At 41.7% G+C, this 121,896-nt stretch overlaps 4 protein-coding genes across 9 annotated transcripts in view; 1 reads left to right on the top strand and 3 right to left on the bottom strand.

Moving 5' to 3' along the window:
* Positions 1-9,805, bottom strand: part of LOC101159148 (filamin-A-interacting protein 1) — a 23,252-nt gene extending 13,447 nt beyond the window's left edge. For both annotated transcript variants that reach the window (XM_023951852.1, XM_023951853.1), the window contains exon 1: positions 9,360-9,805. The gene's annotated coding sequence lies outside the window, so the exon portion shown is untranslated. The remainder of the gene's footprint in view (positions 1-9,359) is intronic.
* A 6,295-nt stretch (positions 9,806-16,100) lies between these two features.
* Positions 16,101-53,205, top strand: tfb1m (transcription factor B1, mitochondrial). 3 transcript variants are annotated; one of them, XM_004082631.4, is made up of 8 exons: positions 16,101-16,312; positions 17,248-17,387; positions 17,825-17,976; positions 18,123-18,231; positions 18,317-18,468; positions 19,943-20,062; positions 48,112-48,239; positions 49,080-53,205. In XM_004082631.4, exons 1-8 carry the CDS (start codon positions 16,116-16,118, stop codon positions 49,315-49,317), a joined length of 1,236 nt encoding a protein of 411 aa, XP_004082679.2. In that variant the 5' UTR covers positions 16,101-16,115; the 3' UTR covers positions 49,318-53,205. The 3 variants fall into 3 exon arrangements, with proteins under 3 accessions (XP_004082679.2, XP_020569052.1, XP_020569053.1); XM_020713393.1 differs by lacking the exon at positions 49,080-53,205 and adding an exon at positions 48,347-49,073; XM_020713394.1 differs by lacking the exon at positions 49,080-53,205 and adding an exon at positions 48,373-48,530.
* On the bottom strand, positions 27,631-39,385 carry cldn20 (claudin 20). Its single transcript, XM_011490507.3, has 2 exons — positions 38,715-39,385; positions 27,631-38,153 (listed from the first exon to the last, which is right to left on the bottom strand). Exon 2 carries the CDS (start codon positions 38,034-38,036, stop codon positions 37,251-37,253), a length of 786 nt encoding a protein of 261 aa, XP_011488809.1. The 5' UTR covers positions 38,037-38,153; positions 38,715-39,385; the 3' UTR covers positions 27,631-37,250.
* A 987-nt stretch (positions 53,206-54,192) lies between the features above and the next one.
* On the bottom strand, positions 54,193-121,384 carry tiam2 (T cell lymphoma invasion and metastasis 2). Of its 3 annotated transcripts, none has more exons than XM_023952066.1 (27): positions 121,174-121,384; positions 97,697-97,775; positions 96,016-97,161; positions 92,197-92,635; positions 91,757-91,929; positions 90,751-90,975; positions 87,873-88,058; positions 87,505-87,648; positions 84,915-84,971; positions 79,845-80,021; positions 79,036-79,140; positions 78,873-78,951; positions 78,709-78,798; positions 78,403-78,621; positions 75,562-75,656; positions 63,607-63,840; positions 62,810-62,878; positions 61,995-62,120; positions 61,797-61,905; positions 60,413-60,592; positions 60,201-60,319; positions 59,663-59,771; positions 59,046-59,104; positions 58,848-58,950; positions 58,576-58,669; positions 57,015-57,169; positions 54,193-55,785 (listed from the first exon to the last, which is right to left on the bottom strand). In XM_023952066.1, exons 3-27 carry the CDS (start codon positions 97,153-97,155, stop codon positions 55,115-55,117), a joined length of 5,157 nt encoding a protein of 1,718 aa, XP_023807834.1. In that variant the 5' UTR covers positions 97,156-97,161; positions 97,697-97,775; positions 121,174-121,384; the 3' UTR covers positions 54,193-55,114. The 3 variants fall into 3 exon arrangements, with proteins under 3 accessions (XP_023807834.1, XP_023807835.1, XP_023807836.1); XM_023952067.1 differs by lacking the exon at positions 121,174-121,384 and adding an exon at positions 100,996-101,189; XM_023952068.1 differs by lacking the exon at positions 84,915-84,971.
* Positions 121,385-121,896: the final 512 nt, after the last annotated feature.

A 121,896-nucleotide genomic window follows, 5' to 3' on the forward strand; every position in this document is an offset into this window, starting at 1 on the left:
GATTTGTTTTTATTCACATTTTTATTTTATTCTTATATATGTTCTATTACTTTATTCTCTAGACTAATGAAGCTACTAGGATTACTGGAGAAACTTTTAAGGAAAAGACATTTAGCCCAGATGCCATGACTACATGATTGCGTGTTTTCGTTTGTGTTCTTGTTTAATTTTTTCATTTTTGTTCCTATTCTTGTTATTTTTCTTACCAACATTCTAATTCCTATGGTGTTCTTGGTCTATTCCTTGTTCTTGTTTTTATTGTTATTCTTGCTGCTGTTGTTCTAGTTTAGGAGAGCTGCAGGCGGCTTCTGAAACCAGATGAGAATGAAACACACACCTAGCTGTGCAAATGTTAAAAAACAACAACATTCTTGCTTCTCAACACTATGACGCCTGAGTTTATTTCTAGCTCTAAAAAAATAAACTTCGCGTATGTTTTTGCTTTTAAGTTAATGCAAAATTAAGGTAATTTAGGAGGTTTAATGCATATTTACATCAATATGTGTCATGCGGCTGCTATGAATAAAGATATATTATTTTCATTTTAACGGCTTTGAAAGAAAAAGCATTTTTTCAAACAAAAAAGTTTTGTTCTTACTACAACAAACAGAACCTCAAACTCATGTGTTACTGTGGTGATGTGAAATTTCCTGAACTCCTAGGAACTCCCTCTAAAACTTTAGTTTCTCTACAGAAGGAGCATTAAGAATCATTGCTCTTGCTCAATACTTTAAGTTAGACGAAGAGGAAGAATCTTTCAGAAACCTTTGAAGAGTTGAAAAAAATGACAACATTTTTCAAATTTCTGGTTTCCGTCAAGAAACGTTATCTTCAGTGGTAGCAGTGGTCAGGGCAGTGAAGTGAAATGATGCTTAAAACCAACCTCTTTGATCCCCTTTCTTTCCAGTAAAATATGTATGTGCAGGTCTGGAAAGACTACATCTGTCAGTTCAAACGGAAAAGAAAAACTGTTTTGCTCAACCCACACGCTTTATCTGAGGTCTTGGGGTTCAGTGGGTCCACACATGAATGAAAGGAAATGCACTTCATCGCAGGGGATAAATTGCAGCATCTTCATTCCTGCCTGTATTAGTTACGGCTGTTGGCTCATTGTCACAGCATCTAATGTTGTAGTACATCAATTTACACATATCCATGACACCATTCGATCAATGCCAAACTGAATGATGCCCTTAAGTGGAGAGCATGAAGATGAGCATTGCTGAGGGATGATGATGTTGAAACGCAAAACATCAGCCATCTCTTGCTGTGAAGGATATGGGCAGAGTCCCTACATCCGTGCAGTAGTTTTTAAGTTAAATACTTTGCAGTTTATTTTTACTTTTTGAACTGATGCCATTAAGAATTCTGAGGAGCTACTGTAACAGAGCATCTCACTTTGCAGGGTCACTTTCGTTCAACAAAGATGATGGGGAGTGAGTGAGTGCGTGGAGGTCTGATCTAATATATTTTTTTTCTACATTTTATAAAAACAGACGTGATTAGTTAACTTTGTCTAAAGCGGTAACAGCTACATTTTGCTCTATCCATTAAAGACTCACTACAATGAAAATGTGTTTCTGTTTTTTTTAATCATGTTTTTATGGCATTTTTCTCATGATGGAGAGCACATCTTCCTGCTCCGCTCCATTCTAATGCCTCCACTTGCAGACAAATAGATCAATGTGCATCTTTCTTTTCGTCATCTGAGCTGGCATCTGATTCTAAACTATTTGGGTGCATAGTTCCAATATTGTTTGCCATTTTTGTTAGCTTGGAGGTGTGAGGGGCTGTAAGCTAGTAGGAGAGAGTGTAAACAAAGGGATGATAAGAAAGGAGAGCTGGCTTAATCTGTGCCAATAGCCACAACTCTGAGGCAAATTTCTGATGAACTCCTGCCGCTCTGCAGAAACTATGTCCTAGAAAACAACACAGTTTTTTGTTGTTTTTTTCCTAAAAAAAAACTGCATAATCATGACTGAAAGACCACTGGTATTTCTTTTAAAATACTTTAAAAGATCATTGGAGTGGGACATTAATGACTACCAAAAGAGTACAATTTGCCATAATTTCATTGACTGAAAGTCAAAGTTAATCTTATTGAAGTCAATGATCAACGTAATGTGAGCCGTCTGATCTACCTTAACCTTTCACTGCAGTCTTGGTTGCTGATATTTCTTTGTCATAACTGGTATTTCAGTACGCCATGCAGCACTGCCAGCTGTCACTATGGAATACAAAGAAGTCTGATGTCGGCTCCTATTTAAGGAATCTGAAGAGCATCACAACTGGTTTTCTGGAAGCAAGTGCCGGTCTACTTTGAAATGAAGGCCTAAACACCAGCAAGATCCCACGTTAAAGAGCCGAGTCTAAATTTAAAGTGGAACCCCAAAGCCATTGCAAGGTTTCTCCCACGTCCAGTTGTCACATGTACGAGTATTTTAAACCCCTACTGTGCATGTGTCTCCATTCCTGAGTCAAAACAGTCAAAAGGTCATAATGCTATATTCACACGTATTTTATTGTTTGATCTTACATTGCATGTCTTCTAAGAATAGTAAACATTTTGTCAGTGGAGTATGATATTTGGGAACTGTCAAAGTTTTGAAAAAGTTTTTTTTCTAATGTACATAACAAAAATAACTAATTTGTGTTTCAATAAATTATATAAAATATTTTTTGTATATACATGTACAGATGTCTTTATTTTTTTTAAATATTGCAAACATACAACAGGAAAGATTTTATGACTGCTTTAAAAACAAGCTTCAATAAAATTTTACTTTTGGTTAAAAACGTTAAAATTAAAAGCCCACTGGGAACACTTTTACAATCGGTCAAATGATGATTGCTGCTTGCCTTTAAATCACTGGTTCTGATTAGTCTTGAATTAAAAGTGTGTCCATCATCAAGAAAGACATTTTAAGCGGTTTAGGGGTACTTGAACATTGTCAGTACAGTAGAAAAGATTGATAATTTCTAAGTTTGCTGGTTTAGAATTCAGCTAAATGAGAGGAGAAGCTCAAAGTAATGGGACTGAAGACAAAATATGTTTAGTTTCGAACAAATCAAAGTATTTTTTCTGTAAACACACCAGTACCAAACAAGGAGATGGAACTTCCCCCTGTATAGAGAAGTGTGTTTAATTTGTTCTCCAGGAATACTCTTGAGAATTCGAACCATCTGAAACGATATTTGAAGGATAAAATTAGCTTTCAATTAGAAAAATACTATGAGAAAAATCTTTACATTATTTTCTTTGCTTAAGTGGAATTGAACTGTCAAGGAGATTTTTGTGGACAAAACCCAAGCATTTACAGCTTGTCTTGCTGTAATGATAGCTTCTATTAATATACCGTAGTGATAATAACTCAAACTAATGCTGACACTCTTACAGGGGTAAAATGTCTGCATGGGTGGAAGGTGTCATCTTGATGTAATTTACTGACATCACACCAACTTGATCCTCTCGTGGTTATAGTTTCACAGATGACCAAAATTGCAGCTAATATTATAAACTATTGTAAACTTTCATGACACAACCTGATTACTGTGTACAAGCTGGTGCACCTTCAGCTGTCCCAATAATATTGGGGGTTTAATGAATGATGTGAAGTCATCCATCACAGAAGAGAGCTGAATGCTGTAAGTTGGACCCACTTTTCAGCCGCTCTTCCCATGGCAACAGCATTAACATGAGCATCTGTTACCTAACACCAAGTAGTGCTGGATTTTTCTACACTAGAGGAATGGATGGTATCATCTTTAACAGTATGAAGATCAAGTGCAAGATCAAGTTCTGGGTGTGCTATGAATAGAAACAGCCAAGCGACATATGGATGAAGCAAGCAAATGTGGCACGACATCACTGACTTGGGAAAAAAAGTACGCTAATGTGATCATAGAGTGCAAATATTGATGAAATAAATGGATGGAATTTTGTCTTTTGAAAGATGGTAAAAACTGAAAACAGCTGATATGTTGTTTGTTTTTTTAATATGAGATTTTTGCAGTTTGACAGTGTTTTTAATGGCTACATGACATAAAAAGTATGTTAAATCCTAAAATCTTTAAAGCAGGCTGAACCCCCCCCTCCCCTCCTGCGAGTTTTGGGCTTCTGGATTTAAAACTCTCACGTTCACGTGTAACCACGCAAGTTTTTGGGCTTATGCATTTAAAACTCTCACATTCACGTGTAACTACACAAGTTCTTGGGCTTTACATACAAAATGTGCAGCCGTTGAACGCGTGTTAAAAGTCAAACCAATTGAACTTTGACCAATCAGGGATTCGGATTTGGTAGTGATGTATGGGTTTCATCCTTTTCAAAACATGAAAGTACCAGCTGTTTGAAAATTTATCATGGAGGAAAAATTATGGTGTGTGCCCAGCCATAATTCTATGACACCAAGTCCTTCCTATCAAAATAGAGCTGTGAAAGAAAAAGCCTTGAGTACGCCTGCACAAAAAATTTATCGTTATTGCAAAAGTTGGCGGAAATTGTGATACATGGTTACCTTAAATGTGCTAAAACAATCTTATGGGAGCTTGAAGCATTTAAGCTGCCATGGGGGAGGCTGACCTCTGACCTCTGCCAATATCAAAGTGTCCTTAGGCAAGACACTGAACCCCACCTTGCTTCTGGTGAAGCCATCAGTGTATGAATGTTTGTGAATGGTAATGTAATTTTAGAGCGCTTTGGGCCTTCGGGGAAGGTTTAAAAGCGCTATACAGGTGCATGACATTTACCATTTAACAAATCAAATAAATCCATTTGTGCATTTGACCAATCGGAAGGACCTCTTCACGTTGTTGACTAATCGGATGGAGCCCTTTTATGATAGATGCTCGCCTCCTATGTAGATGAGGGTCATTTGGAGTGTAATTTAAGTTATGTTGACTCTTATTTAAGATCAACTGCTGAAGTCAAATGGAAATGATGTTTTTAGTTGTTTTGCTATTTATTCGTGTATTTTAAGTTATATTGTTATTGCAATATTGATCACTAATATTGCAAATTGCAAGTTTTTCTCATATCTCGCAGCCCTAGCCTGGAGCAAGATTCACAAGATTTGCACCACTCTAACATTTCACACCAAGCCTCTTCCAACTGTAGGTACATGCACTAGTATTGGGTAGCAATGGTCCAGTGTGAACAGCATACTGTATGCTAAAAGCGTGTACAGGATTGCCAGTTTAGTGCATTATTGAATGCACATCACATTCATTGGTGTGTATATAGCAAGAAGCTACAAGACATTCACACCTGGCATTTGTGGCAGGTTTAAGAACGCATTGTATGCGGTTTCATGAACGGGCATTAAGCTGGTGGTGTTCACACACTGGACAAGCAGGAAGTGGCAGGGAGGGTCTACTTATTATTCTGTTTTTATTACTGTTTAGTAGCCCTTGTCTGACATCTACAATTGGTATAGGCTTTGAATGAAATGTTAGCAAATACTGCAAATCTTGCGTCAGGATTTTTCTTTCACAGCTCTATTTCGAGATATATGAAATACTTGGTGTCATTATTAATTTCTCCTTCATAATCATGTTTTTCAAAAGGACGCTACGCACACATCCCGACTAAATCCTAATCCCTAAATGGTCAAAGTTTTGCGATTTCGCAACTTAGCAGTCAATAGTTCAATTGATTTAACTTCCAGCACGCGACCAATGAACGCCCCGTTTGTACATAGAGCCCACAGCCAGACTTAAAATTAGCTTAGGGACATGTGAACGCGGGAGTTGGTTTGTATAGACTTTTCCTTGGAAGTGGCCTCTTAATTGCAACTCGACGTCGACAGTACGGATGTACCTTCGGGCTTTAAAATGGAATCAGAGGTTATGACATTTCCAGTCTACCTTGCAAACGTTTTGGTAGAATATTGCGGATTTCTAGATAAATAATAGAATTTATAGTTCTGAATTGATGAATGTAGATTTATAGTGTTTACTGTCTTGAGTTGATGAACACTTCAGGAGAAGCGACAGGACTGTCAATGACAAAAAGAACTCCAAATGGTTTATTCTCTGTAACACGACTGCTATATTTACTGACTTTTCTTCATCAAGCCCTAAAGATTCTTTTTTAATTTGGGCTTTTTGTGTTTTAAAGAGTTATCCAACCTGAATTGTTGGAAATCATTGTGCCACTACAACCAGTTAAAGTTTGTTTGTTGAACATTTCTATTGTTTTCTGTTGTTCTATTGTTTATTGTTTTCACAGAGAAGGTCTGAATGAATACCTGTGAAAATACTATAGAAAGGAAAAAGAATCCATTCCCGCCAAAAGACCTGAATTTAGTCTAGAATGATAGTGGACTCAGACCCACAGAAACCAGTCATTCTTTTCTTTTTGTGAGCAATTCCATTGGCCAGATGACTGTCGTAATCACAAGCTTCACTGAGGGAGTCATGGCTGAGTCAGTTCCTCTCTACTAGTAAACACACTGGTGGAGTGAGCAGAGATGATGGAAAATGGAAGCAATTTTCTGCTTTCTCACAATTTGTTAATGTCTTCAACACCAAAGGCAACTAAATCCACAACATGTTGGGAGGGAAAGAGCTGAGGGGAAATTCCGAAATTCAAGGTCCACTAGGAACACCATCTCTGATGATCAAGCAACATGTCTGAATTTATTAACTCTACATCTAACATTAAATACCATTATAGCACATTTGCTTTGTAATTTATGACTACACATTTTACATGACTTTGTGTTTTTGTTCCACTAATGTGGCTGCAACCATTTAAAGAACGCCAACTGACCATAACTGCATAAAATAATAAATAGGCAATTATTAAAAGCCCTTCTTATCGCATTTTAAATTAAATGCCAGAAATAACATGGGTGTTTGGTTGAAAGGCCAATATCTTGCAAAATCTTTTTTTTAGCTTTTAAATGTTTTATAATGTTAAGTCCTCACGAAAAACAATCCAAAAGTGGTAATTTGATCTGTTCATGCATTTCTGAAGATTCCTCTAAAAACCTGGACTCTGAGCACCAGCCCCTCCCAACCCACTGAAACGAACGGGTTCTTATATTGTGAGGTAGATAAGTTAGGAACAGCCCCTTCCAGGAAGAGTCTGCGCTGCCAGCAGCGCCCCCGGGCTAACACCCACCTTCCCCGCAGAGCCACTGACTGGCAAAAGCGATTCCACTTTATATGGACAATCTGCACATCTATCTTTGCAAAAGTTTAGATGTTGTTTGTTTTCATAGGGTAAACGCAGACAGGTAAACTTGTAGGTTTACATCATGAAATTGGCGGCACCCACAAGTGGTGCCTCAGCGATACAGTCCTATAAATAGTCCGATAGAGAGCTACTTCCGGGTAGTCTGGACACACCTTGCCATTCATTTAAATGAGAAGGTGTGTCCAAACTTTTGGTTTGTACTGTATATGGATCTGAAAGGCTTGAGAAAAGCATGATATAGGCCCTTTAATGAAATCCCAAAAAACATCCATGTGTTGATTTCAATGAGGTAATTGATGAAAGGTATGCTTAAATCCTCTTCAGCAGCTTTATCTGATTGCTTTAATCCTTAATATTGGCTCTGATCTCTTCACGAAGACAGATACACCATAAAAACTAATTTGTGCTGCTTATATTTAATGGTGTTTATGTAAATATAGCCAAATATTTGACCAATCTTTGCCCAATTTTATGTTTTTTGTTTCTTTTTTTGGTTAGGAGAATTAGTGAAACAAATAAGTCAATGCATGTGAAAAAAATACTTTAAGGTTGATTTAAATTTAAAGGGTTATTTCCATCACTCAAACTATACATAGAAACAAAAAAAGTGCTGATGTATTAAAAATACAGCAAAACAAGTGAGGCTGAAAATTCTTCTAAAGTAAATAAAGTTTTTATTTAGTTATTTGGGTTTAGAGTCATATTTTTAGACTAGCTGTTATTTGAGTTATAGTTCTGCGAAACATCTAAATCCAACTAAACAGTATATTTGGAATTTGAGTCTTGAAGCCCTTATGTCAGTTGAGGGGTGCCTGTGTCGGTGACAGCTGCTGCTGCTGAGGCGCCCCAGAACGATGAGGAAGAACTCCACTCCTGACAGCTACAAGCTCCACCTCCTGTGCTGTGTTTCTTCTCATTTACAGTGACATGTTGTAAGGGAATTGCAACAACCAACCCCAGCACATAAGAACAAAACCAAGGACACATGAGCTACTGCAGCATGAGCTCTGCTATAAAGACATCCCTGTCTCCTCAGCCAACCTCGCAGTTAATCTGTAGCTAACAACTCGGGTGGCATCAGGCTGCTGGGATATGATGAGGTCAAACTCTGACACATTAGATCAGATCAATAGAGGCAAATGCTCAGCTCAGCCAATTTGGTTTCCCTTTGAGCAGTTGTGTGATTACTAATTTACAGTTAGATAGGCTAGCACTGACAAGCCAGTGCTTCCTGCACTCATTCAACTAGTTGAACTTCATACATGGTGTGAGGTTAAGTACGGCTGGAACAAGTACAAAAATGTTAACAAGGAATGCCTCTGCAGTGATACCACTGAGTGCTTTAGCGTATAAGCTGAAAGCTGCTGGGTGATGCACTCTTATCCCAGCTCAGCACAAGGTTTCCCAATTGTCTTTCAGTACAGTCGGACAAGGTGATGTCCGCTTTGACGAACAGCGACTCCCAGGAGCTGGGTGTCTCCTCTGAGACGCCAATGACCTCATGCGGATGAAATGGAATTCATGCTGGCGTCCCGACAGCCCCGAAAATATTCAAGATGAAAGATGTCCTCCTCCTGCAACTCATCAAGGATCAAGCTAAAGCAGTGTGTGCGTTAGACCGTTCTCAGCAGGGCAACAGGGGGCTGCAGAGGTGTTGGAGTTGGCGACTGTGGGGGAAGTTGAGGGCAAAGGTTTGCATGTTGGAATAAGTTGCTTATCATTTTCAAGCTACGGCCTCAATAAATAGGCATCTGAGTCGCATATATTTTGCGAACCACAATCCCCTATGCTGTGGTGAAGCTGGGCTTCTCCTCGCACATGTAAAGCCTGAAATTCTTCCCCTAAATGGTCTCATTCATACATTCACATGCACTCTTTGGTTCATTCCTCCCTGCATGACACAATACCAAAGAGCTTGTTTGTTAGGAGGGAATATCCTTGCAAATACTGTGCTGAAATCCATATTTTTGAATACATAACTGTATAATCCGAATAATAGTGTCTGGAAGACTTGTACCAAAGTTTTGAAGCATTTTATAGGCCAAATACTAATGTCAGCTAAGGAGCACCACCTGCACTTCAGCACCATGTGCTTCAGATTGAAGGAAAGTTTACTTAAGCACATAGCCATAGAGAAAAATAAAAGAACTTTCCTTACCTGATGTTGAAATATCCTCAGTTTTTTCAAACAATTATAACCAAAGCAAGTAATCCGTGAAGAAACACACTCGGAGGAAAAGTGTCTTTTTATGTTCTCTTGATCTGTGATCCCACTTTTAGTGTCTGCTACTGAGTGCTGCCAAGAGCCATCTCAAGCTCTGCGCTCCGTTTCTTTTTCTTGTTGCAGGTCTTCGGGTCAAGAAGGGAACGGCAGAGAGCAATAACAGAACCCTGTAACTTCCCTCCTGCCCTCCGTCCTCCTGTCACTCCCACAGCCGCCTCAGTCCCGCTTCACACACACCAGCACCCACCTCTCTTTTTCTTCCCTCCCCATTCCCTCAGCAAGTTAATGAGTGTGTGAATGTATAAAAAGGGAACGGGTGAGGAAGGCAGCTCTCAGAAACTGAAGAGTGGCCGTTATCCAGCCAGGAGGAAGGCAAAGGTGCCATGTGATGTCCTTTGTCACGGGGCCAGCTCTTTTAACTCCTTCAACATCCCTCTCTTGACTTTGTGAGCCCCAGAGTATAGATCTATATTTAACTTTCTCTTTTTGCCAGGATAGTTGCTGTTAGCAGCTGAGGTTAGCTAAATGCTGGATGTTTTGGCTGGCCAGCCTGAGAGCTTACTCCCCTCGATGACCCATGGTGACAGCTGGACCTTGAAATGACATTTTGTCGTGATGGGAAAGTCCAGCAGCAGCAGCTAGCAGAGCCCCGAACGTGGTCCAAGGAACCGCCAATTGCTAATTTGGAAGAGCAGAGTGTGGCCAAACTCTGCAGGACTTAACCAGCTGGACTGCAGACAGCTATTTAGGTTTGGGCAGCCAAGCTGAGGCGCAATTATTATGCTCTGCCAGGCCACTTTTGACTCAACAAACCAATTACTTACCTTTTTTATTATTGTCTTAACCCACTTTTTTAAACGTAACTTTATTTTATGCCTAGCACAACCAGGTAATACAAGTTATGGCGTCTCACTCCTCCAAAGAAAAGGTGAAATGATTGAAATTAGATTAGATTAGAAAAACTGTAGGCATGAGCTTCAACAACTTTTACAAAACTGTTTGATTTTAAGTTCAGGATAAATACTGGTCATTGACCTAGGAGTTGTAGTTTAAACCACAGCTTGAACTAGCTTTTTTCATAGAAATATCTTAACTTTTTAAAAGAAGTTATTATTATAAAGTTTCACAATAATTGCACTTTTTTCTATGTCAAACTGCAAATTCCAAAAAAAAATCATTTCAATTTGTCTTAGATTTGTTTAATTTATTTTAGCTAACTTTAAGTATTTCCTGTAAAGTGTTGCAGTTCCTCATATCCCCACTAGATTGTAATTAAAAAAACTGAAGCTATTTCCCATTAACTGCCAACCAAAAAGCCAGGATTAATTAAAAAGCTAACTTATCAAAATCTATTTAATCACTACGGCTTTATTCTTTTAGTCAAAACAACTGTGAGCAAGCTGGGGGTGATTTTTGCAGCATTATAGGCATGTGTTTTCTTTGTTGACAGGATTGGATTGAACAAAATGTACTATTTTCAGAACATTGTTGAGATTAAAGACCCACTCCGATCATCTTTTGATCTCTTGTGAAATAGTGAAATAGTGGTCCTTTAACTATGATTATGCCTTTTTTAGCCAGAAAACATACCGTTTTCTGCAGGAGTTCATTAGAAATTCACCTCTGATTGTGGGCGGAACTGTTGGCCAGAAGAAATCCCGGCCTTCATTTCCCGACATCCATCTGTTTACACGCTCTCCCTCAAGCTTACACCCCCCGCCATAACCCCAACCCAACATTGTCGATGCAACAACAGCCATACAGCTTTGAGCCAGATTCCAACTCAGACGAGGAACATTTAGACGTACATGGATGCGAATGGAGCTGAGCAGTGAGTTTGTGACTTGCCGTAGCAGCTTCTACGGCGCACCTACAAGCTTTCTCCCATGATATTCTCACGTCTGATCCTTATATACTACGATTTGAATAAAGACATACTCAGAAATGCAATTTTAAGCTTAATTTGATTTTCTTGTAATGAGACAAATTCCACAAGAACTTGTTCAAAACACAATTTATATCAGAGTGGTTCTTTAACGTAAACTATGATTGACGTGCCCATCCCATTTCAGGCTCCATTTTCAGGCTTCAGACTTGACACAGAATACTATAGATATGTCAGAGATCGGTCCATGGTAGAAATGTCCATGAAAAAAATCATTACCGGTACTTAAACAACCTTTTGGTTAAAAAAATCTACTGTAGGTGTCTGAAAAGAACTTTCCAAGTGAGGACAACAGGAATTTCCTTGATGGTGTGTTCACTGTCCCCCCTGCATATTTTAGATGACAGCAAAGTGTAAACTGTTTATTAGCCTACTTTTGAAAATGGATATTCAAATGTCACAAGTGTGCACATACAGATGAGAAAAACAACCTCTCACAACACGAGCTAAAATGTGTATGATGGGATGCGACGGTTACATAAACTGTAGAGACTGTCAGCGTTGCGCCACATTTTTAATGTTCTGGCAAAGACTTTTAAAAAGATAAATATTGTGCTTGAAGTTGGGAAGATTCTGCTCTGGGCTGCATCCCTCTGGGACATACTGTGGCCTCAACCATGATGAAAGTTTCAACCAGTAAAGCTTTTTTTAAATTCTACTAACTCTTATGTACGTCGGCTTTTGTGCACATGGTGGGGTAATGTCATTTTTCTGGCAACAAGATGTGATGAAATGTGCAGCGCCATGGGTTTAAACATGAAAATGTTCACCTTTTAATGACTTAATTTGAAAAAACTACAATCACAACACTGCAAGACTTTCAGAAAAAAGTGTGCAATATCTGTGGATGCATGCAAGTAATTACCGGTAGCTTTTTTCTTGATTTGTTGCAAAATTACTTAAAACTCAATTTTGTAGCCACAGCTAGCTGTCATCGAAGCTACAGTTTTGCCAGAAATGTATCCACATTTCCACACCACTTTGTTTTCGTGTTAATGGTTCGACATTTGCGGCTCACTGATGCTGGTACTTTGGAGCTCGCAGTTTTTGTTGTTGTTGAAATTGCACTATATGGAGCTGAAAAGTAAAGGGAGTGCACCACAGCCTGTTTTTTCTCTACAAAAGTAAAAAGTCAGGCATGATGACCACAGGGAAATACTTGGTTGACAGAATTACACTTTTATCTTGAAATGGAAGCCAAGGCAAACAAGAGACAGAGCGCGCTGCAGACAGACTCCCTGAATGGTTACGTCAGAAGGATGTGGACACATAAAAACACTGTTTGTCAGTATTTTGTGGCACAACTCAGACCTGAATGTACACGATCTGTTTGTGTGTTTGTGATCTTGATGTAATTTTTCTTCACCTTAAAAAAATTAAAAACCTAAAAAAAAAGAAATCTTTTTTCAACCCAAGATTTTTTTATGTATGTCAGACTAAATTAATTCCCAAAGATGCAAAAAAAACAAAGTGCGTCTAGTGTTGTAGTGAATCAGAGCTATAGCTCAAGAGAATAAAATAAAATAAAATAAAAACTTGTATTTGAAAAGCGTCTTCCTCCCCAACATGTGGTATCAACGAGGATGATCTTTCCAAGCTGAGGTCACGATAAGGATATTTTGATTGAAGGCCATGATCTCCACACCCAAATGAAGTCATGTGGTGAAATTCAATGAGAAAGACATTCGCTCTTCACATGCAATGCCCTCTGAGAGGTGGTTCTGTTTGGGTCCACTGAGTCAGCAGTTGTTATGAAACAGCCCATTTGTATGATGCAAGAAGAATAAACGGCGCTGACATCTGATTAATACAAGATGGGGAATAAAATGTTGCCGTGAGCTGTCAGCAGCTTTAGTATTGCTTTGTCTTAGGATTTATTCTGTCGGGTTTACTGGTTCTGCTCAACCATTGACCAATTTTCCACTTGTTCTTTATTTCCAAAAGAACAGCATAGAACAAAAAGCGAAATGTTTCTCTTTAAAAATCAAGCTGTATAGGGAACGGTGAGAAAGTTTTCATTTTTTAATTAACAAGGCGTTGTATAATGTTAATAGCCCATGTTATGGGGCAGTAAGCCGGAATGAAAATAATTCCGGACCACAAACAAGCTGAATGTTTTGGTGACCTTTTGTGCGTGAGCTATTTTGTCATTAACCACAGTCACTTGGCATTTCAGAAAATTTTAGAAAAGGGGGGTTTGTGCAACTACAGCAAAAAGCAAAGTAGTTTCTTTTTTCTTTTCTGATGTTGTTAAGATAGGGATATCTTTATACCTTAACATGCAACGATTAACGAGGATCAGCTGACTGTGTAATAGCACTTGGTATAAAAAAAAAGCTACCGTAGTTTTTGACCGTACATTTTCAAATAATCCACAAGAATTGGTTTGTCAAACCAAATATTTTAAATGATTTTTTAATGTTTTGTTAACATAATAATTTCAGATAGTTCTTCAGTTTTTTTTTAAGTGTCCTATCTGGTCGAGCATTATACTTAAACTTTGCAATCCCTTGCACAACACGCCATGATCTCATTTGTATTTCACAATAAATAAAATGATTTTTTTTGTTTGTTTTGTAATCTTCTTGGATGCTGAAATTGTGTCCCAAGTTTTAATTTTTTTTTTTTTTTTTTAACTTGTCCTGTCCAACAGCTAGGCAAACAGATGAGAGCTGAGGGCCTCTTGTGTTGGACATATTTTATTTTAACAAGAGGGGTTATTCATCTTCAGACAAACCAAAGGTATGTCTGAATAAACCCCTTTTGTAATTGAGGCCAAACTTTATTAATTTCAATCATGTTTGAAAATCTTTGGTGTTGGACCGGACGGAAAAGGAAAGAGGGGAAGAAGAGAGAGGGACGTTAGAGAGAGGGGGGGGTAGGAGGGTGTTAATAGGAGGGGAAGGGGGGTAAGACCATGAAGCAGCATAGAGCAGCCAGGTTTACTGGTTGTTTTAATAAGGTGCCAAAAAGTTACAAGAATGTTACTTACTGTTGGACTGCTGTTAAATACATAGAAGCACAGGCCTCCTGACACTGACGCTGGGATCAAGCACTAATCCTGCATTATTTTTTTAGTGGGAGACTTCAGGAGAGCTGCAGAAGCTAAAAGTCAAGAGGAAGATGTTTTTTTTTTTTTGTAGGTTCAAAAATGGACAAATATAAATTAAAGTTATAAGTATGCAGAAAATGTTCCACTCCTGTGGTACTTTTCTAGATTTTTACTCTTTAAGCTCATGGGAAATATGTACTATTTAAACTGATGGTAAATTTAGATACCCTTATGTATATGCCTAAAGCTTGTTTTTTTATTAGAGCTACTGATGTTTTTTTTTTCTTTGCTTGGATCAACATTTTCCTGACTAGACTTTAAAAATATTTTAGAAGAAAAACTTCCCAAAATCTGCATAACTGTCACAATAAGTAAAAAAAAAGGTTTAGAAAACTTTTGAGCTAATGTTTAGTAGTTTGTTTGATGTTCATTATTACTAATAGCTATTGTAAAAATTGGACTTTCAGTGAGATTTATGATTCCTACTTATTCAGTATCTGTAAAACATCAATGCCTTCATCAGGACACACTCAAACATTACACTTAAAGTAATTCCATCTTGTTAAGATACAAAGTGATGCTTATCTTTAAACTAGTATTCTAAAACCAATCTGAAAATAGACAAGTGGGAAATTACCTTTTCTCCTAAATACATTCAGCATACATCAACAATCTCAGCCAGACATGCCCTTCCAGAGAACGACTCAACGTCTTATGGTAAATTATCCTTAAAATGAGGGCCAACAAATTTCAGACTACCACAAAAATACCACAAAACATGTATCACCAGGTCTCAATCATTACCACAGGAATTTCCTTGCTGGAATACCAAAGCTCCTCTTATGTGGTTCTGTACCAAAGGTTTTTGTGAAAGAATGATAAACAAATGTGTCCAACTTTTCACGTCCTGACACAGACACAAATGTATAATATAAATTTAGTCAAGATAGGATTGTTTATGGGCCTTTATTAAACAGCAATCCATCAAAATTTTCTCAAAACGTGACACTATAAGGGTATTTTATGCACCATAAGTGGAGAGACTTCAATCAGTGGAAATAATGACTAAATTCTATGACATGTTCTAGATGTAATTTGAATAGAAATGTATTGTATGTGGGATTTACAGATTTGGAGAAAGTTTCATTTACTTTTTTGTGCATCCAATTAAAGGCTAACTATCCTAAAGGTATGAGCATTAAATCATTTGGCCTTTGCAGGGTTTACCACGTCTTATTAGGTATTTTTCTTCTTTCAAACACACCCCATATGAATTGCAGTAACTAACAATGTTGTTCTGTCTTCCCAGTTTATGGACGGACTTTCTTCCAAGGCCAGCCACAGTGCTACACAGAAGTGCCAGTCATCTGCTAAACACTGGAGGCTCTGGGTATTTCCAAGTCAAGCTCGTCATAACTCGCCTGTGACGCAGCGTGGGTTGTGAGAAACCAAAGGAGGTATTATATGCATCAACAATGGACGCTGGTATTCAGTTAAAACCTCAATAAGTTATTGTTTTTGAGCTTAACAAAGAAAAACATAACTAAAATTATAGTTAAGTTGTTACGGCAGTTTCTACAGTTTTATAAGATGTAAACATGAAATGATATGGTGTTAAAAACAGACATTGAGCTACAGCTAAAATTGCACACTCCTTTGTGCTATTTTATTTTCTTATGTCAAAGTTGACCCAATGTACTGTAAAAAAAAATATTGCTCTCTGCAGGCAATCACCCGGTATTACATCAACAGTAAAACAGCTGTCTACTACGCCTACCTAAAATCCTATTGGTTAAAACCATTCTCTTCGTCACCCTATTGGATAAGCGTGCGTCAACGCGATGACGAAGGAGGAAATTCATTGACTCGACTGGAATGCACTTTGGAAACGTGGGTGAATCGACTGTTTCTTTTCTCTCCTTCGTTTTTCTTCATTGTGCTCATTTTGTCAATAAGTGCCACATTAAATGATTCCTTGAAACAGCGCGAGGTTTTTCTTGCGTCAGTAGCATTGAAGCGGGGTTTTTAACATAGCATTAGCATAAAGAAGCTAGCTCTGTCAGTTGTTGCAATCAATGTCAACGTGAGCTTGAGGCTCAAGGTTGGCGTTTGTTGGTTATTACGTCTTGGCTGTTTATTTTACGTTAACATAATTTTAGGCCATTTTTAAATGTTACATTATTGCACATTTTAAACTCAAGCGCCGTTGTAATTTTTTAAATCTGTGTAAATGATGATGAAAATATGTCAACATAAACTTTTATGAACTTCACTTAGCTGAAGAAGTATACTCTCTAAGTTTATTTTACTAACTAAGCATACTTGAGTTTATAGCAAGTTTAATATCGGAAATATAATTAAAGATTTCTTCAAAATTAATTTGAACATTTCAACTTAAGTTTACAATATATAGATAGTATTTAAAAAAAGTAAATGTCAAGTATACTGCCTCACTTTCAGTACAGACTAAGTTTGTAGTACACTAAAAATACTACTTTTTGCTTGGGAATAATTTAAAACAATGCAATCAGAAGGGTTAAACATGGTTTTCTATTTAAATGCTGCTACATTACCACTGGGTGGTGCCCAACATCTTTATTTTCAATTGTACAACAGTTTAAGAAGCTTCTAATTTCATGTCACGTGGGAATATTAGAAAGGCTCATATCAAACATTAAGATCTGCAGATTGCACAAAAATCTGTGAACTTTCTTGTCAGTATTTAATTGAAAAACGGAAATTACTTTCATTTATAGTTGACACAGAAAAATTTCAGAATGCTTTTTGGTACATTCGCTAATTTGTGTTTTTTTTTTCTTCCTCAGAATTAACATGGCAGTGGCAAAGAAAGTGGCATCTTTCCGCTTGCCTCCGCTGCCCACAGTGGGTGAACTGATAAAGCTGTACAACCTTCGGGCTGAGAAGCAGCTGTCCCAGAACTTCCTGCTGGACCTGAGGCTTACCGGTTAGTCATCCGGCTGCACTTTTTGCCTTTATGTTCCCTGCGGCCACTTTTTACAGTTCTGGTTTAGACACTGCTGTAGGATCAGTACTCCTTCTTCAAAGCCTGTATCTGCTTGTTTGCAAAGATCAACACTGACAGGCTGTTTTGTATGGGTAAGCTGAAGTAGATCTGCTAATATAAATTGACCTACTCCACTGTTTGCAACCCTGGAGAGCCAAAAGTGTAATATAATTATCGGTGATGCAGTGGAGGCCTGATCTGCTCCGTTGTCCTTCAGCAAGGTGACTTTTTAATTGATGTGTCTCAGCTCATCACAAGGACCCCTACAAGTAATAAAACAATGAATGACATCAATCTCAGTTTAAACAGAAAAATCAGCACAATATAATCATAAGTATCAGATGTTCTTTTTTTATTTTTTTATTTTTTTTTCTCAGATAAGATTGTTCGGCAGGCGGGCTGTTTAAATAACGCCCACGTATGTGAGGTGGGTCCGGGTCCAGGGGGAATCACTCGCTCTATCCTCAATGCTGGAGCTGCAGATCTGCTTGTTGTGGAGAAAGATTCACGCTTCATCCCTGGGCTGAAGGTACACAGCCATACTGAGACTGCTACACGGTTGCAGCAGTCTCAGTCTTTTTGAATTCAGCCTCATTAGCTGCTTGCAGAGTGACTAATGTCTATGCTGATGTAGGCGCCTTTTTAGATTGTTTCAGTTTAATGTCATTCCCACAGCTGTTGTCTGAGGCAGCACCAGGCAAGCTGAGGATCGTCCACGGTGACATCCTCACATACAGAATGGATCGCGGATTCCCAACGGACATCTCAAAGCCATGGGATCAAGGTGAGAGGAGGGAATAAGGTTTACAAAGCAGCCTAAATGAGTGTGACTGAAATGTATGTACACACAAATGTGTGGGCCTTCACAGAGCCACCAAACCTTCACATCATCGGGAATCTGCCGTTCAGCGTCTCCACCCCCCTCATCATCAAGTGGCTGGAAAACGTTGCAAACAGGACAGGACCCTTCGCCTTCGGACGCACTCGGCTCACGCTCACTTTCCAGAAAGAGGTGGCAGAGGTCAGTAAGTGCAGGCATTGAGTGATGTCTGCCAAAATATGGAAAAACCCTGATTTCACATATAAGAAGCACAGGCTAGAAAATAAGGAAAAATGGAGTCAGATTTTAGGTTATACTGGCGTTCTTTCTCCTAGGTACATGAAGAGCTAAAATATGGTTGTCTGAAATTGAAAGTTTTAGCTTGAAATTTTAAAATTTAAGTTTATTAAAACATATCTTCAAAATTTTAAAACTTAAAGTGCAAAACATTTAAAATTTTGATGACTATTTTCATTCAGCCTTTTTATACTTGAGAAACACTATCTCAGTCTAAACTGCTAGTTATGTGATTAGCGTTTTTAGAACCAAACAAAATTGTTTTTGGAATGAAAACGTAAAAAATGAACTGACATTTAATCGAATCATACCTTAAAATGAAAATACATTCAATGTTTACGTGTCTTACATTTTGTCACGATTCAAAGAATCACAATTAAGAATGGGATTGTGTTGATCGGTCATCATAAGAGGTCACCAGTACCGCTGCTTTAAGAGAAGGCTTCAATCCCAGTCCCTGAGGTGCAGCATCCAGCTTCTTTTCCATCTCTTCCGTTGCCCTTGCTGCCTCTCTTTGTTGCATGTGTATATCTTTTTAAACGTTCATTAAACATCAGGATGTCTTTTATTATTTTATTTTGAAAAATGTATACACTGTATGCTCTTTATGCTCACGCTCTACTTTTTTAACAAAATGTAACATTCACATGCCATTTGTCAGTTTATACTGCCACCTATTGGGTGTTTTATGAACTTCTATCTGCAGTAATTGTTTGATGTGGCAGCGTTATAAGGAGTACATTCCAAAATAACACTGGCCAATTTTTTTTTTTATCAGTGTTTAATGTAATCAAACATTTATCAACATTGAACATTGGATTAATATAGGTACATAGGATTCAGTGCTTGTGTTGTGCAGATCAAAGTTTGTACTTTCACTTGACTGCCAAAAAAACCACCTTTTTTTTATACAATAAGTTTAAGGTTTTTACATTTCTGTAGATCTTCACTGGAGTAGGTTTTAAGAACAGCAGGGATAAAATGTTTGAAACTATTTCAAAAGATTCAAAATGTCAATTAATATTCCCTTTATTTTTTTTATTTTAAAAGTACACAAAATGGTACAAATCCAGATGCTCAAACCACATTCAATTAGCATATGTGGGTAACTTTGGACAATCATTAACAATTAACATAGAAATGAAAAAGGAAAGAGCAATGTTTAATATTTATTATAACTTGATTTACAATAAGAACATTTCTGCTTCGTTTTTCAGTTTTTAATCTCTTTACAATAAAACTACAGCACATAGACACAGTAAAGATAGGTTTTTGTTTTGACAATGTTTTTCATGTCATATTTCTTGCTCATTTCCTGCTTTCATATGCTTTGGTGCCCATGAGCTTGTTGGTCAGAGGAGTTGTGGTGTCCTTGCAGAGGTTGACGGCCAGCACGGGCAGCAGGCAGAGGAGCCGTCTCTCCATCATGGCTCAGTATCTCTGTACTGTGCACAACTGCTTCACCATACCTGGCCGGGCCTTTGTCCCCAAACCAGAGGTAGGACTGCGGGGCGCTTCATTTGGTCTTTAAGTAAATTCATCAAACCTTGAGCGAATTCAAATTTATTTATTTTTTGGGTTTTTTTGTGAAGTACTCGTGAAAGCTAACCGGAGAATTTAGATGAATAAAATCCTTAAGTGGGATGATTGTTGATTTCAATTTCAATGCTGGTTATGTGAGAGCACACATCTCTCCTCCTTATAACCCCACCTTCAGAGGCCTCCTGTCTGTCACTGCTCCTCTTCTCCCACTTTAAGGCTTCATTAAAACAGGATCAGATCAGTGTTCTCTCTTCCATCTCTGCAATCTTTCCTTCTCCGTAGTAATTCCTGATGAAAAGATCGTCTCTCCGACTGCTTCTTCTAATGAGACCCTTCTCTTAATTCGGCCCAGTTTCTCGTCTATCAGAGAGAAGCTCAGTCTTATGCAACACTTGGTTTGAAGGTTTCATTTTAGATCCAGGGGGACATGCTCCAAAGTTTTAAATGTCTGTGTTGGCTGATGCAGAGATCCACTAAATTCTACTTTGAATTAGATACATACAAGCTATATTGAAGGCTCACGGGCGCTCCTGCATCTTTGAACAGAATAAAATAGTTTTTTCTTTTCTGAAATAACAGATTATGTGATAAGGGGGTGTTCACTGGGCTCTTATTGTTGGTATATATTTCATTTATTGCACAGACTAAAATGCTGTTGATTGAATAGGACCGGTCCTGATTATTCATTCTCCAGTATTTTCTCTTCATCCAAGCTGCTGTTTTTCTCTGCATTTCTTTTTCTCTTTATTTTTTGTGGGGGGGATTTGGTGCCTGTTTTTGCTCAAAGTCGTCTAATTTTAGTAATTGATTTCAAAAAATGTAAAATGTTTGTAATACGTATTTGTTCATTAAGAGCAATGGGCATCGTCGTGCTCAGAGGCACTTTGACAAATGTGTATGTGGGTTCAGATCAACTACAAACTACAAAACTAAGCCCACTTCAGCTCTTTTACTTGGCTTTCCTAAATTATAGAAGCATCAGAGTCTGCAGATCTAGTTCTATAATTCAGGGATGAGGACTCTGCATCTCTTCTAACTGAAATGAAAGTCTTTCCTTTACTGTTGGTTTTTTAAGATAAGATGTTCTTTATTGATCCCGCGTTGGGGAACTTCAATTGTTACAGCAGATCAGTACAAAAAGAATGAAAGGGTATTTAAAATGTGGAAAAATAGAAAAAGTAATAACATTAAACAAAAAGAAGAATCTACACCTATATACACTATTACGACTTAACATATGTTATACGTAATAATAAAATAAAATAAGGTAAAAGCCAGTATATTCAGATGGGCTATGGATGCATGATAACCGGTTTTGTACATGCATATTTAAACTGTGGCATTGTACAATTTAACAGCTGTTGGAATGAATGACCTGCGGAACCGTTCCTTCCTACATGGAGGGTGTAACAGTCTGCAACTGAAGGAGCTGCTCAGTGCCTCCACTACCTGATGTAGTAAGTGAGAGGTGTTCACCATGATGGATGTAAGCTTGGCCAACATCCTCCTTTCACCCACTTCCTCCACAAAGTCCAGTGCACAGCCCAGGACAGAACTGGCCCTCCTGACCAGCTTGTTGAGGCTCTTTCTGTCCCGGCCTGTGCTGCCTGCTCCCCGACAGGCCACGGCGTAGTGGATAGCAGAGGCTACCACAGAGTCATAAAAAGTCCTGCACACTGCAAAGGACCTCAGTCTCCTCAGAAGGTGGAGGCGAGTTTGGCCCTTCTTATACAGGGCATCAGTATTGTGAGTCCAGTCCAGTTTCTTGTTGAGGTGAACACCCAGGTACTTAAAACTGTCCACTACCTCAATGTCCGAGCCCTGGATGCTCACCGGTGTGCATTGTTATGTTCTCCTCCAGAAGTCAATCACCATCTCCTTTGTCTTACTGGTGTTCATGCACAAGTGATTATGCTCACACCAGTCCACAAAGTCCATGATGATGACCTGTACTCCAGCTCGTCCCCCCCCAACACACAGCCAACAATGGCCGAGTCGTCAGAGAACTTCCGGAGGTGACAACTGCCGGTGTCGTATGTAAAGTCAAAAGTCTAGAGGACGAAGAGGAACGGTGAGAGCACCCTGCCCTTAGGAGTCCGGTGCTGGAAACCACCACCTACAGTTGTGTAGCCTCGCATACTGTGGCCTGTTGGTGAGGTAGCCGGTCGTCCATGCAGTCGGTCGTCCATGCAGCCAGTCGTCCGTCCACTCCAGCCCCTTCCAGCTTCTCTCTCAGCAGAGCTGGCCAAACGGTGTTGAAGGTGCTGGAGAAGTCAAAGAACATGACCCTCACAGCGTTTCCGGCGTCCTCCAGGTGAGTTGGCGCTCGGTGCAGCAGGTAGATGACAGCCTGTAGGCAAACTGCAGCGGATCCATTGCGGTGCTGACCACTGAGCGAAGGTGGCTGAGGATGAGCCTCTCCATGGTCTTCATCAAGTGGGAGGTCAGGGCTACTGGTCTGTAGTGGTTTGGCTCTTTAGCGTGCGCCATCTTAGGAACTGGAAACACACAGGAGGTCTGCCACAGGACCGGGACCGTCTCCAGTCTCAGGCCCAGATTGAAGATGTAAGTGACCACCTCACAGAGCTGGTCAGCACAGTCCCTGAGCAGTCCGGGTCCGATGCCTTCTGGCCCTGCAGCTTTCCTGGTCTTAAGTCGCCTCAGTTCTCTCCTCACCTGATCAGAAGTGAGGCAAAGGGGGGTGGAGGTGGGGGGCAGAGATGGTATGGCAGTGGATGGGGGTGGTGTGCATTGATGAGAGTGCGTGGGTGTAGCTGCTGGACAGGAGATGTGTGAAGCGGAGGGGGGGAGGGCTGGAGTCAAACCTGTTGAAGAACAGATTTAACTCGTTGGCCAAGCCCTGGTCTTCATCAGATGCCACCGTGTCTGCTCTCTGTCCGTGACCAGTGATGGTCTTTAAACTTCTCCACACACCTCGAACGTTGTTGTTCTCCAGCCGCTCCTCCAGCTTCCTGCTGTAGCTGTTCTTGGCCTGTCTGATTTTGTATTTGAGTTCATGCTGAACTCTCTTCTGCTCCTCTCTTTCCCCTGAAACATAAGCCCTCCTCCTCTCCTTCAGTAGGGCTCTCAGCTCAGGGGTCACCCAGGGCTTGCTGTTGGAGAAACACCAGACCCTCCGAGTTGGTACAGTGTTCTCTACACAGAAGCTGATGTAGTCTGTGATGCAGTGGGTCAGGCTTTTGACACTTAAAGTCACTCTCTCACCATCTTTTGATCCATTTTAAGTGTTCCCAATGACCTTTTAATTCAACGTTTGAATGTCTCAAAACAAGACTTCAGAAAAGCTGTGAGTCCTATAGATGCCTGTATGGACACATCAAATGTTTAAAAACGCAGAATAAGAGGCCTTATAGCTTATTTACAAGCTTAATCACTAAAGTCTCATTGGAGGTTTTTCAGGCAACACGTGTAATTATTTTTTACACCTCGTGTAGAATCCTTGAAGCGCTAACGGTGTGTATTTTATTTCCCCATTTCCATAAAAAATCCCACCTAGGTAATTATGTAATTGGGAACAGTCCCTGAGCTCAATGGTGCGTTCAGAACTTCCACACCAGTGAGGAAAAATGGGAACGGAATACCTACTGGGAACTGGAATGTTGTTCAAAATACCACATCGTTCAATAAAATATTGATTCATATGATATATTTCAGCTCAGAAAACAAATTTGTTGGCTTTAAAAACCCGTTTTCAAATAAATAACTGATATTAATGGAAGAGGTGGTGTTTTTATGAATACATTTATGAATTCTTGAACAAAAGACCAATGAGAAAGCAAGCAGATTTGGCCTGGGGAAAAGAAGTACATGAAATTGCTGTACAGAAAAAACCATCTTGCATGTGAGGAGCTCGTCTTTTACAAAGTAAATATTGATTTGAATATTGATTTTCAAACCTAGTTTCAGTTGGAACCGCTTGTGTTGTGTTGCAACATATCATTTTCAGACTGTTTTTTTTTTTTGTTTTTTTGTTTTAAACCTTCTAGTCTACAGCACTAGGATATTTGGGGGGGTCCAGGTCCACAAAGCCAAGATGTACAGATGTATGTAAAATGAGTGCAACTAAACAAATTATTTAACAGTGTTGTATGAGTTGAATTTTGCGCCGAACATGTAAGAAATCTAAGGCAGGAAGGGCCTTTCGCTGCAGTGAGTCTCACTCTGCACCTGCATGCACTGCAGATGAGTCAGTGCCCCTCACAGCCCAGGGCCTCTCCCCTCAGTTAATGTTTTAATGGGCACTTGGCCGGATTGATATCATTAAGACGGATGATGACTGTTTGATGAGCAGGCCTCTGTGCTGCAATATTTTTATGCCACCACCTCCCTCTCTGCAGCGGTCTGTCTGCTTTTGTGTCATGCAGCAACAAAAAAATGTTGTTTACGGATTCACACCGAAGTTTTCCTGCAGACTTGCAAAAACGTTCCAGCTGTTGTAGCATGAAAGCCTGTGAGCAAAGGGTGGATTTAGATTGTGACATTTAAGAATATAGATTTTTTTGGCAAAGATATGTTTGTCTGCAAAACTGATCTATTGAACAAATTAAAAAAAATCCAAGCTGCATGTTTTTTTAGAGCCAAAACAGGTTTGTTTTTCTTTTGGTCTGGGAAAAAGGGAAGGTTTTAAAGCAGTCAAAACAAGGCTAGCATTAGTTGTAGTCACTCTTTCTTTGTCATTTATCAAAAAAACAAATTATGATTCTGGAGCTTGCATCTTTGTTGGACATCGCCAAATGTTTGTTAACCCTGAATGTGATGCTAAATGTGTTCTCTCTGGCAGACACAGCTGCTTAATGACTGCATTTAAGTAAAACATCAACAGGAGTGCTGAGCCAGTAGAAAATAGCAAACAGGCCAGTAGAAAAAACAAATAGAAAATAGCATTGCTTCCTTCTGAATGCACTCCAGCACATTCACGTGTAGTGCAGCCTTCTGGAAATGTTAAACTCTCAGCAAGTTGATCTTCTCAAAGCGGTACAGTTTAATGTTTAAAGTCCCTCCAGTCATCTTCTGATTTATTCTAAAAGTGTTCTAAGTGGTCTATTAATTATGATTATGCTGTTTTTAGGCAACATCCAAAAAAAGTGTAGTTTTTTTTAAGACATAGTTTCTGCAGAGCAGCAGTAGTTCATTTAAAATTCACCTCTGAATTGTGGGCGGGACTGTTTGCACAGAGCAGCCCCCCCCCCCCCCCCCCCTTCCCCTCTCCATTCCTGGGTGTAGCAGGAAGATTGTGGCCCACCCAGCATAATTTATACATCACTACTACACCCTTTTTTTTTTTTTAAATGTCTTTTTTTTCCGTCTGCTCCTGATTCGGAATTATTTGAAGAAAGATCTACTCAGAAATGCAATTTTAAGGTTAATCATCAGAAAAATGGCAAAAAATCACAACTTTCATTGGAGTGGGTGTTTAATGTAATACAATTATGTTCCCTTTTCTGCTCAGAGAAGCTTTGTGTGCTGACTAGGTCAGGTTGTTTTAACGCTGCAGCAGACTGCCGTTGCTTCCTCCTCTGATGTGTCTACTGTACACTGACCCTGTTTAGGATTTTGGGGAAAAAAAGCAACAGTAGCTTCTAAAAATAGCAGTCAAATCTCAATTTGTGATTTAAAGCCTTATGTTGTTGTTTTGTTGTGCAGTCGTTCCAGTGGCTCAGCGTTTTCAGGGACCATGCATGTGTGCACACCTATAGCCAATAAATCAGCTCAGCAGTCTAATTGGGGTATTATCTTGCTACGGCTGCAGCTCAAGGATCACCGATTGTGTTAATGAAGAGAGATTTGTTCGCTGTGAAGCACAACCAGGCCTTTGTCTTTTTTTTGTTTTTGTTTTTTTGTCATTGCAGTGACTTAATCCAAACAGCATTGTGTTTTTGTGTCCGCTTAGTCCCACACACATTAGCATTGGTGTGACACGAGGGGTAATATCTGGAATGAGAGGGACTGTCTAATCCGAATCACAAGGAGCCATTAAAATAATTTTTAAAAGGCTGTAAATTTACACACACAAAAAACCGACTAAAAGAGAACAGCGTTAGCTGGAGGAGTGTGTTGGTTGATTGGGACCTGGAGCTGACCAGTGTGGGAGGAAATGTTGAATCTATTCTAAATCAGCAGCTGGTGCCCCCGTATTGGCATGAGGTGTGCAGATAGGCTCTTATCCCTGCTGTTTAATTTATCCCTGTCCGCTGCACTTCTCTTTTGTCACAGTGACTGACTGAGATTGCCCTTGAAGCTGTCTGGGAGCTGCAATTGGCTGCTTCCACAGTGCGCCCCCCCCCACGCCGCCTCAGGCTCAAAGTGCTTGGGGTCTGCCTTGCATCACATCACACCCACCTCCTGCTCCTTATTAGACACTTTCCTTCTGTTAATTCTCACGTCAGTAGACAGTGAGCGATCCCTGAACTATTCACACCTTTGCTTTTATCTGATCTCGCCAATGGCTGCCTAAACTACGCAGAGGACTGGATTCTCTCTGGTTGCTTCAGTCATGTGTGCTTAATGCAACTTTCACACTGGGCACGTGGCGCTCACATTCAGCGCGTTCTTGAATGCACTTAGAGCATACAGTGTTCACACAGGACAGTCACTACTCCATACTAGCGCATGTGCCTACAGTTGGAAGAGGATGGGTTCGAAATGTCAAAGCGGGGCAAATCTTGTGAATGTCGCTCCAGGCTTTTTCTTTCACAGCTCTGTTCTGATATATGAAAGACTTTGTGTCCTATAATTCCGTCTGGGCACAAATTGCAATTATTAATTTCTCCTCCATGATCAATTTTCAAACTGTTGGCACTTCCGTGAATTAAAAAGGAGGCTACTATATGTCGCTACCAAATCAGAGTCCCTGATTGGTCAGATTTCAACTAAGTTTAGCTTGCAACACGTGTTCAATAGTCACGTGTTTTATTTGTAGAGAAAACCAAAAACTGACAAAGAATTTTGCGTAGCAGTGCCTAAAAAGCGAGAGTTTTAAACGCGGAAGCCAGAAGCACATTAACTGGGGTTTACACAGACTTCATTGGAAGCTTGAACAGCGTGTTGTTGAGAGCGGGGTAAACGTAGCTTTAGACTATAAGTCAGCTTTCATCATCGCTTTGTTTGTAGCTTCAACATTTAGACACGGAGTTCAGATGTTTGTCTGGATTTTCATCTTCTTTGTAACAAACCCGAAAGGACTTTTGCCAATAATTTATTACATTATTATTATTTGCTTTCCCTTTATCATCAAGACCTTCATTTCCACCCTTAACGCCATCTTTCACTGCATCCATAAACCACTGTCAGGTCACGTCTGGTATCTCCATCCAAAGCGTTTTGGTCCTAAAATACTCCACGTGCTTTCTTTGCACAAGACTAAACCATCTGTCTCGACTTTCTGTCTTTGTCGTCAAACTGTCTTACCAGTGCTGTTCCTCTAATGCGCTCATTCCTGATACTGTCCATTCTTGTCATTCTCCATGAAAATCTGAGCATCTTCAACACTGCCCTCTCCAGCTCTTTTTTTTTTTTTTGTCAGAGCAACCATCTTCTATCCATCCAAGATAATGGTTCTGTGTTGGTGTAAGCCTTCAACCACAAATCACTTCCGATCCACTTCTATTTAAAAGTCTACTTTCTTGACCTGCCGAATGCCTTTAGGATTCACAGGGTTGCTGGAGCCTGTCCCAGCTATAGTTGGGCATATCAGGGGTACACCCTGGACAGGTTGCCAGTCCATCCCAGAGCCAAATAAGCACACTTACATTCACACCTAAGGGCAATTTAGTCACCAGTTAACCTATAAAGCATGTTTTTCTACTGTGGGAGGAAGACGGAGTGCCTGGAGAAAACCCACACATGCACCGGGAGAAAATTCCACACAGAGAGGATCCAGCCAGAATTTGAACCAGGGCCTCATCACTGTGACGGGATTGTAAATAAATACTTTATAGCTTTATTTGTCTTTAAAATGTATTTTTCAAGTGTGAAGTTCAGATCTGCTTCATGACTGTAATCTGAGACTACCAGCTGCTTAAAGCCACTGTTTGACATTCAGTAAACGTTTCATACTGGAAAGGGATTAGTAGATGACAAAATTATAATTTCTAAGTGCTGCAGCTCACCCACCTCATCTTCTGCTCCATCTTTGGTCTCCTTGCTGTCGCCGGGGCACTGCAGGTCTCCAGTCCAGAGCTCTTCACGGAGCTGTCAGCACCTAGAGGTCAGTGTTGATGGCCACATAAGCCTAAACAGGAGCCAATTAACAACACACTCCCGCTCCATCTGGATGGAGGTTTAATATGTGGGGTTATTAACAGTGTTGTTGCCAATTACATACTCGGATGGTGCATCACCCCCGTGTTCTAATCAGTCAAAATGATGGATGAATGTCAGACTTTTCTGTCATCAGGATAAAAGGATAGAAACCATAGTCCTAAGAAATCCACTGAATCAGAGGAGTGGAAAAGCCAAACATTTTACTCAAGAATGGGATTACTTTAAAATAATATAAAGAAAAAAGGGATAGTGAGTCACTTTGCCTACATAGTTAAGCTGTGTTCACACAGAGGCGACCAGTTTCCATGGATAGTCAATGGTACGTCCTGGCTACTGTTGGGCAAAGGCGGCATACATAATGGAAGGTCGCCAGCCTGTCACACGGAGAGAGCCGCTACGAGAGGGGAAGGCAGCCTGCTCAGGCTTGCTAAACGTTGTGATATCTTTTCTTATTTTCATAGAGACGGTAATAAAAACGGTCCCCTAATTTTATTTTTGTTTTCATTTTCCCCTCTCGGGTTACTGCGGGACAGTGAGCCTTCAAACTGGGTCACAGAGAGACAGAAACGCCTCGGAGGCGGCTGTCTTACAGACACAGGTCTCAGAGAATCTTTGAATGATCACTTGAACCCAGACGTGGAGACGTGATTACAGATGTTTTTGTAGCGCTCCTCATAACAATTAAATCTCTCATCCGTGTCTACCATGCATTGTAAACGGCATAAACACAGACACTGTAGCGATCAGGCTATAATCATTAGCTAGAAGCTCCTCCCACACGCGGCCATGGCGTCAAGGTCAGGAACACGTTTTTGGAAAGGCGGCAAAAGAGAAGCGGATTACGCAAATAAGCTGCGCAACTCGCGTTCAGTGTGAACGCAGCTTAAGACCGCAGCTGCAAAACTCTCCTAAAGTTTTGATTTTAAATCTCATTTATTCTTCAGTTCATTTTTAGTGCTCCAGTTCACAACTGTGGGTTTTTCAAGACACAACAATGCTAAAAAAAAATTAAATCAAGGTGGAGAAAAATCACTAAAGTCATCATTAGTAAAATAAAATTAAACATGAAAAAATTGGTATGGTCCAAGTTGGTCTATATTAGTATTTCTTAACCTTTTTCAGTTTTCTTTTTTTGTCGTTTTGTGCCCAAAAGCCAAGTATTCTTTAACAAGTGCTTTTTTTTTTTTTTTTTTCAAATGCACAGCCATGGCTTACAAGATGAGACTATATTTTTCAAGTATTTATTTAAAAAAAATATTTATCAGTCTGCTTGAAAAATACCTTGAGCTTTTTTGTGAAACTTGTTTATTAGCATTCTATGAAAATTACAAAAGTTGTGTGTTTTTGAACAACAGTATCACAGAGTGCACCATCAAGTAGGGATACACAAATTCCTTACCAAACGACCACTGATCTGGATCATTCCAGTAAAAAAAAACACAAAGACAAAGTGTGAGTGTTGTGAACAAACATGTTATATATTATTATATTTAAACATTATCTATACTGCATCAAACATGTTAGTGCAAACATGTTGAAACCCTCCTGTTTATTATGTTGTTGGCCACAACATTGTTTCTCTGGTATTTAGTTACTCGCCTAAAACTAATGCATTAAAATTAGTATAAGGATTAGGTAATGTAACTGTTTAAAATTAAAATATATTACTGCACTGATTTAGACTTATATATATTCATATATTATATCCATTACATTGTAAAATGTAGAAAACTGGATCAAGACAAATATTAAAACTTTACTTTACTATTAAGGAAGATGGAATGTCAAAAAGAAAAGTTGCATGATGAGCAAAAATGCTATTAAGTGGCTGAAGAGGCTGAGAGGGAAGAACACTGACAATAAAGTAACTTGGAGTTGATGGATGCACTGAAACAGCGCCTGAAGGGGAGTGGCTTCCCCGCACCGCTACGGAGTACGTGAAGACGTATCTGTGACAGAGATGAATCTGAGGAGCGAGTGAGGCGTTCCTCCAGCAGACGCTTGTCTCCGCCCGCTCTGAGTAATGGCTGCATCAGCCACCATCCGCCATCTAACGAGAGAAGAGCCCTACAGATGTTCGTCTTGTTCTCGGTCATTTGGCAGGAGCAGAGGCCAGATGAGCGGAGCTCTCAAGCTACATTTCTTAATGCTGCACCGAGCATCCACAGACTCTGGCAGCTGTTAGAAATGCACTTTAACGTTTACATTTGCTCAAGATTGAGGTTCGATTTTTGTTCTTTCTTCAGATACGCTGTCTTGTGGGTTTAAAATATGTTTCTTTTAAACTAGAGCATATGGTTTCGTGTTTCCCACCTGGGTTCACTGAAGCACTTGATGTATGTCTTCTCTGTGACCTCAAGTGACCCAAGTCTTGCATCAACAGTAGCAGGGAGCCGACCGCAAAGGCCGCACTGTAATTTCTTTTGTCCCGCCACACATTACATTCATACACACACACAACTCATCTGGAGCTATTCATATCTTTTAAACGGGGTCAAATGCCGTATCGAGGAAAGTTATTTCAATGACTCGTGCCGGCCGGGAAACCGCCAGAAGGCACGGTCTCAATACTTCACAGAGCCAAGGTAAAGCAGGGCTAAAAATACTCTTCTTTTTAAAATGCAGAGGCGGGCAGAGTTAGCGCTAGAGCTTATCTCCACTTCTGCTTACAAGGATTTGTGCCAACTTAAACCGGACAAAGTGCTTTGTTAAATTCAAACTAAATCCAGCTTTGTTCATGTAGCAGCCACACTCCAGGAGGTTCAGGTTTTATTTCTTTTTTCTATTATCTTAAAATTTAAAGACAAAAAAAGCTGTTAATCTGCTAAACAGAAATGAAACATCACATTGATGTTAAAGTAAAAACAAAAACAAAACCCTTTGATTGAAAGAAAATCCAGAAAGGTAAAAAATTAGATTTGTGAACTTAATTTAATTTGAGTGATTTAGGGAAGCTTTACACAAAATCTCTGAACAATTTGGTTGGAAAAAAAAGAAGAATTCTGCACTAAATAATTGTTTTGCTTTTGGAATAATATTTTTCAAAATCGTGGCACTAAAAATTGATCTTTTAAAGCATAAAACCTGGTGCTTTAAATATATTTTTACCCTCACAACTTCATGACACATACGTCATGAAAACTTGACTTAATGAGTCAAAGAAGATATAAATATTTTAGTTTCATCTTTCATTTTTGTATTTATTTCATTTTTTCGGATACATTTAGGTGTTTGTATTTAGTTTTTATGAAAGTCAAAACATATGTGAGGAAAAGAAAGAAAATCATCAAAGAAGATAAATCTACAATAGATTTATTGTAAATATTTACTGTAGATTTATTTTATAGTATTTTCTATCATTAATAAGCTATCATAATTTTGCTTAATGATGTTATTTTTGGTATTTTGGAGCAAATACTGCAAATTGTATATCATTATATACCATAGTGCAGTTACTTAATCTACACAGTGAGTGCTTTTCTGACTTAATGAGCTGTTTGCGCTCTGTTCTCTCATTAATCTTTTTCACTATAACTCTGCATAATTTCCAGTGTATTTTCTCCCATCAAAGGTAATGTCAGTTACAAAACAGAGACGCACCAGCACCTTTCATGCGTTTAGCCTTCTTCACCTTCATCTTGCAGAATCTGGCAGAGCGGCGGCTGCATGCACCGTGCACAAAGCTGAAATATTAAAAGGCCTCCTTTGAACTGTCGGCCTGCATTGTTTTCCTACAAGCTCTCCTTTTGTCATCTGCGTAGCTTTTACTACCTTTGTCAGCAGTTTACTGCGCAGCCAAGGTCGTTTCTGCTATTCCCTCAGCCTCACGCGAGCAGCGGAGCCTCTCCAACAAAGAGAGGTCATTCCTCCCTCCGTGCAGATGACTGCATTAAATGTCTTGTATGAACATTCATAAAGAGGCATTACGATGGGATTCTATTTCATTCTTTGTGTCAGACACAAAGCTGGGCGCCGTTGTTGCTTCTTTAATTCTTTCCATTATTTTTGTTTTGCCATGTTTGTAACTGAATCGTAATACAAACCAAATGGTAGTCCCGCACAATAAATCAAACATTTATCATTATCGCGATATCAAGCTGTGCAATACACATATCGCAAAAGACGGCGAAAATTAGAAATGGTAAATGGCGATAAATGGTTACTTTAAATGTGCTAAAACAATCTTATGGCAGCTTGAAGTATTTAGCGAATCCTATGTAGACGAGGGTCATTTTGAGAATAATTTACCGGTAAGTATGTTAACTCTTATTTAAATTGAACCGTTGCAGTGAAATGGAAATGATGTTTTTGGTTGATTTGTTCATGTATCCCAAGTTATATCGTCGTCACAATATTGATCATTAATCCAGCAAATCGCAAGTTTTCCTCATATTGTACACCCCTACCAAATAACATTTGACTTCGTAGAGGAAAATATATTATAGAAATGTTACCGTCTCCTGGAAGTGTCAAGCTCTCACTTCACTTCATCTGCAGATTCCATACTGCAGCAGCTCTAAGGTGTAAGCCTTTCATGGGAAAAAGGAAAAAAAAAAAGGCTAAACACACAGAAGAGCGATCTTATTGGCGTCTCCCTATGTGGGGAGTAGTTATTTGATGTTCACCCGTGTTGCAGAAGCAAGAAGAGTGGGTGAACTAGCACCTTTAATAATCCATGGTATTTTCAGGAAGGCGTTTCTTCTCTCACTGGATATCGAGGAGGTTCCCACACGCTGTAATGAGAGCCCGAGTTCTAACTAATTTAATAAGCACTCCATGTGAAGCGCATACACTATAGGACATGGATATTAAATAAAATACTGCGCTGGAATCTGATTTGAAAGGAGCTCTGCTTGCGGCTAAAGACTTTCATTCTTACGCTTTAAAAACTTTGATCATTTGCGGCAGAAATTGGAGATTGTGTCTGCAGTTTTTATATCTGTCTCTACACACGGTAGCTTTTTGTAGATTTATCTCAGCAAAATGAGTTTTCATGTTAAAAACAAGTCGTTTTGTTTTGGGAAAATGTCCAATCTTCAACAATATTTAACCCCTTCATGCATAAGTTTATTTCCAGCTATATATATAAATATAAATATAATACATTTCAGTTTCATTTTTGCTTTTAATTGAGATAGTTTTGGAGCCAAAGTGGTTTGTTGAATATTTGTATTCATAGACATCAAGGGATTAATGCCAGGATAAGCTTTTTATGAAGTACTTTTGTACTTTGAATTTTCAGTTCAATTACTCAAAAGGCACAGAAGAACTACATGTAAATGGTATTTTGTAGCTAAAATAAGTTATTTAAATTCTAAATTTGTCACAGGTTGTCTGATAACGCTGCTTTTGTTCACACAATTTATTACATTTGAAAAACTTTTTTTCTTGTTAGAATACATCCATTTAAAACAGTTTCTTACTTCTTAAACATTCTGAATGATGTACCATCAATAAGTCATACATTTTGTCAGATAAATCAGCCAGCTCTGATAAAAACAATGCCTTCAAACTCCCAGGGGAGTTGTTGCTGTTGATGCTTCCAAGTGCTAGCTTTTGCAATCATCTCATCAAACACGGTGTGAAGAGCTTTTTAAAAAAAAAAAGAATTTGCACACAGAGATGTTTTATGGATGTCTGTCTCGGACTGATCCTGCTCTATCCGAATGCCTGAGCAGACCTTCGGGAACAGCCTGTACCAGTGAAAAACTGGCAGCAAAAGGAATACCATCTTCATCCCCATCAACTCCAGCCAGCATGTTGCGTTCACAAAATAGTTTTATTGGTAAAAAATAGAACTACTTGCACAAGCAAATTGAGACAACTTGATCAGAACTTGTGGAACGGTCCATCATCACAAAGATGCACTGGCAAAGTAAGAAGTGCTATAGCATTCACAAAAATAAGCTGCAGTTATCAAAATGATAAACCAACATCTCAGTACAGTATATGCTGGACAGTTACAACTTTTGGCGACTTTTAGGACCTAGTCACATTACTGTCTGGCCATTTAGAAGCAAATGAAATTGCGTGCCGATGATCAAGCTGCACAGTCACAAAAAGAAGTTCATTTAGCCCTGCTAAATCCTACCAGACAGAAATGGCACCATTATTTATTCATTTATTTATTTCGTCCTACGTGCAGTCTGTGTTACACATTTGTTCTGGTCCAAAAAAGCTTAAGGTGCTCAGCTATTCAAACCAGACTGATGGCAAACAATAACACACAATAAAAGTGCACTGAATAGTCTTCTTATAAAGAAGATATGGCATGAATATGGCGTTGTGTCTAATACGGAAATACCTGAAGGACTTCTCAACCTTGAAAAAAAAAAAAACTAGACGGTTGTGTACAGTCAGTACAGCAAATCCCAATTCCTAACACAAATTATTGAAGACCCCTTGATGCCTAGTTATTTCCAAATATGAAAAAAAAAAAGATGAATGTTTTTGCTTTCAAATTGATGCCAAATTAAGGCAAGTTTGGAGCCGATTTGCATGGATGCGTGTTTGCATCAACAGGTGTCAAGAGGTTAATAATATTATGAACATGTGTTAGGTTTTTCTTTCTTCTTAATTTTGGTTCAGGGTTGGGGGTGTCTGCTGTAACCCTCGGTCAAGATGTTACCATATTTTTCTCTTTTGCGTCTTCCTGTGCTTTTGAATTGAGACACAGAGGATTTAAAAGAAGCCTCAAAGGCCTAAAAGCTGCACTGGACTGTACACAGACATCCAGCTGACTGAAGACTTTCTGGCAGAACAAACCTTAGATCCATAAAACATTTCAGATGCAGAACCCTCATACAACCCAATAAAAAAATAAAACAAACACAACTCCAGTAATTGTTCAAACGAGTCATCATGAGACATAATTTGGCACATTCACCAAACACATAACGTGTCAGTAGTCGATGACATGGCACATTCTTTACTCTGTTTATTGCATTGCTTATGGGCGCCTGGGCAGTGAGTTATTGTCAGGGGCCAGTTCTATCTGCAAAAAAAACGCAAAGATGGCTGAATCGGGTTGGGGTACAAACTGGAGCCCCACGGAGCTGCCGGTGCCGGCGGGGGTGCCCACAGAGATGCCTGTGGTGTGCTGGCATCAGCCTGCAGGTGGCGAGCTGAGCTTAGCCATCTGCTGTCCCCCAGGAAGCTGCATGTTTGTGAGCTAGAATGTGCAGATCTGTACATCACAGCCTGTCCAGAGCACAAACAAAATATTCCTCTGAGTATAAGAGTGACACATACTAGAATATAAGCAAGAAAGCATATCCCTGCCAGTGGAATATGAGTAGGTATGGGGGGGGTCGGTTACGTGTGCGTCAGGAGGACATGCTTCCAACATGCAACAGCACTCTTCCATCAGGGATCATATCCCTGTGACACAGAAATGGCAGGAGGGAATGAGTGGTTAAAAGTGAGAGACTAGGGTTTTAAGATGCTAAAACCTTCGGGCGGCGGTTGCATAGGCTGCTGACGCACTTGAAAAACAAGTCACATATGGAGAATGACTCAAACCTTTTTTAGCATCCTGCCACACGGCTACTTGATCAGCTCAAGAAGCTTCACCTTTCCTTGGCTTTGCCCCGGCTCGGATTTTAACCCCGTGCGAAGCCCCCCTCCGTTACAGAAACAAGTTTTAAAGGGAAGAATTTTCTAAAAAAAAAAAAATGTTACCTTAATGTTAAAAAGTGCAGCACAGAGGTGGAATGATGGAGGGAAAAAAAACCTGCTCCCTCCCTTCCAAACAACTTCTTAGATTAACACGCACATAACCCCAAACTAAAAGGATTTTTAAAAAAATGAATGCCGTTTCCATGGCAGTGCAGACGTGGATGACAGAAGTGAAAAGCTCATGCAAAAAGCTTTTGAATGTTTATCGCATGCGTGAAGGCACACACAAGCATGTGTGAGCATGGAGGGGGATGGATTGTGATGGGTAGCCGCTGCTGGAAAAGGGAATCAGACGGTGCATCTCATACTGTCAAGTCCTCTCCACCCCCCACCCCCCGCCCATCTTTCCACCTGCAGAGTCGCAGACATATGCCTGTCTGCATTTTCTCCAATCCGGAGTGGGAGCCCACGTCTCGTCCTCCTGACAGTCGTCTTTGAACGTTGCAGCAGGGTCATGTTTCTACAGCATTTCAGGCACAGGCTTTGTGTGGCTCAGTCTTTTTACCAGGCATTCTGCTGTATTAATACACAGACAGGCTCCACACTTCATGCTTTAGAGGCAAAATATCCTCATTCTACAAGCTAACAAAAATATGACCATTGATTTCAATCATTCCAGGTTGCATTCTAGTGGATAAGTGTACAAAAACTACAATGGCTCGCTATGAAAGGGCTTTTACTTACTGCTCTCTGGTTATTGCCTAGTCTTTCCAGTGGTGGGAACCGATACAAACGATTGTAAATAGCAGCTAAATAATTGCTTCCTTTTTTATATATATATTTTTTTTATAAAATCTAAATTCAAACCTTTGGTGGGAGTGAGGGGTGGGGCTTCCTTATTTGCTTAATCCATTCCCCCAGGGAGCTCTTTCTGTGATTTACTGGTGAAGGACGTTGACATTTGGTTATCGGGTTCCTTCGACTCTGCAGCACCTTACACATTCCCGCTGTTTGTTCCGATGTGCCGCGCAGGGGGAGGGGAGGGGGGGATTCCTTCACTGCTTTGTGCTTGCAAAACGAAAAAACAGGAAACAAACAAGGAGGAAGGGGAAAATAGATTGAAAGTTCTTGCCCTCCTCTTTTTCTCCTCAGCTTGGAGTAAAGCCCGACGTGCAGCATCGGCTGTGACGGTTTTCCCCTCAGGTTTTGCTCCCTTTAACAGAAGTGCACACGCTGCTGCTTTATTATACATAATCCTGAAGGCTGTAGCCTGTCTTATTGTCTAATGGGGAGAGTGAGCAGTACTGGTGCTGGAGCTCCTGCTGCTGCTGGAGTAGCTGTTGCTGCTGCTGCTGGAGCAGCAGTTTGTCAGGCGGAGGGAGCAGAATCAGGTCCTGAGGGCCATGCCTCTTCCCCGAGCAAGACATGCAGAAGATGGACCCCCCCACAAAAAGGAATCCCGCTGAAACAAAGGCCACGTACACGGCACCTCCGGGCTCAAACTTATTGCTCTCGGGCACGCTGGAGTCCAGGAAGCTGGTGATGACCTCCTTGGTGAACCACGAAGCGGGCACCAGGCACAGAAAGCCTGCAGCAACAAAGCAGCCTCCACTAGCGATAGCAGCGTGCCGCTTGGAGCGCCGTCCTCCTCCCCAGCGTGTGCATTTTAGACCCAGGGATGCCAGGCAGAGGCCCATGGCGGCGAGCACGCAGCACAGCACCATGGTGGTGCGAGCAGTCTGCAGATACGCAGGGAGCGACAGCACCGAGTACTTCAGTGTGCAGCTGAACATCCCGGTGCTGTACCACGTGCAGTCCATCCACAGGCCCTGCATTTGGGAGATCGCAGTGATGATGTTGGAGCCCACATCCGCACTGACCTTCCAGTTGGGCAGCAGGGTGGCCAGAGTGGCACCCATGATGCCCAGCAGCGCCAGGACAAATCCAAAAATCTGCATTCCTGTGGATGCCATGCTCCGCTTCAGGTCAGTGTTGCTGACGCCTCTGCCGTCGTCCTCTCCAGGCTGCATTCACCCAGCGCCAGCCAGGCTCTTCAACCCCGCCGCCTAGCTGCCTCTCTCCAGCGTTTTAGTGGTGCAACCAGCTGCCAGTGAAATCCCCCGTTCCTCAGCTGTGGCTCCACTGGACTGGAAGATGGAGAAGAAAATGAGAAATTGAATTGAGACGGGTCCCCTTGAACTCCCTCCTTCATTATCATCTCAGTCAGCGCACACAGACTTTTTGCTGTCTGGAAACAAAAGGCGGCTGGAGAAACAAACAGCAAGATCTGCTTCTGGCTGACAATAGGTAAGCAAAACACAAGGGGACTGTGTGCATTTTCTATTTGCTGTCGTTGCTTGAACATCGAGCTGAGAGGGAGAAATGAGTTTGTGGTCATTCTTAAAGGTATGTCGACTTAAAGCTGCAGAGCTCATACACGACACTTTGATTTAACTTGAATATTCCAATCCTGGCTTTTAAACACCCAAACAACAGAGTTTAAAGATAAAACGCTCCTAATAATGTTTGCTCCAACACAAATAAACTTTTTCAACACACAGATTTCTAACCCTGTATCTGTCTTACTTTTTAGCAGATATTTAGGTGGGGATTCTTATTCGACTGATTCATCTTGCAGCTTCAATTAAACCGAGTTCATTTGTTTGCGATCTGATAAGGAGGAAACAGATGATAAAATAGCCTCTTACCGGGGCTGGTGCAGAGCTGGAGCTGACGCGTCACGTTGTTCGCAGCGATCCCAAAAAACTGTAAAATCGCAGGCTGGTGAGGGGGCGAGGAGGAGGACGAGTCGGCCCGATCCGCCGATCCATTCAAGCCACCCATTTCCTTAGCAACAGCGCATGAGAGACCACACATGCTCGACTGGAGCCTGCCAGGAGTAACTGTAGAGCTGCTGCCGCCGCTGCTGCGGTCTCCCTCTTTCTCTCCTCCTCCCGCTCCGCTCTTTCTCCCCCTCTTCACCAGGCTGTGTGTGTGTGTGTGGGGGGGGGGGGGGTATGTGTGAGCGCACTCAGCCTCACTACTTAAATAGGGGTTACACAGCAATGTTCATATCAGGAATGCTGTTGTACTTACATTCCCTCATGACAACAAAGAGCTAGTCTGTTTCTTTCTGCCTTTAGACAAGTCTCCAACTCTTCGTTCATATTTACAAAGCGGCGTTTTACCAAAACCTTTTCAAATCTCTTTTCATCATCACAGTCTCCTTAACCCGCCTCTAAAGGAAACCAACAGAATTACATTTTAGTCTGAGAAAATAAATCGGCATTTCTTAGTAAACAGAAACCTTTTATTATTAAATATTGTTTTTATTTTTAGTCAAACTTTTAACAAAAGTCCGTTACTGATGTTTTTGCACTTAATGTTTCTTTTTTTTTTTAACCTGTTCTGTCCAACAGCTGAGCAAACAGATTAGAGCTGAAGGCCTTTTGTTTTGGACAGGTTTTACTATCACAAAAGGAGGTTATATAGCTTCGAGAAACCAGAGTGTAGATTTGTATAAACCCCTTTTTGTTGTATTATTTTTTATTTATTTGTTACATTTAGTGTGTGTGGGGAGGGAGAGGGGAAGAATGGGGGGGGGGGGGGGAGTAAAAGGAAGAGAGGTGAGAAGGTGGGGGATACAAGTACTGATTTGAATAAGTTATTATTTTAAGTTGTAACAATTATACCAGATCTGCTGGAAAGACATATATCACATCAAAGGTGAAAATCTGACACGAAGATGAGCGGAACATATCTGTCCATCAATACACTGTGGGTTAGGAGGAGGGATGAAGCAGACAGGGAGCAGTGTGGCAGTGTGCACGTGGGGGTGGAGATACATGCACGCTGCCGAAGTGAACTGTGTGTTCTGCAATGAAAACCGTGTGTTGCACTTAATGTTTCTAATAAAAATAATTTCAAAAAAGTCCCAGGTTGACTTTTATGTTAATTATACTTATTTTTCTTGTTTCTACAGTCAATCGACAAAAACAAAGTTTCTTAGGTAAATTGTTCTGTTGTAAATCTACTTTAAATATCACAGTAAAGTTAAGATAAAAAAACATCTTCCAAAGTTGGATATAACTTTAACAGTAAAGTACGATTTTTAGCCTGAAACAAACAAAAATTGAAAGAATAATTTAAAAACCCACTTCAATCATCTTTTGATATCTTTTAAAGCATTCCAGTTGTCTTTGAATTATGATGATGCCATTTTTAGCCAAAATTTTAATAAGCTGTGTCGTTTTCTAGGTCATAGTTTCTGCAGAGCGGCTTGAGTTCAATAGAAACTCCTGCTGAAACTGTGAGCAACTCCAGTTTGCTCACAGCCCCTTTACAACCCTAACCCAACGTTACCGGTGCAAGGGTTAGGGGTGAAAACAAAGACACGCATGGATCTATTAGTCTACAATAGGATGCATCAGAATGGAGTGGAGCAGGGAGCTTGTGGGCCGCCCAGCATATTTTTTTACGTCACAAATACAAGCTTTTTCAAGTGTCATTTTTCCGTCTGCTCCTGCTCCACAATGATTTGAATAAAGAATACTCAGATATACAATTTTAAGTTTAATTTTCCTAATAAGTGAGAATTCATGAGAAAATGCCACCAGAACACGTTAAAAACACCATCTTCATCCGAATGTTAGTTGTGTACATTTTGGCCACACTTTTGTTTGTGTCAAGGTAGATTTGCTTCTGTTCAAATTTACTAGCTCCAATACTAAGAAATGTGAATAAAAAGGTACATTTCAATTTTTTTTTCAGACTGCAGCATGAATCTGCTTATGCTCATTTCTGCTGGAAGATATCTATATGCCGGTATGTCACGGCTTCTCAAGAATCATGATGCAGTACTAGTTTACTCTGAAGACGAGTAGCAGTCAAGATCCAAAGTTCTGATAATATTTCAAATCGCAGCCTTAGGATTTAACTGAGTAGAGTGATCTAAATTGAAAGAAGTGGTTACTATCATTATCATCTGATTATCTTGTCAGTCTTTGTACTCCAGGAGGCTTTCTTTGTTTATGTCATGGTCCAAAGGCCACAGAAGCGTTTGTACCTCACCGTACCAAAATTGATCCTCCCCAGAGCGGCATCTTCATCAGTCAGCAGGAGGTTAAAACTCCCAGCTGCTGCTCCATCTCTGACTGCTGCTGCTTTCCTTCCCGCAGAGGACATATAGGAAGGGAGGGAGTGGCTAAGATGGCCCTGATTCATGAATGACAAAGAGGACAAAATGATGGAGAGAGGAAAATCCACGACTACCAGTCTTGAAATCTTTGTAAATGCAAATGGGTGCTGTTAAGCATCTTGCTGCTTGGGGACATTAATGGAAAAGGCCTGATGAGGCGACCACTCTATGATTATCTCCCATTTGTTGGGGGTGATGTGTAGACGGGCTGGTAGCGACTGATTAGTTTCACTATTGATCTGTTTGTTTAATTTGACTGAGCTCTGTGTCCAGCTGCCATTGTTTCTCCTGTAAATTACCCCTGAGAGTCACTTTTCTTCAAATGAGATTCTGGCCCACATGCAAGATGGTGCACACCACATTACCTCCCCTGTAATGCCGCCGCTGACCTTCAGCAGCCTCTCGGTTTTCCAAACTCCTTGCGGGATAGCACTGATGCAGGAGAAGATGTTTCCCACTTTTCCTGCACACACTACACTATTTGCACGTGTGATCTGTCTGCTTGTGAAAAATGAGATCTGAAGTGCTGATGTTAGTGTTGCTCTGCTGGGAGTAGGGTGGATTAATAAATAAACAGATCATAGGAGGGAAACGGGCGAGACGAGGAATGAAGAAGATGGAAGGAAAGCAGAGGGAAACGCGGTTCACATACAGCGGATCAGTGCAGGCGTGTGCAAGTGTGGTGGTCTTTGTTTTATCACCTCGCTGCAGAGCTCTCCAAGCCAATCTGCAGCGCCGATGGCACAGTCGGACGAGCTGCAGCCTTTGCCCACACCAGAAGCGTTTATCGATCAATTTGCATTTTCCCTCCTTTATGTCCTCCTTTCTGTAATTGGTTTTCATGCTCAGTGTCTTGAAAGGCTGGTTTGTTCACAGTTTGGAAGCAAGGTGTTGCCTGATAGCGCAGATGCTGCTGTCAACGCATTTTGTTTGACAAGCTGCCTGGGTTCAGATCCCCCAACACAAATCTGTTTTAGTCCAAATTCTGACTGGATGTTTGTTTATATATTATCTTTACTTAGTTGTAGTACTATTCTAGATTTCTGGAGTAGAATTTAGACATTTAGAAGTTTTTGAACATCTAATTTGACATCAATTGAGAAACCTGTACTTGTCCTGTTCCATGCAATGAGTTTCTGGTGGGAAGCAGTGACTGCTCAGGAAGCCAAACCTCTTCCTTCCCCACAAGCCCCTCAAGCAATGTCATCCCGGTAGATTCTTTGCCACCGATTGTTGTCCTCTCCTTTCCGAGAGGCTGCATAACTCCACTGATGTTATGGAGGTTGTCTTCTTAAGGTATTGTCATGATTAATGCAACCCTACCTCCCACCCCCAACTCAACTCACTGGTCGCACATTCTCTGTACGCTTCCCTTTCTTGCACTCCGTGCCTGTTTATAGCTTTCTTCCACCCCCCTGCTCTTCCTCGGAGCTTGCCATTATGCAAGCCCAAGTGCTGGTGGTTCAGGTGGCGCCCCAGGGCGACTGCTATCTCATCTTGGATACGCTTAGAGGGACATGACAAATTACTGCTCATACCCCATTGAGCAGCAACCTAGTAAGGAAGACACATCTGAGGTGGAAACGGGGGGAATGGGGCTGGAGGAACCACGGGGCAAAACTGGGGAAATGGTGCTCAAGCTGAGCTTTAGGACGTTTGGCCATGAAATCCAGTAACACACAAGTTGTTCTCGACAGCAGGTCTGAGCTGTGGACAAAGGCAGCCGTGTGACTTTAAAGCTACGTACACAATGGGCATTTGGCATGTGATCAAGAATTCTCTAAATGCACGTTTAGCCCATGGTATTCACACCGGACAGACAGGGAGGGGCTTTTTCTTTTTCTACTGTTTACTAGCGCATGTCCACCCCCTACAGATGCAAAAGGCTTGGTGCGAAATGTCGAGACTGTGCAAGTCTCATGAATCATGATCCAGGGTTTTTCTGTAACAGCTCTATTCCGAAATACAAAAGACTTGGGGTCATATAATTCCAATTGGGCACAAATCGCAAATATTAATTTCTCCTCCATTTTCAAAAAATTGGCACTTCCCTAAATTAAAAAGGAGGATACAATCAAGAGTTTATGGTTTAACTTTCAAGGCGTAATCAGTGGACACACATTTTGTATGTAGAACCTACAAATAGATGTAAAAATGTGTATCTATGCGTGAACGCTTTTTGAATGCAGAAGCCGGAAACACGCATTAACGTGTGTTTTCATTGACGGCTCATTGAACATGGATGCTTGAACGCGTGTTCCCAAGGGCGGTGTCATTTTTTGATACCCTGCCAGGTCAATACCTTTCTTTTCTTTTTCACTTTTCTTTGAAAGTCAGTTTTTAGGTTATTTAGATTAAACTTGTTACAGAAGAAGAGTCCAGTGGACTCCAAAGATTGCCTGGAAATTTGCTCCTTTGTGGTCATATTTTCTAAACAACTGGTAAAAACGAATCTTTTCTAGACTTCTGATTGTGTTTGGTTTTGATCCACTCCTTTGGTTGTCTTTAGCCGCTTCTCCAAAAGCTAAACTTTGTAACGCACGGTGGGACTGCTGTGCTGATTTGTCCTGACGTTGTGTTGTGCACCGTGCTTTGATAGACCGACTGAGGCATGGACACTTAGCATTCTTAAAAAATAGTTTAAACTGCACAAGAAATGTGTTTTCTTTTGGTGGTTGGTTTTGTAAAGTTAAATATTTGATTAAAGTGATTAATGTCTAGAAAACCAACATGTATTCTGTTAATTTTGTGTTTTGATGTGCTTCAATCAGGAAGTCAGTTTTGTCATTTGTCCATGTAATGTAATACAAGATAGAGGTAGATTGTGTCACAACAGTGAAATTAGAGAGACAAGCATGACTTTTCTGTGTTTAAATTAGAAAATTACAGGAATATATTTCCAGCCTCACTTCTCCCTGCTGCTGCTGCTGCAGCTGCTATAATTATCGTCATTAAATTTGCCTTTAAAGTTCAAGATCTCCCAAAAAAAGACATTTGATGTTTGGTGGCAAGGATTAATGTGGGGTAAAAACCAGCTGAAGGCACCTCCAGCAGAGGGGCCAAGTGACAGACTGCTATTTAGGATGGAGTTTCCTTGCATGTTGAGGTTATCACAGGAAGGATTAATGACAAGCAGTGGGATATATTACAGTGGTGCTACCCGGTGGAGCCATGTAGCAAGGCCATCCATAAATCATAGCAGCAAAGTGACTTGGACAAGCTGATGGCTGAAATGCTGCTGCCTGTAAAGTCCCAATATCGACTTTTCCCCTTGATTCTCTCTCAAATCATGAACTGTGGAATATAAATGGCCTAATTATTCCAGCAGAGTGAAATTAAAGGCTTTGCTATTTTATTGCTTCTGCCTAACAGATGGCTGTCTGATCTTGCATCACCGAGCCACTGATGAAAATCCAGAATTAGACGTTCTCTGCTTGGAGATGGGGCAGGTGGAGGAAATTATTGTTCTAATCCAAATGAAAAACCAAACACAAGCTTACCTATAACCATAAAATTCAACAGCAACATACATAGCCCACATTTGAAAGCATTTGATGCGCCATTAATGTTTTTTTCGGACTATAAGTCGCTGCTGAGTGTAAGTCGCAGCAGCCAGAAAAGGCATAATAAAGAAGAAAAAAATCATATACAAGTCGCTCCAGAGTATAAGTGGCACTTTTGGGAAAGAAGTGCAGCACATCTGAACAAAACCACGAAGTTTATCCAATTCACGCTTAAAATTTGCATCCGCTGCCTCTTTGTCAAATCTCATCAAATGGGATGCTCAATGCTTGTCTGAAACTGTGTCTATAAACTAGACACTCCTGACACTTGTGGGAGAAGCTACTGTTAAAAGTTTTTAGTCTCATCGCTACATCGACTGTTTATCTCAGAGAGATCAGGTTTATTTATTTTGAAGAGCTCCACAAAAGCATTGGTGAACACGTCACCACGTTTGTGTTCATGAGATCAGTCTTATTGGTAATGTATTATTTTTTTTTTACCTACCACTGCAGGAGGAAGTCTGAATGAGGGTGCTTTCAGCGGTACTTCTGTGTCTCTGTAACCCAGTAACCAGTCTGTCCCGCCTTATGAGGACAGAAAAATAATAACAATAATAATAATCATGTCTCGATGGAGATAAAAAATATTATAAAGTTCAGGAGGAGATGTTTGTTTTGGATGGCGATCTTCTTCTGCGTTGTCAGTATCAAATATTGATACACACATCTACATCTACAGTGCCCTCTAGTGGTTCTTTGTGGGAAACAACCGCTAAAGGACAACCGGGTGTTATTGGAAAAATATATTAGGCCATTTATGTTTTAAAGAAATCACATATAACTCGCTCCTGAGTTTAAGTCACACCCCTGGCCAACTACAAAACAAGAAACATATAGTCTAAAAAACACCATATATTGTCTGAGGCGGTTGAGACAAACAGTCCCCACCACCGCTGTTCCATTAAACGCCACCGCAGCAGGAGGCATCTCGACATATCCGAACAACAAGAGGATCCATAGATCTAATTGAAGGTAACACTCAGCTTGACCTGACTGATTCAAAACAAGGGGACATCTGAGGCTCTCACTAGAAATACTTTGCGCGCCCTTGGACCACTGTTGCTTTCCTTCTCTAATTCTGGACACCAGCCTCGAGCCCCAGTAAAATGCAGCTGTGAAGGAGTGAGTCACACCACCCAGAAATACGAGCTGCAAGGATGCTCATGAAGCTCCACGGGGCTTTTGCAGCTGAAAAGGATGTTGTTCTGTTTTATGTCTGAGAAGTGGGGTCCGTGTCCTTGAGACGTCTGTTATTTGCTTATTTGTTTTCCTTTAAATTATGCTGTTGGGTGGTAGATAAGCACCTTTTTTTTTTATTCCCCTTGTATGTATTTTATTATCAAACCATTCTCTACTTTTTTTCTAGACACTGAATCCTGTTCTTATGCTACATAAAATGATTTGAAGATCTTGGGTAGAAATAAAAGCACAAAAAAAAATTGATGAAAAGAGTTATTCTGACTATCACCACAGATGTGTGTCATTGTTAGTTTGTTCAGACACCCGTTGTACAGTTCAGTTCCCCCTCACTAGGATAATGTGGCTGTTACATACTGTGAAAAGACAGACGGCCAACTGCCGGCGAGTCTGTTTGTGCCAAACCCACAGATTCAGCGGAAAATCATCCAAGAAAAGAGCTTGGTGCCATCAAACCATATATACTTATTGCTGTAAAAGCATGGATTATTAAAATGGTAGCCTTTTTCAGTCTATAAATGTATTTATTTTCCAAATATCAAAAAAGTCTCACATGAAAAAGATTTCTTTCTCTTCATTGTCCTCTGTCGTTTATTAGGATGATTCAAAGATTGGAAAAAGAAGAAAAAAATCTGCTTTTTCTACCTTCTCTTTTTTATCATTGTCCGTTGTATAAATGTGTTAGCTAACAAATGTTTAAAAATAAAAGTCTCACGTGTTTGAAAGTGTAAAAGATATTGATAAAATAAAAAAATAAATACGCATTTTAATAATAGAACATTAAATAATTTAAAGAATGCTTGTTTTGTTAAAAGTGTGATAAATAGAACTGATGGATTGGATAAATAATAAACATAATTATTTCCACATTATGTTTCCACATATTTGCATCATTTAGTTTTTTTTTTTAAATAAGGAAGTTTCTATGCAAATAAAGCTATAATGGTATATTATTATACAAAAATTACATAAAACTACAAAATTCTTCTCAAAATACCAACTCAGTTTGAATTTAGTCAACAGACAAGTTTCATTTGTGATTTAAAAAGCATGTCTTAAGTGTAACAATTGAAATTAGAATTTATCCATAAACATTTGTATTATTTTTTCCAAATTTGTCCATCAGCAGCTGTTTATATTAAAAATGAAACATCTTTAATTTGATTTGGATTAAATTAGTGTTTATATCCTTTAATGATGGAGGCAGAAGTCCTAATTAGCTGCTACTGCTACTACCGTGTATCATCTGCAAACATGATGGATTGTAGTTCACAAAAAATAGTCGCTTATATTTACCAAAAAAGTTACCAGTTTTGATAACATCGAGGCATTTATAAAAATAAATGTGTTGCTTTTTTTTGTTGCTAAATTAGCAAAAGGTCATGACAGAGTTAAGTTGGCAGAGGAGAAAATTATGAAGACATTGTTTTTACCTCAAGAGTTATTAATCAAATTATTGAGACTTTTTTTCAGATTTCCTTTTAGTGCAAAAAATTCTGCAGACTTTCTAATGCTAACAAGATCATCGGATATATGTCACAAAAAGGGCTGCTTCTTTTTTTAATTTTTCGTTTTGATGGTAGTTTTTTATTATTTTAAATCAGTGGATTTAGAACAGTTATGAGGATGTTTTGTCATTTTTCTCTCCGGAGCAGACCTAAGATTTACATCCACAGTATATATTATTCAGAGATATTCTTCACTAAGCTGAGCCCCGCCAAGACAAGGTTTTTAACAGCCGTCAGAAGCACTTCTCCACCACCGTGTCTGTATGTGGTCATTCCGCTTTGATCTGGTTCTCTCATTTTGATCCAGACACTGTGAGGGAAAAGATTTGCCATGCCGTCGCGCTTTAAGGTATTAAGAAAGCCGCTGCTGATGCAGGGGACAGAGAGAGTCTGTTTCTATGGTCCATCACACAGGTGTTACTGTGGCAACAGGAATTGGCTCGCCAGCCAGTCATGCTGCGTCATCTTATTTACAGCCTCCTCCTTTGGTTTTTTGTAAACACGTCCATCTCTTTTTGTCTTTGCGTCTCTCGTAGAGTTTCTCAGTCTTCTGTCTCCTCTTTTTTTCTTTTTCTTAGTTTGGGTAGCCTTTGCTAACCAGCCCGCTGTTTGGATTTCCTCTCTTGTTCTGTGTGTGCAGGTGGATGTGGGAGTCGTGCACTTCACCCCCCTGCTTCAGCCCCGAATACAACAGCCCTTCAAGCTGGTGGAGAAAGTCGTCAGGAACGTTTTCCAGTTCCGCAGGAAGCACTGCCATAAAGGACTACAGTAAGCACAGTGATGAGGCCTTCATCCCCCCAACTTCCCTGTTTTTTTTTTCTTTGCTTTTGAGTCGTCCTCATCTGTCATTCCCTCTGCGTTCTGCTCCCTGACAGAATCCCCGTTTCATCCCCCATTACAGTGGCTTCCAGATTTGCCTTTTTTCCTCTCACAAATCCCACAGCGATTGATGCTTCCTGCACTGTGGAGCAACTTCAGAGCTCTGTTCACAACCACCAGCGACAAAGCCCACACCGCCACATGCATGTGCTCGCTGCCCGCCGCCCCCGCGCTCGTTGGGAAGGCGCATGTAGGCTCGGATAATAAAGGAACGCTGGCTGTGTGAAAGAGAGCAGCAATTATGAGTCATTGGGGTGTCACAGGAAAGACGAGGCAGAAGATTTTTATGTAACGGCCGAACTGAGGAGGCAGCATGAGAGCTCGGAGCGCCTTCAAAAGCGTCTGTGCTGAAGAGGGCGTGGAAAAACGCCCAAGACAACAGCGTTGACAGGGAAGTGTTTGTAGAAACAGGAGCGTTTGTCTCTTGTTTGACTTCTCTGAGTGAAAGTCAGCTAAACAAATGAGAGTCGGGGATTCAAATCACAGCGGTTTCTGTGCAGGAACTTTGTGTCTGCGAGCTTCCCGACATTCCCTGACGACACAACGCGGCTGCCAAGCAAATGAACTATTCATGAGCCGTTCTTTGTGTGATTTCAATTAACTTCCCAGATTTGAGATCATTGCTGAGGGATGGTTTCTTTCCGTTTGAACTTAAAAACCCGATTAAACTTACATGATCGGTGGGATATCAAAGCAGAAACGTGATCCGTCGTGTTTTTCTCGTCCCAGGAAGTTGTTTCCCGAAGCGCGGCGTGCAGAGCTGACACAGGAGATGATGCAAGAGGCGGACGTGGACCCCCTCCTGCGTCCCACAGAACTCAGCATACCGCACATCCAGGCTTTGGCCGATGCTTACGCTGGCCTGTGCAGGCGGGAGCCCGGGCTCCTCAGCTACGAGTTCAGGGAGGAGCTGAGGCTGAGGCGCCTCGGCACAGGTAACAGCCCGGCGGCGGACGCACGGCCATGAGCCGGCCGCAGCCGTGCTGACAGTAAGGCGAGAAGGAGACTAATGGCATCTGTTAGCGCGGGGACAAACAACTGGCTGCTCTTAGCTGTGACGTGCTCCCAGGGAGCTAACGTGGAGTGTGTGGGTCGTGTAAACGCACGGGTTTCCACGTGCTCACAGCAACTCCAAGCTTCCATTTTGTGTTTTCCGGAAACCGCTCTTAATGTTCCGTTTCGTTGTTCACTTTCATTTAACACCTCCGCTGTGGGAGATGAGAGAACTTTAGAGAACCAGATCATGGCAGCAGCACATTTTCTTTTCTTTTTTTTTTTTTTTTTTTTTGCTTTTTGGCGCCTGGTCACATGAGACGCAGAGCTTAGAGGAAAAAGGAATTGCTGTGAATTTGGAACTAAAAGAGAAAAAAAAAGGTCTCTGTGGCACCAGGGAACTTGGACCGACATTAAAAGATTTAAAAGGATGTCCTTGAATGTTTCAACTCACTGTCTGCGTATAAAAAACCAACTGTTTACATATTTGCCTAAATAATGAGGCAGAAGGACAGATTTTTGTTTATTAGCTCAGAAACACCCATAACAATGTAAATTAAGGTATTATTAATGAATTCTAGAAAAGCAACACAAAATCTGAATCCTCCTCTTCAAACAGCTCAGCAGATTGTTAGCGGCAGAACACGGCTGCTCCCTGCCAGCGTGGCAGATGGCGTGTTTGGACCAACTTGCTACAGGGAGGTTTCACTCCGCTCTGATAAGAGGTGGGTGATAATCTCCAGCAACAATCAAGAACCTTCATGCCAGGGAAGCAGGAGTGATGCGCCACTGTGTCTTTTTTTAACCCAATCTGTGACCCAAAAGAAATGTAGGGTGGTATTGAGCTTTTATTTTGATAGGTGGTGGCATGTGGGTGATTTTAATGGTGAGAAATTATGTCTTGTGGAGGAGCAGCAGGGTAGTTACCAGCTAATGAGGTGTGCGTGTGCAGCAGTGGCTCTGTGAAGTTACTTCAGGCTGGAATAGAAAGTTCCTGGACCTCCTGCTTTAACTTTTACTCCATCAACTATGTGGGTTTCTTTTTTTTAATGGTTCAGATGATTCACTTCTCTGTAGGATTCTCATTAATAATCAAAGTATTGGTCCAAATAGAGGGTAGATTTTGAGTAAATGATGTTAACTCAGATCCAGATCAGTTAGTGGCTGTCCGTTTTTTTAATAAAAAAAAAAATCCAGCATTCATCCAAGACCAAAACATTTAGGAAAAAAAAGCTTTTTTTTAATCATATCTTGTTTGGAATGTTTTATAATTCTTCAATAAAAGGAGAAAAACAACCAAACCTAAAAAGTTCAGAGAACAACTCAATGTATTTATCATTTTTGCTTTGATGCTTAAGGTGTCAAAGTCTCTCATCACTCATTGGATTTCCCACTAAAGTTCTGACCTATTCCCTTTTTTTGGCTAGAAAATTGAAATCCATGACCATTTTTTGTCGATTCAGTTCACTTTCATGTATGAAGCACTAATTTCACCACCACAGGTAAATCAGATGTACACAAATGCTTGAAGATCCATTCCAATCATGTTTTGATCTGTTATTGTAAGATTGTCCTGGGGTCTTTTAGTTATCAATATGAACAAATTTGGCCAAAATCCCAAAACCTTTTTTTTTTTTCTAAAACCTAGTTTCTGCAGAGCGGCAGTAGTTCATTAGAAATTGAGAGCTCATGTGGGAGCAGGAAGCTTGGGGTCTGCAAACAAATCTTTTTAGATGCTGATTCACAAAGATTTGAATAAATATTGTAATTTTAAGCTTCATTTTTCACAGTTTTCATTGAAGTGGGTTTTCATAAACAAAATCAGATACTTTTCATTTAATTTGGTCCAAATTATTTCAGGAAATCCAGCTAATGTGTTGCTGTTAGAGTTGGACTTGTAAATAAAGGTTGGTTAGTGTTTTTATGCAAAAAAAAAAAAAACGACTTTTTTTTAAATCAAACATGGCTTCTATTCTCTGTAAATAAAGTGATGCAGTGTTCAAAAACATTCAATTTCTTCTTCTTTGTGTCACCATCATACATGCCCTGGATTTTTCTACTATTATTTGGTCGAAACCGGCTTAATTAGTCTGTTTTCCAAAATCATTTTTTAAAAGAATTCAAGATATTGTGAGTGAAGCATTATTTTTTGTTGTCAGCTTTAGGTTACGGCTTTAGGCTGGGAGTTTTTTCTCAACACTCCAGCTCCCATTCTTTGGTCTTTTAGCGATCTGTTCTTCAGCCAAAGGCAGCGTTTGCTGCTCTTGGGCATAAAATTGTTAGAAAATTGTCATGGCGCCGTATAAAGAGTTCCTCTGACAGCTCATGTCTCGCAGCATTTAAAAGGCGTGTCAAAGTCGACATGCGGCCTCAGGCTGCTTTGACACAGCAGTGAGACAGTTCGCCGTAGCAAACCCACCTCCCACTCCCTCCTGCATCCGACTCCACTGCTGCCTGCAAACTCCCTCCACGCAACATCAACAAGACTTTGTCTCTGCAAATAGAATGCAATGTTTCTCAAAGCTAAGCTTCCAGAAGATTTGGCATTTTATGTGTTGGGACTTATTTATAGGTGATTTGGGACTTCCTTCAAATGGATCTAAACGTAAAATTACATTTTTACCTTCAGTTTTGTCATAGTTTTTTGTCCTGTAAGTGACAAATTATCACCAAAAATGTCCAAACTTTCCATTTTTTTTAAGCAAAAATAACCAATTGAGCAAAAATAAAATGAATGTAGTTTATTATAGACTGACCTAATGGGAAACGGGACGTTTACCTTCTGTATATTAGTTTGGCACAAGAGAAAAGAGTTCAGATTGGTTACTTAAGTATTAAATTGACATTTGTGTTTGAATGTACTTATTTTCTTGAAAACCTTTAGATTAAGTAGAGGTTGATACTTTAACAAGGAACTCACTCAATATAATGGTCTAGATTTCAAAACAAAATGATTCCTTCCTATTTTTTTGCCTGAATCTACCTCATGAATCGTGGCTTTCATCTCCCCATCCTTCATCATTACTGTCATGGAGTGTGTCGCTGCAGTCAGTGATTTGTCACAGACTGTAAAATGAAGTTGTAAAAGAGCTTGTGTACACAGATTTAAATGTTTGGCTGTCTGCCTCGGAGCTGTTTAGAATGCGAGGAGGAAAACCTGGATGAAGGAGAAAACGGTAAATATGAGCCGAGACGAGCCTCCTAAAACAGTGGAAGGCTGTGCAAATTGACCGACTCTAAAAACACTGACATGTCAGCTGGAAACGTTTTATTCTATCATAAGTCTTACAAATAACATATTAAATGAGTCTTTGAAAATGTATTAATATTAGGGGTCATAACTGCCCCTTACATGGAAGTAAGTGAACTCAGGCATTCTAAGTAAAAAAAAGAAAAGAAGAAAATCTCATTTAGTCCATGCACTTCTGGTCATTTTCTTGGGTACACCTGTCCAACTTTAATCATCCAATCAAATGGCAGCAGATCAATGCATTTGGGCATGTAGACATGGTCAAGATGATCTGCTGCAGCATCAGAATTAGGAAGAAAGGTGATTGAAGTGACTTTGAACGTTGCACTGTTGTTGGTGCCAGACGAGTATTTCAGAAACTGCTGACCTACTGGGATTTGCACCCTCAACCATCTCTAGGGTTTACAGAGAATCATCTGAAATAGAGAAAACATCCGGGCAGCGGCAGTTCTGTGGGTGAAAAAGGCCTTGTCAGTGCCAGAGTTCAGAGGAGAATGACCAAACGAGTTCTAGCTGATGGAAAAGCAACAGGAACTCAAAAAACCACTGGTTACAACCGAGGTCTGCAGAGGAGCATCTGTGAAGTCAAAAATAAACTTCTGCACAAACTCACCCTTGTAATGACTTTTATTTTACCTGGGAGTCATAGTTTTTGCTAAACCTTTGGTGTAGCTTCATTCTGAGCAAAAAAAAAAAAATCAGGTTTGACGCGTACCAAATGTTGCAGTTCCTCAAATGACCACTGGAGGTTTTGAAAAGTGACACTATCATTGTAACCCTTGTGCTATCCTAGGCACTTTAACATTGGGAGTTGGGTCATCTAGACCCACTAGACAGTGCTCTGAACCTTTTTTCTTCAATGATTTGTGATCCTCACTGGTGTCCATGGATTACATGAAATCTTTCCATCTTTATCATGGTAGGGAGAACACGTCATTGTAAGGGGGGGGGGGGGGGGGGGGGTCATCTAACCGTTAGATAGCACGAGGGTTAACCCTTGTGCTATCTTAGATGACCCCACCCTTGCATTGACGTGTTCTCCCTACCATGACAAAGGTGGATAAAGGTGGAAAGATTTCATGTAATCCATGGACACCAGTGAAGATCACAAATCATTGAAGAAAAAAGGTTCAGAGCACTGTCCAGTGGGTCTAGATGACCCAACTCCCAATGTTAAAGTGCCTAGGATAGCACAATGGTTATTAAATGAGAAACCCAATCACCTCTGCAGATGTCTAATATGGAATTACAGATTGCCAATGTTGAGTTCATTTTGATTATCACTTCATCAAACCCATTTTTTTGTCCAAATCTTGCAACAATTCTGTGTTTTATTTAGGATTTTACCGTTTGCTTCCAAAGCAGAGTCCTGCATCCTCGTCAATAACCTTCCCTGACCGTCTTACCGGTCAGTAAATACACAACGGAAGGTGCAGATAAGTCATTGTGATGTTGTCCACAAGTAACATTTTTATTTTATTTTGTAATCCATGAGAATAGAGCATTCACATTCATTGGTATACTAGCATTAAAGGCATTGCAAAGAGATATTTAGTGGTTTGCCTCTTGTTGACAGTACCTCAGAATCTATTAACCATCTTTAGAGAAAAAAATATCAGCTCCTTTTATTGTAAATTCTTATTTCTTAACTGTACAGGATCAAGTATGTATAAAAGGTACACAAAATTAAAAAAAAGGGGAAATGTATTTTTATATAAAAGATCCAAACATGAGAAACGGTTTGAATCTCCAGGATGCAAAAAAAAAAACAGCCAAATAGCAAATCCAGCTCTGTAAAAAAAATAAAAATCAAATAAACAGGCAACAAAGCATCGGATTTTTTTCTTTTTTAATATAAGAGAAATTCTTTAACTAAGAGTTAACCACTAAAAAGGTTCTCAGAAATAAATAAAAACAGTAGTATAGCATGATCTGTACATAGAAAAATAATTCAAATTTTCAGGCAAACAGTGTACTTTAGTGCACCAAAACCAGCAAAAAGGCTTCCAGGGTGTGAAGTCCGTCCCCCTCCTCATTTTCTCTGTCAGCTGCGTTTTATTTCGTGGAACCAAACACCCGTGTGGAAGCCGGCTGTCTGTCCAACAGAGCCAAATGGTTGCTGTGCCTGCCAGAGGAGCCCGCTTCATCTCCTGTGGCTATATATGCACTCTGGACTTGCATTGGGAAGTGACAGGCTTAGATATTCTCACCATTTCTTCACAGAAAAAAGGTCAAAAGTCGGGTAGGAAACGCCAATCAGGCTGAGCTGCAAAGGGGGGGGGAGCTCGACTGTCACTCAGACAGCCTGCAGAGTCCAGAGAAATCCCCTTCGTTGCTTCTCTGTGAAGACGCGTGTCTCACTGCTCACCTCTGAGCTGGCAGGCAGGCAGGCGTCACCCTGACCGACCGTGGAGCTTCAGAGCGGCTCTGCTGGACTCCACAACAATGCAGGGGGCTCTTTCAACAGACACCCCTGCCCCCAAACTGCATGGATGGGATAAAGTGTGTTTACTGAGGGGGACTATGGACATGGGTTCTTCCTGGAGTCAGATGTGCAGCTCTCTGCTGCGTCATAGAAACATTCTTCATTGACCACAGAGGTCAGGCTCTGGACGCTGAACTCCCTCTCCAGCAGCGAGTTCAGGTCCACTCCTGTTGAAAATGTTGGGTCCGTCTGGCTGTCCAGTGACCTGTGCTGATCCTTCATGTGCAACAGCACCTGCGGACTCCTCCTGACGCCGCTGCCTTTCCTCTTGACCGCGCTAAAGTGTCCGCGCACCAGTTTGGGCTCCACCTCCGGGGTGTCCCCGACTCTCTCTGGCTGTACGCACGGCGCCGGCGAGCGCTTGGAAGAGGCCTTCTCCGACAGTTTGAGCTCCAGGAACTGGGCCTCGATGGCGCTGGTTGGGGAGCTGCTTTCGCCGCTGCTCCTCCTCGCTCCCCCCTCGATGAAGCCGTCGTCGTCCTCGTCGCTCAAAATGTCGGACTCTTTGACGGAGGTGGAGCGGGCCTTCGAGGAGGACCTGCAGTGCTGAGAGTCGGAGGAGGCGCAGGCTGGAGGAGCCCCGGAGATGCTGTAGGTCCCACTGCTTAAGCTTCCATCATCCGAGTCCAGCCCCAGCTTCAGGGTCGCTCCTTGGCCGGGTGCTTCTTCAGTACGCTGCTTACACATCCAAGACGCTCTGGAGGATCCTGTCCAAACCAAACATTTGCCAAGTTACTCTCATTTGACCTAAAACATTAGACATTATACTGTGTTAGTTTCACTTCATTTGCTCCCAGTTGATTCTAGAATCAAGTTCAAACTCCTCCTGCTAACCTATAAGGCCTTACATGGTATGACCCCGTCCTATATTAAGGACCTCATAGTGCTTTACCAACCAAACAGAGCAAAATGAGGACTGCTTGTGCTTCCTAGAATTAGTAAGAGTAATGTTGGAGGTAGAGCGTTTAGCCACCAAGCCCCTGTCTTATGGAATAAACTCCCAGCTCATATAAGAGAGGCCGACTCAGTTTCTACATTCAAAGCTAGACTGAAAACATTCCTCTTTGGACAGGCTTATTGTCAGACTAATTAGTATTCAGAGATTATTTAACTTAATGTTAATGTGTTTAAATTAAAATTAACAATAACAATAAAGTTGTTCTTAGGCTGCTAGAAGTTGAAGCTGGGGTAGCTATGGTGCACTGGGGTTCTGTCCTCTTTTTTCCTCTATTCTTGATCATTATTCATCATTCAGTTCTCCATGCCTCTGTTTGGTGCAGTGCGATCCATGTACTGTCCCTCGTTCCCTCTCCCCTCCTGGGTTCACTTAACAATTACTGGTACGAAGCCCATCGAGACAACTGTTGTTGTGAATTTGAGCTATACAAATAAAATTGAATTGAATTGAATTAAAACATTAACACTAGAAAGACCAACTGCAAAGAAAACTGTGTTTTTGGTGTTTTTAACACGTTCTTGTGACATTTTTCTAATGATAGAGACACATATAAAGAAAATTTGGCTTAAAAAAAGTATTTCTCTTTTCAAATCATTGTGAATCAGGAGCAGAAGACAAAATGCTGTTTGAAAAAGAATGTATTTGTTATGTAGAAAATGCAATGGGCGGAGTCACGAGCTCCCTGAGGGGTCGGGGTTGGTACATGTCAAGCGGTCCCGCCCACCACCCAGAGGCAAATTTCTAATGAATTACTGCCTCTCTACAGCAACTATGTCCTAGAAAATGAAAAAGATTGTTGGATTTTGGCTAAAAACCGCATAGCTAAAAGATCACTGCGAAATTTAAAATTAGTTCCAAAGATGATCGGAGTGGAACTTTAAGCAGTTTAGACCACAAAAAGAATGACTTCCATGTTCTAAATCCATGTTTTTAAATTCTTGCGGTGAGAAAATCCTCCGTAGGAATTCCAGATCGTACCCAGCTTGGCAGAGGAGGGCAGGGTGGTGTGCAGAGGGGTCAGGCGCTCCTTGCATCGCCCCTCCAGCGGCCCCTCACTCTTCATGTTCCTCCTCACGTTCTCCCTGAGGATGGAGCGGATCACCTTCACGATCCCAGCCTTGCTCTCCGGCGAGCTGAGGAGAATAAAAGCATGAACACACGCTGTTTTTACAATTTACTTTCAGAGATGAGTTTAAAAAAAAGGCTGAGGATCCGTCCGAGCGCTCTGCTGAGTGTCGAAAGAAAATAATGGATTTGATTTATTAGACGAGATCCCAATTTCACAGCGTCTAATGAGAATGAGCAGTTTAGTCACGGACGGTTTGAATGACTGAAGGCTAGCGCCACGCTAGACCTCACTGCTAGCCTAATGGAACATAGTTGGGGTCCATGAGAGCAGATTTAAACACAAACTAAAAAACAAGGTCATATTAGTCTCTTATTTTTTTGGAAGGCCTTTTTTATTGTGAAAGGAATATGAGTTTTTTGAGAGATATGTCAAAGAAAGGAAAAGAACAGTAAACTTGTGGTGGAAGTGTCATGATCTGGGCTCCAATCAGTTTTTGCAGCCGAATTTTTTCTCAAAATTCAGAATAACTCCAATAGAAAATTATTAAATCTGTTATTTCTGTTATTTAGCATATTCATACAATTGTTAGTAACATGTCTTTCATGTCACAATAAAAAAGATGTGATTAGATTGTAAAATAACTGAAACAAAAAAAGAGAAATGTAATTCAAAAGAATAAAAAATACATGTTAATATAAAGAATTTAAATCATTTCCTGAAAGAGAAGAAAACTCCTGTTGGCTGGTAGAGGTACTATTTCCTGAAATGTCATTACATCTTCAATCATTTTATTGATACACAGTCCAGACAAGTTTCAAAACAGACTAACTCGTTTCCTTTGTTTTTTTTTTAAAGATTTCTGAAAGTGTACAGACCTTCAGGAAAGTATCGAAACCGTGCAAATATAAAGCTTAAAAAAGGGTCTAAAAAATTCTTTCAAATATAGACAATAAGAAGTGAGATCAGTCTGTTTAGACGCGACATGTGCCAGCCTGGCTCAGAAACTACAACACAAATCTCATAATTCTAACAACTTGAACAGAATTTCTTTTATTTTGAAAAAATACAACAGTAAATTTTTGCATTGTGTGACAAAATAAACGATGTACAAATCGTCTAAACGACTCTTTATTATATTAAAGATGTTTTTTGTTTAGACAAAAAGAAAAAAAACGGCTGAAACTTCAAGGCTCCAAAATGTATGTTGGTTTAAATTAATCTAAAATCATTTAAAATGTGTTTTATTTAAACAATTATTTATTAAATTATTTTTTTAATTAAGAAAAAAGAAATATAATACAGTCATTAGAATTAAACTAAGTGACAGGAATATCGGTCAAACGTTAAAAATGTTACTACGTTAATGAGAACAGATTCTCTTTTAACTGTTAAATGTTCCTGTCATGGAAATCAAAGTCAATTGTGCGTAACTAAATGATCATGAAGCCCGGACGTGCTTTCATCTCTGACCTGCTGCAGAGCTGGAAGAGCGTCTCCGGCCTGCCCTCCACCTCAGACCGGGAGTGGACCAGCTCCCAGATGCAGCTGCTCTCTGCTCCTGTTCCTGGGAGACCAAGAAAATGAAGTGGGCGCTTTTAATCGCACGGTCCAAACACGCTTTATGGTTCCAGAACGAGATATGAAGCCTGGGAGCTGAGCTGAAATGCCAGAAGGATGGCTTATGGGGAAGAAGGGGGGGGGGGGGGGGGTGTAGAGGGGGAGTGGGTGTGCGGTAGCCTCACCTGCAGCGTTTCCCAGTCGGACCTGCAGGGCAGAAAGCGGGATGAGCCAGCAGAACTTAAACGGGTCCGGCTCGCCGTGACAAAGTGCTGAACGGGGGTTGGTCTGGTGGGCGACAGACGTGGGAATAAAAGCGATTAAAAACCATGTTTCACACCAAACAAAGCGTCTGCAGGAGAAATATGAGGCGCGAGTCTCACCATCTTCTTCTTCAGCTTGTTGGTTTCCCTGTAGACCAATATCACCGCTTTCTTAAAAACTGGTGAGCAAGAACAAAAAAAAAAAAGAAAAACACATAAAGCGTCTTGTTTTTGACAGTGAATGCCTCTTGGGGAACACTGAGTGAAGGAGTGCGTAGCACACAAGCACTTTAGATGCCAGCGTGAAGCCTTTAAGCATATATCAACATTACAGCGATGTAAATTTAAATTCACAGGCCGGGTGCCGCTACCGTTTGGCTGCTCGAAAAAATCCCCGTGTTCGGCACAGATGAAAGACCCACTCCAAGGAAAATGGTGTTTTTGGTGTTTAAAACATGTTTTTGCTGGATCGGTAATGTTCATTTGGGGCCGTAAGCTAGCAGGAGAGCATGTAAACAGATGGGTGATGAGAAGTGGGGCCGGGCTTATTCCGCGCCAACAGTCCTGCCCCCAACTCTGAGGCAAATTTCGAAAGCAGAAATTATGTCCTAGAAAATGACAGTTTTTTATTTTTATTTTAATCCTAATCCTAATTCAAAACTGGGAATGCCTTTAAAATAGATCAGAAGGTGATCCGAGTGGGACTTCACACGGCAAACCGGCGACCCAAGACTCACCAAACACGGTGATTTCCGGCTCTTTTCTCATGCGGCCGAGTGAAGGGTGAGGGTTGAGCCAGACCACCGAGGAATGAACCAGAAACTCCCCCATAGAAATCTCTGTGATCTGAAGAGAGACAAAGCAGCAGTTTTAGAACACAAATAGGAGCTTTTTATGAGAAAAATAGGAGTAGATCCTGGCAGATATGCTCATTTAAAGAGAAAAATCTTTCCTTAGTCTTTACATATCGTTTTAAAAACAAGAAACATTTTTAACCATTACCCAGAATTCCCCTTTTTATTTTTTTCCATACATATTTCATATTTTCACTAATATATTCATTCCCTGGAGGAAAGGCAATGGGCTAAACAGCTCCACTCAGATCTATTTACAGTGGGCTGAATTCAAGCGCAATAAAAGAACTAATAAATATTTTGATTCTTTTTTTATTTATGAATCCGCCTCAAGCACGTCTAAGAGCTTTCCAGCTCATTCCAGAATCAATGTCCAATTATGGCAGATGATGGTTTAGAAACGGAATTTTTCTGATCCCACCTCTTTATCGTGGCTGGTCTGCTCTGCCACTAGCTGATCAAACACAGAGCCGTAATCCTCGTAGATCTTCTGCATCTCATTGATGTGGCTCGCCACCTTCTCCATTGCTTTCAGAGCCTCTGCAAAGAAAAAAGAAAAAAGTATTTACATGTAAACAGCAGAAATGGGGTTTTTCTCCTGCATGTGAACGTGTGATCTTGCGTGCGGCGTACCGGTGAGGTGATGGTGCTCCTCGCTGTCTGCATCAGTGAGAGATACCAGCTCTCTCAGCAGGAGGGGGTACTTGAGCACCCTCTGCACGGGTTTGATCAGATACGACTCCAGGGTGGAGGAGTGCTGCTTGGTGTGGTTCCTTGCATCCAGGAACTCTTTGAAGGCCTGGTCTGTCTTTGCTTTAAGAAAGAGGGAATGAGTGTGCATCAGATGTTAAAGTTGTTCATCAGTGGACAAATGCAAAGGAGGTCCCCCCTCCTCCAGCACCGGGTGCTGCAGGCATCTCCCCTGGCAACAAATGCCCCGTTTTCCTCAGAGGGGGATCTCAGTGCCGCACTTTGCAAGAAACTCCAGAAGAAATGTTCAGTAAATGATACAGAATTATAAATCCATCCAGAAGGAGGGGGGGTCATTAGAGTATTAATTATAACACTTCCAGCCACAGACAGGCAGCAGCTTTAGCACCTCTTAGAGTAATCGGCAGGCAATTAACAAGTTGACAAATAAACAAAGTTAATGCCGAAAAAAAGAAGAGAAATGAGGATTGGCTGAGCCGTTTTCTACCAGTCCGAGCAGATTTACCTATATCAACATGTATGTTAACTGTAAAACGTAAGGATAGAAATATGTAAAAATTAATTAAGAGCCATTTTGGCAACGGTTTCTGATTTCCCTAAAAGGGCTGACTGCAGTAGAGCCTCCTGACGGCATCATATTTCTTTAAGATCATTTCTATCATCAAAACACTTTAAGTGATTAAAGTTCTTTGTATAGCAGGTTGTTTGACGACCACGTTTCTTGTCCTTCAGGTAGCTCTGCCCCATCGGGAGACTTCTGAAGGCTAATCCTCTTAAACATCAATCTTGCTGCGAACTTCCAGAGTAAACCCGAACACTTCTGGTAATGGCGCACATTAAAGCATTTAGCCCGCCACTCTCCGAGCACATCTCTCTGCGTTGGGCAGCGTTCCCAAATGATGCCAGAGAGGCCCGGAATGAATCCATGTTGGATTCTCCTGCATCTGTCACATTCCCTCAAGAAAGAGTAGGACTTATTGGGGTTTGTGCGAGCTCTGTCCGTCCACACGCATGCGGTCATTTCAAAGCTACATGTTGTGAAGGTAGGCGAGAAACGGAAATGTGGGGCATGCTCCTCCCAGAAATTCTAATGTGGCGGAGCAGGGCTGGGGGTAAATTGGAGAGGCATCGCTCGCCCCTCTTTCATCTACATACCTCACTCTGGGACGTTTACTTTCATGCATAATTAATTTCCTTCCCGAAGGAAACGGCAAACATCTAGAAACGAGTGCATCAGTGATGCAACGTAGGCGCAAGAATGCAGCTGGGAAGCAAGATGGTGGCACCGTTTTTTTTGCCGCATTACCTTTCTTCAGAACCTGCTGGACCTTGATGTGGTTCGCACAGAAGCCGCTGTAGAGCTTGAAGTGGTCGGCGTAGTAAAGAAACGATCCGCCGAGTGAAAACAGCAGCTTCTGCAGTGTATGAACATAAAGAAGGGAGTGAGTGGAGTCGTAGCCACACAACCGAGGCCTCGGATCAATAATGAACACCATCGTCTCACTTTAAACTGCGACAGGGTCTCCAGGGTGCTGAAGTCGGGCGAGGAGGCGATCCTCTCCTCCAGCGTTTGCAGGAAGACCCTCTGGAAGTCCAGCATCTCAGGCAGGCTGCCAAACAGACTCTCCATCTGAACGAGTGGAACGGCGGATGAGGTGGAGGGTTGATTGATGGGACGGATGAGAGAAGAATGGACACAGGAGCGAGAGGAGGAGAAGAAAGAGAATAAGTGAATGGAGCCTCATATTTCATAAGAGTCAGCGAGCCCCCCTGGAGTGTGATAAAACCCCAACAGTGACAGCTCCGTCTCTGAAAGAGGCACTTAGGAGCGGGCCATGCTGGAAATGTAGCGTGTGTAAATGTAAAAACACACTCTTGGGGTCACCGAGGCTTCCATTAAAAGCCAATTGGCAGCTTGCAGGTTCTCGTCTATTTTACGTGTGGACAGGTCCTGAGATAACCTTTCGATTTAGCCCAGCCGCCCGTTTGAGGTCTCCCAGTTCATTATTGAAGGAGTTCAAAATAAGAGAAAAGAAAAAAAAAAGATCACACGTTCTTAATAAAGCGCAGCAGTCAGGAGGCGCAGGTGAGCACTTCTAGAGTGGGTTTAGTCTTAAGACAGCCTTCATTAGTGCGTCCCTGTTGGAGGCTGGAAGGTCAGTGTAGGGGGAATGCTAATTTGTCCTCCCGAGAGCTGAATGGGTAATGAAAGTCAGCCCAGTAGAGTCCATCTATGGGCAATAAACAGTCAATGAATCTGACACCTCATGTGGAATCAGCAACTCTTAGGACGGCTTCAGTGCTCTGCACATCACCCACCTCATCGTGAGTGAGGAAGGTTTCCCTCTCCAGGGGTTTCAGGTAGATCTCAAACAAACAGTCCAGGTCCTGCAACAGAAAAGCAACAGGAAAGGTCAGTCATCTCCCTGCCTGCTCCTTCTTTAACGTCCGTTTTCATCGCGTGACGTCTTCCTTTGTAACCTCCAACCATCTTCCACCTTCCCAGACTACGATCACCTCATTACCCTGAATCTATCCCCCCACCTGCTCCCCTAATGTGGCTGTAGCTTGTCTTGGTCTCAGTGGGGATATTCTCATTAGGTTGATTTATGAGCTCGCTCCTCCTCCAACCCTCCCCCCATCGCCACCCCGCCTCGGTGGCGCGCGGATACAGATGAAAAGGCCTGCATCAAGCGACTTTGGCGAGACAATTTCCTCAATTACACCTCAATGGCAGGTGAAGAAGAAGAGGAGGAGGAGGGCTAGATGAAGGAAATGAGGAATAAAGTGGGGAAAGGCCGGCTGTGACGAGTGTTGCAGGCTGGAGAATATGATGATGGCGGCATTTACAGAGCGAAGGTGGAAATGATGGGGTGGGGGTGGGGGTGGGTGTGGGGGGGGGGGGGGTAAATAGGCTTGGACAGTAAAAAAAGAGGAGGGCAGGCTCTACATGCTCCCAAGACTGTCTCATCTTTCCAGCACCTTTCATTAAAAGTGATTTTTCTTTTCAAACGTCAGCTCCCTAAATGAAAAGGTAGTCCCTTTGATCAAACATTTATGCCAGCTTCTCAGTTTAACTTCTAACATTAACAGATGTAAAGGCTTCCCAGTCTCACCTTAACGTAGGACTTCTCTGTGTCCACCAGCTCCTGGATGACTTTGCGCAGCCTTTCGGTGGCGCTCATGTGCTTGGGGTAAGGTCTGAGCAGAGCGGCCTCTCTGGTTTGACCAGAGCCTACATCCAGTCCCTGCCTCGCAGACGGATCTTTTCTTTCATCCATTGCAGCCCCGTCGCGAGAATTTGAGCCCTCTTGGAAGGACTGATAGAGAGTGCAGACAGTATCCACGCTCTGTAGGGGGCGACAGAGAGGAGGGGTTTAGGGAGATTAGCTCAATTCAGTTACAGATCATGCTGCTCTATAGGCACACATTTGACTTCCAACAGGCTGTTTATTCCTGATGCCAATAAAAAAACACCCTTAAAAATCAAGTATCACTTCCTCTAAAAGGCTTCATGCAGTAACTTTTTATTTCTGGTCCATTCTTCCATGCAGATCTTCTCAAGAGCAGTGATGTTTTGGGGCTGCTGCTAGGAGACATGGACCTTTAACAGCCTCTTTAGATTTTCTGGTGGACTGAAGTTCATGGATCGGCTTGAACACTCCAGGACCTTGACATGCTTGGAGCAGAGCCACTCCTTTGTTGCCCGGGCGATGGAAATCATTGTCCTGCTGGAAAATCCAGCCCTATTTCATCATCAATGTGCTCACTGATGGATGGTTTTTGTCCAAAATCCCCTCATACATGGCCCCGTTCATCCTGTCCTCAGTCGTCCTGTCCTCTTATCAGAAAAGCCGCCCCTAAAACATGACGTTTCCACCCCCATGCTTCACAGTGGGTATGGTGGTCTTGGGATGCAACTCGTCATTCTTCCCCCTCCAAACACAGTAAGTGGCGTGTATACCAAAGATTTCCGTTTTGGTCTTATCTGAACACACGATGTTCTCCCAATCCTCCTCTCGATCATCCAGATGGTTTTTGAGAAACGTTATACAGCCTGGACATGTGCTGGTTTAAGCAGGATGACTTTTGGAGCTCTGCAGGATATGAATCCACAATGACATAGTTTGTTACTGACTAGGTCCACAGACTAGTTCTGAGGTGTTCCCTCACTGTTCTCAAGAGCGCTTGTATACCCCCAGGTGAGGTCCTGCATGGAGCTCCAGGTGGGGGGGAATAGTCAGTGATCTTGTATTTCTTCCCATTTCTAATATTTGCTCCAACAATGCATTACTTCTCACCAAGCTGTTTATTTATTGTAGATTGGTTCATCCCATTCTGGTTCAGGGGAACAATCTTGTCCCTGGTGTCTTTAGACAGCTCTTTGGTCCTTGTCTTGGTGCAGAGGTTGCAGACCAACCGTTTAAGGATTTGGACATGTGTCTTGCAGAATATGAATAAAATAAGTTTTGCCCCACTCTGTTCTTTGTACAATAACTCATGTGGCTTTTTGAATGCCATCAGAGTTAGATATGCTCTCTAATTGGCTTTGTATCAAAGACACTGAAACCCAAATAATGGCGTCAACTCAATACCATGAGCATTCCTATCCCATACTGGTCTGAATTTTCATAAAAAAAGAAAGAAAAGGGTTTTTGATTGAGTTTTTTTTTTTAAATAAAAATCTTTTTGAACAGGTAAAAGCTCATGCAGAGTTATGAACTCATTTGGCTTGGACTTTACCTAAGTAGAAATGTTATCCTGTATGATCTTGCTTGCGACAGGTAACTTTAAAATGTTTGCATTTCATCAGAAAAAAGGGATTACAAACCTCTGAGTTTGTTTTTTGCAAAGCGAAGCCAAGAGAACAACAGCAACAACATAGCTACCAGGTTTGCTTTTAATGCTGTTTAAAGCAGCTAAAAATGCGCGTCCACTTCACCGAAACTCAACATAATTTCTGCTCTCCCAGGTGAGGCAAAAAAAACACTTCAACAGCAGCAAGCCTGGATATACTAGTGTGCAAGCCAGCCCTTTGTGATTTAAGTGCTAAAAATACCTTTCTAATAGCCAGGCCTTTTTTATGCCGAGTGAATGACATGATGGAGCATCATACGTTACGTCCAGTTCCTTATATCAGCAGAGGCCCTGCCAGTAATAGCAGGTTCCACTCTGCTGCACAGCAACACAGCGTGGTGGGACAGCCACAGCGTCAAGCAAAACAGCTGCTCAGCACTCTGCTTCCCCGTGTGTTGCTATTCAAAATACTGCATGAACAAGCACTTAAGTGCAGCTCCCCGCCGGACAGTGTACAGAGGCAGACTCGGATCGATACGCCTGCCTTTCAGACACTGCAGGCACCGACACGGATGCATGCGCAGAACCCAAGAAGAGTGGGAAAGCTTGTTGGAGTCGTTTTGGTCTGGTACTAGTGTGGCCTTCCACCCGTAACAGACTGCGTAGTGAAGGGAAAGTACATTTAAACCAACACGGCAGTAAAGCGGCTCATTTCAGCAAAGATAAAATCCCCCGTGTGTGAGGGGAGAATAATCTTCCATATTAACAGGCTAAGATTGTTGATTTTGCTACACATAAATGCATTAAAAAGGTATTTTCCAATTAGCGCTACTGCTAGCATACTTGCTACAGGAAGAGTGCTGCAAGAGGCAGAAAGCATAAAACTTTGTGACAAAATGGAAACTTTGAGAGGCCAAAAAATGAAATTCAACACTTAAAGGTACAGGGTAATTTTAGAGCAAACATAAACTAATGATTAACACATTTAAGTCCTAGGCTTCTTTGCAATAGCACGAAAAAATATTGATGTACTAAGAATAGTGACCTCTAGTGTCCAAACAAAGTTACTACAACGTCGAGTACTGAATGTTAGCAACTAAAATTCAAGGAGGGCCGTTTGGACACAATCTGCTCAAGTGTCATTTTTATGCTAATATAATCACATTATTGTTATTTATCTTTTAGAAACTTTGTACTTCTTGTTAAAAAAGAAAAATAAATACAATTGTTTGGAAAAAAAAACTCAAGCCAACTTTAAAAAACTGTTGAAGGTGAAACAAAAATATGAATGTACAGCGTCCCGTCGTTTATCACAGGAGTTACAGTCTAAAAATAACCTGCAATAGGTAAAAACTACAAAGTAAGATAACAGATGTTTGAAGGCAATAACAGTGAGGCTGTAAATGTTAAAACGGAATATAATGAGGGATCACTGTACATTCCAATGCAAAAGGGGCAACATTTTCATACAAGTTTATTTAGAAGGATGAACAAATAGTCTACACTAAAAGTATTCTGTGATGTAGCCTTACCAGTGATGCTGTGCAAATACGTGTAAGAAAAATAAAAACCCAACCTAAAGAGAAGTATACTGCCCTAATTTCACTGAAATTAGGTCGGACATCTAAGGTTGTTTATAGTTGTAATCTAAAAGTCAGCCATTGATGATGATGGTGCTGCATGGAGCGGCAGTCAGTCTTCATTCACCGATACACGCTGTGGGAAAACTCCCATCAGGCCCACAGACAGACAGACAGAGGGAGTGATTGCCTGGAGGAAAACACTGCAGCTGAAAGGCGGAGGAGTGACAAATTCATCAAATAGTCCGGTGGCAGTTTCAGACAGAAGAGAGCAAGCTTGTGGAGACTGATAACAGCCATAGCTGGCCCCCCCATTTCTGCTTGTTGGGGTCTGGTTGAAGATGCATTCCACCACTCAAATACCGACTTAACTCCTGTCGCACGCAGGAGCGATATGTTCACATAGGAGTGAGACCGCAGCTTGGAGGGAAAACGTCATTTTGCTGGTTTTGATGCTGGGAGACATCGAGTCCACGTTCAATATTTTATTTATTTTTTATCAGCTCTAAGTGGCAGATATCTGCATTGAAGCATGACAAGAGGTGTGCATGCAGAAAAGACAAGATGGTGGGTGGGAGGGGTCTGGACAGCCGTGACTCAGGAGTTGTAACTGCCTCACGACAATTCAGCCACCGCAGCCTGACAGCGAGCCCAAATAACCAATTAAGGGATGAGGACGTGAGCCAGCAGAGGCGGGGAGTAAAGCCTGGGAGCGCCGTGATAAACAAGTGGATCCGACAGCATGGCTGTGAACTCCAACCGGGGCTGTCCTGCTGACAGCCGTCAAGCTCCTCGTCACGTTCCTGTCTGCTCCAGTCATTTCGTCATTTTTCTCTCAGCCCATGCTGATCACACAAAAAAAAGGCAATAACCAATGGCTATTCTGTGTCCTGTTTATATTCTGGCGGCGTTTGGCAGCAGTTTTTCTCCCCTCATTTCCACACAGTGGTGGCACATTCACGTCACGTAAATTGACCGGATATTCTTCAGGAAAAGAGTTTCACCACAAATCTTGCACATTCAAACATGGAGTACAAACAGCTCTTGGTAAATGTGCTCGAAAATAAAAGATCTTTTTCAGCGGCACATCAAAAAGCTATTACTGCATCCACTTCATTTCTAGAGAACTGAAACTCTGCTCATTTAAACTAGAGACCCAAGAGGGGGGGGGCTACCTTTGCCAATCTCCTGGTGACGGTGAGGAGCAGTCTGTAGAGCAGCCTCCATGCGGCGGTGGCCTGCCGCTGGGTCCTCCGAGCCAGAGAGCAGCCCTTTCTACGCAGCCTGGAATCTCCAGATGTTGGCATTGCAGCTCCACACAATTACCACACAACGTTGGGGGGGAAAAACAACAATACTGATGGACCTTCAGCAGTACTTTCATTGGATGATCAGTATATCTCCTCTTCAGCCTCTGCCTCCGTCCTCTCCGGCTCTAGGTTTCTGCTTGCGTCTCCATCAGGCCTGGGTCAGGAGCATCCGTCTTGAACAGCTTTCTTTGACGGGCACTGAGCCATTGATTCTTGTATCCTTGGATTTTGTGAACGTAGGCAGAGGAAAAGCGCTTGCTATCACCTTGTTTAGCATATCAATCAAGACGGTAAAGTCTTCCTCTTCCAGCTTTTACCATCCGACCGAGTGCATCAGCACTGCCCTGCCCGTGTCTCTACCGCCGCCCCCGTCCAGGGATCTCACATCCTGCCTTCCAGCTCCGGGTGCCCAGCGTGGGGTCGGTCGGTGCGACTGACAGCTGAATGGAGAGGTCAGGAGCTACATCAGTGCGTTCTCTCTGAACAGCTGCAGTACAATGTAGAGGATTCTGGCTTGTTACCCACACACACAGAAGAATGGCTGACTCAAAAACAGGCGGCCCTGAGCTGGAGGAGGCGACAGGGCAGGAATGCCAACTATGGCCTCGCACAAAATAATCATGACACCTTTTTAATGAGGTTTAAATGAAAAGATGAAGGATGTTTCCATTTAAAAGCAGAAATGATCAGAAATTGTGTGATAATGACAGACCTCATCATGACGGACCCCATCAAGGTCATTGAATTGTCTTTTTAGCACACGCTCCAGCTTTTAAGGGTAATTTAGAGTTTCTGACTCTGTTCTGGTTATATTTTCGTGGCTGATTCGTGTACACAATAGTATGGAGTTCATTAAGTCAGTAAAACATGCCAGCCACTTGGTTCATATTTCAATACTTTTTTTTTTTGCAAAGCTGCGGGCAAAAACACTCGCAGAAAAGAAAACAGCTCAGTGGTGTCAGACGAGGAGGAGTCAAGATAAACACTAAACTCCATCTCCCTTTCAGTTGCTACGACTAATTATGTGTCAAGCTCCGTCTGCTTTGCAGATGAAACGCCGAGCAAATCAAAGCGGCGGCGGCTTTGCCGCTTTAACCGAGGAGGATTCCTAACCAAACAATAAACAAACAAGAGAAGGGACAGGGTTAGAGGGGACGAGATGAAATATGGCCGTGCTTTTACCGATACCTCACAGGGAACAGCCTTGTCGCGGCGCTGCAAGGCCGAGGGAGAATGTACGGCGGCCCCGTGGCCAATAGGCGGGCCGGTGATTCATTGGCTATGTTGGTGTGCCGTGGTGCCACAATGCCATCTTCTTTTCAAAGCCCAATAAAAGAAGACATCGACTCATAAATCAAGCAAAGCAGAGGGGAGGAGAGAGGCAGAGGAGAGGAAGGCTGGTCCCGACGCGCTTCGCTCAAGCCCATTTACGCCATTTATTATTCATCTTCAACAAATATTATTCCGCTAAGTCTCAAAGGACTTTGGGAGGAGAGTGTGTTTTAATAATGAATCCAGCTTCAGATTAAAGCGCCCTATTCTACGGAGTCCCGCAGGCTATTCAGATCCGCTCGGCTGCGTGTCTGCTGGTACAGAGGCAAAAGAATGCAGGACTTTCATGCTATTCTTACCCCAAGTCGCCAAGAAATAATGGATATTTAAATGGAAACGGGATGATAAACAAGTGTGCGACCGTCACCACTGTCTGGATGCCAAGCAGAGTTGTAGAATCACAAGGACTGGATGAAAACTCATCGCTTCTTCTCTACGAGTGCCAACATTTCTAGACACAGCTGACGAGTAACTGCTGGTTAGAATGGTACCAAAAGAAATGGACGGAATCATTTTGTTTTAGTAAAAAACTTTTTGACTTCTGAAATGAAGCTCATTAGAAAGCTGGAACCGCTTGCTGATGATTACCTGAGCCAGGTGTGTTTAGTCAATGAGTATGTGGAAAGCATGGACAGTACATGAGAAATTGGACTGAGGTACCCCTCCCCCTCTTGCATTCCAAACTGGAAGTACCCGCTGGCTCCAAGAAGCCAAAATCCCATTGACTTCTATTGAGAAATAAACAGCTGTTACTCAGTCATTATATTCGTCAGAATAACGATTCCTGTTCAGCTACCTTTTTATTTTTATTTTAAACATGTTGTTGCTAATCCTAATTTTTTGACACTCACTCTGTCCAGTTTTCATATACAGTTATGAATACACAGTATACAGTTAAATACAATATACAGTTATGACCTGACTCAGGCGAAAACACCTGAGTCAGTTAATCAGCAGCAAGCAGGGCAGGGAGAGCTGGAAACGAGCAGAGTGGTGGACCTCAAGGCCTAGATTTGGCAACCCTGAGGTTTTTTTTTTTTTAAAACCCTTGTGCTATCCTAGGCACTTTGACATTGGGAGTTGGGTCATCTAGACCCCACTAGACAGTGCTCTGAACCTTTTTTCTTCATTGATTTGTGATCTTCACTGGTGTCCATGGATTACATGAAATCTTTCCACCTTTATCCACCTTTGTCATGGTAGGGAGAACACGTCTATGGTCTTCTTGACCTCATAGGACAGCACAAGGGTTACGTCAGCTCAACAGAATTATAAAGTCTAAATTTAAAAATCTTTTGTTCCCTTTGTGGCCAATTTGAATATCCACGACACCTATATGTGGGGTCAAATTTGGAGTAGAGCATCATTTTTAGGGCGGCAGTGACTCAGGACGTTGACCATGTTGTCCAATGATGGTCTGCGGTTCGATCCCCGCTTCCCCCAGTCAACTGTCGTTGTGTCCCGGGGCAAGACACTTTACCCTCCCTGCCTCCAGTGTGGCTCCACTGGTGTGTGAAGGTGTGTGAATGTGCCGGTGATGGTCAGAGGGTCCGGACCGTAGGCGCGAACTGGCCTCACCGAGTATGAATGAGGAGTGAATGAATAATGGACACATTGTAAGGAGCGCTTTAAGCGTCTGGAAAATTGCAGATAAATCTAATCCATTATTATGATTATTAGTATGCTTTTATCCGACCTCAACAATTCATAAAAACAGTCAAGGTCTTTTGATTTTGATTATTATCTGATCCTCAGCCTCAAAACAAAATTTCTGTGCAAGTTTCAAGAACTATCAGACCTATTTGCCCGTTTTTGGTGACCAAGGATGGTGACCTTCAAGCTTAAACAAAAACTGGGGCCACTAAAAACCAGTGGGTCACATGACTACATCTGAGGTCTTCTGATTTCAAAGCAGAGAGCCAAACAGCCTTTAAACTAACTCCACTTCGACAGAATAAGACTTCTGCATCAAGCACACAGCTCCAAAAGTAACCCAAGGAAGAAAAAAAACAAAAGACCTTTGATTTCTAAGAAACTGAAACAAATCCACGTGTGTTTACTTCATTTGCACTCCCATTTCTGTGAAGGCTTCTGCTTAAATATGAACCTGAATAGTATCAACACTTCTCGCAGCTAAAGCCACCCACAGACACGTAGCATTACCAGCCGTTTGTCCTCTTTGGCGTCTTGGTGGCACGACAGACAGTCCACCATGTCCTCTGCCAGGCAGGCCAGCTTGTGCCTGAGGAGCCGCCCCAAGCTCAGCAGAGCAGATCCCAGAAACAGATCCTTCTCCTCGCCTTGGCTTCCCGGTGGCCAGTACCAACACATGGCTAAGAGGGAGAGCAAGGCGCGGGCCGGTGACTGGTCCTGAGTGAAGAGCCCAATCAGGGTTGTGACGTAGAGACACGGCTGGGGATCTTCATAACCTCTAGATGGGGCTTGAGTTGGGACTGCAATGGCAGCCCCCGGTGTGTTCATTCCAGCCAGAATGGCGTCATGGCGAGTTTGGGTCACCGTTGGACCCAATGGTTCTCCAGGAAGATTTATCTCCGTGTAAGAGCTCGCAGTAACTGGGCTGCCAGCTATAAGCCCAGATTATTAGCCTGCTCAAGGCCAGATGGAGACTGATGGGCTTAGTCATAACACACAGACACACACACGCACACATCCTCCAAATTAAACCCACACTGCTCCCACCCAACAGACGAACGCACACAAGCTCGGCTCCAGCGTTTAGGGAGGGGATGCGAGTAGCTGGAAGGAATCAAGATCATGTTTGAAGACGATTCATGCTAATATCTGTAGGCATATCTTTTTGAAGTCTAGGTTGCCTCGATAAGAGAACAGACTCAGGAAGAACCCGACTTTAAATGCACACATTTTGAAACACCTCAGATCCCTGTCATCCTGTGAGAAGTTAAAAAAAAAAAACTGAGACGGAGCAGGAAAATAGAAGATGAGAGGAGGCAAACAGCATAAATATATCAGAATGCACGCAGGCCTTCTTTGCACTTCTTTTCACACTCGGTGCTTATTAGCATCAGAGCTCAGATCGAGTAAATCGAGGCAAATCTCTCCCCACTGACAGCCAGACAGCACAGCTCCACTCATCATGAGGCCATTCAAAGGCTCTTACTCCAATGTCTGGACAAATGCAAAGAGGCTTAATAAGTCTGTCTGCGCTTTTCTTTGAAACAGCATCATGTCTAGTCTTCACCGGGTTTTTGCACAACTCTAGTAGCTACATTAGGCACATTTATATATAGCTGATTACTGAGTTTATTAAAGAAAAATCCTGTTTTATGTATTTCTCTAAGCTAAATAGTTATCAAACTAATTTTTTTAAAGTAATTATACACATTGGAAACTTTTAATGACACAAATATTGTTGGGGTTTAAAAGCATATTGCTTCTGGTGGTTAGAGGTTGGTCCCGGTGTTGAGCAGCAGTGTGTGAATGGGTGAATAGAGCCTGTTGCTCAATGATCTGGTCTGTCATCAAGTCTACCTATTTAAACCCTGACCAAGTTTCTGCCCTTCCTTCTCTTTGGTTTCTTGGATTCATAGACTGGAATTTGCCTTAGATGGATCCTTGTTATAACCTCTGCCATGGTTATTGGACCTGGATTTGGGCATTGATTCTGCCCTCCTGCTCGGGCCGAAGGTCCACCTCTGCATGACATTAGTGTCTTGCTCGAACATGAACCTCATGCTCCCTGGGTTCTCCCCTGTCCAGTATCCCTTCAATTGTTCCCACTAGTGAGACCCATTCCCAGCTGGCCCTAAGAAGTTTCCCCTAGTCCTAAATATAATCATTGTTTTTCCACTTGGCATGTCTTTTCTTGACATTCCAGCACCAGGACCAAACACTTCAGGCAGATCAGGAGCTACATTTCTTCAGGACTTTATTTAACTCCTGTAATGCAAGCACTTGAAATGGTTTCTTTTTTTTTTTAAGGTCTGTTTTTCAGCCTCCAAGCACTAATCTATAAATGATTTAGAAATACATTTTCAGCGTCCTCAAGGGAAAAACAAGAGATGTATCCACGCATGAATGAAAAAAAAACTCTGAAGATGGTGAGAGACAGCCTTGAAAATGAAAATAAAATAAGAGTCCATATGCAAAGGAACATTTTTTTAAAAAGTGGGACAGCTTTATGAAGACTACAAACGAGTCCGCCACTTTGGAACCAAATGAAACAGGAAAATGAGAAACCACAGGTAGCACTTTTTTGTATTTTCCGACAATTATAATTGGAGAAACTAAAAAATTGTTTTTATTATCAAAAAAATATTTTTATCAATGTTCATTTGGGCAATCTTAGAACTGGAAGAGGCCACTGAGAGCACACAGTTCTATTCATTTCTCCGGAGCCATCCTTCCATCCTGCATTCATATTAAATTGATTTGGCTGGAGGTGCCTCGTGGGAGCTCTCCGGGACCACTCCAGCTGACATCTGCAATCGATTTGTTAAGCTCATAATAGAGGCACAACATCGTGTTAAACCACTTTCTACGGCATTTTACAGCCAAATGTTTCATTAAGTATGAGGCGCAGGGATCGAGTGTCATGACAAAAAAACAATTTGAACAATCACAACTTAACACTCCGAGATGTGCAGAAAGGAAGTATCTACGGTAAAACGATGCAGCTGAAAACCAAGCTCCAGTTTGACCTTTACTTTTATCCATCTCCTCTGAGTTTTAGAGAACGGTGTGCACGAGCGTGTGCACCTATATGCTGATGCAGTGACGATTTTCTCCTCCGTGACTCGTTTCTCTCTGTGCGCCCCGAAGATCAAGCTGATGGCTATGTGCTGTGATTAAATCCAGCTCCGCATGGCAGCAGAATGTGATTTACCAGAACTGGTATCTCACCCATCTTATCTTTTTTTTAAATTCCCTTCACAGTGGTTGACTCTTTCTGGTGGAGGAGACGAGTTTCTGTCTTTTTTTCTGTATGTGTGTGTGTGTGTGTGTGTGACACGTGCGCACAGAAAAGACACAAGCGATGCAGACACGTATCCGCAGACCTCCTCGTCTCTAAATTCTCTTCATTCCCCTGTAAAAACACAAACGGCGGGGAGCTGAGCAGCAGCAGCACTAGCAGCAGTGCTGCAGTGCAGATCCCAGCGCAGTGGGACTGACTCATGTCACCGGGCAAACAAAAAGGAACCACCAAGGTGCTACCAAGATCCGATGAGTTGTTTCTCCTCCTCAAACTCCTGTCTGCCCTCATGTTCAGCATTTCCTGACAACAAACGCCCTAAGAAAAACTGAGATTTGTGAACATTGTTCCTAGATTGATCCCTCAAACTCTCCCCAATCAAAATGAGCAGCACCTCTTTTGCATCCTCTTCTCATCCATCAGGGTTACACAGAACGCAAATTAGCCAAACATGTCCTCACAACTCCAATAACGACAACATTACACTGCTTTGGAGGACATGAAATATGAGCAGAGCAGGTAAATATGCGTGAACACACTCTCACACGCTTTCAGGCTTGCTGCCATGTCGACATCATTTACACGTGGCGTTTTGCGGTGACCACACACGCTCATTAGTGCTCTCAATAAACACACACGTTTGCCGCGAAACATCAGCGCTCGCACTATTCCCAAAGGAACAGGCTGAGCCATAATGACTTCAATGAATTCGGCTTACTTTTCAAAAACAGCTGACAGCGCGTTTGACATCTAACGGGACAAAAATAGACTTTTATTCTGAGTAAAATCATTACAATGGCCTTTAAAGGGGATTTATTCCTGGTAAATAAAAAGATTTGTACTTTTCTGTCAATCTGATGGCAGGAAAACCCACCATTCTTTTAGCTGCTGCTTCCTGTATGTATATTAGTTTGGGACGGAGAATGCCACAAAGCCCCATTGTGGCAGTGATGGAGTATCCTAATGATGGTGATTTTCCAGCCTGATGGCAGCCTGGTTTCCGATGGGCGCACAGCTGCTGTGCGAGTGGGCACAAACTCGCCACTCACTCCACATCACGCAAACCTGGAAGAAAAGAGAGCGGCTGCACGCCCTTCCTACCTTGCTGTGCTGAACAGGCCTGAGTGCGCAGTGGGAGTGACCATTCTCCAGTCCTACGTACTGAAGCTCTCCACACTCAGCGGCAGCACAAACATCTGTGGAGGGAGCCAAAGAAAAAGGTGTCACAGCCCATTAGAGAGCTGAGGATCACTGCAGAGCTCAGGACTCCATTTACTGTCGAGTATCAGGTCATTCTTTACATTTAAAGAAAAAAACAGCTTTGTTTTGTGGACAGCTGGTACTTTCAACAAAAGAAAAGAATCCTTTTTAAAGATAAAATTGAGATTTCTGCCATCAATAAGCAACTAAAGAGCTTTAAAAAAAAAAAAAACACACAAAAACCCCCTAAGAAATTATTTTAAATAACATGTAATGTGTGGGTTTATAAACTAATTTTGTATTTTTTAGATCAGGGGTTTGCAACTTGTGGGTCCGGAGCCACTTGCAGCTCTTTTGTTTCCTCCATTGTGGCTCTTTGACTTTAAAGAAAAATGCTGAGGTTAGTTGTTTAACACAGGATGCATTTTATTTTTGAAAGGAACTTGTTTATAGGGCTGTCTAAAGTAAAAGAAATAAAAAACGGTTATATAGAACATAGAATATTATAATACAATAATACAATATGCCAAATATTAAAAAAGCCTTATTGTATAACAAAAACATTATAAAAAAATTGTATTTTTTCAAAGAATGAAGACTTTGCAGCTCTTGTTGGGTTTGGTCAGTAAGAAACTGGCCCAAATGGCGTTTTTAGCATTAAAGTCCCACTGTGGTCATCTTTTGATCTATTTTCAAAGTGTTCCCAGTGGTCTTTTGATTATTATTATGTCGTTTTTAGCCAAAATCCAAAAAACGCTGTTGTTTTTTAGGACATAGTTTCTGCAGAGCGGCACTAGGTCGTTAGAACGGCACAGAGTAACCCCGTTTCCACCAATCACCCATTTGTCTACACGCTTACAGCCCTTCAAAACCCCAACATTACAATTACCAGTGCAACAAAAATGGCGGGCAATATGTCGCTATCCAGCCGTAGAGTTTTGAAGCAGATACCAGCTCAAACGAGGAAAATAAAGATGTTCGTGGATCTATTTGTCTGAAGTGGATGCGTCAGGATGGATTGTTTTATCTGTTCCTGATTCACAACAATTTGAAAAAGATATACCCAGAGCTGAATTTTCTTTATATGTGTCCTCCAGAATAATAAAAAAAAGGCCACAAGAATATGTAAAAAAAAACACCCAAAACACAATTCTCTCCAGGGTCGGTCTTTAAAGGATGCAGGCCCATGTTTTAGGTGAAATTTGACTTTTTTTCCTTCCCTTTTCTTTCTCTTTTCTTAAAACTCATCTCATCCAACCACACAACACAAACAAGCCCGACTAGTCACAGTCTAAAACCAGCACAGATGCCTGCACAGAAACTAAATATAACTCCAGGCTGGAAACAGCAGCCAGAGTCAGTCATCCTGTGAAAAGAAGAAAAAAAAAAGGCATATTTTGGCAGTCCTAATTAAAGATGGTGATCTCTTTATTATTCTATGTGGGGAAGACAAACAACATAATCATTTCTTTTCTTTTATTTTTATGTTTCAAGGACAAACTTTATAGGGGCTGACTTAAAAAGATGCCACTCCTGATTGTAGCAGCAAGACTGCGAGAAAACAACAGACAAACCTCCCGCGCAGAAGATCCTCTTCCAACAGATCTGCAGTCTGATTTGTCATCCATAACGACGAATGAAAGAAAGCCTTTTAATATGGCTCATCTTTTTAGGAAAAATGTCTCCTGCAGTTAAACGAGTGGAAATTCCTCCCCCTGCCTGAGATCATGCGCCCTCTAGGGACCGAGAATAAAACTACAACCACTTTGATCAACTGCAATAATGAGGCCTTCAAGTCATTAATCCCTTTGTGTTCAATTACGTCTATACTGGAGCAAAGACTAATGAATTGCTATAATTGAGATGACACTTGGACGTCTCACTGAAACCAATTCTTTTGTTTCTGTGCACGAACACGGGGAAAGAATGTCACGCAGGTTTTTTGGAGGAGAGCATCAGCAACAGAAACATCAAGGATGAGAAGAGTTTGGAAAAGTTTCTATAATGAATCATATCGTGACGTAATCAAAGCAACAACTCTTAAAAATGTTTTTTATCTGTCATTATTTAAAGAAACCTGATGCTTTTGCAGGTTATAAATCTTGATCTTTCTTACCTTCATTGCTCAGCTTTAAAAAAACAAAAACAAGCAGCTCCTCAACCAGCTGGTCTCTGATCTGTGTGTGTTCCCTTTTGACACATCACATCCACACTGATATTAAACTAAGCTGACACGACACTATGCATTAATAGAGATAATGAGCCCTCCGCAGTCCTCCCAGCCTTCTCCTCAGCAACAGGATATTAAACGTCCTCAAATTTCTTTTGTGCTGCTGCTTCTTTAAGGCATTTCTGCAGACTGAACATCCTCTGAGGAAGTGATGGTGCCAAACCCAACAGATGTGTGCTGGCTGTTTTGAGGTTGAGGTGCAGTGCGGTCTGTGGAGTTCCTGTTTGTGTGAGTCACTTTTACTCTAATGGAGGTGAAGCTGTCTGACCATGCATGACTTGAGGACTCACATGAGCCTGATTGCATCACAAAAAGACATGAGAAATACCAAACGTGACCAAGCAGAATAGGAAAAGGGGGTTGTGGCTTCTGCATTGTTGCAACGCATGCTGGCTGTTGCTCCCAGGGGAAAAACAAACCAACTTGACTTCACTTCCGTTTGGTAAAAATCGTTGGCCTCTAATGACTGTTTTGTACTGGTGTGCGCCTCAAAGGATTGTGACTTCACACACCTGATGAGGACTTGGCTCTGTGGTGTTTGCTCTGAACCTCCTGGTCGTGACCGCCGGAAGCGGCGGCGTTTTTAGTGGCCGCGCCTGGCTGCGTGGATCCATCTCGCCTCACCCTGAGGTGCAGGGTTTGCTCTGCAAACAGAGTCTGGATCAAGGAGAGTTCCAGACTTGACACGCAGCGGCCGTTCAGCACCAAGATCTCATCGCCGGGAAGCAGACCTGAGAGCACATGGAGTACTTTAGGGGGAAAAAAGAACACACGTGTGGATCTTGTGCTTTTTTGGGGTTTTGCATGTCAGGGTTCACCTCCGCTGAAGGCTAGTCCATTGGGCAACACTTCACTGACCAAAATCCTGCTGTTTTTGTTGCCGTCTATGTGCCCCGTCACAGCAAAACCTGCAAAAAGCGGTCAGACAACAGCAACGTCACAAAAGGCAGCGAAAAACCAAAGACGTGTGAGATTGACTCACCGAAGTCGGCCGTGGTGTCCTGCCTTCTCAAGTTCAGAGTAAACACATTAGTTGGGACCACTTCCAGCTGATCACCGACCTGCAGACCCCCACAAATCAATGCACAATAAAGAGAAAACAACAACGACTTCTGCTCATCCAGGTGTAAGTTTGGCGTCCTCACCAAATCTCCCAGAAGCTCTGCAGGATCCAAGCATCCAGGATGTGTGTCCTGTCCTGACCGTCTGCGCAGCTGGGGGCCGTAGGAGCCTTCATCCAGCTGTCTCACCTGTTTACCAAAATAAAAGCTTCTTAATGGTCACGCTCAGAGGAATAAAATAGATTTTATGCAGCAGCTTTTATTCTGTTGTGCGGCTTAGATGTGAATTATTCACAAGCTTTGCACTGCACTCTTACATTCTTCTAAACAGTGGTCCCTCGTTTATTGTGGGGGTTATTCTAAAAATAACCCACGGTAGGTCAAATCCACATGATTACAGATGTTTAATGCAGTAAAGCCCGTCACTACACACTTTACATGCTTTCCTCAGAATGACAACATTTTTACTCTTTTCTACCTTGTTTAAATTCTCAAAGTTCGAACCTTCATTGAAAAATAAATCCAGTATTATAGAATGTAAACAGTTCCGCCTGCGATTAAAGATTTATGTAAATGTGGCTTATTGAACTCATTCTGTACAGGAGACACAGCAGGGAGGAGATAGATTGACAAAGTCAATCGGGACGCACAACACAGCAAACACAACACTGCAGAAGGTGAGTCAGTATTCAGCGATAGAACGCTGTACAGCATTTCATTGTGTTCTGCAACTGCGCTCGCTTTCCTTAAAATAAAAGTCTTCTCTGCGCTGAAATGTTGTCAGTTGTTCTCGTTACACGACTCAATCTGAGCTGCTTCACTGCGTCCGTTTTGCTTTGTGGTAATTCTGCCTCAAAGGCAGTGGAGACGTGTCTTTTCCTCCAGAGCCAAACCTTGCAGGCTGCGTGAAGAAGGTCGGTCACCGTCTGCGGCGCCTTGACAGGAACTTGGAGTGTCAGGCCAGCTGGCATATGGACGCGCGTCACCGTGTCTGCTGCGCCGCTCGCGCCGTTCCAAACACCTCCCTCGGGGGGCGACATAGAGTAGATCCTGCTCAGCACATCCAGCCTCTGCAAGTGGAGAACACAGGAGGGACGATGGAGGGAGGCAGAGACAGCAGACCAATCAATACAGTTTCATTAGTCTAAATGCTTGGCAGTGGATCAAGCAGCAGAGCAACGATGTCATACAATACGCCTTTCAGAAATTCATTTGACAACACAGACGGGGGCCACTCCACATTATAGACATCATAATGACGGTGTACACCGCAGGACTGGCAGGGGCCAATGGCAGGTCTGGACATCTAAATGACATCTACGGCAGTCATATATTTGCTTTACCCCGACCCAAAGAGAAGATAAGTGACATACAGGAACCTTCTATTTTAAAATAATGCCATCATTCCAGGGGTAATTATGTGTTGCCTTATTTGTGGCAGTACCAGCAAGGTTTTAGCAGGGTATTAAGTTGCCATTGCCAAGCTGCCATTTGGGGCTTTTGGTTGCGACTCTGTGTCTCTGGAGGGTAATCAGTGTGCTGCACTATGGAGCCCCGGGAGGCGAAAACCACAATTATCAATTACCGGGGAATTCTCCATCACCCTGAATGTACTGACCACATGGACTTCAAAGAGAATAAGTTTCTAATGCATTAAAAGATCATAAAACGGAGAGCTGTGTGAGAGAAAATGTGTGTCTGAGGTTACAGAGACTGGACTTTGTTGATGGATCGCTTGAAGACCGACAGCAACATTTTAGAAACCACATAAATCATGTGAAGGAACCCAAGTAGAGGGGTGATTCTGAGCATCTGACATCTCTAGAAACAGAAATATGCTTCTTTTTGCCTCCGGCTTCTTCAATATTCCATAAACTTGGCTTCTGGAGGAGTCTGGGCAAAAATCAAACCCGTCTTTCTCAAATGTTCCCTTCACCTGCCAGAAAGCGGGAACACAAGGTGCCGCTTCAACACCCACTCTCGCATGCACCTTGAGGGATGTGAGGTCATGCTTATGAGACCAAACAGGGCGCTGTGGCAACCAGAGAAAAAGTAGGAAGTTTCCTAGACTGAGTGACTAACACTACACTCATTCACGGGCTCAAAAGCAAACCAACGGTTCCTTGTCTCCGAGTTCTATGACCTTACAGCTCGTGAATATTTCCATTTACACCATGGTCCAGGTGAATACTTGATTCCGAGTGGCTGCGGGGCGTGGATTAAAAAGTTAAAATCCACAGCCAGAGTGCACACCTTAAAAAACGTTCCTGGTCACAAAGCCCCAATGCTTTATATTGTTGTGTTGGCTTAAACGTCAGTTGGAAATCAGAAATACAAAAAAATCAGAACATAAATGGACATACCATGTTCGACTGTTCATTACAACAGCAAGAAAATCTTTTTGTCGTTTTACTTAACCTTTATGGTGAATGTAATCATTGTAACCCTTGTGCTATCCTAGGCACTTTAACGTTGGGAGTTGGTTCATTTAGACCCACTAGACAGTGCGCTGAACCTTTTTTCTTCAATGATTTGTGATCTTCACTGGTGTCCATGGATTACATGAAATCTTTCCACCTTTATCCACCTTTCTCATGGTAGGGATAACACGTCAATGTAAGGGTGGGGTCATCTAAGATAGCACAAGGGTTAAAGAATAAAATGCAGCAGAAGGGAACATAAGGAGGCGATGAGATACAAGGAGGTGGTAGCGGAGGAATTGAACAATCTAAACTTTGGACTTTGTCTCTTTGAAAGAAACTTTTGCTTCATCATCGGGGCAAAAACGAGCATTAAGAGATGAACTTTCCCTCTGAAATGATGTTTCACTTAGGACATATGCCACTTTCCTCCGCTGCTGCAGCAGAGCGAGGTCAGCACGGGTTCTGTAGCCATTACCATGACAACGCTTCACTCCATGTATCAAATGGTCCACTTTCTGTGAAAAACGATATAATTTTAAAAATAACAAGAATAAAGTACAGATATTTGAATTAACATTTATTTCTTTCATAATATAAGCAGGATGATGCCCTTCTATGTGCGCGTCATCAGAAAAGAACGGACTTCGCCGCTTTGCGTCGAACCGTCCAGGTCTCCGCATCGACCATCATTTCTGTTATCCCTTTATTTAGAATTTTAAGACAAAGCATAAAGAGAGACGATGCCACAAAAAAATACCCATGTTATTTCTCTGAAAGGGGAATGACATTTATCCTCCCAACGCCAGTCAAGTTTGTTTCCAACCCCATCACCTTTCCATGCTGTCACACACACTCACACACACTCACACACACGACAGCGGACAAAAAAAACCCTCTAGGTTTGCTTGTGAGTTGCAGCTAAAAAAAAAAAAGTAGGTGGAAACACTGAAAAAAAAGGTGCGTCACGAATGCTGCTGGTCCAATACAAAGCAGCATTTTATAACCCAAAATTATAAATAAAAAAATTACAAAAAATGTAAGTATCAATTGCTGTCTTGCAGTTCAAACTCATGGTCATATTTATTACAGTAGGAGGAATGTGTGGACTCAGGATTTGAGTAGAAAAACTTACTTTGATGTAGTTTTAAACATATGTATGACCAGTTAATACAAACTGGTCAATTTTGACGTACCAACAGAATTCTGAACATCCGCATAAAGCCTAGAGTGGGAGGGGCACCATGACCGGAGTTAGCTCCGCCCAATCCAACAACACGCCAAAAAAAGGTTGATTTTGCGGCACAAAATATTGAATTTTGTGAATTCCACTTATAGTCACACCAGACTGTCAATTCCAAGTTTAGGCTCCAATAAATTTTTATAAACTGAAAACACAAAAAAAAAGATTCAACCCAATACGTTTTTAAATCAGGTAAACAGGAATCAGCAGAAAACTGTCATCCATGAAAGAAAAGATGACTTCCTCTCTGGAACATTGATGCGCCACAGAGCCACGTAGCATAACAGGAACAAAGTCCCGGGGACGGTGTTAAAAAAAGGAAAAGCAGTGCGTGCAGAGAAAAATCAATGCTGTTTTCTTCCACTGACAGATCTTAATCATCTCTAAATCGTGATGGATCCCCTCGATGAGCTCTCTCCCATTTTCACATTCATGGTGACACGTTGAGGATTAAGATTTCTTGGCGTAAGAAGCAAAAAGGAGGCCAGATGTGAATAAGAACAGGCCAGATGAAAAGCATTATTGCTTCTTCAAACCACTTCCTGCTCCAGATCCTAAAACAGACCGGTTTGACCACAGACTCCCATCATGAATCACAGCATCTGGATAAATTATGATCCTTAAATCACTAATCCATTCTTTTAACGGCACATTTTACTCAACTATCAGAGTTCTAATTCATTCAGAATTGACCCCGTCTCCCTTTCTGAGGTCAACTGAATCCCATCAAAAATTAACATTTTTTATTTTAAAAGCAACTGCAAGTACATCAGCATACACTGCTACCAAATCACTTTGGGTTCCAGACATTCCACGTTCATTTGGTAATATTGATCCTCTATGTGCTCCAATAAATTAAAAGCTGTTTAGTGAAAATTCATTTTACTCCACAAAAGCTTCTAAAAGCAGCTCAATTGATGCATCTTTTGAAGACAAATCACAACATTTTGAATTAAAATGCTAAAAAAACGACGACAACCATGTCAAATGTTCTTCATATAGACAATGTTAAAGACAAACCTCCACTATGACGTAGCGCCACTACATCTGAGATTCTGAGAAATGCTAGTTTAGAATTATCTACACATTAAGTAGAGGTGGTTGTGCTGCATAAAAAACAGAAACTAAACTACTAAAAGCCATGCAAACTGGCAAAAAGTACATTTTAACATCATTTCTTTGCATAATAGGACCTTTGTTTTGTTTTTTTCTTTTAGATGATTCCTGGTGTTTTTCCATATTGTTTGTGTCCACACAACATTTTACTGTCCTTAAAGATGAGATGTTTCTAATTACAGGCAAAAAAATAACAAGCTAAGAAAAACAGCTTTTCCATAGTACTAGAATCTGGAAAATACATTTATAAATCAAGGATTGCTTTAGATCAATAAACGAACAAAGGTGTCTAATTTTCTTATCAAGAGGGTCAGAGCTTTCAGCTGGGGTTTTCTCTTCCATAACTGTGTTTTAAAGATTTAAGGGGAAAATAGAAATGTTTTTTGAAAAAGAAAAATCTCAGATAATCTACATATGAAAGCACCCTTGAAATGTCTCATCGGTAGCCTTGGCTTCCTTCTTAATTATCATCACCAGCATGAATAATCTTTGCATAATGCCCATCTAATGGCTCATTTGCAGGGCCTCGTACTGAGGACAAGCAGCAACAGTGGTAATTTGGTGACCAATCAGGTAAAAGCTGGACTTTTAGGTAAAGAAACGGGGGGGGGGGGGGGGGGGGGATGCTTAAATGTCAGGGTAGGACAGGTTTGCCATCCTAAACTTTCCTAAATAAAATCCCAAACCTTAAAATTAAATAATCTGATTTACTGAATGATTTGAGGCGTAAACTTTTATTTTCCTTGTTCATCTTGCAGATGTTTAACCAATCAATGCTGTAGATGTTTGGCTGCTGAAAGGATTCTGGTAAATCATTAAGTAGGTCTGCAATAGACTTTAAATATCCTCCATAAAATGGTTTGTGGCACGTCTGGATTCCTGTTTGCCAGGATGGAGAAATGCTGCTTATCTTTTAGGCACCTGCAGATCAACATGAAGAGAAGCCTTGCTTTGATCCTGAACAAGAACTCCGGCAGACGCACAAATGCTCCTTAATCCCCCCCACAGACGCACACTGTACCATGTGTAAAAATATCCTTACGCAGCACATTGCCAAAGCCCTGAGAGTCGGCAGAGGTCAGAGGAACGGGAGCCCGTTTCCGCCGTTTCATGCTTTCACTGCGCTGCTGAACGGCTGAAGAGACATCAAAGATCCACAAACCATGACCAGTTCTCTGACTCACCTCGGAGCTTCGGGGGGGCAGGCCGTACGTCTGACCGCCGGCGTCGCTCTCAAAGATCTGAAATCGAACGGCAGACAGTGAGGAGCGGAGACGTGGTGGGGGAGCGGACAACAGTGACTGACTCACAACGTTGCTGCAGCAACACAACATTAAACAGCACAGAGAGGGCTACTAGCGGCGAGGTAGTTAATTAAAAACTACTTGTGGCGCGAGCAGCTTCCAAACGTGAGCCTTTGAAGATGGAAATGTGCCGCCTGTGTGTTGCAGAGGGGGAGCAAAAAGTGTTACAGAGATGAAAGAGGGAGACGGTCCCCACTGTAGACCACTGGAGAGGATGAATCCGTCCCTCTCCTCCACGCTTAAAACTACACTTTGGTGCTGAAGTATTTCACCGTTTGGTCATTTTACAGGACACTCAGCCTGATGGGAACGGTATTTTTACAGAGCACCATCACAGGCTATTCCTACTCCGCCATTAGCAAGCTGGTTTCCATTATTTACATTTGGTATAATGACGAAACCGCTCATAAAAACAATCCCCAAAAGCAACCAAAAAGGCTCTCTATCTCCTGTTATGGTAGTAAGACGGCTGGTGTGACCTCCTCAGCTAGAGGCCATTTATAAAGTGGCTGTAAACAGTGCTGCGTTGCTGTAAATTGTCTAATTTTAGAAAGCTTTACCGACTCCCCCGCAAATCTCCAGACTCTGGCCTACTTCCCACAGCCGACTGACAGCTCCCTACTGTAGCTCTGTTGAGATGGAAGAGAGGAGAAGTGTGTAGGGGGGGGCATGACTCTGGGGTAAGGCTCTGGAGCATGGCTCCGCAGTGGTAAACGGGATTTAGGCTTAGTCAACATAGATGAGTCAGGATGGAAACTGTGGGAGAAGGACCGCCGGGTAACGCTCTGATGTTTCATGCTCCGACACACTGGGACTGAGGGAGAAAACCCCTGAATGGAGTTGGGGGGGGGGGGGGGGGGGGGTTTAAAAGGGAATGAGAGGAGCAGTGCGAGCGGGATGAAATGCGAGGCTTAGGAGATTACGCGGGGGGGGGGGGGGGGGGGGGGGGGGGAGGGGGGGGGGAGCTAAAACGTGGAGTGTTTGAGTTGGGGCAGTTGGGGGTTAAAGCTGAAGCGAGGAAGCAGTTTGGAATAAGTTGAAAACATGGCAGTTTAAGTGCACCGGAGTTCTAGGATGTGACTCTTGTCAATACTGCACGAAGACAGAAGATCATTTAGAAAACCTCCAAGCACTTAGAAGCCCTAAACAGCCTTATTAGCCCCAAAGTAAAGTCAAAGACACAGAAAACAGCAAAAGAAAAGCTACTAAGAGAAGAGAATTCTATAAAAAAAACTAAAACTAAAGGGAGGCTGTTTATTATTTAGCATCTTTACACCAACCATCTGCTGGTGGCTGTGGAGAGAGTGGAGAATGCCATCTACCACACACGACTTTTAATAATTCATGCGTGTGCTGCAGGGCCACCTTGGCCTTCTGCGCAGCAAATTGTTATGGCGCCTCATTAGGCTGACGTTCCTGAGAAATAACAGCACACGTTCTTCTCATATCTAAATTGAGATGAGCATGATCCCAAAAAAAATAAATATATGGATGACGGCTGGAAAGGGTGGGACAGGCAGCACTTTGGAATCAGCTCTGTTTTTGGGTGGCTATTTTGGATTTGTGCAGATCAAAACTGCGAAAAGCTCTCTTTAAGGTGCCTGAGTTGATAATCAATGGTCCAAGAAATGAGTGTTTGCCTTGTTTTCTCTAAAGACCATGAAGCTGGGATTCAGAGCAGCGTGCCCAGCCATCTTCTCGCCTACAACCCGTGTCTGCACCTGCATGGAGAGAGGCTCCTGTGAATTTATGCTGATGACAGGTTGGAGCTCCGACTTACAGGAAAACAGATGGAATGCGAGCTTCCCATGCCGGTTAAAAAATAAGTGCCAAAAGCGCTGCACTGCTTTAACAATTCAATGTTATCTTTCAGGTCAACACCGTGAAAGAAACCTAAAAACAATCAAGAGAGGAACCACGGTCTAAGGTGACGTCATTTACAAATATCTTGCAGAACGGGCACTGTGGGTGTGAGCATCAGAGCAATCTGTACAATGCCCCCCCCCTCCAGGAGCCTTTGATCTTTTTCTGCTTCAAAACTGGTGGTCTGTCCAGTGATGCATTTGAAAATTGATCATGGAGGAGAAATGAATAGTTGCGTTTCTGGAGTTACTATGGCCACATTTCACAAAGTCTGACTGATGGACCTCTCTTTTTTGTCTCGATTAATGTGGCTTAAAGTTTGGTGCACCTTATATAAGATCATTTTAAAAATAGACCATTCATTAAATGTACACTTAATTTGTTGTACCTAATAGTGTGGGAAATACGGTATAAAAAAATATTCATGTTCTGAATCCATATTTCAATTTTTCCTCATCTTTAGTTATTTAAGCTCAGCGTTTGTCCTTGTAATAAAATAGAATTGAAGAAAAGGAAAAGGAATGTGCATTAGCTTCTACCAGAGAATGTGGGAGGTATCAGGAGATGGAACATGCTGCTATGTCTGTCTTTGTGTGATCAATGGTACCTGCGATACAGAAGGTCTCTTGTCACGGCCTCTCTTTGTTAGGTTGTCAAGGCCTTTCAGGGAGGAGAAGAGGCCTTTCTTTCGCTGTCTGCAAGTCAGAGACAAAGAGCGCCTCCTGACTGCAGCCTCATCTCTGGAACAGATCTGAACAGACAATTTCAGGTTTGTGAGTAAAAGAAGATTCAAGGATTCCAGAGAACCTGAACTTCTATGAAATTCTTTGAAGAGACAGTTCATGAGATTGAAAATGACAGTGTTTTTTTTTTATTCTGTTCAAGAACTAGGTGTGACCTAAAAAGTGCATCAAAAAAGGCGTTTGACCTTTATATTTCTGGCTGTTTGTCAATCATTTGGGAAGCTTCCCTTACCAGTGCATGGAAGGAAGAAACAGAGAAAATCCCCAGACGTCCCAGGGTGCTTTTGGTGGGGCGGCTGGCAATAGCCAGCAGGCTCTTGGGGTTGGGCAGCTCCCCACCCTGTAAGCTGGCGAGGTAGCAACGCATCCTGAAGAGGTCCATGTTGAACCTCTCCAGGTTCTGCTCCCACTGCTGGATCTAAAAGAGCAAAGGAAACACAAATATTAACTGTATTTTTTTTATTTTAAGGAGGACATCCAAGGGAAGGAGCTCCAGGATCACACATGTGCTATCAATCAGGCTGAAATTGCTTGCAGATGTTGGAGGACGGTGAGGCCAGATCGGTTTGATGCTGACGGATGGATGTAGTTCTGAAAAAAGGAGTGTAGAGAAAATCCGAACCGTGATTTCATTGCAGCTCTGGAGATATCCATGAGGTTCCACAGACCACCTGTCAAATTTCCAACCCCCCTCCACTTTACAGTTGAACCCCCCCCCCCATCATACTTGCAGGCTGAGGTCTGCTTTTAACGACAACACTCAGGTTAAACAACCCTCCTTAACAAGTGACTTTAACAGGTCTGCACCAAGAGTTCATTTACGATGTCGCGCCCTGTGGTGCTTCGTCGGGGTTCGTTCATGTCGGCCACATTCTTTGGGATGAGGAAAAACTAAGACGGAGCCCGGGGTGGGGTTTTATGAACATCCTAAACAAACATCCTAAAACACACATGCAGAGAAAAAAAAAAAAAAAAAAAAAAAAAGCCTGTCTGGCAGCAACACGGTCTGTGGAAAAACGGCATGTAACCATACAGGTGGCCTCAACTAACAAGGCATTCCAGATCATTAGGAGACACGCTTGCATTCTTTGTCAGGGAAATGCTTTCACCAGACGAAGGCCTTCTCTGTAAAAAAAAAAAAAAAAAATGCGAGGCCGCTCGTGTGGGTGCATTCCGGCAAAATTCTCAATCTTCCAGAGATCACGGTCCTCCCAAGAGTTCTTCCTTTGTCCGTGATTTGCATCTTTGTCCAATTTTATCTAAGACCTTTATCTAAAAATCTGAAGTGGTACCAATTCGTACAATTTTCCGATGAACAAGCCTTAAGTTTCTCCAAAATTCCTTTAAAAAAAAGAGGCATATCCTTTATGTTTATGTTTATTAGTCACCTTAAAACTAAATGAATGTTGCAAACGTTGGGATCATTCAGTTGCTGCACTTGATTTTCTTTTGGTTAAAAGTAGCCGATGAGTCTTAAGCTACGGACACACCTGGCATTTGATGTGCGCTCAAGAACAAGACAAACCCACATTTTCATCAATAATTTTGGAGTTCTCGTTGGACAGTCAGACAGTGACTTCCTCTTCCTTTTCTAGCGTTTACTAGCCCAAATCCAAGTGCTTGATTGGTCAAAGTTCTACCTCGTTTAACTTTCAACACAACTTCAATGGTCACGTTTTGTACGTAGAGCCCGGAAATGGTCCTAAAAACTTCAAAACTTGACAAAACTCGACCGCGGAAGCCTGAAACACACCTTTCCATGTGTTTACATAGCCTTTTATTCAAGGTGGTCACTTGAACACGTGTTGCAAAGAGCGCTGTGGACGTAGCTTTACAAGTTGCAGACTTGGGGGGAAAAAACAACTACCCAGCCCAAATAAAGTATTTATTTGGAATGTGCTGTTTTCTCAAATAAATGCTTTGTGCCTGAATTTGTTTTAGTGAGCCATGCTGAGGATGAAAAACTGACCATGAGATTTTTTATTTCCCCTTTCTTGTTCTGTCTTAAAGATTACACTTCCTCTTCCTCATGCTCCAAACAGGCTTAAATAATCTGAATAAAAAGCTAAACATGGTTGGACTCATTTGCCCCCAGGTGCTCAGCTTCCTAACTATTCGGGTCAACACGATCCTTCCTTCAGCCGATATCTAAACTTCTCTCATCTTCAACAGTAGATCTTCATTCATCACCATACGTCTTTTTAGACGCCATGAGTTTCTTGTGTGTGACGGAGGCCATTAAAAAAAGGTCTGCCAGTACATGGACATGGGTGGAGGGGACATCAAAGTAATGCCCTGCTGGTGCTAGCCAACCTCACCAAAACCCTAAATCTACCATCAGCCTCAAGGCGCCTTTATCAGTGCTGTCCCATACCTCTTCTGACCCTATCATTCACTCCAGGTCTGACTGTGTCTCTGCGGCGGCACGCTGGTTAATTGGAAACAGACAAAAGCAGGAAGTAAGTCCGTCTGGCTGACAGGGAGTGACGTCTGCATTGGTCAGCTTTTTTTCATACCATGTTTGTCCTTTATAAGAAATTATAATTAGATAGCTTTGACAATAATTCTCCAGATTGTGCTGCAGCTCCTTTAGGAAGATGCACACGTTTGCTTTAAAGTGCTCTTTAAAATGTCTGACCACCTTAGTGGTAGATATAAAACTAGCTAGATTTCACCACTTTCTATGAAATAGGTTTAATTTCCTCTAAAAGTTCTGCCGCTTTTAATGAGCTATAGGTCTTTGCACAACGCGGGGTGCAGTGAATCTCGGAGAGCTTTGGATTCTCCCCTCAGGCCTCAACGAGGAGGAGGAGGAGGAAGAGGAAGAGGATAATGCATGGTTAGAGAGCCCGTTACTAAGATACATCTGGAATCCCAATCTGATGCTCAGGGAACGAGCTGCTCCCCCGAGCCTCCAGCCATGCGTTTGGGGACCGATGAATTTAGGCCACTTCACCCACCCACAAACAAAAATAAAGAACCGGCGTGCCACCACGGCAACCAAATAAGGAACGTTAAGTAGGCCACATGATGTGGTTGTTCAAACCAAGAAGAGCTAGCACACGACGGAGCATCAATCCACCGGACTGAGAAAAAAAACAAGGCCTCACCTGGTTCTCTATAGCTTTGCGGTTTTTGGGGTCGCCCACTACAGTCAGCTGCAGCTCCGCCATCTTCTTCATCTTGCCGTCCATGTCGATCTTCTGCAGCAGGCTGCGGACCTGGCTGCGCAGCAGACGCACCGTGTCTTCTTTGCCCTGCCGCTTTGCTAGCAGCGAAGCGCTGGCAGAGTGGATGGCTGTCACCCAGTTTTCCAAGTCAGTCTGGTTGGTGGCCTGAGAACGCAAAGACAAAAGAACTTTAGTTTTTAAACTTGGTTTGCAGAAGAATGGCCGTTACATGATCATGAGGGGCGTACAGGATCAGATAACATGAAGAAGCCATACGCAATTTCCTTAGTACATCCACTTTATGCTCCTTAGAACAGTCACTATAGCAACATATTGGTTGGGAAATCGGCCAAAACTCCAAATGATGTTTTTGGTGTTAACTTCTGAATCAGGAGCAGACCAAATAAAAAAGCAGTTTGAAAAAGACTATAGTTATTTTGTAGAAACTACAGTCTTCAGGCCACAGGCTCCCTGCTTCGCTCCATTCAGATGCCTCCACCTGCAGACGACAAGATCCATGTACGTCTTTGTTTTCCTCGCTCGAGCAGAAATCTGGATACAAATTGTAAAGCTGGATAGCTTCAACATTTATCACCATTTTTTTTGCACCAGTACTGTTATGCTGAGATTGTGACAGGCCGAAAGCTAGCAGGACAGAGAACAAAGAGACGGATGTTGGGAAGTGGGGGAAAGCTAACTCCGCGCCAACATATTCGTCCACAATTCAACAGGTGAGTTTCTCATGACCTACTGCCGCTCTGCAGAAACTTTGTCCTAAAAAACAAGAGTTTTGGTCATTTTAGCTAAAAACGGGATCATCATAATTAAAAGACCACTGGGAAGGCTTCGAAAATAGATCAAAAGATGATGGGAATGGGACTCTAAGATTGAGAAACAGATCCCAGAATAATATAAAGGTAAGAGCGTGTCAGCCAATGGGCCTCACCTGGAACAGGTAGACGTCGCCGTAAGAGTTGCTTAGGCAGAAGACGTTCTCCCTCTTGGGGTGTTCAGGAACAGCCTGGACGATGCTGTCTTCAGCCAGGAGGGCGTAGCGAGGAGACAGCTCCTGCTCCGGAGAGCCTTTACTGTACGTCTCATAGAACAGCAACGTGCAACCTGGAAAAGGAAGGACGCACAAAAAGAGGAAAAAAGAGAAAAGGTGAGCCAATAGGAATCTTTGCAGGAATCGTTTCATGCACAAAAATGTGAGACAAAGTAGGAATGACATGACTGAAATTCAGAACAAAATTAAGCGCCATCAGCCTTTTCTGACTAATTTAATCACTTTTTTATTATTTTAAGGCAAAAGCACTCATAACAAGAACAAACCTATTCTGAAACTCCTCGTTAGGTGGCATCTGTCAGTTTCAGAAAGAAAATTACCTTTCAGGGTCACCCAGTACTGTTTCCACCTGCGGCGGGTCACCAGCTCCAGCTTTCTGTCCTTGTGCAGGGTGACCAACGGCTTGAAAGAGAGCCAGCCGGCACGCCTGACCACGCCCTGCTCCTTCTCGAACAGCAGATCCAGCTGCTCCAAGGAGCCCTCGGCAGACTCACTACTGCTCTCCCCATCCTCGGTGGACGGGTCTCTCCTTTCTCCTCCTCCGTGTCCGGCGCCTGTCTCCAGCTCCCTCATAAAGTTCTCATAGATGTTCTGGCGGACGGCGTCGCTGGTTGTTTGGTGTAAGGCTCCTGAGGACTGGGTCCTGCAGGCTCCAGGAAACCACAGCAGGCTAGAAACCTGGGAGGGGGAGCTGGTGTCGGCAGTCAGGCCATCAACCCCGCTGTCAAAGGCGTCGTTTGTGTCCTTGTACCTGGTGTCCTGAGGAGGAACAAGGTGTTTGAGACATGTTAGCAAGAGTTTGGCAACACACCTTTAAACCTTTAATCAGAAGTAAAAGAAAATATTTTCATGATTATGTTTCAGAGGGCTGGTTTACAGAATTCACCTTCAACCATAACTCCAAGATATCGACTCCTAGAAATGCATGAGAAGGAAGCTTGGACAGGGACAGAATTCAAACATGCTCCTTAGAATTAGCCCTGAGGCACAGCAGAACCCTTTTTTTTAAATCACTCAAACCTACTTCAAAGCCACCAAATCTTTCACAGAGCAAATAAAGTGGGACGAATCTCCTGCGATAGCACCTGGGAGGTTGGAACCCTCTCGACTCAGATAATTTCACGTCATTTAAAGGTCTGATGTGGCGTCCTCGCTCCCCAAATGAACGCTTGATGGAATCCCATCCTTTCAAAGCTAACGACGGCCAACCTTCACTAGATTAGATTGCAGCATTGATTCTAGGAGTGGAGGACTTTCAGACACTCGGCCTGTGCCAGAGTACCTTCTTTAGTCCGCCATTCGTTTGTTTTTTTTGACCTAATCCAAGTTCCATAATCTCTGTTTGTATGAATCCCACACCCTTTAACAAAACAACATAGAACTCCCATTGGGAATTGTGATCTGTGTCAATTACTTGTTTGGATGTGTCTAACACTCAAAATGGAACATGTTGTTGGTATGCATGTAAGGGAATGCATGCAGTGTAACAGCTCCACAGAGGTTCCTTGATGATACAGACAATGTTTATCCCACAAGTCCGGCTGCAGCTGTTTTCTATTAACAGCCGGTTGTTGGTCGTAGCATTAGAGTCCCAGTTTGACCTTTAAACCCACAAGTTCAGGTGGAGGGGAACCAAAGCTGCTGGAACAACTGCTTTGGCTTCATGTGCTGAAAGGAGACTTTCACTGAGAGATCTAGAGGGCATGGAGGTTGGATTGATCCTTTTCAAAATGCAAAATGAAGATCAAAAGACAGACTAAATATTATTCTTAAGCACTTTCAGTGACAATTCATGACTGAACTTAAACCCGTCAATATGGAGAAATTTTTTTTATCTAATGTTTCTAAATCAGAATTCTTGCTGGTAAAAGTGAAAGTCACTGCCAAAATACTAAATTTCCACCATTTCAATTTACAAGTTCCTAATTTCATTCACCGTAATCTATCTTTAAAGTTTCCTTTAAACATATTTTGTTTGGTCATTAAAAGATTTTCGCAAGGTTTTTTCCTGAACAAAGTTGGAATTTATCACTCTAAAATAAGAAATGATTACACTAACATTTATCTGAAAGCAGCTTTTCTTGCCTGAATAATTAGAATAATTACAATAATAAATCAATGAAAGGATTTTTTAAATCCAACTCTACTCGTCAGAATTTTTTTTTTAAATCAATGATTTGTAAAAAACAAACAATAAAATCTGACAAATTTTAGCTTTACACCAAAGTTCATTTACAAGTCTGAGCTCTATTAAGCAGATAAAAACCAGCACATGGATGAAAGGGTAGTGCCAGTCCAGAGGGAATATATCGGCACTGCAGGGGCAGGTGCAGTGCAGAGTACCCCATTTATTTTGCTGGGGACTTTGTGCTGATTTAGCACAAATCTCACACATTCCTAACACCAGCGTGACGGAAAAATGCCCACCGAACACTGTAACTGTTCTATTCCGTCTTTTGTTTTTCTCTAAGACTCAAGTGACTGAGCACAAATCCCTATTAGCAGATTTAATCCCGGAGGAGCGTGATGGGAGCCCTGAAAATCTCCACCCAACAAGGCGAAGTCATTCATTGACATTACAGGAGGGGTGGAGTTAAATCTCCAGCTGGGGTTTAGTTTCCGTCATCAGAGAGTCCCAGAGGCTTACAGCGATCCTTTTTGCAGTTCCCAAACTGCGCTTAGAAAACTCTAATCACTTTCAAGCCAAAATAACAGGGACAATCATTCGGGATTACCAGGAATATTTTCCCTCCGTCAAGCTAATTCACTAAGAAAGCTGATTATTCCTGTCGATTATATGCTGTAGGGCTGGTTCCTGACACGTGACAGCACACTTGAAATCAGATTTTCCTTAAAAAAAATGTTCGCGCCTTTCTCTGACATCACAGTTGTATCATTAATCTGTAAATCCTGATCCTTGCAAATCTAAGAAATATTTTTGATCAGATCAACATATTGGCTGCTGTCAACTACAGCTGACTGAAAGACAGGAGTATTGCAGCTCTTTGGGATGCAAAAGAAGCTAAAAACTAACCATCACAAAGAGGCCCCCCTAATAAGTCATTGTCACAGATGAAGATCAGATCCCAACTCTTCGTCCTCAGAGGATGCTCCATTGTGGTATAATCACTCCTGTGTCTTCCTGAAAGTCAGACTGGCTGCCTAACCACCTGTATTTTGTCTCAACCTATGGTGACTGGTCCTGGACAACTGGTGTTGTGGACCAGACATTACGGATTGTGGCTAGATGTGCCAGGACAAGCACTGTGGCTAAAAATCAAATCTAGAAGAAATCAGGCAAGTACTGCATTTTTAGTACTATACGTTGCATGGTTTGCCCAGGGCCTAACCTAAATGTGATTGTTTTAAAACTAAATAGTAGCAACAGCTAGAGGGCACTTTAGGTGTGTGCATCAGTATTTGCTACAGACTGCAATGCAGAAGAAAAAGTACCGCTGAGACTTACCCTGAGCTTGGCAAAATTGTTCCAAATAGATATACAGGATGAAGAACTAAACAGATTTAGTGATTTGAAGTGATAGGAGTTTCGTTGATATGTTCGCATATTCTTTATGGTTATTCGAATAATTTTACACGTGTTGCGCTAATGTCCTAGAATCCGACGATGTTTTAAGAGGCGAAATAAGCATCAATGTGTTAGTGTGGTGAAGCCTTCATTTATTCAGTCTATTATGGTTATCTCTTCTGTTATTATGAATTGCCTTTCAAAATGAAATGCTTGTTCTTGTTGCTGTATTTTGTGAAATACATTTCTCCCAAAAATGCAACTTATAGTCCAAAAAACATGGTAGTGTTTGCCGTGGTGTTGGGCAAAGAGCGGTCGACCTCTGATCGGAAGATTGCAGTTACGATTCCTGCCTTGTCTGACGGTCAAGGTCATTGGGCAAAACACTGAACCCCACATTGCCTCTGGGTTTGGGTACTAGTGGGTATAGATCGGTGCCAGTGTTTGGCAGCGGAGCTGTGGAATGTGTGTGTAAATGGAACTGTGACTGTACAGCACTTTACAAGTACAGTATACGCCATTTATCATTTACTTTGCATACAGATTTCCTTTTTTATACATTTTCTAATGTTATAATCTTAGAAACGTGTAAACAGTCCCAGCCCAGACTCACCTGAAGCTTCTTCTTTTTGCGGCTCAAGCTTCCCGTCCAGTCACTGAAGCGTCTAATCCGGTTTCTGAGGGAGTCTTTCTTGTTGAAACCAAACTCAATTCCAGCCTGCCCCTGGTGCTGTACGTGGCTCTCGTACTGGTTTAAGTCTTCACTAATGGTGTGAGCTTTGGGCCTGCGGCAGGGCAGAGTGTAAGACAAGTACCTGGGGGATTCTGCGCATTCCTCCTCAAAGGGAACGTCTAGAACTGAGGCAAGGGAGGCTCGGTGAGGCCTCCGGCCTGGGGGAGACTCCTGTATTTGGGAGGACAAGTCCCTGGCAGTGGGGAAAGTAGCAGCCATGGCGGAGTCCTTATAAAGGTCTGTGATGGATACAAGGGTTGGCTGTTCTGCAAAGGAGCCATGTTGGATAGGGGAGTGGGCTAATGTTCTGCTGGTTGAACAAGGTTTTTCCTGCTCACAAAGCTCTGTGCTGGGCCCCCACGGAGAGTCGTACCAAGACCCTTCAGAGCTGAGCGAGCTCCCCTTGCTGGTTCTGGCTGTGGAGGAGGTAGAAGCTGGTGGGGGACCACCGCAGTGGTCATCCTGCCTGCTACCCCTTGAACCAGGCAAACTGGGAGTGGAGGTGGTCTCCAGGTTAGGAGAGAACTTCAGCAGCTGAACAGGGCCAGAGGTCGCATCCAGGAGAAGGGGGTTTCCAGAACTGTTGGTAAACTCCACCCTTAAAGTACCGTCCTTTCTTATCACCACTCTAGGACTGCTCTGCTCCTCTAAAACCTCATCACTGTGTCCATTCAGCGCATGACCATTGAGCTCAGCTCCGTATGGATTTCCGTCGTAGTCATCTGACATGTGTCGTCTTCGAATCACACAACCAGGGGATCGGTGTGACCGCTGCTCACTTTGACTGCCCCTGGTTCCTTTAGCTGCATGGTAGCTTTTAGGAGGGGACAGACAGCCACGCCCCCCACATGAGGACCTGTACCTGGAGCCTATAGGGGTGTTTTTCCACCACATATGTGGTGACAGAACATCCTCTTTGGCCGAGCGGAGTTTCAGTGAATATGGCTTCTGTTTCCTGGGAAAGGTAAAGCTTGTGGCTTTGGGAACCTCAATGCTGTACTGGCTTTCTGAATTTCCCATCTTTACCTGGAAAAGCAAAGAAAACAAGACTAGAAAATTCAGAATAAGACAGAAGAGGAAAAGACAAGCTTAATAATCAAGCAATATTTGGTACACATAATACTGTGTGGAGTCAAACAGCACCAAGTCTAAATTATTCCACAGACTTTGTGAGCAAACCTGTTACAGTCAAACTTTATTTTTCATTTCAATGCACTATTTGGAAAAAAGTTGAGTGATCTGATCAAGGTTTACGCCGTGTGACAATCCTGTGAGGAGATTGAAACATGACATCAGACAGGGTGTTGCGTTGGAGCCGCAGAGCCGTGATGCGGTAGACGTTTCATTACAGCGCGGCAGAAGGTAAATTGCAGGGATATAGGCACTGGTAAGAGGCTGCGTCTGCCAGCTTTTGTGACACAATTGCATAACAGGTTTGGCCTTGAAGTCTCTTACTTAGCTCACAAAGCAGATTACAAACCTACAGGAAACATTTGGAATAAGTGGATCCACAGTAATAGAAGACTACAGCAAACGGGATAACCTGCATTGTTCTACTCACCTGGCGGAAAGTCCCAAATAGAGCTTCTACACATGCCTCATTTCTGAAAATAAACTCATTCCTCTGTTCTCTGGCTCACCTGAAACACACAAGAAAAGGGTGAATTAGTTTCCTTCCTGCACGCTGTAATTTGCTTTATGTAATGAGCTTCTCACTTGATCACAGGTGTTCAAGTTCAAAAATAGAACTCAAGAGCTTTTGGAAGTGAACCATTTTACCAAAGTTTTGAATGTTCCAATTCTGCGCCTTGCAATAAATGATCCTGACAGCGCGACAAAGGTAAAACCATTTCTCACAAAATGCAAAGAGCGGTTACCATGGCTGAGCTTTGTACTGCAGACAAGTAAAGTAGCAGATCTACAGAGCAGGACTTGTTTGAAAAGTCTCTCCTCCCAAAGCGAAACTTTCCCCAAATCAGCTGTCCAAACCAAACACCCCTAGCATTTTTTCCACAAGAAAATGACGTCGTCCTTCAGCTTCTTTGGGAGGCTTTTTTAAAGTTTACTCAACTGTTTATTTTTAAACCCTGAAGTCCTCACGTTCCCTGTGTGCCCCGGAGAGCACAAAGATTCCAGGATCGTGGCGAATAAGTGCTATAGGGCTGCTATTTGTCGAGGCTTCTAGTTGCATCATTTGACTGTGTGACCATCATCTGTGCAATATAATCCATTTCTGTATGAGAAGTTTGCACTGTTAGACAATTTCAAATGGACAGTCAGTCAAAACCCCAAACTGTCTACTTTTTACAATCCCTTTCCTTGATTGCACCCCGATACACAGCATTGTTTTCCTTTTGAACAAAATGTGTGGCTTTAAAAAATACATTAAGTCCTAGTTTGAGGAACAGGGCTTAAGAACAGAGAACCCAAAATATGCCACAATTTTTAAGCAAATGTGTAGAAGAATTATTTAATAGGCCAGTGGAAACTTGGCGAAAGGCATTCCAACAGACACTTGGGAGTTGATCGAGGGGTTAGCTTAACATTTGCTCCACCACTTTCGAGTCAAAGGGAAAAGAGATAACAATGTCACAGATTAAACCTATGACCCTAAAGCCATCTATAAAAGCATCGTGATTGCAGCAACAAACCAATAGCTTTTATCTTTAACTGACAAGTTATGTTAAAGTCTAGGTCCACAGGACTCCTAAAAAGACGTAAAAAACAGTATTTTAGTTCAACTGCTCGCTGATTTCCTTCTTCAGGAAACTTGGAAGGGCTTTGCCATGACGTTATGCGGAAACACGTTTCACTGCAGCTGGGTTTCAATGCCAAAATACTGAACTGGTTTAGAATATTACATGATTCAAATAACAGTTTAATGTAAATATGTTCACTGATTACATTACTTAATTTTTATTTAAACAGAAAGTTTAGTTTTAGCCTGATAATTGCCTAAAACTACCACTCCAATCATCTTTTGATCTATTGTAAAAGGTGTTCCCAATGATCTTTTATTTAAGCTTAATTTTCTTTATATATGTCTTCTATCATCAGAAAATGCCACAAAACCATGTTAAAAAAGACCAAGAACACAATACTCATTGGAGTCTTTATAGGGAATAAGATTGATTGATTAGTTAAATTCTTTTGCATTTTCTAAGTGAAGATTAATCGATGTATTCCCTATAGCTCTACTTTTTTTTTATTTTAGAGGCAAGTAATTAAGGACAACATGGCAACTGGATGGAGAAATTTACAGAAATCTTCTATGATGAAGACAAGAAAGCAGCTGTCGACTGGACCAACAGTCAACATAAAGCCGGTTGTCCAGCTTGTCACACTGACTACTTTCTTTTCACACCACTCCTGATGCGTTTATTCAGCCGGAGCAGAGCCGGGCGCATGAAAGGCCCGAAGGCGTGCCAACACACAAGTCTGAAGATGCACACGTCTGCCTTCTGCCGAAAGCTGAACTGTTGTATTGTGCGCATTTTTTTTGAGAACAAGACAGGCCTTTCCTTTTAGCTGCTAACCACTGCACCCAGTCCTGAACCCGCCCGCCCTCTTCCCCTTCAGGCCCCTGTTCTCGTCAAAAAGGCTTCCTGCAGGCCATCTGCTTCGGGGCCAAGAGACCACTGCCACCCCAGCGCTCCTCCACACACCCTATGACCTGGCATTCTTCTTCCTCTGCCCCTTGAGCAAAACTCCTGCGTTTAAGCTTCATGTTTAGACTGACACTGTGTGTGTCCTTAGTCTTGGAGACTGGCAAGAAAAGAAGGGCCACACCTCATTATGTTATAAACACAGTCTATGCATGAAGTCTGTAGGACGAAACTGAAAGAAGACCAATCCTCTGAGTCTGACCATCACATCTACATCAAAGCTGATGAAGAAATAAGGTTGAAGAAACTAAAATCTATGTTGTTTTGTATTTTTTAGCGCTGACCCTTTCAAACGCATTGATTGGGGTTTGTGTTGCTGCAATTTTAGAATGTCTGAGGTCATTTGTTGTTGTTAGGAAAAGTTAACACACAGCTATCCCCCCTTGTGTCAAATCAGAACCCATGAGACTCGTCTCTTATCACTTTCCTCTGGCGCTGCGACAGCTGAGCTCTTAAAGGAACAGAGTGCCAACAGCTCCGCTCACAAGCTTATGCAAATCAAACCACAGGTCCTTTCGGCATTCTAACAACAATACAAAGGGAAGAAAAAACAGAAAACTGCAGCTGGAGCCAAACGCCAGGGCATCTCCTGCTGGGATTTTTGTCACATGTTAAAGATTTAAAGTATCTTGGGGTTGTTTGCTTATGAGGAGAAATGTCTATGAATCACTGGCTGGGAGCTCATATTACTTGTGGGGTGGATTCAGCCAAAGCTACCAAACATCCATCAAAGTGCTTGTTAAGTGACTTTCAAACTTTTTCATTATACGTTTAAAAACTCAGCTTCTGGCGGCCAACCAAGACTGACATGGCAGTGCAGGGAAAAGATTTATACGTGTACACCGTTCCGATGGAGGCCAAGACAAACGATTGACTGCGCTTTAATGCCACTGTGTAAGCGTGCAGTCTCTCCAGTATGGAATACAACCTTTCAAACAGAAGTGTGTCAAACTCGGTTACCCTTTAAAAAGGAATGCAAGATAGTTGCTGAAAATCTTGTAGCGTATTAGGAGACGTGATTAAGACCTAAGAAGTCATTGAGGCCCTACACTGACAGCTTACACAGTAAGACATGTAAAGCAACATTTTACCAACAAAAACAGTGAACCCCTACACCCCCAGTCTCATTTTATTTCAGTAAGCAGGAGAAACAAAGGTAGGAGAGAGATAAAACAGAGTCCATAACATGTCTTACCTTGGTGGCCCAGGCTTTAATCTAAAAGTCCTTTGAAGAGCTTGCAAAGGAGTAATGTAGCTGGAGTTCTTTGAATCTCCAAGTAGATTCTCCCTGCCAATGCTCATTCAGTCTTAAAGCAACATACGCTCACCATGTCTGACTACCACACACACACCCTGACACACTGGAGGACACGTGGAAACTCCCTCCCGGCTTTAGCGGAGCAGCGAATCACAGTCTGCACTGAGGGCCAAGAGGAAGAGCCAAAGAGCAGGGTGGAAAAAGTGAAAAGTTCTTAACGGAACAGATCTCTCAGGCAGAAAGATGTTTTATAGCACTCATGTTTACTCCAATACGAGAATGTTCCCTCCCCACCAACATCCAGCTTTTCCGTTAGCTGCAAGGAGGGCTAGTCGCAGCCACTGTGGTTTTTCCAGAGCACTTTGAGGCGATTGGGCGAGACAAACTGGCGTGCAACGTCTGCAGACCAGCCGAAGAGGGTCTGCCTGGGACGACGCAATGACTGGGGGTCTTGTCTGACCCCAAAAACCACAACGACCCCAAAAAGAGGGCCGGAGAGGCAGCCACTAAGAGTGTGTATGCAAGGGTGTATGAATAAAAAGGAAAAGTCCAGTGAGGGAGGTGGAAAAAGTTGTAGATTTGGGGCCAAATAAAGATGGAAATAAATGTTCCATAAGTTTGAAATCAAGACTTCGCAAAGTGTCCTAACTAAAGGCTTTTTTTAAAGACACTGTAAGATCCTTTAGTCTGGATTTTTTGTTAGTTTCATCCATCATTCAGTTACCATATCTTCAGAGGGCACTGTCAATAAAAGGTCTGGATTCAAACTTATGTTATTTAAGAGGCACACCGAACTATAAGGCACATTAACCGAGACAAAAAAGTTCACAGCAAGTTCACCGCCTGTTTGTAACATGCTACATGTTAGCCTCATTAGCACAACTCCCACGCTGAGTCCGTATTCCTTCCCTACTCTCTACAAACTCACTTTGTAGTGCGTTCGCCATTTTGTAGCACTGCCCGAATCTATAATTCCAAAATCGAGTGCCTTAGAAAATTTCCTAGAAGTCTCTGGGGAAAAAAAACAGTCTTTATCGATGCTCCCTAGATTAGTGAATACAGACCACAATGCATTGCGTCTGAACAATTTTTGCCAAAAAAAAAAGTGTTTAAATATTTTTTGTGTAACTTCAGAAGACAGTGGATTCATAAATGATCGTCGCAAAACCCTAATATCAATTAGATTTTAACTTTGTGAAATCAATGACGTCATATTCGCCGTTAAAGAAAAAAAATGGTGTCCGAATTGCTTTTAAAAATCCGGGGCAGTCCATAGTCCTGCACTACATAGTTTTTAGTAGTTAGCGATTAGGGTGAGAATTCGGACACAGCCCCAATCTTTTCGGAAACTTGTAAAAAAAAAAAAAAAGAAAAACAGAATAAAACGCTAAAACAAACATTAGTGAGACTATGCTAGAAAGAGGTAAAAATAAACACAGTCTGACACAGCTACATGTTAGACGTGTTAGCGTTTTTACAAAAACACCCAACCTTGCTTGCTATATGTAAAAATAATACAAATGACATTTAAAAAGATCACCAGGTACTTTTAAAAATTGCTTCGACACCAGTATGCAAAAACAGAATAAATGTCTGAGGCGCCTTAGATTATAAGGCATACTGACATATTTTTGAAAAAAATGTAAAAAATTTATGTGCATCCTACAGTGCAGAAAATACGGTAGATCTTTGAAGCAAGCAGATGTGACACAATAACACAAGAACAGAGGTTTGACCAAAAAAACTAACTTTATAGCAGAAAAAATGATGGTACTTATTTACATTCAAAAAGAATGTCACTTTACTTGGTGACTGGGATATATACAAATGATGAATAACAACGATGCATAAGAGCTAGAAAGAGGGACAAAGGAACAAAGGAAACAAAGTTTTTGTACCCTCTAGTGGATAATTAACAGAATGCATCAAAGACAAATGCAAAGAAAGAGGGCAGAGATGGGAAAAACTTTTAACAGCAAATAAATGTATCCCTTTAAATGAAAGAAAGGGCCAACAGACGAGACTTCTTCTAAAGTTGAGGGTTTTTTGCAATTGTGGTCACACAGTCAACACCTTAAGGTGACAAAATAAGAGTACACTTCAGCTTAAAAAAGGAGTCAAGAAGTCTTCCTTCCAAATGAAATGTGATGTAGCGCACAAGCTTCATTGGGTTCTACTCTAGAAACATGTCTTGGTCTAAATAGCTTTTCAAGGTCGTGTTCGTGCCACGCTCCATGAGCAGCTGTGGAAAAGCCTTCCATCAGCCAGCTGATTGACACAGACTTGTCGGCTATGGGACACAATATCAGCTACGCTCAACGGGGCTGAAGAACTTGGTTAACACCACAATAGTTCTTATGGTCTAGTCTGGGATCGCCTCAAAGCTTTTCTGTCTGCCTATAGATGCAGGCAGTCAAAAGGTTGGTCGACCCACCCCTGAAGGAACATGAAAAAACTGAAGCACAGAGGCAGAGAGAAGGCAGAGGGGGGCCTACGGTGATGAATATTTATACAGAGCAGGTGCTGGCTTCCATTCCACCCAGCCAAATTGCCTGACCCCTAATTATGTTCAATTAGGGATCCATTAAGTTCCACCCTGCAGAGCAGTTTTAAATCCCCACATATATTTCAATTCTGGGCCACTGACTCATCAAAACAGTCATTTTCTTTCACATCGTCAGGCAATAAATAAAGGAGGAAGTCACCCATGGATCATGAAGGTCACACTGCTCTATGGTATTATTCAGGGAAAACACAACTGGAATTAAATACCAGACACACGTTTTCTGCAGACGTTTGAAAGTGTGTTGGCACAGACTTTATCCAAATCAGTTTGCTTTAAAACATTTCTTCTGACACAGAGGACTTGACAACTTCTAGTTGCCCATTTGTCACTTGGCCTAAAAGTAACAGTAACCTTACAAAACATCTGCCCAGATTTAAGACCACAAATAGAAAAATAACACTCAAATGGGCTGGATACACAACAGAAGCTGCACAGCATTTCTTTATGATTCACTTTTAATTTGAACTACTTTTTTTGCAATAAGTGAAACTAAATCCCAAATGCCATTTCTTGGGAGTATGAGAAATTCCTAAAAATGGTAAAGATCTAGGGTTTTTTTTTTGGACCTTTTGAATGATATATACATTTAATGGATAAAAAAGGCCTGATTGGTGGCTGAATCCAACAGAAACATGTGTAATTTCTGTTCAGGCCAAATGGATGGCAACTGTGCACGCTCCCAGCTGCACAGCACCTCATATGTTTTTAATAACTACAGTTTAGTGGGGCATCAATCCTGTTAATGCAGTGTGGTAGAGACCTTAACCTTCCATGTAAATGACTGGTTTTATGCCAAACGCATTCATCATGTTATATTTAATCTCAAGACTCTGATTTGTGATAATTCGTCTCTGATGAAAAACTCAAACTACAGGGAGGGTGGGGGTTGGAGGGGGTTCCTGTGAGAGCTTTCTGACGGATGTGGAGCTGGAACTGCGTCGGGCAGGGTTGGAAGAAGAAATATGAGTTTTTAGTGAGCCTGCTAATATTTCATATCTCTCTCATAAACAGGATGATGGAGCTATTCTTGTGGCTGGAGGCCGTTTATGGTTTGACGCCATTGATTATCACGCTCACTGGGGACTGTGGTCCGCAGCAGTTTTAGAACCGCAATTTCCAAAGGGAAGAGACAACTAGATTTTAATTGCCTGATATTAGCACCAATTAGGAGGCAGGCTCATAAAGAAGCAAAGACTTTTAAATACGAAGCATCTGGAATTGCATTTGAAATTAGTCGGGTGGAGGAGGAGGAGGACGTGGAGGAGGAGGTGGTGGGTGTGTGCGACAGATGGAATTTACTTAAGCCGGGATGCTTTAAATCAGGGTGAGAGGTCAAGCCTTTTGTTCAGCTTTGGGTTCCTCCCTCAGATCCCCTCCCTATCTCCTCAAAATGCAACCAGTGGTTATAGACTCTTAGCTATAAAGGAATCAAATCATTTTCTTAAGTCATAATTTTACATAAATTATTATACTAAACCTTTTTTTTTTTAAATAATGAGTTTTTCACCGTGCAGTTCTGTTATGACTTTGACTTTTTTTCTGCACATTCATGCTTCAAAAACCATCATGTCTAGATTTCCAGCTCTCATTTATCATGATTGGTAATCAGAAAGAGTAAGTCCAAAGGGGGCGCTCAGAGGAGGTTTTTTTTACATGATTTGATTTTTGTATTTAGGAGACAATGACTCTAGACATCCTCAAGGGGGTGTCAGTGTCTGTCTGCAAGGAGTCAGAGTGTTTATTTTCACTTTTAAATGTGTCTTTCTTCATTTGAAAAGGGAAGAATATCCAAAAAGCAGAGAAAATAAGCAATTTAATGAGAAAAATAAAGCGGTTTTGAGGCCAAAAAAAATGGGACACGAAAATGAAATATACTGGAAGACTTGCTTCTGAGTATTCCAGCACATAGACTAAAGTCATTTGAGACTTACAAGCATCTCAGTTTAACCTTGTTTAAATTTTTTTTCCTCTCTTTTTTACAGCAAATCTACAGCACGACCTTATTCCAGAGAAACACAGTAATGTAGAAAATGGAGCTTATAGGACGAGTGATGGAATGAAAGGCAGGTAGTATGAGGACAATCTGCAGTAGATAAAGGCAAACGTGTCTGATTTCATGAAAATGGAGCAAAAAAGAAAGTTTCCTTTTGCAAGAAAGTAGAAATGCAATTATGCCTCCCTGATAAGGGGAAATGGTTTTTAAGACAAAAGTGAAAAAAACAACAATGTTTTGCCTCCTCAGGTAAAGCAGTCTGGTCTCCTAAACAAAGCATGTTTCTTTGAGGAGTGAATTCTGCACACTTCACCTGCATTAATCCCATTCACATGGTGTGTTATCTCCACTGGAATTGACTGTTACTGTCCTTTGTGGTGCAGCAGGATAATCTGTCACACTATGTGGTGATTAATGCATCTGACTCGCTCATTACCATAGCAAAAGCCACCAAACTGTACTGTGGCAGTCATGTGAGACATACCAGCAACTCCCTCCGGTGATCCATCAAAGATCATTGACCAGAGCAGAGCAAAAAATAAAATAAAAAAAAATCAGAGCCGCAGCTTGTGCTGCCAGAGGTCACACGGATGCGCCGGAGTTATCGAGGAAATAAGTGACGCACAGGGATTTGGAAGCAGGTAGATGTGTGCATTTTTCAGGAATGGATGAGAAACAGAGCGGGCACATATCTTGAAACTCACACACTCGCAGCATCAATCGCTGTCCGGATTAGGAAAGAGTAGCCCATTGAAGGAGAAAAAATCGATTGGTTCACAGTTTGAAAGAGACAAAGCTGATCGCTCACTGTCCCGTAGAGGAGCTAGAGTGGTAGAAGCTGAGCTTTCAAGAAAAGAAAAAAAAATTACATGTGACCGGTGAGGGCGTTTCTATCTGGGGTAGTAGGGCAAACAACCAGGCTTTGCTCAAAACACACACCTTGTAAAGCTGGCAAATAATGCTGCACGGGAGGGGCCAAACAATGAAGATCCAGATGCTCTGTGGGTAAACGTCTGAGAGTACAGCGGACACAAAGTCCCTTCCATCACTGCCACAGGCATGCACTAATCCCTCTCTGCATTCTTGAGGAGTCCTGACGCCAGAAGCCCTTTGCTCCGGTGGCTTCTCCCACCCCGGGTGGTGTTAGCTGCATTTTCTTTTTTTTTTACATCTGCTGGCACCGTGAGAGCTTGACTGCAACCTGAGCGCGATTCAGCTTCAGATCGAAAAAGAAAACGGTCATTCAGACAGCGTTCCAATGCCAAGGGGAGTCATGTGTTGAGGGTAAACTGGCCTTCCAGCTGGCAGCACTTCAACATTTATGACCTATTAAAGGGCCGGAGCACAGATCACAGTCAAGGCAAAATGAATCACTCCACTCTGATCGACTGAGCGGACAAGACCATCGGCCTGCCAACTCATTTAAGCGACCTCACCTGTGATGAATGGGTGCAAAAACAAAAACTAGGCACCAAACAAGTCATATTATTAACTGCTGGCACTGTCTCAGCTCTATCCGTATAAAAACATGATAATACTTTCTGCTTAAGTGTCTAACTCGTTCGAACCGATGTGATGAATCCACAATGATGCTTCAACTCCATTGGTGGACTTGTCTAAGCCTGTCTGGTTGGTTTTTCAGTTGTACAGTTGTGGTCAGAGTTAACAAAGACAACAAAGGAGCGGGTATGTCTTCAGCTATCAAAACCCACTGCAATTCTGTCTGTTTAGCCCTTTTCTTTCCACACATGGAGAAAGTGCTCCCGTTAAGTACTCATAAAATTTCCTGGACAGAAAAGTGAAAGTAAAAAACTGAACCCTAATGCACAAAAATTGGTCTAAAATGTGACTGCAAACATGATATGTTTGAATACATTTCTTTCTTTTGGGGTTGAGGTTGACTTGGTAGGTCCTGAGATATAACATAGGCCCTTGAAAGCCTTAAATCTTGATTTTCCTTTAGGATGCATTGGGCTTTTACCTCATAGTGGAACTTTTCTATACATGTGAGTCAAAACTAATTACCTGTACTTAAAAACATTTGTTATTCAATCAATTCCTGCAGCCAAAACTGAAATAATAATGTACAGCCAAAGTATAAAAGTTCAATCAAGCACCCCAACAGCATTGGAAAATCTTTATCTACCTTTTTATGATATGAGGCTCCTTTCAGATAATGTATCTCCTAAGAAAATAAAGTAAATTCCTAGCTGGACTGGCTGCAGGTCAAAGGTAAACGCAGCCAGCAATAAATAGTTACATTAGACCAATTTCTCTTTGATGGGAAAGCAGACAAGGCTTTGCCCCTGTTATTGCTAACTGAATTCAATTGTTTTACTGCGGCTCCAGGCCCAGTCGACCAGAACCTACTGTATCTGTTGGTGTCCGTAAAGGAGATAAGAGGGGAGGAATCTGAGTACGTCCAACTGTTCAGAAGCTTGAAAGCAACGCTGACAGCTGAGACAGCTGGTGGAGATCCAGACACACAAGTTCCCACAGCTTAAAGCCTGGAGCCGTGCATGTGGAGGTTTATTAGCTTTCATAATTATTTTATGTCTGGCAAGATTTTTCTAAGATTATCAGTCCCTTCAGAGCTGCGTGGATGACTTTATATCCATACCATCATTGATTCATCAATGAACTATTAATGGCCTGTCTAGTTATATGTTTACAAGTATCAATTTTGTAAAAATTAACAAAATGATTTAATCCTTTAGGTAGATATTGGTACAAACCTATCAAGGTCGTTATAATTGTGAGATAAAGAAAAATATCATTTTACCCAGTCCTTAGTCTATTTAACTCTGTATTATGACGAGAAATTAGCTGGGAGCCGTTTTTGACCTTTAATCCAGTACAGGTGCTACACAAAAGCCCTCAAGAAGGCCATTGTGTTCAACCATGGAGGTTTAACACAACAACAACAACAAAGGCTGACCTGAGAAGCCAGTTTCAGAAGCACGCGAGCTCATGTCATTGAAAATCTTGAAAATCTCTTCAAAACAGACTCTTTTGTGCTGCTCTGCAAAGCGTTTTGACACAGGAATGTGGTTTATTAATGTGCAAGAAAACAGAAACAAGCCACCGCTGGCACTGAACGGCCCCCTCATCCCAGGGCACGGCGAGACTCGGCGAAGAGCTAGCAGCTGCGCTACACGTGTACCTCTTTTCCCGACATGATTAAATTAAGGTGCCTGCCAAGCTCATTACTATCCCATTCATACAGGGAGGATCAAGAATGTCAATGAGGATCAAGCTCATAATGCAGTCATCATGCACAACAAACAGGAAAAAAAACTTTCACACGACTACGGACGATATATCATCGACAACTTCAAAGTCGTGATTTTTTTTTGTCTTTTTTGACGACTTAATTATCGTAGGCTTTCATTTGGGTAAAATGAATGCAAGGATTATTGAGTTAGAGCTCACAGGCAGATGTGACAGGACAGAAATGTCCCACAGGAGTGGCAGGGGGGAAAAAAAAATCGACGGGCAGATGCTCAGACCAGCAGAGGTCTGAAGAGGTCAGGCTCTTCCATTACGAAAAGGACAAGGGTGGTATTTATTCACAGGCTTTTACCCACAAGCTGGATGGGCTTAAGAGGGAGGAGAGGAAGATTCTTAACCCCTGAGGCAACTTGCTGACCACACACCATCCACTGTTTCTCTCATTACTTGTGGAGATACAGTAACAGATCCGGCGAGTCCCACATCACAGAGAGGGGGCATGAGGAAGGGAAAGAACCACGACTTAGCGGCTGGAGAGAGCTGGCAGAGACAATCTGCCTCCTGAAGCAGAGAGAACATGGGGTTCTGATCAAACTCAACTGCCAAGACTTGGAAGAAAAAAAAAACAATAATGGCTGAGCCATATTATAGTTTAAACAATCTGACTTGATCCGACTTGTCTGCAGGGCTGTTTTGTCTCAGACTACATTGAATTGGCGCTGCTGCAAAGCCGCCCACAGCTACAACTTTTTTTCCCTGGTATTTTTCATGCCACGGTTAAGTAAGGGTTAATGGCCGACGAAGTGTGCAGTTACTACTTTTTAACGCACGCCGTGGAAGCCTGAACCGTCCGACGCCAAGAGGAGGACGGTTGCTTCCGCGAAGTGCGTTAAAAAGTAGTAACTGCACACTTCGAAGGCCATTAACCCGCTTATACAATGGTCACTTACAAAAGCAATACATATTAACCAGGTTTTAGTCCTTAATTCTTGTTTTTCTTTCGATTTGGATAACTTTTCTCATAAACAGCGTACTATATGTTACGTGATGCGGCGCGTCGCGCAACACCACCGCTGCAGTCAAGATTCGGCGATATATATATGCTGATCGTCCCGATGGGTTGAATAAAGCATCAAGTCAGAGGGAAAGTTAATCGCTTACCGCTTGTTTTTGCTCAGATGATGAAGCAAAAGGCTGTTTTACAGAAGCCGGCGCAGTGATACAAATCATTTAAGCTAGCCGACCGGAACTTCTTTTTTCACCGTGCGGTTATCAGGTTTTAACGCATACCCAGCAGCCAATCAGAATCGAGTATTCACCCGGACCATGGTATAATTTTATTTTAACCGTAGAGTTGTGCGGCTGAAAGAAAAACATAAAAACTTATTGCATGTGGTAAAAAGGAAAAAAGGGTTAATGCTATGGGATCTTGGTCAACAACATAGAAAAGAATAAACTCAGTCTTTTTCATTGTTAGGGTGAAACAATATGAAAGAAAACAGCAAATAAAAAAAACTGGGATAAAACAGCAACATGAAAATAAATAATCGTTAGTCACACACCCAAAAGAAAATATCATCTCTGCTCAAAGGACTGCACTATGTGGAAAACTTGCGATGTGCAATAGTACTGATCAATATTGCGATAGCGATATGACATGCGATCCAAGAATAAGCAAAACAAAAAACAACTAACATGTCATTTCCATTACTTGCAGAAGTTTTATCCAAATGACAAATAACATCACCTAAATTTGACTCCAAATGACCCTCGTCTACATAGGAGGTGGGCATTAAAGATAAAAAGGGTCCATCTAATTGGTCAAATGCGCGAAGGGCTCAATTTAATTTGTTAAATACTTCAAGCTATGTGTGTTAACATTTATGGTAGTCATTCTTTTCAGTTTACAGCGTTTTGGCACCAGCCCCGATTCTCTCATGCTGCTTATGTCGAAGGACATGGAGTAAAGTCTGGTTTTAGGGTCTTTCAGTAGCCGCAGTTGATGCCTCTCCTTGAAAAGCAACTTATTGTTAAAGCTACATTTCCCGGCATTTCGTAGCATTTCACGGAAGGAGGCTAAAAGCGCCAAACTGACAACTGCTTTACGGCAACATAACTTCCCATCATCGATAGCGTGAGGTTAAACTTCTGCCACGATTTAGAATACAATCTCATGTTAAACTATTTCAACTTTTTTGTTTTTACATCAAAAATGCTAAACTTTCATCACTTTTCCTAACCCTTACAGAGGATTTCCTTTATTACAAACTTTTCAAGGGCATTAAAATTGCATTTTCAACGCCCAAAACTTCTCCAGGTTTTTAATGACCATACAAATCCTGTCTACGAGTAGGACAGAAAGGTTTCCCCATTTCCTTTTACATCAAATTCTGATTTATAAACACATGAATCATAGAAAGCAAGGAAAAGAGCTCAAGAAATTATACATGAGACCGATAATATAACATGACAGGGTGAATTTAGCTTCGAGCCAGCTCCTTGAACTCAGACAAACACTTTAACAGTCAGGGGAAAACCCAATTCCAAGTCAGTCGCCACATTATTATTATTAGCTTAGACCTGCACAAGCAAGCCAGCTGGACCCATACAGAGAAAAAATATTGAGATCCGTATTCGTATAATAAAAAATGAGAAAAGAAAGAAGCCATAACCACAAAATTGCAGAGAGGATGACTTTGTCTTGCGAGCAGACCGCAGGGCCTGCCGCTGGAGACAAAAACTGCTCACGTGCATACGCTCAAAATTACTACCAAGGAGCAGGACAAATGCCTAAAGAGACAGGAACGGTTCTCAAAATGACTTGAAGATCGCACCACAGGTTATTAAAGTCATTTTTTACGCAATCTCTGTGAGGCAAAAACAGACATTTGAGCAGAGGATATTGGCAAGCGAGCAAACATGTCACGTCAAAGAACCAGCACAAAGACACTCGAGGCTAGGGAAGTGAAAACAAGCTTTCTAGTAGTTTATATTGAGGCTAAAGATGAATTGCTGTAACCTAGATACCAAAGCCTACCTGCTACATCGTAGCGAGTTGAGTGACACAACAAGCGGCACCTTTTAGTCAGCAGCCGGGGTGTGCTTCCTCGGATCACTAACCTCAAGAGGCTGAATAAATGATTTCACCCCGTGAAAGAGAAATGATTTACACGGAATGACTTCACTGCTGTACATCGGAACCTGTCAAATGCTCGGAGAATATCAAGGACTGTACAAAAAAAGGAAGCCTTTCTCGTATGAGTGCCTTTGATAAGCTGCAGGGTTCACTGCTACGAAAACAGAGAGGCAGCGATCCAAATTTAAGAAGGCAGCACACACACGGCAAATTTAAATTTTACAATGTGGCCTTTGACTCATTCAAACATAAGGTGTTCAAAATGAATCTGTATTTTGAAGAAACTTTTAAAGCCAACTACATATTTCTAAACCTCTAAGAATCTAGAAATATTTTGGAGGCCTAACCTTCACTCTTGTTTAAATTACATTGACTTGGCTCCAGTGAAGAGCTGGACAATGTTCCAAATTTGCACCATTATTGATCTGGTACTTGTAAACTGGCTCTACTGTATTTTTTGGCTCATAAGGCACATTTATTATCCTTTTAAATTTTCCTTTTGTATAAATCTTGTTGGAGCATCACAACTGCCATAGTCAGGAGTAGAGTGATACGTACTCTGCTTCAACATGAAGAACTGGAAAAGTGTATTGTTATGTGTTTTATGTGTTCCAACTGAACAATGTAGAGAGTTGTTAATGAGTTGAATAAAGTTTGACTTCTCTGTCACGTTGCACTCTCTGCAAAGGCTGCTTATTGCTAATAAAAGAGGTTTACAATAACACAGTTTGGTAGAAAAACGTTCCATCAACCCCTAGAAGGAGTCTATGTATACTCTATGTATAGTAGTCATACCACATTTTCAGACTGTTTTGTTTACGCCTAGTACAGCCCACAATCCGGTGTGCCTCATGTGTGTAACAAATCAAATCAAATCAAAGTTCATTTGTATAGCACTTTTACAACACAAGGTAGTCAAAGTGCTTTACATGATGAAATTTAAAAACCGGCACAATGCCAACCCCCCCCCCCCCCCACACACACACACACACACACACACCCACACAAACACACACACACAGATACTCACTCGCTGGGATAAAAGACAAAAGGAAGCAATGTAGAAACAAGACCATTCTTTCTTAGTTTGCTGATATAGCGACTAATGTGACACAACGTATGTTCTGAAATACATGGTAATTAAGTTAATGTTTTCTTTATGTGAATAGAGAAAATAAAAAAGGTATCTGACAAACAACATTGGAAAACAGATGGACAATCAGTCATTCCAAATTTTTGACCATGTTCTAATAGGTTGACACAGGCTATGTTGACCGTTCTATCAAAGATATACACACACGGGCCTTAAATGTAGCCGAATCCTGGCGAAGATTCCCTGCCTGTGAGTGAGGTATTCAATGGCTACTTTTTGATGTTGGACAAAAGTTTGATTTAGTACTTCACAGCAATTAATCTGTGTATACAGAGTCCGAAAATCAACACTCGCGAGCATTTTCTTCTGTTTGAAGAGTAAGGCTGAATCTGAATTCTTCCCCTACGTCTTCTCCCTATTCCTATATGTAGCCCTCCAAACAGAGAGTTATAGAAAAAATAGTTTTGTCTAATTTGAACGTCACTCCCACTCGATGGCATCATCAATAGTTACCAGTCATCCACGTTAGCGCGTAGCTGCCAGCGCTTGGAAAATGCATAACATTATTTTTATAACTTCAAAAAATCATGTAAAAACAAAAAATCTTTACTTAAATTTAAACGTAAACTTTTGTGTTTTGGTGCACACCAATGTGAAGACGAGAGTTTCTTTTCCGCGGCATAGCATGACGCAAATTACCCTAGCAACATAGGGATACGGAGCCCTCCTCCAAAATACTATTTCAAACACACCTACCCCTCCAAATGCACCAACACTGGGAGGGATAGGGAGAAGCCGGAGGTTTAGGGGAGGAATTCAAATTCTGCCTACAATTTAGAATAGATTGATGCTTGCTCTAAATTAGCCATGTTCATTAGCCCTCATTTTGGTTATTTTCTTGAATGCTTTTGCTCTACTGTGCGCATGCAAGGTACACAAGCACACACAAAACAAGAGTGCAACCTCCACCCTCCCAGAATAGAATAGAAGTTATGTACTAAATTCCCCTTCTCCACTGCTTTCAAATTGGCTGGAATAATGCCCCAAATACCCAGAAAATGCATAAAGTGCACTAATTTACAAAATATTCAGCGCTCGAGTGGTAGCCTCCTACTTCCTCCTCGGTAACCTCTTACTCTGTACACCATATTTTTAGCTGTGACTCTGTCATTTCCTTTATATCACATAGAACTAGTCCAAACTATAGACTAGAAATACACACCACAAAGGAAGAGCCATCTGGAAAATCCAACAATTTCTTCTGTTGATCACACCAAGCCACCAGAAGATTTCCATGGTTTGGTTATATGACCTATTCAAGATGTGGTTTTAGCTTTGGACATCTACTAATTATTTAATAATCCTCAACTTTAGAGACATAAACACAACCCTCAAGTAAAGTTTCAGTTTCAAAATGAATGGAAGCTGTTTTGCAACACGTGACAATTGGTTGTTTTTTATTTGACCTATCCTAAAAAGTCTGGGACTACTTTTTTTAGAACACTCAAAAATGCAAGAAAGGACATCTGCAAAAGAAATACTAATTTTCCAGTGTGTTGCTTTTTTTTTTTTTTTTTTTTAAATCTTTTTGTTATAATCAACTTTAATAACATTAGGATTGCACGAGGGCATACCTACTCCAATGACACTTAATGTCACAGATCCTTAACAGGCTCTCCTGCAGAGTCAGCTCACTTATGTCTGCACTGTGTTTACCCCTGCTCTGTGAGCTGGTTGCCCTACATCTCCCACCATCATGTTAAGGGATTCAGCTTTTATTGCACCAGGTTTCTGTGCGTGGCAAGATTTAATAATCCCCTGACATGACAGTGAACTCCCATGGGCTAGACCGCTGAGAGGCAGCACTTACCATACAAGAGAGCCCGCTGGCATCTGCTGTCCTCTTGAGGGACAGATCTGTATTAATATTGCACAACTGTTTCAAGCTGCAACAAGACGAGCAGCAAACCTGCACTCTGTGTAATCCACTCACCTTGGCATCGACCTCTGGATGAACTAGTCACAAATGATGCTGGTCAACAGACTGAGCTGAAGGTGTTTCTGATGAAATTGTCTTCATTAGATTTTGCATGATTTGTTTTCTTCATTGATTGAACAAACACTGAGAACAGAATAAATACTCAGTCCTCCCCATGTCTATCCTTTAAGGTCCACCAAAGGCAACCAACTAAGCTATGGATTACAAAGCTGTAATGAAGGCAGCCAGTAGTTATTGAATCTTTGCTCAAGCTGAAAACAGCTGCATTTCTAGACAATGAGGGAAACCAGTGTCAACTACGAGAGGAAGTTAAGAAAGGTTAATAAATATTTGTGCTTTAAAAACAAGCCAGCCCACACACCGACTGTTCTTCTGCAACCTGGCTGATTCATGATTTCCCTACACAACAGATTTCATGCAATTTACCAAAATTATTTGCACGTTTCCAGTCCTACATTACAGAAATTATGAAATGTCCGACAACTTTTTCTTATCTAGACGTGGGCTACAATAAGGTCCTTCACTCACATGCACTCACCCTTTTCCTTTTAAAGAGCTCAGCCCTGTCGGCCAAATAAGCCCTGACGGTGATATCATCTCAGGAAACGTGTTATCTGGATACATCCACCTCTGTAGAGAAAGGGGTTTTCAAGGAAGCTTCAATTGAGCGTGGCCACTGAGTGGGTGCCAGGGTTGGTGGTAACCTAAAGTAATCAGAATCCTGTCTCTGTTTAGACTGGCCAGACACCAAATGACTTAGCCGGCATGTTGAAAAGAGAGTCAAGAGGAAAATACAGGAAAAAGAGCTTGTCTTTTCCTGAAGTCAAGCCACCGTTGAGCAGTTTGGGGCTGAATAAGAAAAAGAGAGATAATGAGTCTGAAAAGGTTTTTGCACCAAAGACAAATTAAACCAAAGACATTCCTAAGCAATTCCTGCCTTTTGCAAAGTCGAGGAAAAGTGCAGATAAGGACATGCCATGTTCAACACAGTTCACTGGAGCGAGCTTTTGGCAAGCTAAAACAACAGAACCTTGTAGGACAGCAGAGTTTTAGAAAGTATGCATTGTGATGAGTCCTTTGTCATACTACAGTACAAATATTTAACAGCCTAAGATTACAGTAAGAAGAAAATTGGTGCAACAGTCTAAATTAGTAAAAAAAATTCACTTCATAGAACACAAAGATTTAAAAAAAACCAGTAAACTTTCTTAATTTTGTGTTTTGTGCTTTTTTTTTTGCTTTCATCAACAAAATGTGAGTTTTCTACCCGCGGGTGAGCAGGTGGAATGTGTTTCAGTAAATGTGTACCCAGAAGGTACTCCCATCCATCACCAAGAACAATACGAGACACACGGCACCAACTAAACATCTCAATACTGAGCACTCCGGGCAGCAGCAGCAGCTGTGTTTGCCTTTCCAATAGGGCATTGGATGGTAAGAAGAGCCTTATGGCTACTGGACCAAGGTAGAGCTGATCAATCACAATTTCCATTGTTGTATGGACTGACCCGTGAGTCGGCTTAGGACCTCTAGTTGAAGACCGGGTCATTTCCATACAAACAGCACTTGAGGTCTTTTTTAAGCAGGTATCCAAAAAGCAAATACTCTGCTTTTTTAAGTACACAGCACTCCATGAAGCATCGTGACAATGCCTGGCATGAATTTATAATCAAAGGCTCAAGAGTTCTTACACAAAAAAAACTGTATGGGAGGAAAAAACTGCTTTGAGCATAAAAGATTATACAAGAGGTTTTCAGAAGATGTGAAGTATGAAACTGAATATTTGGATTTGTTTAGCTGCAAACACCTTCCACATGCAATTGCCTATCTCATTGTTTAAAGTAGTATTTTATAATAGTTTGCACAGATCTAATGAATGTGCATCCCCTGGATTGCTAGTGTAAGCAGACCGTTAATGCTATTTATGAACCACATGTACCCTTTTACCTCATGCACTCCAGTTTTTTAATGATTTATACTCCCATCAATAAAAAAAAGAGATAACCAGATGACTTTCCATTATTTCTTTGAGGTAATGACATTCCATTATCCCTTAAAGTTAATGAAATTCACAAGTGAAGTCATCTGGTTGCTACCTAACCTTCTTGTTACCTCCACGATTCATAGATATACCACATTTCATACGCTGTTCAAGTCATTCTTCAGCAGGTCAACCAGAATGAGCCTAGTTTAGTTTAGATATCATTTATTTAGATATTACTGGATCCATGGCAACTTGGTCCAGTAGCCATTAGGCTTTTCTTACCATCCAATGCCCATTTAGATAATATTAGTAGATATCTCCCTTAATATAATCAAAAGTAGGGAATTTTTAGCTGTCGCTAGGAGTAGCACGAAGGTACCCATGGCTTTAGCTGCATGGGAAAGTTGAAAGCTCAGATCTGTGGGCATGAAGGGACATGATTGCGTGAGCTTTCCAGTAAAGCAGAAATAAAGTTTGAATTCTAACAGAGTAAGGCTGAATACAAGATAGAAATGCTTCCTAAAATGGATGTTTTTGACACATTCGAAGTTGGATGCTGCTTTTTAACTTGTATCTGTGAGCCGCCAGAAGGGGTCAAAGTGAGCAATGTATCTTAAGGCCGACATGTCAGCTGCGTAGTAGATGAAAAGTCTTAGCTAAGATGCTGTCAACGCTACCTGCTTTTTATAGTGCGCACTCCAGACACTGCTGACCGCATACAACACTTACAAAACACAATTTGAAAGTCAAATATAACTTCACCCGCAGCAGGCACAAACCAAACCAGACAGCCCACCAATATCTTGAGTTGTAAGGAATTTCTGTATGCAGACAAAGGACTTGAAAGTGCATTTCACTGTTGAGGCAGCGTGACTTTATTCTTATGCTTTTACAAAACAGCATGTGGTGTCAAATTTAGCCAGTCAGTCTTAAAAAAATAAAGCCTGTTGCTGAATTCTGAACTAAAAGTGGCGAGGGACGGTTTTTGCTCAGTTTGCATGTAAACAAACCAAACAAAAATGAAAACTCAGCGGTTTTAAAGATAATTTTATCAAACGACCATTCCTTTGTAAAGTCAGCTGCTGAACTTGTCGTCCCAACCGGTGTTCTTTCAGTTGCTATTTTTGGCTTACTGTGTTGTAACACCTCGGAAAAAATAACTTCAATATCAAAGGCCAATTGCAACACAAGAATAATACCATGCTCACACTGGAGGTTGAATGAAGGAAATTTAAAGACAGGTGTAAAAGAATTTAAAGTCGTATTAGTGTTTTTGAATTAAAGAATCAAGAGGGAGTTGTGATTGAAAAACTTAATGATATTATTATCTGCAAATTATATATTTGAACGTTTGTCATGTGAACTTGAAGAGGAATAGCCAAAGTTTTTACTACGATCCATTTTGATAATTGCATGTTCTGTCACCCTGCAGAACCCACCGTGCCTAAAAAGACAATGAAAGGCTTTCATCCCCATGTGACAAGAAGCAAAGATGTTACCCATGCCTGATAAGTCACATGTACAACACCCTATATGGAGAAAAATGTGCCAAGAAGAATACACGAAACACCAGTGTTCCTCAGACTGCTGGCACTTTGGAATTAACATTGAGTTTAGAACAGACCTCTAGAGGGGATCATGTCAGTTTCACTGTGTCCTGATTCTTTCGGTGTCAAAACAATGTGTGTGTAACTCTGTTCAAGCCTCAAAAAGAGAGAGGGGAGCGGTCCATCTCCTGCCGTCAAAAGTACACATACGAAAGCCAGCTCGTGCCACAGAAGGAAACAAACAACAATAATCAAGTTTTCCTCTGAAAGGAAATTACAAGTTTAACTCAATCAACATCTTCTTTGGTTCGGGACCATTTCCCAATCGGAGAAAAACAAAAATATAATGTTCCTCCGGGTTGAGAATTTCACTGCCACAAAAATGCAAACCACAGAGACCAAAATATGCAGATGGTGCTTTTGACCCAGGATTTTTAATACTCGCCTGCAATTAGAAACAACTGGAAAAGACGAACTGAATTATGAGAAGCGCAATTATGTAAGTGGATAATGACTTCTGTAGACTAAATTACAGAGACAGGGGGCAGAAAAACAATCCAATGACACAGCAGGACTCCCCCCTGCTAAAAGATACGCTAAGTAATCTGCTCTCAGTCATTAAGACCAGATCCTAAAGACTAACGGTCAAAGCAAAGCATTTACTCTTGCAGCACCAGTTACCTACTAATAAACACTGCAGAAACATTAATGACCACTTCTGTAGACATGGTAGCAAGAATACTGGGGAGAACCCTAAGAGCAGATTTTTCTTCAGAAGGGTGTTTTTAAGATCATAAGTGGGAGGGGTAACATGTGTGAGGAAATTTATACAGGTGTGTAAAATGAATGAGATCATATAAATTATAAATATAGGTATGCTGGAAAATTTTGCAGGACAAGTCCATTTGTTGTTCAATCGTTGACTGTATACGAGAATCAGACCAAGTGAGTGTGACAGCACAGAGAATGTCTAACTTCCATCTCCAATGAAATGAAGACAGTTGAGTTTTTTCGCGTTACGGATACTGGTATGTTGGAGACAGACGACGTCCGTAAGCACTGCTCGGTCCGTCTGGGTCAACCTTATACCAGTCAAGAGGGAGTTTGTTGGAAGTCCACATCCCTTTCACTTGAAAACAGACTCCGGAGAATCTGTCATATTAATCGTTTGTGGTGGGGGGCCAGCGGGCCCTCTGAGGCATCTGATTGGTCAGTTAATAACTCGCAATACAGAAAAAAATATAATGAAAAAAAAATAGAATTAGAATTAACAATTTAAAAAACAAGTAGTAAAACAAGAATAGCAATTCTGACAAATATAGTGACTGAGTAACAGCTGTTTGTTTCTCAAGAGAGGTCTATGGGATTTTGGCCTCTTGGGGTCAGCTGGTACTTCCTAATGGAGCGCGAGGAGGGCGGGGTCTAGTTCTCGTACACAGTCATTGGCTTCAACAGATGAACTATATTTGCCTATTTTAAAATAAAATATAGGCCTGCTCATTTCTTTTACCCCAGATCACGCCTTTTATTGAAAGGGCGCCAACACACAAGTACCAATAAATGATAAATCTAGGTGATGATTAGAGAAAAATACTATAGATGATTTGTTTTGGTACATAAACTAAGTTTAAACTGGAATTAAAAGGTGTCACACTTAAAAAAAAAAAGGTGGGACCCTTAAAAAGAGGGCATGGCTGCTAGGTGACTCCACCCACAAAGTACCAGCAATTAAATGAGACATTTAAAGCAAGTTTAAAACCTGTAGTGTTACATTCCTGACTGTTGTTAACCCCCTTTTTCCCCCATTATTTTCTAACAGTTTTAGTGAAGGGGCAAATGTGGCAGAAGAGTTCCCAAGAAAGGTTTCCATGACAGAGGACTCAACAAGCCAAAAGGCACATCAAACCCTCTTAGTGATTCATGGCCGTGTTTGCTCTGGGCTGACCCTAGACTGCAGGGGTCCTGGACCTCTTTGTTGCCTTTGAATGTGCCTGGAGAGCCCTTCCACCCAGCACGCGGCCGAACAGCACTACAAATGAAGCGCAAATCGCACCTGGACACTAAAGTTCAGACTCGCATTTATTGGAATGAGCAGAACCCCCAAATATCTCAATCCTAATCCACGTCCAGACCAGCAAAACCAGGCAGACTGCTGGAATGACAACACACAACTTGAATTTACTGAGTCTCCTGAGAAAGGCTGGAGAACTACATTCTCGTCCATAAATTGTTGTGTTTCAGAGTTAAATTGTCAATTGGAAAAAAATGGAGGAAAAAACAACAACTTGTGTTTGGTACAATGCTTATTTTCCAAGTAAACTCCGTGACGAGACGTTAACGTGGGAAAAAAAACATCAGTAGTAAAAACGCGCTTTTGAGAAAGACTTCTCACTACAGCCAATTAAATCCTTCCGCGGCTTAATTTGTCCCAAAAAAACACAAATAAACAAACAGATCAACTTCTCCTCTACTTGAAAAAATGCGCTAACGTCCTAATTAGAAAAATTAGCAACAGACGGCGCGACAAGCAGGGTGACTCTTCTCGAATAGTTCGTTTCCAACTTACCGGATCACGTTTCCTCCGCGTCCTGCTACTCTCACATGTTTCCCTCTTTAGACATTTTTAGAAACGCAGAGCGGTGGCGTTTACGGCTCAAATAAAGTGTAGTTTTGCTTTGAGTCCAGTTCGGTGCCTCAGCTTCATCACCAGGCGATCCTGGGACTGAGCGGACTCCTCCCAGACAATGTGGGGTTAAACTCCTCCTTCAGGCGGACACTGAGAGGGGGGATGGCCGCACAACATGGAGTAGAAACCAAGACCTGAATGAGGGCAAATTGAAGGAAATCTGGGGCTTTTGTGGACTCCTCAGGGTTCCTGTTGACATCAAATAACTTATATTTCTATAAAAAATGTTTATTGTTTATTTTCTTATAAAGGTTTGTTTTTGGTGGGATGAGGAAGAGCATCCCACCAAATGTATTCACTTGTTTTCCTGTCAAACTTTCAGCCTTTAGTCAGTTTAAACCAAACTCTTTCTGGAAAATATGAAGGAAAACTCTTGTTAATAGAAAGTCAATTAAAGGTCAACTGTGAGTTTTAATAATGCCTCTAAATCTGACATTTTTTGAGATATCCTCAACAATTCAGAGTGCCCCTATTTTCTAATTTCCATTGACTGACAAACACAAAATTCCCTTTTTGGAATTAAAATTTTTCAAATGAGCTGAACATTCCTGAACTAAAGGAAGAAAAAGGTATACAAAGCTGTAAAGTGGATCTGTTTTTACT

The sequence above is a fragment of the Oryzias latipes genome, chromosome 22, assembly GCF_002234675.1.
Source record: "Oryzias latipes chromosome 22, ASM223467v1".
NCBI lineage: Eukaryota > Metazoa > Chordata > Actinopteri > Beloniformes > Adrianichthyidae > Oryzias > Oryzias latipes.

What these genes read in the sequence shown, in the direction of transcription:
- tfb1m (XM_004082631.4), top strand. Translation starts at nt 16,116, where the DNA reads ATGTACTGTAAAAAAAAATATTGCTCTCTGCAGGCAATCACCCGGTAT. An exon ending in CTGGAATGCACTTTGGAAAC is followed by an intron (nt 16,313 to 17,247) that starts GTGGGTGAATCG and finishes TTTCTTCCTCAG; the next exon opens with AATTAACATGGCAGTGGCAA. An exon ending in CACTGCCATAAAGGACTACA is followed by an intron (nt 48,240 to 49,079) that starts GTAAGCACAGTG and finishes TTCTCGTCCCAG; the next exon opens with GAAGTTGTTTCCCGAAGCGC.
- tiam2 (XM_023952066.1), bottom strand. Translation starts at nt 97,155, where the DNA reads ATGGGAAATTCAGAAAGCCAGTACAGCATTGAGGTTCCCAAAGCCACA. An exon ending in TGCCCCCCCGAAGCTCCGAG is followed by an intron (nt 80,022 to 84,914) that starts GTGAGTCAGAGA and finishes CTCCACTTGCAG; the next exon opens with AGGCTGGATGTGCTGAGCAG. An exon ending in CCTTCCTCACTCACGATGAG is followed by an intron (nt 62,121 to 62,809) that starts GTGGGTGATGTG and finishes CCACTCGTTCAG; the next exon opens with ATGGAGAGTCTGTTTGGCAG.
- cldn20 (XM_011490507.3), bottom strand. Translation starts at nt 38,036, where the DNA reads ATGCAGCCTGGAGAGGACGACGGCAGAGGCGTCAGCAACACTGACCTG.